At 36.5% G+C, this 121,896-nt stretch overlaps 1 protein-coding gene and 1 long non-coding RNA gene across 3 annotated transcripts; one reads left to right on the top strand and one right to left on the bottom strand.

Moving 5' to 3' along the window:
• Positions 1 to 17,828: 17,828 nt before the first annotated feature.
• Positions 17,829 to 110,972, top strand: MIB1 (MIB E3 ubiquitin protein ligase 1). The gene is made up of 21 exons (XM_081150092.1): positions 17,829 to 18,400; positions 33,713 to 33,884; positions 34,602 to 34,731; positions 40,149 to 40,253; positions 42,493 to 42,559; positions 44,140 to 44,344; positions 48,759 to 48,942; positions 52,556 to 52,700; positions 54,313 to 54,446; positions 59,911 to 60,018; positions 66,406 to 66,603; positions 68,937 to 69,088; positions 88,946 to 89,078; positions 91,844 to 91,930; positions 93,316 to 93,477; positions 96,012 to 96,193; positions 97,959 to 98,151; positions 102,962 to 103,040; positions 104,408 to 104,521; positions 105,925 to 106,025; positions 109,047 to 110,972. Exons 1-21 carry the CDS (start codon positions 18,172 to 18,174, stop codon positions 109,185 to 109,187), a joined length of 3,021 nt encoding a protein of 1,006 aa, XP_081006218.1. The 5' UTR covers positions 17,829 to 18,171; the 3' UTR covers positions 109,188 to 110,972.
• LOC308563239 lies at positions 76,344 to 79,864 on the bottom strand. 2 transcript variants are annotated; one of them, XR_013999759.1, is made up of 3 exons: positions 79,683 to 79,864; positions 79,018 to 79,263; positions 76,344 to 77,622 (listed from the first exon to the last, which is right to left on the bottom strand). It is a non-coding gene; the product is annotated as an uncharacterized lncRNA (long non-coding RNA). The 2 variants fall into 2 exon arrangements; XR_013999760.1 differs by having other exon boundaries at positions 79,018 to 79,190; positions 79,683 to 79,808.
• Positions 110,973 to 121,896: the final 10,924 nt, after the last annotated feature.

Raw genomic sequence — 121,896 nt, 5'->3', positions numbered from 1 at the left:
GTCCTGGATATGCATGACCTAGTCGGGTGAGCCCTTTAAAAGAGGGCACAGAGGTCAGACATGGAAGAAGTCAGAGAGACTCTCTCTTCTGCTGGCCTTTAAGAAAAAAGGCGCCATGAGTTATACAGCTTCAAGAAAATGAATTTTCTTTATTTAAATCATTTTTAATTTTTCAATTACAGTTGACATACTAGTTTCAGGTGTATACCCCAGTGATTAGACACTGTATAACTTAACAAGTGACCATCCCAATAAATCTTGTACTCATCTGATACCATACATAGTTATTAGAATATTTAGGCTATATTTCCTATGCTGTACTTTACATCCCCATGACTAATCTGTAACTATCAATTTGTACTTCTTAATCCTTTCATCTTTTAAGCCCATTCCCCAACTCCCCTCCCAACTGTCAAAATGTTCTCTGTATCTATGAGTCTGCTTCTGTTCTGAATGTTTATTTTGTTTAGAGCCAATTGCTGATAGACAGTTATTGCCATTTTATTTTTCATAATTTTGATCCTTTCCCTCCCTTCTTCTTAAAGAAGACCCTTTAACATTTCATGTAATACTGGTTTGGTAGTGATGAGCTCCTTTAGCTTTTTATTGTTTGGAAGCTCTTTATATGTCCTTCAATTCTAAATGACAGCTTTGCTGGAGAGTAATCTTGGCTGTAGATCCTTGCTTTTCATCACTTTGAATATTTCTTGCCACTCCCTTCTGGCCTGCAAAGTTTCTACTGGGAAATCAGCTGAGAGTCTTATGGGAGCTCCTTGTAGGTATCTAACTGCTTTTCTCTTGCTGCTTTTAAGATTCTCTCTTTAACCTTTTGCATTTTAATTATGATGTGTCTTTGTGTGGACCTTTTTGGGCTCATCTTGTTTGGGACTGTCTATACTTCTTGGAATTGTATGTCTATTTCCTTCACCAGGTTAGGGAAGTTTTCTGTCACTTTTTCAAATAGGTTTTCAATTTCTTGCTCTCTTTCTCTTCTCCTCTGGCACCCCGATGATGCAAATGTTGGCACCCATGAAGCTGTCCCAGAGGCTCCTTACACTATCTTCATTTTTTAAAAATTCTTTTTTTCATTTTGTTGTGCTGGGAATTGAGCCTGCAACTGAGGTACGTACCCTTGACTGGAATCAAACTCAAGAACCTTCAGTCTGTAGGCTGATGCTCTAACCACTGAGTCAAACTGGCCAGGGCATGCTGGTTTTTATAGCCAGAAGTTATGGGGCCTTCTCTTCCTGGCACTGGAACCCTGGGCTGGGGCCCTTGGTATGGGCTGAGACCCCTTGCTCCTCAGGGGGGACCTCTACAGCTAAGATATACCTCTCAATTTTTATCTGCCATATGTGGGTGTGGGACCAGACCGTTCTAAGCTCTGCCCCTCCTGCCAGTCTCAATGTTGCTTCTTTTTTATATCTTCAGTTGTAGGACTTACGTTGGGCTAAATTTCAGTTGTTTTTGGATGATGGCTGTTCTGTAGTTTAGTTATAATTTTGATGTGGTTGTAGGAATCTAACTGGACCCAGGTTCTACTGCCTGCTGCAATGAAAGCCAAACTCTTGAGACAGGTGCTGGTGGAAAAGGAAAAAGGTTTATTCAAGTGCTGGTCACCCAAGAAGATGGGGGACTCTTGTCCCAAAGCCCATATTAACATCTCATTGCAGGCAGAGGTTTTTATAAGGAGGGAGAACAAAAGCAGAATACAGAGATTATGGGGATAGGGTTGAAAAGTTCTCTTTGTACAGGCCAACACAGTCTATTCTGATAAAGACCTTGAAACTGGTCAAGTGATGGTCTGGTGTGTGCCATCCTGGTTACATGGTTGGTCAGCAAATCTGACAGAGCTGGAGTGCCTGAAGGTCAGAGTCTGTAGCTTTTTAAAATATTTATTTATATTATTGATTTTTAAAGAGTGATGAAGGGAGAGAGATAGTGAAACATCAGTGTGAGAGAGTAACATCAATCGGTTGCCTCCCATACATGCTTCAACTGGGGAGCAAACCCACAACCTAGGTATGTGCCCTGACTGGGAATCAAACTCACAAACTTTTGGTGTATGGGATGACACTACAACCAACTGAGCCACCTGGCCAGGGCTGTCTTATTTTTAAAAACCACTTTACTGAGGTATAATTCACATACCATATAATTCATTTGTTTTAAGTGTACAATTCAGTAGTTTTTAGTATATTACATCATGAATTTTTAAAAACTGGTAAAATACATATAAGAAAATTTGTCACTTCAACCATTTAAAAAAAAATATACCTTTATTGATTTCAGAGAGAGGAGGGAAGAGGGCTGGAGAGAGATAGAAACATCAACGATGAGTCATTGATCAGCTGCCTCCTGCATGCCCCCCAATGGGGATTGAGCCTGCCACCTGGGACTGTGCCCTGGCCAGGAATCAAACTGTGATCTTCTAGATCGTAGGTCAATGCTCAATCCCTGAGCCATGCCTGGCCAGACACTTTAACTATTTTTAAGTGTAAAATCCAGTGACATTAATTACATACATAATGTTGTGCAACCATCACACTTTTACTTCCCAAAGTTTTTCATTTCCCCAAAGAGAAATTCTCTAACTATTGAGCAATAATTTTCCATTGCCTTCCACCAATCCCTCTGGTAGTCTCTAATATAATTGCCATCTCTATGAAATTGACTATTATAGGTACCTCATAGAAGTGGAATCATACAATATTTATCTTTTTTTGTCTGGCATGTTTCACATATAATATCTTTAAGGTTCATCCAAGTTATAGCATCAGAACATCACTTCTTTTTATTACTAAATAATATTCAAATGTATATACCACATTTTGTTTATCCATTCACCTGCTGATAAGCACTTGGGTTGTTTCCTCCTTTTGGCTATTGTGAATAATGCTGCAATGAACATGGTCATACAAACATCTGTTTAACTGCCTGCTTTCAATTTTTTTGGGTATATACCTAGCAGTGAAATTGCTGGATCATATTGTAATTCTTGTGTGTTTTTTTTATTGTGGCAAAACATACATAAAATTTATTATTTTTAACCATTTTTAAGTCTATAGTTTAGTGGCATTAGCTACATTCAGAATCATATGCAACCACGACCACCATTCATCTCTAGAACTTTTTCATCTTCCTGAAAGAATATTCCAGTGAAATGTTATAGCTGTGGTAGATCTTGGAGGTAGAGAAATAACAGAGAAAAGAAAGTTTGTGGGAATCCAAGATGGCAGCAGAGTAGGTAGAAGTTATACTCATTTCCTCCTAGAACCAAACTGAAATTACAATTAAAATAAAGAACCACCAACCTGAATAACCAACTGAAGACCAACTGAACAGAAGACTTATAACCAAGGATTTACAGAAGAAGACAGGTCGAGACAGTAGGAAGGGTGGAGAACCAAAAAGAGATGGCCCTTCACCCAGAAAGGTATCTCAGCTACAAAGGTTTCCCCTGAGGAGCATGAGGTCTAAACTCCATGTTGGCATCCCCAGCCCAGAGCACTAGAGCCAGGAAGAGGAGCCCACCTAACATCTGGCTGTGAAAATCAGTAGGAATTCTGTCTGCCAGGGAAAGACAGGAGGAAACCTAGGCACCCTCTTAAAGGTCAGCACACAAAATCTCATTTGCAGCCACTTACCCTGGGCCCCAGCAGAGGGAGAGTGGCTCAGAGTAAACTAGAATTATGTGAAGAGAGACTGGTTTGTACGCCTCTGGGAAGAGAGCTGAAGGGTTAGCTGCTAGGGTCTCTGTGCTAAGTCCCTCTCCCACATTGCAGATGCCATAATTCTTGGGTTAAGTACTCCCCTCAATATGGCATCAGCCTGGGGGAATGCAAGAGCCCTACCCTCCAGACTCCCTGTCGCCCCACTTGTAGAGCTCATGCCCTGTGGAGGAGTCAGCTGCTTGGGCCTGGGGTATAGAGGGCCAGGCAGACTCAGGGGTGTCAGAGACAGAGTTGTGTGGCTCTGGGGTAGAAGCCATTCCCCTCATGTTCCCATATGCCTGACCAGAGCCGCCACCTCAGAGGAAATCTACTAGCCCCACCCTCCCAACTCCTGCTCACCCTACATTGCTAAGCTCAGGCTTTCCAGGAGGTCTGGGCAGAACCTGGGACAAACTAAGTTGTGTGGCTCTAGGACATGGGGCATTTTCCCTTGCACGCGCAACTACTGCAGAGGCCTCCCTTCACATGGTCAAATCTTGGCCTATTTGGGCCTCATATACTCTGCTGGCCTTCCCCAGGCAACTCCCTGAGACCTTGCCCCACCACAAAGGTCTGCAGACACTCAGTGGGTGGCAGCTAGTTTTGGTGTACCCTGGGATTTTGCTGAGTCGCCTCACACCCAGCACTGACACTGAGTTTCAACCTGTATCAATCTGGTGTACACCGCTTGCCCCTACCTGGTGACTCACTGAGAACCTACCTCAGGCAGCTCCCATATAGTACCAGAGGATCTTTCAGTGATGAACCTAACAGACAGTGGAAGTAGGTGGAAATGGATCTTGCAGTGCCTTGGGCCTTTTGCTGACCTGTCCCTGGGCTTGGTCTGGTGAAAGCTGGCCTTGCTGCACAGCTTGGCCCTTCCCACACACACGCAGGCCCAGGAGAGGCAGCCACAAACTGTGGATTGTTTTGTTTATAATAGCCAAGATTTGGAAAGAGCCCAAGTGCCCATCAGTAGCTGACTGGATAAAAAGCTGTGGTACATTTACACAATAAAATACCATTTGACTGTTAAAAAAAAGAGAGAAGGAAATCTTACCTTTTGGGACAGCATGGATGGAACTGGAGATGCTTATGCTAAATGAAATAAGCCAGTCAGGGAAAGATAAATACCACCTGATCTCACTTATATGTAGAATCTAATGAATAAAATAAACTGATGAACAAAATAGAAACAGATGCATGGAATAGACTGACAGCTGTCAGAGGGGAGGGGTGTTGAAGGACTGGATGAAAAAAGGTGAAGGGATTAAGCAAAACACACACACACACACAACACATTGTCAGAGATAACAATTTTGTGATAGCCAGAGGGAAAGGGGTGTTGGAGCATAGGTGGAGGTGGGAAAAGGGAAGAAATGGGGATGGAAAGAGACTTTACTTGGGGCAATGGGTGCATGATGCAGTGTGCAGATCATGTTTTATGAGTTGTACCCTTGAAACATGTGCCCCAATAAATTAAGTTAAAAAAAAAAAGAACACCTATTCATCTCAAACTATTCCACAAAATTCAAGAGGAAGGAAAACTAAGCTCATTTTACAAGGCCAGCATTATCCTAATTCCAAAACCAGGTAAAGACACTACAAAAAAAGAAAATTATAGGACAATATCCATGATGAACACAGACACAAAAATCCTCAATAAAATATTAGCAAACCAGATTGAGCAATACATTAAAAAGATCATACACCACGATCAAGTTGGATTTATCCTGGGATCCACAAACCAATTAACACAATATGCCAAATAAACAAAAAAAGGATAAAAGTCATATGATTATAGCAATATATTCAGAAAAGCATTTGACAAAATCCAGCGCCGATTTATGATAAAAATTTTCAGTAAAGTGAGAATAGAGGGAACATATCTCAACATAGTAAAGGCCATATGTGACAAACCCACAGCTGACATCATACTCATTGGGGAAAAACTAAAAGCATTTTTCTTAAGATCAGGAACAAGATGAAGATGTCCACTTTCACCACTCTTATTCAACACAGTACTGGAAGTCTTAGCTGCAGCAATCAGACAAGAAGAAGAAATAAAAGGCATCCAAATTGCAAAGGAAGAAGTAAACTGTCGTTATTTGCGGATGACATGATACTGTATGTAGAGAACCCTAAAGATGCACCAAAAAAACTAGTAGAACTGATAAATGAATTCAGTAAGGTAGCAGGATACAAAATAAATATTCAGAAATATGTAGCATTTTTATACACCAATAACGAACTGTCAGAAAGTGAAACTAAGAAAACAATCCCATTTATAATTGCATAAAAACACACACCCTAGGAATAAATTTTTTAAAAAAATATATCTTTATTGATTTCAAAGAGAGGAAAGGAGAGAGAGAGAGAGAGAGAGAGAGAGAGAAACATCAATGATGAGAGAGTCATTGATCAAGCCCACAACCTGGGCATGTGCCCTGACCAGGAATCGAACCCCGATCGCCTGGATCGCAGGTCAATGCTCAACCGCTGAGCCACGCCCGGCCGGGCCTAGGAATAAATTTAACCAAGGAGGTAAAAGACTTATACTTGGAAAATTATAGAACACTGAAGAAAGAAACTGAAGATACATATAAACAGGAGCATATACCATGCTTATCAATAGGAAGAATTAACATTGTTAAATAGTCCATACTACCCAAAGCAATCTATAGATTCAACGCAATTCCTATAAAAAATACCAATGGCATATTTCACAGAACTAGAACAAATAATCTAAAATTTTATATAAACCCACAAAAAAGACCCTGAATAGCCACAGCAATCTTGAGAAATAATAACAAAGTTGGAGGAATCACACTGTCTGATATCAAACTATACTACAAGGCCATAGTAATCAAAACAGCATGGTACTAGCATAAAAACAGACATATAGACCAATGGAGCAGAATAGAGAACCCAGAAATAAACCTGTGCCTATACGGTAAATTAATATTTGACGAAGGAGGCAAGAACATACAATAGGGTAAAGGCAGTTTATTCAGTAAATGGTGTTGGGGAAATTGGACAGGTACATGCAAAAAAATGAAACTAGACTACTTTCTTACACCATATACAAGAATAAACTCAAAATGGATTAAAGACTTAAATATAAGACTTGAAACCATAAAACTCCTAGAAGAAGACATAGGCAGTACTATCCGGACATTTGTTTTAGCAATAGTTTTTCTTATATGTGTCCTTGGGCAAGGAAACAAAAGAAAAAACAAACAACTTGGACTACATCAAACTAAAAAGGTTTGCACAGCTAAGGAAACCATCAACAAAAGGAAAAGACAGCCCATTGAAAGGGAAAAAATATTTGCTAATGATACATCTGATAAGGAGTTAGTAGCCAAAATGTATAAAGAACTCATACAACTCAACACTAAAAGAAAAACCAACATAAACAATCCAATTTAAAAATGGGCAAAGGTCCTGAATAGACACTTCTCCAAAGAGGACATACAGGTGGCCAAATGACATATGAAAAAATGCTCAACATCCGTAATCATTAGAGAAATGCAAATTAAAACCACAGTGAGATATCACCTCACATCTGTCAGAATGGCCATCATCAACAAGTTCACAAATGACAAATGTTGGCAAGGATGTGGAGGAAAGGGAATCTTTGTGCACTGTTATGCAGAATGCAGGTTGGTGCAGCCACTATGGAAAACAGTATGGAGTTTCCTCAAAAAATTAAAAATAGAACTTTCTTATCACCCAACTATTCCACTTCTGGGTGTATTTCCAAAACACTAATTTAAATGAATATATGCACCCTTATGTTCACTGCAGCATTATTTACAATAGCCAAGCTATGGAAACAACCCAAGTGCCCATCAATAGATGACTGGACAATGGAATGTTACTTGCCCATTAAAAAAAGAGAAAATCTTGCCATTTGCAACAGCATGGATGGACCCTAGAGGGTATTATGCTAAGTGTAATAAATCAGTCAGAGAAAGACAAATACCATATGATTTCACTTATATGAGGAATCTAAAGAACCATATAAATGAACACACAAAACAGAAGCTGACTCATAGTTACAGAGAAAAGACTGATGGTTGCCACAGGGGATGGGTTTTGTGGGACTGGGTGAAATGGATCAAGGGATTGAGAAATACAGATCGGTAGCTATAAAATAGTCATGGGGATATAAAGTACAGCATAGGAAATATAGTAAATAATATAATAACTATATGTGGTACCAGGTGGATACTGGAAATATCAGGGGGAACACTTTGTAAGGTATATGATTGTTTAACCATTATGCTGTACATCTGAAACTAATACAAAATAATATTGAATGTAAACTGTAATTGAAAAAATTAAAAATAGATAAAAACAATACACAGAAAGAAAGTTTGTACAGTTGACACTAATAACTATAATTGGACTCACTGCCAATTGGCATCCTTTTGTGCAATGGAATGCCTGAGAACACTCGAAAGAGTTCATGGTAACATGAGGAGTTGCTGGAAATTTATGTGTTGAGTGTCTGATCACATGCCAACAGGAACAATTCCTCTGTAAAGTCTTCCTGGGGAACAAAACAAAACAAATCTAAAATTTCACAAGAGTCTTGTTGCATCACTTAAGCTCTCATTATTGCTGAATCTAACTTGGGAAGACAAAGAAGTGCTGCTTGTTGGTTGGGATCCGTGGTGTCAGTACAAACTTGTGGGGATGATGCAAGTGTGGCTCAGCTCACAAAGACAGGTTCTGATAGGCACGAGTGTGTGGGGCTACGGCCCCTACTTATGAGCAGAGTGCCTTTAAGAGCCAACCTGGCACACAGGACAAAAATTATGGCTCCAATATGCTTTCACTTCTGGCAAATCTGGCCACAGAATTGTTTGTTGTGACTCATCTGACACCAACCGTTGGCACTTATCAAACCTAAGCATATGATAATATATTAAAAAAATAACCAAGAACAATTATATGTACAAATATGATTAACACCTTTGTCTTACACATGAGGCAACCGGGACCAGAGAACTTAAGTGATTTGCTGAGGCTCACAGAGCTAGTATGTCTCAGTGTTAAGCTAGAACCAATGTCTCCTGACTTCAGTGCTCATCACTTTCCACCATATTGTTTCTACTTAAAAGGCTGACACTGTCTTAAGTGTCAAATGATTTCCTCTAAATCTGTTTCAGAATTAAAAACAATTTCAGTTTAAGCATGGCAAGATATGTTCCAACATTATCATTAGTACTTATTTTCCAAAACAATTTTTTCTTGAGCATTTATTCCACTTTCATTGGCACTGGTTTCGTTGCTTCCACTCTTGGACCGAGAGCTTCGAGTAGAGCTGACACCACATCCAACTGAAGAGTGACAGGAAACCCAGGCCTATTGTGATCTCAGAGTTTGATTCAAGGATAGTGGGAGGCAGGTAGGGTTGGGGGGTAGGGGCCCTTTTTCTGCAGGAACGCCTAGCGGTAAGGGTGAATGAAGCCAGGAGCTTGAGACCACTTGGTGATTACAAAGGAAGCCAAGAAAGGGAAAGGCAGAAATGAGAACTGGAGAAAACCAGAATCCTAAACATGCTGTTTGAGCTCCTAAGTCAGTACACATTAACCTAGAACCTGTGTGTGTGTGTTGTGTGTGTGTTTTCCAGTTATATGATCTAACAGCTTTTTCCTTTTGGTTAAGACAATTTGAGTTTTCTGTTCTTTGAAATAAGGTTTCCAACTAATATAACATTGTTTTGATTGTTTAGAAAAAATAATTTCAGGAAGGAAGAGGACGGGTCACTAGAGTAAATCTGTTAACTAATGTACTAATTATGTCAAGAATTTGAGTTAGTTAGGGTTGCATTCAGTTTCAAGTTACAAAAACAACTGAATAAGAAGGAAATAAAAACAACTTAAACATGAAGGATATTTATAATCTCATATAAAAGAAGTCTAGAAGCAGAGAAGCAAGGAAATGGGTAGGTTAACTCATCAGTGCAATGACATCGCTGAGGGCCCAGAATCCCTTCTATGTAAATGTTGGGGCATAGAAGGGGAAAAAGTGGGACACCGAGACTTAAAATGAAGACATTTGGGTAGTTTAAGACAAATCTGAGAAACTTGAACCCCATGTTCCCCTTACATTCTTCTTTCTCTTTTTTACTAACTTCTTTTTAAAAAACAGTTTAAGACTATAAAAAGTTGCAAAAAATGCATAGAATTCCCATGTACCTTTTGCACAGTTTTCTCCAATAAGATTTTACATAACCATAGTACCTTATAAAAACTAGGAAACTAACATTGGTACAATATTTTCAACTCAGGTACAGCCTATATTCAGATTTTGCCAGTTTTTATATCCATTCCTTTTTTGGGGGTGTATAGTTTTATGAAATTTTATCATATGTGTGGATTCTATTGTAACAGTCGGGATTCAAAATTGTTCCTTTACCACAAACTCTTGTGTTTCCCCTTAATAGTCACACCCTTCCCCCAACTCTAACCCCTGGCAACCACTGATCTGTTACCTATCACTATAATTTTGTCACTTCAAAATGTTATATACATAGACTTATATAGTATGTAATCCTCTGAGATAATGTCCTTGAGATCCATCCAAGTTGTTATATGCATTGTTTATTCGTTTTTATTGAAGAGTAGTATTTCATTCCTATGATCTTTCTTTGCCAACCAAAACATATTTTCCCCATGTCTGAGCAGACCAGACTTCCCTTGATTGAAGACTCTGTAGCAAATTCATCTGAAGCAGTTCCTTGTCTGACCTGGGAGAAGCTGGATTATATCCCTGCCCCCCAATTGCAAGATTATGCAAATTTGTATCATCAGAGACATGAGAATATGTGTAGGAATGGATTCTATAAGTGCCTGAAAAAGAACACAAAGAACAGAACTTAACATTGGACTGGACTGAATTTATCAACATGGGAGCACTTATCAGTGTTCAGATATAATTCGTAGCTCATGCAGCAGGTCCACTGACTGAAAACAGAACTTAATGGTGGCTTACTTTTAGTAGGTTGAGACACCAAAATTTCTTCGGTATAATTTCAAGGAAGGAAACCAAAAGCTTTGGGAGCAGGAAAAGTTGTCCCAGAGAACACTCTTTTCACTAAGACATTAACGTATGCATTGATGAGAGGGTTCACCAGAATCTTTAAAAACCTCATTGAGGCTGCCATCTGCAGGTCAGGGATGATGGCGGGAGATTTCTCCATTAAAATAGGTTCCTTGATCTCAAGCCAGAGTAACATAGGGCAGGTGTCAGTGCTTAACCACCACAGACTAGGTGAATGCAGCTACTAGGACCAGAATGGCAGTCAGAATGTTTTAACTCCCACAGTTCTCTGGTGGTGGCTATTAATAACAGTGAATTAAAGAGATGGGCCAAAAAAAAAGAGAGATGGGCACCTTAAGTAATTTTTTATCTATACAATCAGAAAAACTCTAGCTCTGGTAGTCAGATGCTTTCTCTTCTTGGGGAGAGAAGGTGAAGGTACCTTCATTTTAAGTGGAATATTTGCATCATGTTAGGCAGATGCATGATGCTATTTCTTTGTTATGTGGAAGTTTAAGTTTGGTAGAATGGTGAGAATGGTGCTGAGTACCCAACAGGGTAAACTATTCCTGTTATTTGTGGCATACTAACGGGAGGCCAACTGACAAGAGGAGAAGACAATTTTTGTTTCTTGCAAAAATTGCCGGAAATTCCGGCAACTTCTGTGTTCCTACTCAGGCAGGGCAGGTACAGTGTTGCAGTGCAAGAGTGTGTGCGCCCTGTATTCATGGAGCTCTGACTTTGGCAGTGGCAGTGACAATGGTTGGGGACTTTGGGCTCCTGGTCCCCTGCAGCTTTAGTGTGAGCCTGGGCTCCCAGCTTACTACAAAACAGCAGTGGTTCCAATATCAGTAGCCTCAATGGCACAGTGGTCATGGGTCCTAAATAACATCATTTTCTCTTCTTCCTCTGGTCCTGGGGGATAGTGTTTTCCAGTAGTTATTAATCTCTTTTTGCTTCTGCAGCCCTTCCAGCACTTTGGCAGACAATTTGCTGGATTAAATTCCTTCCGTTTGAATATTTAGAATGATCTATGTTTTTCTAAGTGGACACTAGATGACATATTTTTCTTCTTGGGCAGCCAGCTAAGCTACATTTTTCTTCCATTTCAGTGAGATGTGGCTGAATTCTAGACTATGTAATGTGACTGAGTGGTATGTGCTAGATATAACTCTAACATAAAGTTGCTCTCCAAATATTATACATTTCTGTAGACTGTAAAGCAGCCACAAATTCATTCATAGTAGTAGAATAATAGGTGAACAGCAAAACTACTTCATTTCTGAGGCAAGGACTTATTGATTTCATCTTATGGTTTGAAATAAAAATCTCACTAGTTTTGAATGACCCTAAATATTTCTGAACAGGTGCGCAGATAAGCAAACATATGTGTAGAATAGTTTCTAAACATGACAGACACATGTATGACACAGTGGTCAAATTGGGGTGTGTCTACTTTGGGGAGTACCAATTTAAACATCTAGAAATGCAGAAGAGTAAGGGAAGAAAGTATGAAAAATTTTCTACATATTTTATATCTTATCTTCTTATAATTTCTATTTTGAGTATGTTTTACAATATGTGACATGGTAGTACATAAGTAATTTATACAAAAATAAGTATATATATTGGAAGTACATGTTCAAAAATTTTGCACTGAAAGGATGTATGATCAAAAACATTTAGAGACCACTGGCAAGCTATATTAATTTAAGGACCCTGAAATAGTCTTAGCAACATATAGTGTTATAAATTTACAATGTACTTAATAAGGGGTAGATGGATAAGAGAGTGTTTAACACATAGAAGTATATCCAGTATTAGATGGATTCTGCCTCTTAACTTCCTCCATAATCCGGGACAATGATGATGGTTGCTTTTAGTCTTGGCCTCATTTTTCTCATCAAATATGGGGACTGGGCCAATTTGGGGTCTTCATGTTTGTGCTCAGTGTACTCCAGAGGTTTTAATGAGTTTCTGCAGAGCCCCTGCAAAAGTAGGAGGAAGGGAAGACTACAGCCTTGTTATGCTGTTTTATCTAGATTACCTGACTTCCTTACAGGGTAAGAACAAAAGGGTTTGGGGAAGAGGAAAGAAAACCACTGGGGCAGATCTGGGGTAGATCACCTCTTAAGATCCTTTTTCATTTTAAGAGAAAATAAAATTTAAAGTTATTATACCTAATCTCTGGTATTAAGGAAAAAAGCCTAGGACTTCTGGCCAAGATGGTGGCGTAGGTAAACATGGTACTCACCTCCTCCCACAACCACATCAAAATTATAACTAAACTATAGAGCAACCATCATTCAGAACTACCTGAAATGGAGCTGAATGGAAGTCCTACAACTATGGAATTAAGGAAGCCACATAGTGACTGGTAGGAGGAGTGGTGACGCAGAATGGGCTGGTCCCACACCCATATGTGGCGGATAAAAATTGGGAGGGGTATCTTGGCTGTGGAGGTCCCACCAGAGGAGTGAGGAGTCCCAGCCCTACACAAGTACCCCAGCCTAGGGTTCCAGTGCCAGGAAGAGAAGTCCCCATAACTTCTGGCTGTAAAAACCAGCAGGGATTGAGGTGCAGGGAGACTGAGGCTGCTGGAGCCCAAAGCAGTTTCTCTTAAAGGGCCAGCACAAGGACTTACTTGGATTCATACCTTCTGAGCTCCAGCCCAGGGGAGGCAGGTTGAAAGTCACCAGAGACAGACCAAAAAAAAAAAAAGTCACCACAGACATATAGAGAGGAACCAAATTGTTTGGCATCAGGATAAGAGCTGGAGGGACAGCTTTCTCCCAGATGGAAGTGCTGGCAGAAGCCACTGTTTCTTTTCTAAGCCCTTCCCCCACAGAGCCAGCTGACAGGAGCCATATCTGAGTCTCCATAAACCTGGCTGGCACTGTTTGCCCTACCCTGGTGATTCCCTGAAGCCCCGTCCCATCCAACTTTTGGTCCCACCAAAAGTGTTTCCAGTGGTTTTGCCATATGAATGGCCTATCTTGACTCAAGCTTCAGATTTTCCTAAAATCTCTCAAACAAGCAGCACCTGGCCTCAGCAAGCCCTGTACCTCCTTCTAAGTGGCTTTAGGCGCAGCACTGGAAGTGGCTGGCCTTGGTTCACAGCTTGGCCTCCCTGGGCTTGGAGGTGCACAACAAGCAGCCATCTGCAGATTGTTTTGTAGCTTATGCAGGGTGGCCCTGGGCAGAACACAGGCGGTGGCAGACCTTGGCCTGCACTTTCCAGGAGTCCCCAGAGCCAGCACACCCAGTGGACAGTTTCAGACCATGTTGAAACACCACCACCCAACCACCTCAGCATGCAACACACTCTAGGAGTGGATTCAGCGGGCACTAGAGCCCTGCTAAAGTCAGTCCTACACTTTGTGGTAGGCCCCTACACAGATGATCCTCCATGGTGGTTGGAGGTTGGTAGTCAGTGGTCATAGCCAGTCCTTGCAGGTAATCGGCCTGGGTAAATCCCTCCCATTGATGTGCCAACAGCAATCAAGGCTCAACTACAACAGGAGAGTGTACAGGTCACATGGTGGTGGGGGTGGTGGTGCACCTCTAGTACACAGCTTGAGTGACCAAGGAGGCTGTGCCACTGAACTCTACAGGACATCTACCACTTTAGGCCGTGCCACCAAGCCTGGTAGACATAACAGCTCTACCTAATACATAGCAAAATAAAAAAATAATCCAAAAATATGAGGATAGTGTAAGGAGCTTCTGGGACACCTTCAACTGTACCAACATTCGCATCATGGGGGTACCAGAGGAAAAGAGAGAGGGAGCAAAAAATTGAAAACCTATTTGAAAAAATAACAACAGAAAAGTTCCCTAACTTGGTGAAGGGAATAGACATACAAGACCAGGAAGCACAGATAGTTCCAAACAAGATGAACCCAAAGAGACTCACACCAAGAATCATCATAATTAAAATGCCAAAAATTAAAGACAAAGAGAGAATCTTAAAAGCAGCAAGAGAAAAGCAGTTAGATACCTACAAGGAGCTCCTATAAGACTGTCAGCTGATTTCCCAATAGAAACTTTGCAGGCCAGAAGGGAGTGGCAAGAAATATTCAAAGTGATGAAAAGCAAGGACCTACAACCAAGATTACTCTCCAGCAAAGCTGTCATTTAGAATTGAAGGACAGATAAAGAGCTTCTCAGACAAGAAAAAAAACTAAAGTTCATCATTATCAAACCAGTATTATATGAAATGTTAAAGGGTCTTCTTTAAGAAGGAGGGGAAAAGGTAAAAAATATGAATAAAATGGCAATAAATACATTATGTATCAACAATTGAATCTAAATACAAAATAAGTGAACAAGCAGAACAGAAACAGACTCATTTTGATGGTTGCCAGATAGGAGGGGGGTTGGGGAATGGGCTTAAAAGGTGAAGGGATTAACAAGTACAAATTGCTTGTTACAGAATAGTCATGGGGATGTAAAGCACAGCATAGGGAATATAGTCAATAATATTCTATTAACTATGTATGGTGTCAGATGGGTGCCACATTTATTGGGATGATCACTTACTAAGTTATACAATGTCTAATCACTGAAGTATACACCTGAAACTAATATAATATGTTAACTGTAGTTGAAAATAGAAAATGATAAAATGTTAAAAATAAGTAAATAAATCAATAAAGGTTAAAAAAAAAGAATAAAAGCCTATCTAAATATTAGACTATATCTTAGTAAGTATAAAATTCTTGGGTGAGATGAAACACAATTAAACATGTGAAAGCAATTGTTAATATACTGTGTTTGATGTAAAATGCAAGATTGTATTATTAAGAGTCTAACATCCTGGTTGGCCTTTAGTTGAGTCAACTTACTTTACAAAGTCAATTACTAGCATAACTTGTGCAGCGGCTATAATTTTTCTAAAATCTTTTCATCAACTTGTTAATTCATGTGATCAATTTAACTGGTTAACAAGGAAAGAAGGAAACTAGAAAAGATCCCAGAGAGAGAAGAGAGTTGGCAGAGCAGGAATACTTAGGTTGCAGTTGAGCAACACTGGCACTAGCACATTAAAAATTTCCAGGATGAAAGGGTTGGGGGGAAGAGATTAATTAAAGAACTTATATGCATATATGCATAACACAGGGACGCAGACAATAGTGTGGTGAAGGTCTGGGGAGAAGGCAGGAGCTGGGTGAAGGGGGTCAATGGGAGGGAAAGGGGGTACATCTGTAATACTTTTAACAATGAAGATAAAAACACCATGGAATCTAAAGAACTTAATAAACTGATGAACAGAATAGATTCAATGACATGGAAGCATAGATCAAACTGACAAATGTCAGAGGGATGGAGGAGGGCAGGTGGGTGGAGGGAGACTAACCAAAGAATTTATATGCATATATGTACAACCCAAGGACAGGGACTATGGTGGGGAGAGGGCCTGGGGAGGGGGATGGGATGGGGTGGAATGGATCATTGGGGAGAAAAAGGGATATCTGTAATATTTTAAACAAAAATAAAATTAAAACAAAACAAAACAAAACAAACACACCAAAAAAAACAAAGAACATGTAAAAGAAAAGAAAAATTCCAGGATGAAAATGTTTCAAATTACCAAAAATTTGGTTGGCTTAGAGCAAATATTTTACCTGTTTAGTTTCTAAAATTAACTCTACTTGGCCTTTAGCACTCCATATTGGTATTTTCCTGTTTTGTTTACATGAGAAAATTGAGAACATTTTATTTATTTCACTACATAATTCATTGGTTACATTTTACCTCTCCTTTCTTTCCACTTGAATATTCAATTCTGCTGGAATATTCCCCGCTCCCTTGACTTTTAGGGAAAGCAACAGTATGCTTACAATGCATCCGTGATGGGCTGTGAAATGATTTTAAATCCTACACATCATACTGTCATTTAAGTAACAGCAGCCAGACACCACTCTTACAGTCCTCTCATTTTCGTGTCAAAGTTGTATTTTGTTATTGGGGTTGAAGTATGTGGTGGTGGTGGGGGGGGGGGGGGGAGTTATGAGTGGGCAAGGTGCTTGTAAACTTTCCTGGAAGCTTCCGCTGTCTGCAGCCTAGTTAACACCCTGACTCCGCACGAGGGCAACACACACATCATTCAGTACCCTTCTGCTCAAATCACCCACTCTAGTTTGAAATGTTTTCAATTTACACGTACATACAGATTGTCTTTAATCTAGGCCATAATCTGTCCTATTCTCCGCCCCGTTAAAAAAGACTAAAACAACACGGAACCCCAAATTCACACTTAGTACACCCAGGAACCCTAGAACTTAATGAAAGACTGACCTCATCATAACTACCCAGTTTCAGCAGCCCGGGTCGCGCCGGCACCCTCATTTCCTCCGGCCCCACCTCCAGGCCCGCCAGCCAGAGTTCCTCGCCCCGCCCCTCTCCTCACAACTAATTGGGCGCGCCCCACCACTGGAAGGAAACAAACTGCAAGGAGCCGCCTCTCCATCAGCCGAGGCTATAGCCGGGCGTCTACACCGCCTCCGCCCCCCGCCCGCCCCCTCCGCCGCGCGCATGCGCACTCTCACTAGGCCCTGGACCGCCGCTTAGGGGTCGATTTCCCTCTCCTTTCTTTTCCCCGGTCGCGCGACTCTCCAGAACCCTTTCCATCCTACTGTTTTTGAGGATCCCTCTCCTAGTCAGTCAGAGAAGGTGCTGCTCCGGCTTTGGGTGCGTCAGTACCCGGATGTGGAGCCGCTCTCGCCAGCCGGGGACTCTGTGGCTGGGCGGAGCGCGGCGGCGTGCGTGGGGGCTGAGAGAAGGGGGCCGCTGGACAGGGGCGCTCGCCGGACGCCGGGAGGTACCACCGCTGCCCACGGGGGACGAGGCGGCCCCGGCCCTCGGGCGACCACCCCAGAGCGAGGGGCCGGGGGAGAAAAAAGGCCGGCAGTTAAGCCTGCCCCCCGCCGCCCTCGACGTCCCCCCGGGGCAAGCCTCCGTCGGCCCCCTGCGCTCCCCGTGCTCCCCTTGCTCCCGGCCGGGGGAGAGCGTGGTTCCCCGGCGGCCGTCGCTGTAGCCCGGCCGGGGAGCCGGGAGGAAGCGGAGGAGTCCCCGCCCACGGCCCCCTCCCCTCTGTCCGCCAGCCGCCGCCGCCTCGGAGCCGCTGCGGTCCGGCCTCCAGTGTGTGCGGGGGGCGCGGCGGCGGCGGCGACGGCTGGGGAGTGGCTGTGGGCTCGGCGGGGATCGCGCCGTCGCCCCCGTGAGTTATTCCCACGTCCCCCGGGCCTCGCTGCCGCCCCCGCCGGCGCCTAGAAGCCAGCCTGGGCCCAACTCCCTCACGGGCCCCCCGGCGGCGGCGGCGGCGGCGGCGGCAGCAGCAGGAGCAGCAGCAGCAGCAGCAGCAGCGGCAGCAGCGGCGGAGCCCACCGCTCGGGCCCCGATGAGTAACTCTCGGAATAACCGGGTGATGGTGGAAGGGGTCGGGGCCCGGGTAGTCCGCGGCCCGGACTGGAAGTGGGGGAAGCAGGACGGCGGCGAGGGCCATGTGGGCACGGTCCGGAGCTTCGAGAGCCCCGAGGAGGTGGTGGTGGTGTGGGACAACGGCACCGCCGCCAACTACCGCTGCTCTGGGGCCTACGACCTGCGCATCCTGGACAGCGCGCCCACGGGTAAGCCATGGCCACCTGGCGCCGGGCCTGCGCGCGTGGGGGAAGGGGCGAGCTGGGGTGGGCGTCCGGCGGCGGGTCTGCGAGAAGGGCTTAGTGGAACGCCACTCCTGCAGCGCTTGTCTGGAGTGAGCGGAAAGGGAAAGAGTCAAAGGGAATTTTAGGTTCAATGTCTGATAAACAAAAACTTGCAGAGAAGACCCCCTCCTCCTCTCCCCCATCACTAAGGGAAATGATGGGAACACCATCACCAGGATGCTTTCTAGCCTGGAAGGCACAAAGCACAGGGAAGACGACAGACAGTTCCCCTCCTCCCCCTTCTCTAGGGAAGGGTCTGGAGAGGCTTGTCTCATAAGCCATTGAAATTAATCAGATACCAAATGATAACTGTCAGAAGGGAGGCTTCCCTTGCCATATGGTGTTTAGTTGACCGGTTGCAATTGCGGAAGGGCCCTTGGTACCTCAGATTTGTTGAAATATCTGCCCCCCACCCCTGGCCCCAAAGACTTGCTACTTGGAACCCTGTGGAATGATTTTTTTTATCTAAATTGTTTCATTTTATATCGTTATACCAATAGAGGGGAAACAGTCTAAGCTGTTGAATCATTTGTTTTTGCTGAATACTTTTTCCAAGTGGAAGATAAACATAGGAAACACCTGATATATTTGTGTGTGTGTGTATATATATGTTTTTTTATATATAAAAACTTCTCATTTCATATGTAAGGTTTTGTCAGAGACTTATCCATTAACACAGCAATGAGTCAGTGCCCTTGAGTCACAAAATTTCAGGGATCTGTGTGTTACTGACTCTAGAATTTTTTACATAATATAAAATAAATGTCTATTTTAATCAAGTTTATTTTCATATAGGTTTATCCTTAATAGTGTATTCAGTAGAAAATAGTTCAAATTTAAAATCTGATACTTTTTAGAATGCACAAAGAAGCTACTTCTGACAAAGCCTATCATCCTGAAGTGGGTACATAGTTACCGTTAGCAGCAATAAAAAGGGATATGAATACAAGTCAACCAAGTTTTTGAGTAGATAATTCATAAAATTGTGTTTCCTAGCTGGTTTTTTAAACATTGAAAAAGATGTATATGCAGTACCAGAAGAAAAGATCCAACAGTTTAAAAAGGGGCAATCATTGTTAGCGTTTCTTGTGTATTTTTACACAATACTCTATTCATTGCAAGCATATATATTAATATTGCCCTTTAAGCAAAAATGGTAATAAACTATATTCTCTTCTACACTTTTGTTTCTTAATTGGCACATATTCTTTCATAGCTGCATTGTATTCCAGTGGCTGGAGGCAGTATTTTATTTATCTAGTGCTTTTTTGATGGGCATTTATGTTGTTTCAGGTCTTCTTATTTACAAAGATACAATGAATAAATCCTTGTATGTGTATCCTTGTGCATTTGTGCTGAGTACACTTGAAGTGGAATTGCATCAAAGGATACACATATTTAATATTTTGATAGATACCGACTAATTGCCCTCCGAAGACATTTTACTAATTTACATTCCTAGCTACTCTGTATGAGGCCTATACTTGTTTTTGTGCAGTCTTAAAATTTTATCATGTTAGCTCAAGCTAAAGCTTGACCACAACTCAGTAATTTGGAGGCATCATGGGAAAAGTAATTGTAGGTTTATAGGGAAGTTTAAATACCTTCCCAGGGTAAAGATAAAGTGTAACAAATCCTATACTACCGCGATTTGTTAAATGGATGTTAATGTTGTGTAGTATGGAGTATATCTGTCCTATAAATAGTTTCATTATTTTATATAAAGCAGGTGTTTTTCAGAAGTAATTGTTTGAAAATCTTAATTTACAAGATTATTCCACACATTATTTAATTTGTTGTGTGTAGCAATCGTTCAACTTATTCTTTTAGCAAACACCTTAAAAGCGTTCCTAGATGCAGCACAGCTAGCCTTCTTATGAAATGCTGGAGCAAATCACAAACTCTTGGCTCTGGTTTTGCCCCAGGACTATAATACCACTTTCCTTGTTTTCCTTTTTTTCCCCCCCTCTTCAAAATATATATAATAATAGATGTCCCTTAGCATTATATTACATTTTGAAGATTTAATAAATGCTATATTTATTACATACAGTACATGGTATTTATTTACATAATTAAAAAAATTAAATGTGTTTAATTCTAAAATAATTTCAGGCTTACAAAAAATTACAAAACTAGTAAAGAGAGTTCCCTTTTGCCTTTCAGTCATATTCCTAAAATATTGTCTTATAAAGTACAACTATTGAAACCAGAAAGATACAACACTATTAACTAATCTACAGACCTTATTGAGGTTTCACTAGTTGCCCCACTAATGTACTTTTTCTGGTCTAGGATCCAATCCAGGACTACACATTGCATTTAGTGTCATTCAGCCTCTTCCATTCTGGCCAGTTACTCAGTCTTTCTTCATATTTCAGGACATTGACACTAACCAGTCATTTTATAGAATATCCCTTAAGTTGGGTTTGTCTAATGTTTTCTCATGATTAAATTCACATGTGTTTTAGGTATGAATAGCATTAGATGTGGTGTTTTGCACTAGAATGCATTATTTCAGGAGGTACAGGCTATCCATATGTCTCATTAATGAGTGTACTTGGCTAAATCACTATCATTTTTACTTACCATTGCAATGCCAACATGAAAAAGACACATATAATCTTGGTATAGTTATGAAAATACTTTTGACCTCATGAAGCCCCTAAAAAGAGCCTTGGGGACTACCCTAGGGGTTCAAGAACCACACTTTGAAAATTACTGCCCTAGACAGAATCTCTCATTGAGCACCAAAAGCCTTGTATAAGAATGTTCACAGAAGTATTGTATGTAAAAGCAAAAAATTGGAAAAAACTTAAAGGTGCATCAACAGAAGAATGGATAAACAAACTATGAATTTATACAGTGAAGTTCTGTACAGAAGAGAACATTAATGTTGAGTAAATAAAGCAAGAAAATAAAAGTTTTTTGGAAAGAAAACCTATGATATGTTAAAGTGCAAAACAATACTGTTTATTGTTTGGAGCAGGGTTGCTTAGCTTTGGTACTATGGCTGTTTTGGACTGATTAGATAATTCTTTGTTGTAGGGGACTTTTCTGTGCATTGTAGGCCAGCTTTCCTAGCCTCTACCCACTAGTTGCAGTCATGACAACCCCAAATATTTCCAGATATTACCAAATATCCCATGAGGAACAAAATTGTCGCTGATCCTCATTGGTTTAGGAATATGATTGAGACTTATTGATTTAGGAAGATGTACCACGTACGTGTGTGGTAAAAGTATACAAAGAAGTAGTAAATGCTAAATTCCTGGGAGTGGATATCTTTACGTTGAAGGAAGTGGAGTGCAGTTAATGATAGTACCCCAGGGGTTGTAACTATTTTGGTAATGTTTTATGTCTTAAACTGGGTGGTGGACACATAGGTATTTGTTACATTTTTATGCCTTTTTGTGTGCTTGACATATTTCATAACTAATTTTATTAAGTTTTACAATGTTTATTGTAAGGACAACTGAGATTGTCTTTGATTACTCATTCTTGTTCTTTATTTATACCCACATTATATGAACAGAAAATTTATTACAGTATGTTTGGGAATTAAGAAATGGATAACCTGCCCTAGCTAGTTTGGCTCAGTTGTTAGAGCATCGGCCCATGGACTGAAGGGTCCCAGGTTCAGTTCCAGCCAAGGGCACATACCCTTGGTTAAAGGCTCTGTCCCTGGTCCTGGTCAGGGTACTTGCAGAAGGCAACCAATTGATGTGTCTCTCTCAAATCGATGTTTCTCTCTCGGTCTCTCTTGCCCTCCCACTCTCTCTGAAAAGCAATGGAAAAAATATCCTTGGGTGAGGATCAAAAAAAGAAATGGGTAACCTTAAAATAAAATTCTGTGAAAGTTTTCTGAGTGTTAAGGATTCTGGAGTGATTGGATCATTGTGAATCTTATATTCCCTTATTGCATGTCGTAGATACTGTGTCAGGGTTGTATGTGGGGTCAGTAATATTTTGGCATATAAGTTTTATTTTTTTCTCTTAAGTGACACATGGTATGTTTGAATTTATGGCCTAGGATAGTCAGCCTTGAAAAGAGGAATTTAGTATACATTTGAATTATGTAACTTCTGTCTTGTATCCAAATATATTTGGCTAATTTGTAGTGAGCAAGAAGATGGTGCAAATATATGTATATGAATTAGTTTGGAGTTAATTGTGGGAAGTCTGTAATGAAGTATGTATAGTTGACCTTTTGTCATTTAGGTACTGATTTTATAGGATTTAGGGAGAAATTTTACTTAATGCTTGTTTAGTGGTCACTTGACTACAGTATTGTTATCAGAGAAAGAGTGGAGAAAATGAATCTGAGTTTCCTATTAAGGTTCTTTCTACCCTCCTGGGAATGGATAACAAGAAGTTAGTATAGATGATCAGGTTTATTCAAAAATAGCTTCTAGTATTGTTGGTCCAGGCTGTTTTGGGGGCAGTTCTTTGTACTTCCACTCCTAGCAAAGAGTGTTTCTTGGGTGCTCTGACAAACTCCTCAGATGTTAGTACTCAACTGAAGATCTAGAAGTGCTCACCCTGGATAATAAATGAAATGGATTAATAACCCCAGCCTTTCCTTTCTGAGGCCCATTTCTGATGCTTCTAGAACTACAGGAGGAGAAAGTAGTAGTATTAGGGAACAGAGCCTTAGGAAAATACAGAACTTGTGGGAACAATATTTGGGGAGGAGGATGCCAGACCTGTTAAGGTTAAAATATTGTGAGCTGTTTCTTACTAATAGCATGGGTAAAGAAAACTTGATTTTCCTATAGATCCTGTCTTATTTTACAGATTCATATAAAGTGTCTTTCCCTGTTTATCTCCATCTGCTAAAACAGTGTTTTGAATGATGAAAGTCCACCTAGTTTTAATACTCCCTGCAGATTGCAGCTTGTTTGAACTGAGGGTCTCAAGAAATCAACTAGCAACCCCTCTATTAGTCCTTCTCAAACTTAAGCAAGCCCACAGATTGATTGGGGTCCTTTAAAAATGCAGATTCTAATTCAGTAGGTATGGGATTCAGTCGGAGTAGTTCTAACAAGCTCCCAGGTGGTATACGGATGTTGCTGGCTCATGGATACACTTTGAATAGCAGGATGCTAAGTGATTACTATACTTGTCTACTTGAGATGTCCAGGCTCTCTGTTGTCTGCTTTTCCCCTTAGCTGATTCCAAGCCTTGATTGTTAGTCGTAATAGATGTCTTCAGTTTTAGGGTTTGATGTTATTGGGGGGGGAGAAGAGAAGTGTGTGTAAAACTGAAATAAAAACATGAAACAGCTTTTGAATATACTTACATATTATCACAATATACGTTATAGTGCAAGTGTAATGGCATGGTTTTTTAATCCTCATGCGAGGGTATGTTTTGTTGATTTTAGAGAGAGAAGAAGAGATAAAGAGGGCCCGGCCGGGCATGGCTCAGTAGTTGAGCATCAACCTGGGATCTAGGCGCGGGGTTCGATTCCCAGTCAGGGCACATGCCCGGGTTGCGGGCTCCATCCCCAGTTGGGGCGTGCAGGAGGCAGCCAATCAATGACTCATAATTGATGTTTCTATCTCTCTGTCCCTCTCCTTTCCTCTCTCTGAAATCAATAAAGACATATAAAAAATTTAAAAAAAAAGAGGGGAGAGAAAGAGCAACGTTGATTGGTTGCCTCCCGTACACCCTCCAACTGGGGATTGAACCTGCAACCCAGGTATGTGCCCTGACAGGGAATCCTACTTGCAGCCTTTTGGTGTCTGGGACAATGCTCCAGCCAAGTAAGCAACCTGGCCAGGGTGTAAATATAATACTATCTTAATATATATTCCTGGTTCTATACTTACTGCCTTATCCCTGTGATTAGATTAGATATTTCTTTTTGGATGTGTTTCCAGGTAGCCACCTACTCAAGTCTCTCCTCCACCTTCTTTAATTGCTAGGCAGTGTGCTCCAATGCACTCTGTGCTTCCATCTATTGCCAAAGGTATGCTGTGTTGTAATTTTGCACTAAATTATTAGTTTGAGGGTAAGGAAAGTGTGTGTGTGTGTGTGTGTTTGTGTGTTCATGCGTTCCTTGTATCTCTATTTCCTAGCAAAGCCATGGCTCTGAATGAATTTTTCTGAATAAAATGCTCTTTTCAAAGAGGTTTTCACTCATTTGATCTGAGGTTAGATTGATACTATCTTAAAACAAACAAAAAGAGATTAAGAGTAACTTGTCACAAAGCTGGTAACTGGCAGATGTCAAGATGAACAGTCAGTTCATAGCTTTTTCCTCTCTATCTCTCTCTTCCATTTAGACTATAGTAGTTCAGAAGTGATTGCCATTTGTACTACTTTTCCCGAGGGAAAATTGATTAGGAAATTAAAATACTTTATGTAATCTAGTATGGTTATTTGATTAATGTAACACTATTATTGGACATCAATAGTTTTTCTGTGTGTGTGTGCATATATACAATATGTAACATGTAGTTTATTATACATAACTACATTTAGCCTCCTGTTAAAAACACATATCAATCCTGTGAAAGAGAGGTTTTGCTGTCAAAGCCAGTAATTGAGCTGCATATGAGGCTGTTAGATTCTCTAGCTGGTCAACCTTTACTAGTATGGTACTGTATTTTTACTTTATTGAGGCCCTTAATCTTTTACATTTTTATTGTTCCAAACAGCAGTTCAAAGTCCCAGTCATCCTACACTCTTGAAACCAAGCTGTGCCCTTGGCAGAAGATATGACATTGTTACATCTACTAAACTATCAGATCTTACCCAGTATTCAAATTACTGAAATCTCACCGTGTTTATAAAGCTTCTTTTGTTTTTTGAGAAAAATCAGCTCATTAATATTTATGTTTGTGTGTGTGGTGAGGGGCAACATAGATAATTATATTATCTGGTATAGCAGAAAATTTCCTTTATGTGGCTTTTTCCTTTATCTATGAAATAAATGGAGTAGATAAATTTTATTTATTTATTAAATTTATTGGGAAGCATGTAGATTTCAGGTGTGGGTTTCTATGTTACAAGATCTATAAATTGCTCTTTGTGCCACCACCCAAAGTCATATCTTCTCCCATCACCATATATTAAGACCCCCTTCATTCCCCATCCTTCAGACCCCCTTCTCTCCGGCCACCACCACACTGCTGTTTATGCCCACGAGTTTCAGTTTTATATCCCACATATTAGTGAAATCATATGGTCCTTTGCTTTTTCTGACTTATTTCACTTAGCATAGTATTCTCAAGGTCTTTCCATGCTATTGCAAATGGCAGTATTTCATCCTTTCTTATGGCTGAGTAGTATTCCATTGTGTACCTGTACCATATCTTCTTTATCCAGTCCTCTATCACAGGGCACTTTGGTGGTTTCCATATCTTGGCCACCGTGAATAATGCTGCAATGAACATAGGGGTGCATTTAGTTTTGCAAATACATGTTTTCGAGTTTTTTGGGTATATACCCAGGAGAGGGATTGCTGGGTCATATGGTAGCTCTATTCTTAATTTTTTGAGGAATTTCCAGACTGCTTTCCATAGTGGTTGTACCAGTCTACATTCCCATCGGCAGTGAATGAGGGTTCCCCTTTCTCCACAATCTCTCCAACACTTGTTACTGCTTGTCTTGTTGATTATAGCCACTCTAACAGGTGTGAAGTGGTATCTCATTGTAGTTTTGACTTGCATTTCCCTAATTGCTAGTGAGGGTGAACATCTTTTCTTTTTTTAAATATCTATTTTTTATTGATTTCAGAGAGAGAGGAAGGGAGAGGGAGAGATAAAAACATCAATGATGAGAGAGTCATTGATTGGCTGCCTCCTGCACACCCCTTGCCTGGGTATCGAGCCCGCAACCCAAGCATGTGACCTGATGAGGAATTGAACCTCGATCTCCAGAATCATAGGTTGATGCTCAACCTCTGAGCCACGCCAGATGGGCTGAACATCTTTTTCATATATCTATTGGCTGTTCATATGTTTTCTTGGGACAGGTGTCTGTTCACAACCTCTGATCACTTTTTGATTGGGTTGTTTGGTGTTGAGTTTTATGAGCTCTTTATATATTTTGGAAATTAAACCTTTATCAAAGCTATTGTTTGCAAATATCATCTCCCATCTGGGTGGCTGCCTCTTGGTTTTGTTATCAGTTTCTTTTGCTGTGCAGAAGCTTTTTAGTTTGATATAGTCCCATTCATTTATTTTTACCTTTACTTCCCTTGCCTTTGGGTTCAAGTTCATAAAATATAATCTACAACCAAGGTCCCTAAGTTTGGTACCTATGTTTTCTTCTATGTAACTTATTGTTTTGGGTCCCATATTTAGGTCTTTAATCTATTTTGGGTTAATTTTTGTACATGGGGACAAACTAATCCAGTTTCATTCTTTTGCATGTGACTTTCCAGTTTTCCCAGCACCATTTATTGAAGAGACTATCTTTGATCCATTGTGTGTTTCTGGCTTCTTTGTCGAAAATTATTTGCCCATATACATGTGGTTTTTATATCTGGGCTCTCTTTTCTGTTGCAGTGATCTAGGTGTCTGTTTCTGTGCCGATACCGTGCTGTTTTGATCCATCGTAGCTTGTAATATAATTTGAAGTCAGGTAGCATGATACCTCCAGCTTCATTCTGTTTTCTTAGGATTGCTTTGGCTATTTGGGGTCTTTTGTGGTTCCATACAACTCTGATAATTTCTCGTTCTATTTCTTTAAAAAATGGCATTGGGATTTTGATGGGGGATTGCATTAAATCTGTTTATTGCTTTGGGTAATATGGCCATTTTAACTATGCTGATTCTTCCAATCCATGAACATGGGATATTTTTCCATTTTGCTGTGTCTTTTTCAATGTCTTTTAATAATGCTTTGTAATTTTCAGTCTATAGGTCTTTTACGTTCTTTGTTAAGTTTATTCCTAGGTATTTATTCTTTTGGTTTCAATTGCAAAAGGAATTTTTTTTTTTCCATTTCTTTTTCTGAAGTTTTGCTGTTAGTATACAGGAAGGCAATGGATTTTTGTACATTGATTTTGTTTACTGTATTTGTTTATTGTTTCTAATAGCTTTTTTGGTGGAGTCTTTAGGGTTTTCTAAATACAAAATCATGTCCACAAAAAGTGACAGTTTTACTTCTTCCTTTCCTCATTCCTATGTTGAATAAGAGAGAGTGGGCATCCTTCTCTTGTTCCTGATCTTAGAGGAAAAGCTTTCAGTTTTTCACCAGTGAGTATGATATTAGCTGAAGGTTTATCATATATGGCCTTTATTATGGTAAGATACTTTCCTTCTATTCCTATTTTATTGAGTGTTTTAATCATAAATGGATGTTATGATTTGTATCTTATCAAATGCTTTTTCTGCATCTCTTGGTAAGATCATGATTTTTATCCTTCCTTTTGTTAATGTGCTGTATTACATTGATTGATTTAAGTATGTCGAACCATCCTTGTGGCCCTGGAATGAACCCATCTTGATCATGATGTATTATTTTTTTGATGTACTGCTGTATTCGATTTGCTAGTATTTTGTTTAGGATTTTTGCGTCTGTATTCATCAGAGAGATTGGTCTGTAATTTTCTTTTTTTGTTTTATCTTTGCCAGGTCTTGGTATCAGGGTTATATTGGCCTCATAAAATGTGTTAGGAAGTATTGCCTCTTCAGTTTTTTTGGAAGAGTTTGAGAAGGATATGTTTTAAATCTTCTTTCAACGTTTGGTAGAATTCATTGGTTAAGCCATCTGGTCCTGGACTTCTATTTTTTGGTAGGTTTTTGATGGTGGTTTAATTTCCTCCCTGCTTATCGGTCTCTTTAGATTTTCCAGTTCTCCATGATTTAGTCTAGGAAGGTTATATATTTCTAGGAACTTATCCATTTCTTCTAGGTTATTGAATTTGGTGGCATATAGTCTTCATAATCTAGTATGATCCTTTGTATATCTGTAATGTCTGTTCTGTGGTGACTTCTCTCTCATTTCTGATTTTGTTTATATGAGTCTTTTCCCTGTTTTCCTTTGTGAGTCTGGCCAGGGGTTTGTCAAATTTATTAATCTTTTCAAAGAACTAGCTCTTTGTTTTATTAATTTTTTGTATAGTCTTTTTATTCTCTATTTCATTTAATTCTGCTCTAATTTTTATGATTTGCTTTTTTCTGCTGACTTTGGGTTGCTGTTCTTTTTCTAGTTCTTTAAGATGTTATATTAGGTTGTTTACTTGGGATTTCTCTTGTTTTTTGAGATAGGCTTATGATACGAACTTCCCTCTTATTGCTGCTTTTGCTGCATCCCAGAAGTTTTGATATGTTGTATTGTCATTCTTGTTTGCGTCTATGTATCTTTTGATTTCATCTTTTATTTCTTCTTTGATCAGTCATTTTTTAGTAGTATGTTGTTTAATCTCCATGTATTTGTGGGTTTCTTCCTTTTTGCAGTTGATGTCTAATTTCAAGGCATCCTGGTCAGAGAATATGTTTGGTATAATTTCAGTCTTCTTAAATTTGTTAATGCTAGTTCTGTGACCCAACCTATAGTCTGTCCTTGAGAATGCTCCATGTGCCCTGGAGAAGAATGTATAATCTGATGTTCTGGGATGAAAGGTTTTGTAAATGTCAATTATGTATATTTGGCCTAGCATTTCATTTAAGGCTGATATTTCTTTATTGATTTTGTTTGGTTGATCTGTCTAGAGCTGTCAGTGGAATATTAAGGGCCTCAACTATGGTTGTGTTTTAATCCGTTTATTTCTGCGAGTAGTTGCTTTATACATTTCAGTGCTCCCTGGTTGGGTGCATATATATTAAGAAGTGTTATATCTTCTTGATGTAGTGTCCCCTTTATCATTATAAAGTGTCCATCTTTGTCTCTTGTTATCTCTGTTGTCTTGAAATCTATTTTGTCCGATATAAGTATGGCTATACCTGCTTTTCAAGGTGGATGTAATTTGCTTGGAGAATCATTTTCCATCCTTTTACTTTGAATCTACCGTTGTCTTTGATGCTTAGATGTGTGTCTTGTAGGCTGCATGTGGTTGGGTTTTGTTTTTTGATCCACTCTGCTACTCTTTGCTTCTTTATAGTGAATTCAGACCATTTACATTTAGGGTAATTATTGATGTATGAGGGTTTCCTATAGCCATTTTATCTTTTGTTTTCTGGTAGCTCTGTGCCTCCATTGGTTCTTTTTCTTTGTACTTCTGTCTGTTGCTTTTGTTTGGTGGTGTTTCATACTTCTTCTTTGTTCTCTTTTTTTAAGCTATGTGGCCTGGTTTGGGGATTTTTTGTGTGTGGTTACCATTAGGTTTATAAAAATAAAGTTGCATATATACAATAGTTTTTTTTTCTTTTGAGTGCATCTGATATTCATCCTCCTTTACCTTTTCAGACCTTTACCCCCTCCTCTTTTATGTTTTTGTTTTCACAAATTATATCTGTTTATGCTGTAAGTTTTTCGGTGATCTTACTTGTAGTGTTGTGATCTTATATTCTTTGTTTCAGGTAGAATAGCTCTCCTGAGTATTTCCTGCAGTGAGGTTTTCTTGTGATAAAATCTCTCAGCTTATGTATGTCTTTGTTTCTCCTTCATATTTAAAGGGTAATTTTGCTGTTTATATTACTCATGGCTGGTAATGTCTCTCCTTCAGATGTTTGAATATCTGGTTCCATTCTCTCCTGGCTTGTAGAGTTTCTGCTTACAAAATTCAGCATTACAGTTGAAGGATTCATCCATGTTGAATTGTGTGACTGTTGAACATTTATTTTAGGTATTCCATTGTATATTTACATTTCCACTCTCTTGTTAATGAACAGTTATATTGCTTACTTTTGCTATTATACAAAGTGATAATTTAGATATTCTCGTTTCATGTTTAAGTGCTTCATGTAGGGAGCTGCTTGTAGTGAGAACTCTAGTTCTCTCTGTCAGTCATCTTTTCTTTCTAGAAATTCAACATTTTACTTGCAGTGCCTTGTGAATTTGAGCTGTTTTCATTGACTTTTAACTTGTGATTATTGATCTTGACTAGCATGTTTTACTGTTCTCATAAAATTTTCTAACGAAGAGACTTAAGCTATGTAAATTCTCTAAGTTATTGCATTTAGGCTAGATGCCATTAAAACAGCAGATGGTCATTTGAGTATTAGTAGAATGAGTCAAAAGCTATCATCAGGTGGTTCATTTAACAGTGGCAGATGTCTTCATAAAGCTTAGCAAAGGGAAAGAGCATTAACTCTTGAGGGTAAGATGGTATTCTATAGGAAGGAGAAAAGCACGGTTTAGTTAGGGAATAAGTTTTATGAAATGCAAATTTTAAGAAAGAATTCTTGCCAGGGCAAAGGAGGTTTAGACTGGGAAAAAATGGTTTTAGATGAGAATAAATTAGGTAGATGTAGTAAGGGGAAGCAAAAAAGCTACCAGTGTGAGAGAGGAGTCAAATTTAGGCCTGTTTATTTAATACCCCTTCATCTGTTTTATGTTTCTTTAAATATCAACTTTTGTTTTAAATTCTGTTGATTGCATTCTCCTTAAAAATTCTTTAGTGCTCATTTTGGTAGTGGAAGAGGGGATGATGCTTTGTTTACTTTTTCCAGTTCTCAGCATTAGTCTGTTTCACAGCTGTTCACTAGCTTTGTTGATGTTTGAACTGTGGGAACCCAGAAAGGATTTGGATGTGCTTTTGTGTGCATTAATGGTTTTCCTGGAGTATTCTTTAAAGCTATGAATTGTAGAAGGGCCTTTTTTTTTTTTTTTTACACCAGTTATCATTGTGTGTTTAAATGGTTTCTTTTAAAGAAAGCCTGTACTCAGTTTGTGAGCTCACGAATGTTATCATTGTACTTTGTGGAAAATTAACATAGAGATGAAAATATGTAAATAGCTGAAAACTGGACTTTTTCTCTTTTTGGTCGGTGGGAGGTTGAGATACATTTTTCCTTATGCTTTTTATCAACTAACTCATTTGAAGTGCTACACAGTTTAGAATAAAGCTCTACATGCATAGGGATACTGATTGTTTAGTGCATTTTATGTTTTGTATTGGCACAGAAGACCTGTTTTACACCTTGTTTAGAAACTTAACCATTGTGGAGACATTTACTATTATGCTATTTGATATTATGTTTTTGATCATAGTGCTTTCCTGTAGTAAGCTCAGTGCAGAAAACTTGGAAAACTGCAAAGGATAATTCAGTCAGCACATTTTGGATATTATCTTTCTAGTTTTTCTGTGCAGGTGAATTGTATATATTATGTAATTTATTTACCAAAATGGTATACTGTAATTCTTTGCAAATTGCTTTATAAAATAATAATATAGTTTACTATGTCAGTAATATCTCTTCTACAACATGCTTTAATAACTGAATTTCCCTTGTGAATTACCATAGTTTACCCATAAATAACCCCATATTTTTGATGTCAGTTATGTTAAATTTTTGTTTCTATCTACTACAGTTTTACTATTTTTGAATATACCTTTTAAAAAATGTGAACCCAGAGTCACGGTCTTTTAAGGCACTTGAAACATTTTGCAAGTACCTTCTATAGAGGTGGTATCAATTTTGGTTTACCTCTCGGAAGTATCAGACTGCCTCTTTGGACACCATCTTCACATGCACTGACATGTTATTTTTAATCTGTGCCAGTTTGAGAGGATAAAATTGGTATCTATTGCTTTGTGTTTTCTTTTTTTAAGATTTTTAAATTGATTTTTAGAGAGAGAGAAACATCGATGTGAGAGGGATACATCCATTGGGCTGCCTCCTGCTTCCCCCCTACTGGGGATCAAGCCTGAAACCAGGTCATGTTCCCTGACCAGGAATTGAACTAACAACCTTTTGTTGCATGGGAGGATGCCCAACCCACTGAGCCACACTGGCCAGGGCTGTTTTTTCTTTTTAAATTATGATATTAGCAATATGCTTATAATAAAAATAAGCAGTTCAAAGGTATATAGAACAAAAGGTGAAAGTGCCTCCATCTCTGCACCCCCAATCATTGTCAGCAGTTTTGTAGTAGGCTTTCAGATTTTTCTCTGTTTATACACTTATGTATATGTGTGCTCACATGGGCATGCATGTGAGTTCTAGGTTTTGTGACATGCTTAGATAAACTTTATTCAAAATTGTAAAGTACGCTGTTCAACTTTTTTTCTAGCACTGTGGTTTCCTTTTTTCATATTTAATAGTTTTAAAAAATATATGTTTTTATTGATTTTAGAGAGAGAGGAAGGGAGAGGGAGAGAGAGAGATAGAAACATCAATGATGAGAGAGTCATTGACTGGCTCCCTCCTGCACATCCCCTACTGGGGGTCAAGCCCACAACCAGGGCATGTGCCCTGACCGGGAATCTAACCAAGATCTCCTGGGTCCTAGGTCGATGTTCAACTGCTGAGCCACGCTGGCTGGGCTGGTCAAACATTTAATTAACTCACCCCTAATGTGACGGCTAGAACTACTTCTGTTTAGTGAGGCCTTGGCAGGTCCAGACCAAATGATTTTGAGGGCTATACATGGCCCGTAGGCTGGACGTTCCCCACCCTTTTGCAAAAATGTGTTATTTTCATTACTTTTTAGCTGTACCTTTTATAGTTCTAATGTCTGTCTCATCCATGCATGTGAACATTTTTAGTGAAGGTTATATAACCAAGTACTTATTTTCTTTTTCTAGATGTATTACTTCTAATCCCTTAGAAAAAAACCACAACAAACTCAACTATAGTATATTGCTACCCTTTAAACTGGGAAGCTTGCTTGCTAATCATTTTCTGAAGTTTATTGTTTGTGGGGACAAAGTTAATACCTAGAGAAAAATTCTTAAGTTAATTAGTAGTTTGTTTTTATGATACCTTGAGGATAAAATTGTCTTTTCTTTTGTAGTAATTATTTACCTGGAGGATAAGTTTAAATTCCTCAAAAGATTCCTGAGTGTTGAAGTCTGAAACATCTTCTTGGAGATAAAGGGTTCTTTTTATTTTCTCTGGACTGAATCTAAATTTCAGTTTGTGGATGAGAACACGGGAAGTGCTACTGAGAAATGTTTTACTAATAAAAAAAGAAGGGATAGAAACTAGTATGTAATTTGTGCTGATTAAAATATTCGTAATATGTTATCTTGAAACTGATACATTGAAATATTATTTCCTCCTTTTTGAAATACTTTGTAAAATGCCATGTTCTTATTTTTCCCCTTAAGAAATAATATTCAAGTAAATAATACCTGTAATTAATGTAAGTGTGTATCCTTGTTTTAATTAACAGGCATCAAGCATGATGGAACCATGTGTGATACCTGCCGCCAGCAGCCAATCATTGGCATTCGGTGGAAGTGTGCAGAGTGTACAAATTATGATTTGTGCACAGTTTGTTATCATGGAGATAAGCATCACTTAAGGCATCGCTTCTATAGAATTACTACACCAGGAAGTGAGCGGTATGGGAAAGTTTTTTCTTTAGTTGTAATTCCTTGTTTGTATTAAATTTTTATACTATTCAGCCTTAAAAATAGGATTAGGAAAGCTTCTGATAGCTAGGTTAGTCAAGAGGTAGCACTGGGCCTACATTTGTTCGTGGTAGGAGTCTGCTGAAGCACAGGAGCACCTGTACCCCGTAGATAAATAATGTGCTTGAGTTCACCAAAGTCCCTACTCCTCCCTCTTGTCTTCCTAAATAAGCCTGAGGTCAAGTGCTACTTGCCATTTGTCATTTCTTTGGTGCTATCTTTCTTAGGCCCTCATTTATATTATTTACCTAACAGTTGTACAGGTACTTGATTTGAGTTTGCTGTCTCTAAAGTAGTAGAGGCTATAGTGATACTCTGAAGTGGGTAGACTGGATTCAAATGTGGATTCCATTACTATTTAATGGAATACCCTCCTCTTGAGTACAACAAACTTTATACCTCTGTGAGTGTTTTTATGTATAGTAAAAGCTCAGTAAGTATTAGCTGCTTTTACTATTCCAACTACCACTGTCATCATCATCACCTGTAAATGTTACAGAAAGTATTTCTGTAACATGCTGTTATGGTATTAACCAGAACAAAGAAAAATCTTTCATATTTTCAAAATAACCTTTTATATAATCTTGTTTTAAAAAATAATGTTGCCTGTTTTAATGTAAATTTGAAAGAAAATAATTTTATTTTTAGGGTTCTGTTAGAGTCTCGTAGAAAATCTAAGAAGATTACAGCCAGAGGGATCTTTGCAGGTGCCAGAGTGGTACGAGGAGTAGACTGGCAATGGGAAGATCAGGATGGAGGAAATGGACGTAGGGGAAAGGTAAAATGTTTTTCTTAGTTCATCATGTTATTCTAGAATATAACATGTCAGGAGATTTTTATTATTACTATAATTGAATTTTGTGGCCCATTTTTTTAATGCCAAGAATAATTTTAAAAATCTTCATTTCCTTTTTTCCTGAAAGAAAAAAGATTGTTCCTGCTGTGTTGTAAATATTGGCATTTCTTGAGAAAGTTGCTGGGAAGATTTTACCTTTCTACCTTTAGGCTTCATATTTCCATTTTGTTGCCCAGAATGCCTTTCTAAACATTGTTTGGGCCACCCTCCCTGAGCTTTAGCTAATGTGCTTAACTTTCTTGCTATTAAAATTTCATTTGAATTTACTTGTTTTATATTCTATTCTCTCAAAGACCTGTGTCTTAGGGGGTAATAAGCAGCTACTTTATTATCTAGTCCAACTTAACTCTGAAACTCTTCTCAGGTAGTGTGTAGAGCTGTCTAGGGTCAATTATAGCAGTCATTCTGAAGGGAATTTTGTAGAGCCTGTATCACTGGGGTGGGATAGCCAAAGATAGTAGGCTAAGTGGGTTGTTGGATTTATTTATTTTGGATTTTATGATGCTTTTGCTAATCATTTATTGATTCATTCAACAAATGTGTATTTAATTGTGTGTATTTTGTGTTATGCTAAATGCTACATGTACTGAGGTGACATTTCACATTAGACTTTTTAGCATTGAGGAATGATGATTTTTTTTTTACTTTAATGTTTTTATTTTTCAGTTACAGTTGACATACATGATCTTAGTTTCAAGTGTACACCCTAGTGATTAGACATTATATAAATTACTACGTGATCACCCCAGTAAATCTAGTACCCATGTAACACCATACATAGTTATTACAATATTATTGACTGTATTCCGTATATTGTACTTTACATCCCCATGACTGTTCTGTAACCACCAATTTGTACTTTTTTTTTAATCCTCACCCAAGGATATTTTTTCCATTGCTTTTCAGAGAAAGAGAGAGAGAGGGGAAAAGAAAGAGGAACATCGATGTGAGAGAGACACACATCGATTGGTTGCCTCCCACACACACCCAGACTGGGGTGAGGGATGGAACCTGTAACCAAGGTATGTGCCCTTGGCTGGGATCAAACCTGGGACCCTTCAGTCTGTTGGCTGATGCTCTAACCACTGAGCAAAACCAGCTATGGCCCAATTTGTACTTCTTAATCCCTTCATCTTTTTTGCTCATTTCCCCAATGCCCTTCCATCTGGCAATGTCAGAATGTTCTCTCTATATATTAGTCTGTTTCTGTTCTGCTTGTTTATTTTTCTCTTTAGATTCCACATATAAGAGAAATCATAGTGGCATTTGTCTTCCTCTGTCTGATTTATTTCACGCAGCACAACACCCTATCAATCCATCCATATTGTTGCAGATGGCAAGATTTCATTCTTTTTTATGGCTGAGTCATATTCCATTGTATATATGCACCACTTCTTTATCCATTCTTCTATTGATGGACACCTAGATTGCTTCCATATCTTGGCTATTGTAAATAATGCTGGCGTGAGCTACAAAGCAATCTGCAGATGGCTGATACTTGTGCTGGGCTTGGAGGTGCCCAGGAGAGGCCAAGCTGTGAACCAAGGCCAGGTGCCACTGGTTCTAGGCCTGGAGCCACTTAGTGAGAAGTACAGAGCATGCTGGGGCCAGATGCTGCTTGTTTGAGAGATTTTAGAAAATCTGAAGTATGAGCCAAGAGAGGCCATTTATAAGGAAAAGCCACTGGAAATGCTTGGGTGGACCTGCAATTTGGTGGGGCAGGGTCTCAGGGAATCACCTGGCAGGGCGAACAGTGTTAGCTAGGTTGATGAAGACTCAGATATGGCACCACCTGCCAGCTCTTTGGGAGGAAGGCTTATAAAAGGAACAATTGCCTCTGCCAGCACTTCTGTCTGGGAGAAAGCTGTCCCCTAGCTCTCCCCCTGATGCAGACAGTTCAGCTCCTTCCCTTATATCCTTGCACCATTTGAGCTGCTCTCCCAGCACTAGAGCTCAAAGCAAGTTGAGTTCAAGTAAGTCTGTATTCCTTTCAGAGGAATGCTTGGGACTTAAGTCACCATCTGTCTCACTCAGCCACAACTTAGGTTTGTACCCTGATCAGGAATCGAACCCACAACCCTTTGGTGCATGGTTTGAAGACACACCAACCAACTGAGCCACCTGGCCAGAGCAAATGTAGTTTTTATTGTCTGACTTTTTTTTTTACTTTTGTTTTTACTGTGTGAATGAATGAATAAAGTTTTTAAGTTCCCCCTTTCCCTTCAATGCTGACTTCTCTGTCCCAGTCCCTTGGCATAACCAATGTGAATAAATGTGAATAGTGTATTCTCTCTCTCTTTTTTCTCTTTTTGAGGTTCAGGATTCCCATCTTACCCTCTTTCCTACATGTGCTCAGTGTTCAACTATATGGCTAATATGAGCTATATTAAGGGGTATAAACTGCCCTGGCCAGTTTGGTTCAGTGGTTAGAGCATCAGCCTGTGGACCAAAGGGTCTCATGTTCAATTCCCAGTCAAGGGCACATATCTGGGTTGCAGGTTTGACCCCAGGCTGCATGTGGGGGGCAGCCAATCTGTGTGTCTCACATAGGTGTTTCTCTCTCTCCCTCTCGGTCTCTCCCCCTTCCTCCCTTCCACTCTCTCTAAAAATCAATGGAAAGTATCCTCGGGTGAGGAGTAACAACAAAGGAGAGTGTAAACCAGCCCGGGCTGATGCTGTGCTACTCACACAGACTGGCCCACCACTCACTCTTACCGTGATTTGCATGGTCATAACAGTGCTCACACACAAAAATGAACATTTTAAGTGTGAGCTTTGACAAACATGATGTAAAGACATCATGGAAGTGTGTAGTGTATTCTTAAAGGGTTTCTTAAGTACCACTACCTGTGTTAGTATTTTAAGACATTTTTCATTTTACAAATGCTTTGAATGTGTCAATTAAGTGCTTCATGTAGGTACAGTAGATATATTTTCTTTTCTTCTTTTCTTTTCTTTTCTTTCCTTTTCTTTTCTTTTCTTTTCTTTTCTTTTCTTTTCTTTTCTTTTTTTTCTTTTCTTTCTTTTCTTTTTAAATACTTTATCATGGAAAATTTCAAACATAAACCAGAGCAGAAAAAATAGTAAATTTCCATGCACCCATCACCTAACTTCAAAAATTATCAACATTAAAAAAAAAAAAAAAGCCATTATTTGTTAAAGAAACCAGGTTCTTTGGATTTGGCTGATTGATTATGGTACTTTAAAACTTGTTCCTCTAACCCTAGTTAGATGTAGAGGCTTGATTAGGTTCAGGTTAACTTTATTTTGGCTGGAGTACCTCATAAGTTGTGCTGTGTGCTTTCTTTTGCATCATATTAGGAATCACAGAGTCTGAGTATCCTACTATTAGTGGTGTTAAGATTTAAGATGATAAATGTATGCAGGTATTGGCAATTTGATCTTTTATAGAGTTTCTCAACAACCTATTACATAATGGTTTTAGCAGACACTCTGTACATAATTTCTTTTTTAAAAAAATATGTTTTTATTGATTTTAGAGAGAGGAAAAGGGGGGAGAGAGAGAGAAACATCAGTGATGAGAGAGTCATTGACTGCCTCGTGCAGTAGGGGGCACCCTACTGGGGATTGAGTCTGCAACTTGGGCATTTGCCTTGACTGGAATCAAACCGTGACTTCCTGGTTCATAGGTTGATGCTCAACTACTGAGCGACACTGGCTGAGCAATCTGCACATATTTCATAATCAGAATTCACAGTATAAAATTGATGGTAGTTATTTTCTTATGCCGCCCACTTTGTTTCCTCCTCGATAATTAAATCATATTAGCAAATGAAGAAATTGCATTTAGCGATTCAGAGTTTAACTAATGAACTTGCTTTTATCCCAAGTAATTTGAAAGTTAGGATGAATTTGATTTAAATAAAATTTGTAGTCTTTGTTTTTTAGTCAGATGCTTTCCCCCTTTATAAAAACAGACTTATTCAATCTGGCATTGCATTTTTTAAACCAAATGAAGTAGAATCTGACCATATTAGAATCAGAAAGAATTTTTTGCTAAAGATTATTAGATTATTTAGAGTATTAGAAACTTTTGCTTTATAAGCATATAATATACAGTGGTTAGTCTTGAAAATCATAAAGCAAAGTGAGACAGTGTGATGGACTCTAAATTCAGGGTGGTAGTTACCTCTTTGGGGAGGCAAGAAGATGGGATTGATGAGAGACATACAGGAGACTTGAAAAGTACCGGTAATATTCTTTTCTTAGGCTGGTGTTTATTTAATTTTTTATTATTATTTAAAATTCACATATGTTATATTTTTATAATGTATAATTTACTTCACAATTAAAAAGAATAAATGGATTCATTTACTAACAATTTGAAATATTTTTCAAATGTTTGATTAAATCTTAAATATAAACATTTTGTCTCTACAACAGCACCATAAAATACATAGCTCAGAAATCGATTTCTTTAGTATAGGGTAAAAATGAAAGGGTCACTGTGTATTGTATTTGAAATAATAGTCTGTTTTTAAGGTCATTTCTTAAAAAATTATATTTAACATCATCCTGGCATTCTAAGTAACTATGAAGGATGGCTGATTGTGTCAAGATGGAGAAAAGTAATCAGTGAACATTTGCAACTAACTCCCCATTCTTAGCAGTAGACTGGCTTACTTGATAATACCCAAGTTTAGTGCTCCTTGTGTATCATTTTTGTGTAGTTGATTCTTGACCCTTAAGCAGTAGTGACCCAGTAATTTTTTTGATAACGAGTTTATGAATCAGTTGGGTGCCATGTGGGGCCTAGAGATTGTGTCTGGATTTCCATGGTAGATAGACATGGTGTTTTAGCTTAGATGGCCTGCTTTTGGGGGCAACTGAGGGAACTCTGGGGGAACAAAATCACTCAAGTATCCTTGAACAGTGCCATCAAGCCTCATGCTTATCATATTTTAGCTGACCAGAGAGCAGGTTAATCTTGAATCATTCTGGGTATTTGGTCAGAGATTTTGAATTTTATATTAAATAGCGGGTTTAAAAGAAAAGACTCATGAAAAGAAACCTTTAAGAGTAAAGATTTAAGATTTTGTATTGAATTATGTATTTTCTGAAAATCTGTTATAATCACTAAGCCTTTCAATTTAAAATTTCCATAATAGTTTTAGAATTACCTTATAATTCTGGAAAAATACCTCTGATTAAAAGTCAATTATATATTAGAAGTGACATATATTTGACAAATAAGTATTTTTCATATCTAGTTACACAGAATGATAGCTTAATGATTTTTAAGATTTAAATATAATTAAAAGAACTAACCTCTTCCCTCCCCCTTTAAAAAATTATTTTCTCAAAAAATTCCTTTATAGGTAACAGAAATCCAAGACTGGAGTGCATCGAGCCCACACAGTGCAGCATATGTTCTCTGGGATAATGGTGCTAAGAACCTTTACAGAGTTGGCTTTGAGGGTATGGTAAGTAGTAAGAACCACAAAAGAAAATATTGGATGGATGAAAGAAGGGAAATAATTTTATTTAAAAATTTTTTTTCTTTTGTTATCTCTTTTTGTCAGAATGTAGCCATCTGAATCATTATTATTGTGCAGTAGGAGGGGAAATCTATAAAGTGAAAATTTAATAAGCTTTACATTTTTACTACATTTGTTTGAACTATTTAATAGTCAATCTAAGAATTTAAGATTTAGAATCAGCTGTAAGGCTGCTCCTTGGCATGGACATGGAGAATAGTATTATAATGAGGTTTTTATGGTATGGTGGGTGATAAAACTATAAATTACAGTAGATGTTAAAATTTTTGTTTGTTTGTTTGTTTTTGAAGTTTATCCTGAAGTTTATTTTAATAATAAGGTATAATAGTAATAGTTGTGCAATTAATATATACATTCAAGCACCCTATTTCATGTTTCTAAAATATAGAACAACTGCCCCTTCTGCTTTCTTTTTTTTTTTTTTAATCACAATATTATTGCCCATATTTCCAATGATGTACTTTGCAATCCCTGTGACTATTTTGTAACTGCTAATCTGTACTTTTCAATCCCTTCACCTTTTTCGCCCAGTCCCCCAATTAAAATTATTTTTAAGGAGGTTTTTTTCACTGTACTTTGAAAGTGTAGTGTTGATAATTGAAAATGATTGACCTAGAAACACTTTGAATGACCTCAGTGCTTAGAATAATGGTGAGTTACTTAATGGATGCCCTATATTTTTGCACTTCATGGATCATTGTTCAAGTATTGACCTCAGCTATTTAATTTAGAGTATAATTAAATATTAATGCCAATATATGCCTTTTATATACTTTCTGTCTTGAATATATTCCTCATTCAAATAATTCTTTAAGTTTCATTTTTCCCCCCAACTGTCTTATGCCCCTCATTAGGAGGGGAAATATCCTACTGTTCGTTTGCCTTGATTTATTCTATATGTATAAAAGCCAGCCATGTAAATTTAAGCACATACTTTACTTGCCACTATTTATAATTATATATAGCATTGATTATCAGTGTTTCATTATCTTCATGCCTCTCCACTTTTAAATTGTGGATTTTTATAGGATTCCGACTGATAATATTAACTTGCTTCAAATGAAGCTTTATGTGCTGTATGTGCTCAGGTACTTAAGTATTTTATATATATATATTGATCCTGTTCTTTTTTGATGGCTGAGTAGTAATACTCTTTTGCATGGTTATGCCATTATTTATTTAATGAGATTTCTGTTGCTAGGTACCTGTTTTGTTCCCCCCCCCCCCCCATTGCTGCAAGCAGTATTTCAGAAAGTATTCTGGTACATATATCTACACATTTATGAGTGTATTTCCTTAGGATACATTTCTAGAAGTGAATTTGCTGAGTTCTAGTATCACACTAAAACAATTTGACCCTTGTATCTCTTTAGCTAGGATTTAGTTAAATATGATGCTCTAATGGCAAAGGAACTGGAAAAGAGTTGGGTTATATCTCTCTCTCTCTCTCTCTCTCTCTTCTCTCTCTCTCTCTCTCTCTCTCTCTCGTGTGTGTGTGTGTGTGTGTGTGTGTGTGTGTGTGTGTAAAGGAGCTCCTTTCCTTAATAGAGTAAGTATATACTGATCACCTATTTATGTCAGATACTATTAGGCACTTTTTAGTAAATCTACTTATAAATTTTCACAGTATCCCCCAAGGTTGCTCTACTAAATTCACATAAAATGTATTTTTTCATTATATGACCACTGCCTTCCCATTCAGATACTTAAATAATAATTTGTTTCCTTATACAAGCTAAGTGGGAAGGAACTTTGAGTTAACTAAGTTATGGCGAAGTAAGGACTAAAGTTGTAAATAGGAAAATTAATTGGACAAGGAATCAAAAGACTATTTGGTTCTGTATCTCATAAAATTGATTAGAAAGATCATGAGTTGAGTTCTTTTTTGGTTAAAGTATCTTTAAAATGGAATGTGTTATGTATATTTTAAATACTAGATATGTTATAGTTCCCTTTTTTAGCATGTGTTTCTGAAAATATTATAAAGATCAGGTTTATAGTTTTTGATGGTTGCTTTTGAAAGCCATGTTAAGTGTGACTGTTAACCCAGAGCTACTCTTGACTTCTGCTGAGGGTATGCTCTGAATGAACATTTTTGTCTACTTTAGGTATTGAGCTAGCTATACTTGACGTTTTCAAGGGTGATTTTTTTTTTCCTTCTTAGTCTGATCTGAAGTGTGTCCAGGATGCCAAAGGAGGTTCTTTCTACAGAGATCACTGCCCTGTGCTAGGTGAGTTAGCAGACTAGAGAAAATTACTAAATAATGGGTCAGAGTTCATGGAATCAGAAAAATGTTTAATGGACTTTTAAAAAAGCAGTTACCATTAAAGCTATTTGAAGAGATACTTTTTTAGTTTTATTTTAGTTTTAAAGAATTTGTTATTTTTAAATGATTTATATAGACACTGAATTGTCATATCTTGAGAATTGACATGTCATTTATGTCTTTTACCCATAAACTTATATTGTTGAAAAATTTTGTATTAGGTATTAATATCTCTTACACTATTGAAAATAGGATCTGACAACTTAAAGCTTATGAAATCTTTAGAATTTCCGTAAAATTGCCTTCCTAATACAAGAACAGCTCCAAGATTAAGGTAATATAATAAATATAATTTCACAAAGCATTAATATAAAAAAAAGAACAAGAAAACCAAAACTACCTTCATTTATAGATTCTTTATTGTTACTATGACAAACATTTACCATATTCTTCTGATTAAGCCTTTAGTCTCTGAATGCTTTTCTTTCTTTTTTTTTTTTTTAATCCTCACTAGAGGATATTTTTTCCATTGCTTTTCAGAGAGTAGAAGGCGGGGGGGGGGGGGGAGAGAGAGAGAGATTGATGTGGGAGAGACACATCGATTGGTTGCCTCCCGCACTTGCCCTAGTCAGGGCGGAGGATGAAGTCTGCAACTGAGGTATGTACGGTTGGCTGGAATTGAACCCGGGACCCTTTAGTCCATGGGACAACACGCTTAACCACTGAGCCAGATGAGCCAGGGCTGAATGCTTTTTTTTCTCATGCAAACTCTGTGTTTCTCTTTCTAAATCATTGGATTTGCCTTTTTGCTAAAAAGTTCTCTTTTCTTTATTTTTATTTTTTTAAGGAGAATGTAGTAGAAATACTTTCGTTTTTGCTGAGAGCATCCATTTCTCTTGTCAGAAACTTTCTTGCGGTCCCAGGTTTTGGCACCAAAAAAAAAAACCACCTTTCTTGTTTTGTGTCTTGCCTTCACAAGGAAAGCGTAGAATCAGCATACACATTTTGGATCCCTCATTGTAGTGTTTCATGATCATGAATCCTTTATTCCAGAACTAGCTTTGAAAATAATGTAGGGAATGGGCTTTGAAATATTTAAAAATGCTGTTAAGGCAAAAATCACAAAAACCATTGGTAAAAAATAATACTAAACACTTCAGAGAAAAAATAATTATAGGGTTTTTTTTTTTTTCATAATCTCTAGTTAGTTACCATGGCTTTGATGCAGTGATAGTCAACAAATTGTCCAGGTAGAAAAGTGAATATTTGCAACATCTAGAACATGGTGTTCTGATATATGGTTGCATAATCTTCTATAGATTCTGCTCCTGTTCCTTATCGTCACAAATCATCACATTATTTCAGTCTTTCATGCTTTTCTTTTTCTAAGATCTCTAGTTCTAGAATTGGATACATTATTTCAGATTAGTTGGAAACTAAAAATCTAGAGCTTATTCTTGTTTAAAAATAATGAAGTTACATGTTGTTGCTTTCCTTTACATGTAACTTTCCTTTTCCTTTGTCAACTCCCTCTGCAATTACAGGTGAGCAGAATGGCAACAGGAATCCTGGTGGGTTGCAGATTGGTGACCTGGTAAATATAGATCTTGACCTAGAAATTGTACAGTCTTTGCAGCATGGTCATGGAGGATGGACTGATGGCATGTTTGAGACTTTAACTACAACTGGAACTGTTTGTGGCATTGATGAAGATCATGACATTGTAGTACAGTATCCAAGTGGCAATAGGTTGGTGATATTTCTTAATTTTCAGTAATGGCAAATAAAGCTAGAGAAAAGAGCCTTAAAGAAAGCAAATAATGTGATATAACCAAAGACTCTTTAAAGGTAGCTCTCAGTAGGTATAAATCCAGAACATGTTGGTAGGTGGAGGGGAACAAATGTCAAGAAGTATGTGTGTTTGTGAATTTATATGAATACCTTTAAGCTGCAGTGTTCTGTGACTTTTTTTTTTTTTAATATATCTTTATTGATTTCCAAGAGAGGAAAGGAGAGGGAGAGAGAGAGATAGAAACATCAGGATGGAGCCTGCAACTCGGGCATGTGCCCTGACCAGGAATCGAACCCCAATCGCTTGGATCCTCGGTCGACTCTCAACCGCTGAGCCACGCCCGGCCGGGCTGTTCTCTGACTTTTTTACTGCAGGGAGCAGAATATATGTGTCATCGTTAGGTCCGAGGATAGCAGAAGGTTCTATGTTCCTAATGGACTGTACCGGTCTCTCCTGAATGAGGAGGATGAAATTAAAGTGCTGCCGGCCCATAGTCGCAGGGCTGTCTCTTGGTAACAGTTCTCCCTACCACAGACACACACGCACACTAATCCTTAGCAGCGGTGTAGAATCGCGTGATAGCTTCGCTTCTGTACCTTTGCACATACCATTCCCTTCATGCAGAATACCCTTTCTTCCTTTTTTCCCTTTCTCTGGATTAACTCGTCTGCATTCTATAAATATTGAGCTTATATACTTTGGGAACCTACTCTCTCCTTCTGCCCTCTCTAGTGTATGCATACATTATTCATCTGTATAGGTCTCCTGTTATCTAGTAAAATGATTATTTATTTGATCTCTAGGTTGCGAGTTTCTTGGAGACTGGGCCTGTGCCTTTTATATATTTGCTCTTAAGGGTAAAAATATGTCTAATTTACTTGTATGTTTATGGTATTTTAAAGAAAAAGCAGTAATTAAATTGAATAATTTTCCAACTTTTTTTCTTGGGTACAAATTTTATTTTCATATGCATCGAAATCAATCTCTAGTCAAGTTCAGACAGTTCTAGGGAGATCATGTGAGACTGAGAGCCATGTAAATAATCCTTTAGCCCACTATTTTATTTTTGCCAAGCCACTACTTGTAGCTTAACCATTCATGAGGAAAGAACCCCGAGGAGACATAGAAGGAAGTTAATTGAGCTCATGGAAATTCTAACATTGTTTACATAGAAAATAATCAAAAGTTGTTTTCACATGATCCTCTTATAAGGACATCAGTCATTGGATTAGAGATTGCCCCCATTTAGTATGACCTCATTTTAACTTGATTACATCTCTAAAATCTTATTTCTAAATATGGTCACATTCAGGAAGTATCAGGGACTAGGATGTCAACATATCTTTTGCGGGGGACATAATTCAGCCTATAACAGATGGCAGTATTCCCCAAACTAATCAACAGATTCAGTTCAATCCCTGTCAAATCCTAGTGCCCTTTTTACAGAAATTGAGTTGCTGTGTCAACCAGGTATCAACATGCAAAAGAATGACATTGGACCCCTGCTACACACAATATAGAAATATGAGTTACAGATCTAAATGTAAGAGCTAAAACTATAAAACTCTTGGAACAAAACTTAAACGTAAATCTTCATGATGTTGGATTAAGCAGTGGTTTCTTAAATATGACCTCCAAAGCAGAAACAGCCAAAGGAAAAGTGAATAAATTGTACTTTATCAAAATTAAAAACGTTTGTATTTTAAAAAAAGCTATCAAGAAAGTGAGAAGACAACCCATAGAATGGGAGAAAATATTTTCAAATCATATGTCTGATTAGGGACTTTTGTCTTATAATTCAAAATAACCTGATTGAAAAATGGACAGAGGATTTGAATTGGCATTTTTCCAAAGAAGATACAGAGATGACCAGTAAGCTCACTGTATTGTTTGCTGAGACTACCATAACAAAACACCACAGAGTGGGTGGCTTAAACAACAACAGAAATAGATTTTCTTATGGTTCTGGAGGCTAGAAGTCTAAGATCAAGGTGTTGACAGGGTCGGTTTCTGGTAAGACCACTTCTTGACTTGTAGATGGCTGCCTTCTTACTATGTCCTCACATGACCTTTTCTCTGTGCATGCTCAGAGAAAGAGAGATATCACCAGTATCACTTTTTATGAGGTCATCACTCCTATTATTTCTTCCTCTTATGAGGTCACCAGTCAGTCCTGTTGGATTAGAGTCCCACTTTTATGACCTCATTTAACCTCATTAATTACCTCCTTAAAGGTCGTGTCTCCAAATACAGTAATGTTAGAAGTTAGAGCTCAGCATATGAATTTTGGAGGGATAATTCATTTTATACATTCTATACCCATGAAAAGATAATCAACATATATATATATATATGTTTTAATTTTACTAGTCCAGGTGAATATTTATTTATTTATTATTTATTTTTAAATAATGATTTCAGAGAGAGGAAAGGAGGAAGGAAGAGGGAGATAGAGAAAGAAACATCAATGATGTGAGAGAGAGTCATTGATTGACTGTCTCCTGCACTCCCTTTTTGGGGGATTGAGCCTGCAACCCAGGCATATGCCCTGACCAGGAATTGAACTGCGATCTCCTGGATCATAGGTCAGTGCTCAACCACTTAGCTACTCCTGCCAGGCTGATTTTTATTCTTAACTGGTCAGAGGCACTTCTTTCTCTTTATGGTTGTTTTACAAAACAAAGTGTGCATGGTTATAGGAATTTAGTAAGTTTCTGTATGTTGTGACTACTCAGAATCTTTTATATGCTAATGACCATATTATAAAAGCTTATTTGACTAGGGAAACTTCTATCCTTGGAGTGCCATGTGGACTAGGAGAAAATATGTTATATACATTGTGGTACAACTATTTGATAGAATATTAAGTAGTCAATAAAATGGTGGTTATGAAAATGGTAGCAGCATAGCAAAATGCTTATATATAGAAAAGAAGAACTCAGAATCCACATTTGTTTTGCTACAGTGATTACGATAATGTAAAATACCCTTGCATGAGAAATTAAAACTAAATATTTTTATCCATGAGATCGCAATTGTACGGGGAAATGGTGTACTCTGTAGAGCTGTTTGGCTCTATCAGAATTGTAACAAATTGTATACTTTGATTAGGTAATTCTTCCAAGAATCTCTGATGAAATACTGACCCCCATATGCACAAAGGTGTACGTAAAAGGAGGTTCTTCATAGTATTGTTCGTAATACCACAGTGAACATTTGGAAATACTTTAAATGAGAGTCAATAGATTGGTTAAGTACATTAGTGTATATCCGTGCTATAGAATACTCTGTAGCCATTAAACTGGAATATGTAGATCTGTTCCTGTGATGTTGCAAAATAAATCTTCCCAGATGCATCCTCTGAGAAAAAAAGCCACAGAATTACATAATGATTCCATTTATGGAAAGGAAAACAACTCTCTTTCTACATTATAACTGTCACTCAGCATATTGATAGAAGACCTGCAAGGATACACAATGGAGTATTAACAGTGGTGTCTAGTGGGGTGAGGAATGGTGATCCATGTGTGTTTGTGTGAAATGGAACTGTCATTTATCAACAAAAATTACCAGTCTGAGTTGTGGAAAGAGGAGAAACTTTATTCAGGTGAACAGTTTATAAACCTAGGAAATGCAGTATCTGGTGGAAACTACAAGTGCCGTCTTTTAAAGAGAAAGTTCCCACCCTGGTTTCTGTGAATTTTTATGCAAATGAGGAATCCAAATTACACAGTTCTGATCGATCCAAATGGCATGGTCCTTATTGATCAAAATTGTTTATTCTGATTGGTCAGTATATATGCAAATAATATAGATGCACTGTTCTTATTGGATGTGGCAGGTCTCAGTCCATTGGTCAAAAGATGATGCCAGGAACTCCCTTATAAGGATTGACTCAGAATTCAGAAACACTGTGCAGGAGGCTGGCAGCTCATTCTGTAGCTTTTTCCTCAAATGCAGAGTGCCTGAGAGGCCTCTGTCAGCAATGACTGCTAGACTGGGCCCAGTTAACCCTCAGGAGTCCTTGGCAGATATGTTCCTTCTCAAAGTTAACATATTTTACATGTTTCTGAAATGTTTTAATTTTTAACAATGAGTGTATTATTTTTATAACAAATTTTTAACATGCAAAGAAAGGATAATAAATTGACATAGAAGTATATCATATTAGGGTGGTAAGATTACAGTGGTTCTTTTCCCAAATTAGTATTTTAAAATTGTAAAAAGAAACACAAATAATTCAGGATGTAATAGTAAAGGATTGCTTTACTTTTTGGATGTGTTGTAAGACTTTTCTCCCTTCAATGCTTAACAAAAAATGTTACATTAAAATTAAACTTACCTATTTTGAGTTTTTGCTCTTATCCTTAGGTGGACCTTCAATCCTGCCGTTCTCACTAAAGCAAACATTGTCCGAAGTGGGGATGCTGCTCAAGGTGCAGAAGGAGGCACCTCACAGTTTCAAGTGGGTGATCTTGTACAAGTTTGTTATGATCTGGAAAGAATTAAACTTCTGCAAAGAGGACATGGAGAATGGGCTGAAGCTATGCTCCCAGTAAGTATAAATAGAATAGTTTTGGACTAGGAATTACACCATGCTTATGTAGTTTTTAAAAGCACTTTAATTTTAGAAACTAAATTAGCATAATCCTCTGAGAATTGTGCTCTTCATTGGCATTTAGGCATACTTATGCCTTTTATTTTCTGATTTATTCCAGCTAAATTAGCCAGGGAAAGTCCAAAAAGGGCTATAGTTAATATTTTTGCATAGAGCAGTTAGTGGAAAATGTAATGTAGGGGTAAGGTATTAATTGGGACTAAATACTATTATTTAAAATAAAAATATTAGTGAAGAAATAAAGTTAAAAGTGTTCATATATAGGAAGGGAATATGATATAGGGGACAAGTAGAAGAGAGACATCTTTGAATATGTCTTGTTTTATAGATTTGATTTGAAACCATATATTTTGTACAGTTATAGAACAAAATTAAGTTAAAAAATGAAACTCCTAAAAGTAGAAAATAAGTGAAATGAACCTAAATGTGTTTTCTGTTGGCATAGCTATACAGAAAGGAAATTTCACATGATTTTTAAACACAGTAATTTGTCTCTATAGGCTTATAGGAGGCATATACTCTACAGAACTACACGGAAAAAGAAATACTTAACAGTTTTCAGAAATTTAATTGTAATAGTGTTGATATGATTTTGAGATTATTGTTTGTGTAATATGACAAAAAAATGAGTAGTTGTAGATAATTCTATTATCCCCAGTGACCTTAAGAACCAGAATGATCAGAATTGGGAAAGGAGATACAGATATAATATAGAAGAGGTTATATAAAAACCCTATAGTCTTGCATTTATTTTATCTTTTAAAACAAAATAAAACAATCCCTCTCCCCCTTTTCTTAGCTCTGTCCATGACAAGGCCTAGAAACACTCACCATTCCAGTAACAATAACCAATAACCAACGTTAGTGCCCAGATTATGGTCTTGAAATAGCCTTTCCTGTGTAAAGAACTAGGGATCTTGGAGAAATGGCTAATTCTAGCTCTTTGATAGGAAATGAACAAGATGAGCCTCATACCAGAAAGTAAGGAAGTTTTCAAAAATTTCTAGGTCATGTTAAAAGGATCTAGCAGCCAACTTGAAGGATGTCTTAACAAGTAAAGATTCAGGTGAAGCTGTTAAACTATACCAGTTAGCAAAATTCAGATTGTAAGAAACTTTATAGGACAAATAATCATTTCTTCAACAAATAATTTGCAAAGAAAAAATTACGTATAGACTTTATTTTGAGCTTGACTTGAACATTTATGAGGCAATTAGGAATTTGAACACTGACTGGTATTTTATATTATTATTGATAATTTTGGGTGAGTTGATAATATTGTAGTTATGTTTTAAAAAAGAGCGTATATAATGAAATAATACAGAAGGGAGAATGAGTAGGGGAAAACAAGGTTGGCCATGAGCTAATAACTGTTAAATTTGGTTGATAGGTACATGAGGATTCAGTATAGTATTGTCTGCTTTTGTGTGTTTGAGATTTTCCAGCATCATAGAGTTTGAGATGTTGGTGGAAAATTCCAAGTGAAAATGTCTAATGAGAAGTTAAAATTGGTATGTTGGGGGGCACGGAGAGGGATAAACAGGGCTAGAGAAGTATATGTTCAAGACTTGAAATAAGTTGATAGTTGTCAGTGTGGATTAAATTTTCAAGAAGGAAGAGTGAAAAATGAATAAATTTTTGGAGAATGAACCGATTTAGGGATCTGAAGAAGGAAAAGGAACCAGTGAGTGAAGAAAGGGGAAAACAAACAGAAAGACTGTCACCCAGAAATAGTTGAGAAACTGTTCAGGAATAGTTTCTCAAATTTGGATCAGGTGCTGCAGAGAGGTCAAAGGACAAAAGTCAAGGGCAGTTTCTCTTTGTTAGGAAGTAGTCAGATATTATCACTATTCTTCACCAATTTTCTGGTATTGTTATTTGCTATTGTGTTGTGTTTAAGAGAATAGATTTTGGAACTGAGTTTGAAATGGGGCTAATGCTAGCACTTAACTCTCAGGGTTATAGTATTAGATGGATCAATACATATAAAGCTCTTAGAACAGTTATTTTCAACTGGTGTGCTGCAATAGGCACATTGTGCTGTAATAATTTTTTATGTTATGTTATTTATTTTAAAATATATCTTTATTGATTTCACAGAGAGGAAGGGAGAGGGAGAGAGAGAGATAGAAACATCAATGATGAGAGAGTCATTGATCAGCTACCTCCTACAGGCCCCCGACTGGGGATTGAGCCTGCAACCTGGGCATGTGCCCTGACCAGGAATCAAACTGCGATCTTGTGGATCCTAGGTTGATGCTCAACCGCTGAACCATTTCCGGCTGGGCTGCAATAACTTTTTAAAACAATGCAATACCTGACGTTAGTCAGGAGCACTCACCTTGTTTCCTTTAGATCGGGTGGGGAACCTTTTTTCTGCCAAAGGCCATTTGGGTATTTATAACAACATTCGCGGGCCATACAAAATTATCAGTTTAAAAATTAGCTATGAGAAAGCTCCTAGATTTATTGAATTTTTAGTCCCACCTGCAGTTGCCTTGGCATGGCCAGACCAAATGATTTGTGGGCTGTATACGGCTCACGGGCGGGATGTTCCCCACCCCTGCCTTAGATTGTCAAATAAAAAAATGACAACAGCCAACACAACAATAGCTGTCTCAAGTGAATGCCCTGTTCTGAACCATAAATATATGTCATATAACAGAGTTGCCTCTTATTGGTCACGTTGCTTAATAAGATTGCATCTGATTGGTTAATGCTTGGTACCGGAAATCCTTATATACAACTATAGGCACCAGATTTTTTAAAAAGTTACTTTGGAAGAAAAACTATAGCTTATTATTATTACTGTAAATCAGTAAAAGTTATACCTGTTTTTTGTCATATCGGCAAAAAATATAGTTTTGGATGTGCTGCAGAATTTTAGTGATTAGTTTATGTGTGTCATGACATGAAAAAGGTTGAAAATCACTGTCTTAGAACATTAGAACATCATTTGCCACATGGTAAGAACTGCTGTTGCTGATTGTGCTCTGTACCTAATTTCCCTCTTTATTTCGTATTTAATAGGTATGTTATTTCTACACACTTAAGTTTTTGAATCAGGCATGATTCTAAAAAGGATTTAAACATAGATATAACTTTGAGCCATTTTAAATTTGAGTGTGTGTGTGTGTGTGTGTGTGTGTAGTGTGCGTGTATATATACTTTAGAAATCAGACTATATTTTTAGACTAGATTGAGGATGGATTTTGTACTACTTGAGCTCTAAGTTCTCAAGCTATATCTTACGGGTTAAAAAAGAAGGGTTGATATCAAAAAGCAAAATTTTGTGAACTTTTATGAAATCAGATAGATTCTTGATTTATTTTCTTATATTTTTGTGGAAGTATAATAGTTCTATTAAAATATTTTTAAAAGCTAATCTTTAAAGTTTGTAATTAATGAATAACCCATTTGAGTATGGTCATTTTAAAAAGGTTTTTCTTTAGGAACAAAAAAATGAATTATTTAAACATCTAAAAACTGTTGATTGATTTTTATGGTATATACTTTGGACTTGGAAACATGAATCTGATTTTTTTAAAAGACTTTAGGTAAAGTTGGCCGAGTACAACAGATTTATTCAGACAGCGATTTAAAGGTGGAAGTTTGTGGCACATCTTGGACATACAATCCAGCAGCAGTTTCCAAGGTGGCATCTGCAGGATCAGCCATTAGCAATGCATCTGGTGGTATGTTTTGTTTCATGTGTCTTTAAAATTAGTATGATTTACATTAGAACCTTTGCTAGTTCCCCAGATCTCATATACAGGTGTAACGTTGTATGTGTTCTTGCCTTTCTCTTAGATCACATAACTTCGCTTGAATGTTAACTACCTTTTAAACTTTTACAAAACTTTTTTTTCCCATACAGTGAACAATCCTTGTTCTGGCTGAGGTTTGCACTGGAAAAGTTCCATAAATATGTGCTTTATCTTAGATATATTGAGTGCTTCTCCACATCAAATCTAAGATACCTAAAATTCAACATTCTCCTCTTTAGTCAGAACTTTTGTTTTCTGCCAAAGAGCCATCACTTTCTTAGACCGGTTTTCTTTTTTTTTCTGTTTCAACGTTATTGCTAGCAGATGGCTTTCTTTCTGGATATTTTTACATCTCAGTCATATTTTTTCCCTTAACATTCAATAAGAGTTACTGTATATACCACAGTGAGTGGAAAACCATGTTGAGATGTGAATATACTGAATGCTTGGGTAGATTCAAGCTCAGTCTTTCCTTCCTATGTTCCAGCTTTATGTACACAGACTCAGTCCATTCTACAACTTACAAGTTACTGATGTATATTGTTGTCATCCAGAAAAGACGATAGACCCATAACAGTAAATAGTAAGAAAGTAAAGGAGAACATTGAGTGACCTCCAATTTTATTTTGTACTGCTTTCTATTTCCTCTGTCTCTTTCCTACTGTAATTTGCTAGTGTGCTTAAAGTTTAAATTAGGTGGTGGTTATTTTTACCTTGAGGTTTGATGGCATCACAACAGGCTGACTACATACAAATTAAAACAGTGAAGAATGGTTAATATCCTCTCAGGCAGTGTGGACTTGGTGTTGGTCCTTTGCCTCATTTTGTGATTTCTTTGCTTTCCAATAAGAAGATCCAAGAATTAAGGAGTAGAACTGTGTAGGTTTTCTATTGATGAATGCCGTTCAGAAAAAATACCTTAGGGAAGGCTTTGTAAATCCCTAGTTCGTTCTTGTTTTAGTTTAAAGTAATCAGTGGGTACCTTTGAAGTATGTTGTTAGCACTTTGATGTCCATTTGCAACTGAAAGTTGGTTTGTCCCTAAAATATTTCCCTTCATGTTATAGAGATTATATTTCTTTTGAATTATAATCATTGAGCTGTTGATTTATTCTAAGGCCTGTAGCATTGAGCTCACAGAGTCACTTTGGTGGTATGCTTAAGACCTGAAAGGAAATTTGTATCATTATGGTAATCTTATTGTGATGTGTTCATTTCTAATATCTTTGGTATGACTTCTACATTTTGAATTATTATTGTAATTCTTTACTTTTTCTGAAATTTTAACTTGAAATACGTGAATTGGAGAAAACTGGGAATACTTATGGGCTCAAATTTAATGCAGCTTTATATATATATTATATGTATATGTAATTGTAAGTTCCATGGGTAATATCTGTAGCATAATGGAAAAATAACATTAATGACAGAAATAATAAAAATGGAAAAGTATATATTATAGGCATATGGTTAATACTTGTCTGTTAGTAGATAAAGTTTGAGATCCTCCTGTATTAGCAGCTTTATTTGATGCTTTACAGAAAGACTCTCCCAACTATTGAAGAAATTATTTGAAACTCAAGAATCTGGTGACCTCAATGAAGAATTAGTTAAGGCTGCTGCCAACGGAGATGTTGCTAAAGTGGAAGATTTGCTAAAAAGACCAGATGTGGATGTGAGCATTTTAAAAATTATTTTGATGCATACACTGAAATAGAATAGTATAATAAACCTTATACTTCAAAAGTTATTTAGATTTTGTCACATTACTTCAGTAATTATTAAGACTTTTCCACATGTGCTTTACTCCTTTCTTGTTTTTCTGAGATATCTTAAAGAAGACACTAGCCATCATTTTTAAGTGTGCATTTCTAAAAGGTATTGACATTTTCTTATTTTAACACTGACCTTTTTTATTTTATGATTGACAAAATTTCTATTTAGGTTTTTAAGTGGTTAGATTAGTGTCCTTTTGGGAAATTCAGTGAATTTTTCTCATGTAAATGTCATCATGTATGTGTTTTAAATATATATTAGTAAATATTACAAGCAATTTTCTATCCTCCTTTTCAAAACATTTAATCTAGACTTTTACCCTCCCCTCCCTGTGAAACTTGACTCTTCCATAGTTTGTTTGTAAGGCAGGTGAATTAGAGGTCATGCACTTTGTAAATCTTAATAGTTTATGTTGTAATCTTACTGTTCACATAAGCCATATTTTAAATGGGTTATTTTGCTTCTCACTTAGTCATCCTTTGGCTTTGCGATTGCTGCCAGGCTGGCACCAATATGGTGTTTAGTGCTGGCCAAGATTGTAAGTGGAGTCACTGTGTTATGAAGGCTTTTGTTGCCACACCTTTGTATGTAAATGTGCTAGACAGTTTGAAGAAGATCAGATCTACAATTGTAAGGTATAAACATCTTATTCCTGTGAACGCATATAGCATTATAGGTTTATTTGAGAGAGAGCAATTGCAGAAGCACAGCAAAGTGGTTCTTTGCTTAGTTGTAAGATATATCACAAATAATTTGTTTTTTATGAGAAAGTACCAATGTTTTTGTGTTTGAAAGATAGAATCAGACTTCTTTTATATTTAGTTAGGCAGATTTAGGCAGATTTACATTTTATTATACTTAATTTAAAAAATTTAATTACTGATTTATCTTTTAACAGTGTCATACATTCTAAAAATTTTCAGGGAAAATCGTTCTAAAAGATTTGTTATGAAAAACGGCATCTCCTCAACTTTATTTTTTCATTCTCCAGCGGCAACTACTTTCACCTCTTTAACTTCTTCCAGACAAACTTTTCATGTCAGAGGCCATTTCTCAGATGTCTGGTGATCCTTGGTTGTCTATAACAGTGGTCACTAAAGGGTTTGTTTGGAAGTTTGTGTGGGGGAGGGGCTTCACTATAGTGTGATCTGATTGGACATTTCCTTGGATTATTCCTGGGTGTTGGTCATTAGGTCTTTACTCTTGGGCTCGTCTGACTCCCCAAAAAGATCTCTCAGTTCTTCTCATGGGTATAAACCTGGCTGCCAATCTTATGAATATTGTTTAAGGGAAGAGGGCCTGGGTTCTTAGGATTCGGCATGCAAATATTTACATAAAAGTTTTGTTTTTAGTACTTTGGCCCACCCTTAACATTAGCTAGGGATTCTTTACCCTTTCTGGAGAATAAACTTTCAGGTTTCAATTAGTGTGAGGGTGGAGCAGTAGCTCAGCTGTGCAGGGTTGGGGGGGAAGCCAAGGATCTAAATGTTTTTTATTTTTATTTTATTTATTATTTATTTTTAAATATGTCTGTTGATTTCAAAGAGAGGAAGGGAGAGGGGGAGAGAGATAGAAACATCAATAATGAGAGTCATTGACTGGCTGCCTTCTGCATGCTCCCTGACTGGGAATCAAACCTGCAACCTGGGCATGTGCCCTGACCAGGAATCGAACCTCGATCTCCTGGATCATAGGTCAGTACTCAACCGATGAGCCACACCTGCTGGGCCTAAATGCTTTTTAAACAGACTGTCAACTGACGCTTTTGTGTTTAGCACGCACCTCCACATTGTCCCCATATTCAGAGGTCATCAATTTTGAGCCTTTTGGGTTTTCTTGGCAAAAGTGTTGCTTCCTAGGTGTTTCTCACAACAGATTTAGGTCTTCTTTTTAGCTTCCTGTATATGTGTGAGCATGTGTGTGTGTGTGTGTGTGTGTGTGTGTGTGGTTTCTGTTTTGCTAGTTCTAATTATCTTTGTAGATTGAAGCTTAAAAGAAACTAAAACTTTACCCTTGTTTTAATATAATGCCATAAATAATTAAAATAAATACAACCCATCATTTAATTAAAACAGTCTTCCTACTACCTGCTAGTGGAAATGCAGACTGGTGCAGCCACTATGGAAACCAGTATGGAGTTTCCTCAAAAAATTAAAAATGGAACTGCTGTTTTACCCAGTGATCCCACTTCTAGGAATATATGCTAAGAATCCTGAAACACTAATCAGAAAGAATATACGCACCCCTATGTTCATAGCATTATTTACAATAGCTAAAATCTGGAAACAGCCCAAGTGCCTGTCAGTAGAGGAATAGATTTTCCATTACATAACCCATCTGTTTCGTTTAGTACTTTTTTCAGGGGTTTTGCCTTATTTTTTTGTTTGGAACATAATCTTTTGTCTCCTTATTTTACCTGTTTGTTTTTATGTATTAGGTAGGTGAACTGTCTCCTGGTCTTGAAAAAGTGGCCATATTTAGAAGGTGTCCTGGGGGTCCCAGGGATGGAATTCCCTTTATGAGAGCCAGGTGCTCCAGAGGTGTTCCCTATGTGGACTAGTTTGGCCTCCTGTTGTGTTACGGACACACTAATAGGTGAGACTGGTCCCTGGCCTGGTGGCTGTGAGACCTGGTTGCAACTGTTGTATGTGTGCTGATATGTGACTGGCTGTGAGGCTCAGACTCTACTTGCAGACACGCTACTATTTGTTGGTGCCAACTGAGGCTTCCCACTGGGTGTGGCTGGACAGAAGCACCTTTGGAGGGGTGCCCACCTGAGTGGGTCCTCAGGGGATCATCAGGGTGGGATGAGCAGTGTTAGCAAGTCTTCTTTTTTTTAATGAGTTTATTGATTTCAGATAGAGGAAGGGAGGGAGAGGGGGAGGGAGAGGGAGAGGGAGATGGAAACATCAGTGATGAGGGAGTCATTGATCGGCTGCCTTCTGCACGCCCCCAACTGGGGATCCAGCCTGCAACCTGGGCATGTGCCCTGACTGGAAATCGAACTGTAACCTCCTGGTTCATGGGTTGATGCTCAACCACTGAGCCAATCCGGCCAGGCATGTGTTAGCAAGTCTTAATGCAGTGTGTCAGGAATGGCACCTGCTGGTGTCACACCAGCTAGGTGGAAGGAGAATAAAGAAAGGGGAGGAAAATGACACCCACCACCACTTCTGACCCTGGAGATAGTTCTAGCAGTTCTATGTCCCTCCAGCACATGCCCTAAAATTAGTCAATATATCACCTTCATGAATGACCCAAGTGCTTTTCAAACTGCTGCCTCTGTGCTAGGACTCGGAAAGAGCACAGTTTTGATTTCTTACAGCCCTTTGGCTCTCCCAGATGTAAGTCCTGCTGGTTTTCAAAGCCACATGTTATGGGGGCTCCTCTCCCTGGTGCAGGTTCCCTAGGCTGGGGCTTATTAGACTCTTCTTCACTCTTAAGGGTGGGACCTCTGTGGCTGTGGTATCTCTCCCACTTGTGGGTCACTGCACAGGGAGTGGGGGTTAGCATGGGTCCTAATTTGACCGCGTCTCCCTTTTACTCATCTCAGTGTGGCTTTTGTGTTGTTGTTAATCCTCACCTGAGGATATTATATTTTTCAATCGATTTTAGATAGAGTGCAATGCAAGGGAGGGAGGGAATGAGGGGGAGAGAGAGAGAGAGAAATGTCTGTGTGAGAGAGACACATTGATTGGTTGCCTCCAGCAGGCACCCTGACCGGGGTGGGGATTGAGTCTGCAACCCAGGTATGTGCCCTTGACCCTTTGGTGCACAGGCTGACACTCTAACCACTGAGCAACACTGGCCAGGGCTTAGCTTTTTCTTTATAGTTATAGTTTCAGAAAAATCTTCACGTCATTCTCAGAGGTAGTTGTTCTATATGTAGTTGTAGTTTGGTGTCAGTGAGAGGAGGTGAGCTCAGGATCTACCTACTCTGCCATCTTGAACCCAAAGCCAGGAGCCTTTCTCTTGAATGCCAGGTTAGCTTGTTTATGAAATGTCATTCCTTGTGGTTGGTGCACTCTCCTCGCAACAAATGTGTCTCCAGATCACCGAGTCGCTCTTCCAATCACTTCTTTTCTTTTTTTTAAAAATTATTTTATCCCCCCCCTTTTTTTATAATTGAGTGCTTCAAATCCCTGAGCCTTAGTTGTTAATTCTTATCTGACATTGAAAACCTGATTGGTAGGTAGCTCTCTTCACATGGATAGGACTTGGTGACTGACTTTGCATTATAGGGATTGTGTGTATGTGTATGTGTAATTCTTTGGATCTCCACATGCCATCCTGTAGGAGTCTGTTTTCTATGGCTATTCAGTTGTTTGAGGGAAGAAACCTCTTTTTTTCCTGTTTAGGGCCTACAGTCATGGCAGCTAATTCTCTCTCCTTGAGTTCAAGGAGGGGGCCTGGAGTGTGGCCATTGCACATCAGATGTATACTTGGGGTTCCTCTTGTTAGCTCTCTAATGTGCTTGCATTTGCAGGTTTTGAGTTTGTCTGGTGTTCTCAAGCTTTGTTTTCCTCTTCTTTAGAAAGTCAATTAAAACTTCTCTGTCTGCTTCTCTTTTTCAAAAATGTGTTGCTTTTTCTCGTTTTTTGTTGTTTACTCTCCCTTTCCCTTTGTCTTTATGGCTTTTTATGTTTTAAATTCTTTTATTGTCTTTTTAGGTGCATGATACAAACATATGTGGTCAGGATATCATCTTTAACTGTTTTTTATGGTTTTATGTTTGGGAGTAAATAAGGTGGGATTAAGGCATTGAACTTAGTTTTGGGTATGTTCATGGGTAAGTTATGCATTTATACAACATCTACAGTGAAGACAAGGTTGGAAATTACTGCTGTATAGTAGAATAATTGTGTATAGCTACTTTGGTAACTCATTTATGTATATTCTTCATGGTAGTTTGCTTATAGTGGGTACTTGGTATATTTGTTGAATTGAAGATATTTACACTGTAGTGGACTTTTTTTTTTTTTAAAGTTTTTCATTCACCTTACTGCTTTTTAAAATTAAAATAGGCTCTGAGATTTATTAATCCAAATATAAGTAAATATACAAAACTAATGTAACTAACTTCCTTTTATCCCTTCCTTTTTTTCAACTTTGTAAATTGCTAAACAGTTCTTTCATAGCTTTTTGAACAATGGGACTTTCATTAAAAAAAAAAAGAAAAAAAGGCCTGCATTCCTCTTCTAAATTAGAGAAAATTATGTCTGGTGATTGGTTCTAGGATATATGGAATACCAGTCTAAATTATTTTCATAGCATTATGCAATGTAGCAAATTTAAACCTACACTATATGTATATATTGGCTCTTTCTGATTTGTGACATTCCATCTTTTTTTTTTAAATTTAGGTAAATGGACAATGTGCTGGCCACACAGCTATGCAAGCTGCTAGTCAGAATGGACATGTTGACATTTTGAAGTTACTTTTGAAACAAAATGTGGATGTAGAAGCGGAGGTAATTAAACTAAGCTTGAAAAATATTTTCAGTAAAAATGTCCTAGAAATGGTACTTTTGTATCATGAGATGGATTGTTTTTATTCTTGAAATTTAGTATTTACCTAAGACTTTCCTGATTGAAAATAAAAATTTGAGAAAAGACAGCTTGAAGCATTTCTTGTTTTTCTGTGATCCCTCAGTATTCTTGGCAATAGCCCCAATTGCTGTTGGAAGCCAGTTGGATTCACCCAAGAATTATACTGGAGAAGTTGAAGGAGGGGGAATATAAATCCTGTGGGTCAAGATTTTTTCTGATTTGTGACACTCAGAGGCCTTTATTATGTTTTTTTTCTCATAAAGGAGCCAGTATATTAGAATTTGTTTAGTCTTATTGTTTCTCTCTCTTTTTTTAATGTTTTTATTGATTTCAGAGAGAGGAGGGGAGAGGAAGAGAGAGAGAGAAACATCAGTGATGCTAGAGATTCGTTGATCGGCTGCCTCCTGCATGCCCCCTACTGGGGATGGAGCCTGCAACCCGGGCATGTGCCTACACCAGAAATTGAACCGTGTCTTCTGGATCATAGGTCGATGCTCAGTGAGGTGATAAATAAGTATTGAAATCTTATGACAGCTTATGCACATATGGAGTCAAATAAATTGATAAGTTAGAATTTTATAGGTGAGGGAAACAAGGCATCAGGTGAGTCTGGAGCAGTCCACAGAAATAGGCTTTAAGAGAGGTTCGTTTTAGAATGGAGAGCCCAGAAATAAGCCCATGCCTACATGGTCAATTAATATTTGACAAAAAATATACAATTAGGTAAAGAAAGTCTGTTCAATAAATGATGTTGGGAAAGTTGGACAGATACATGCAAAGAAATGAAACTAGATCACCATAGACCATATACGAGAGTAAACTCAAAATGGAGTACAGTATACCTTCGATTTTGCTGATCTCTATTTAACGGATTTCAAGTTTAACAGACAAAATTTTTGGTCTGTAGGTCATGTGAAAATTAACACCCTATTAATTTTTTAAAAAAATAGGTTTTTAAAAAATATTTTTTTTAGAGTGAGAGGAAGGAGAAGGATAGAGAGATAGAAACATCAATGAGAGAGAAACATTGATCGGCTGCCTCCTGCACGCCCTCTCCTGGGGATGGAGCCTGTAACCCTGGCATGTGCCCTGACTGGGAATCAAACCAGTGACCTCTTTGTTCATGGGTTGATGCTTAACTACTGAGCCACATCAGCCAAGCTACACCCTGTTAAAGTGCTTTTAACCAAGTTTTGCTTACAATTAAATTAACATTTTTTTGTTATTAATTTACTGTAATTTTAAACAAATTTTAGCATATAGGCCATATGTTGGAAAAAACGCTGTAGTAATTTCACTGACATAAATAAATATTGCATATCTACAACTATAGTCTACATATTTAAATCCAAGAGTCACCACTCTTAATGTTTGGGGAGCGATTAGCATGTGATCACACTGCATCGTGCAGTAATTGGTTCTGTTGTCGCATGGCATGACTTTCTGCAGCAGTTTTAATGTGTGCTGGCCTAAGTTCCAACATGCACTAAGCCATGCCCCAGCCATGTGCATTTGTTTACTCGCAGTGACTGGTGAATGCATGCATTTACTGGACTTAGTATAAATTCATAATTACTGTAATACATATAGAAAACTTTTCTGTGAAATTAAACTTTTTACATAGACTTAATTTTAATCACACAAACATGTCTAAATAAGGTAAAACAGGTAAACTAATTTGTCAATTTTTTAACATATGCATTCAGAAAACCTACTTTATTATATAATGGACTTCTGGCTTTAACGGACATCCCTTTGTCCGAATTAGTCTGTTATATAGAGGTTTTACTGTAAAGACTTAAAACATAAGACGCAAGCCATAAAACTCCTAGAAGAAAACATAGACAGTAAAATCTCTTGGATTTCTCTTAACAGTATTTTTTCTGATATATCTCCTGGGCAAGGGAAACAAAGGAAAAAATAAACAAATGGATTACATCAAACTAAAAAGTTTTTGCACAGCAAAGGAAATGATCAACAAAATGAAAAGACAACCCACTGAATAGGAGAACATATTCACCAATGATACATTTAATAATAGGTATTAGAATTTATAAAGAACACATACAATCAACACCAAAAAAACAAACAAACACCAATTAAAAAATGGGCAGAGGACCTGAATAGACACTTCTTCAAAGAGAACATACAAATGGCCAACAGACATGAAAAAATGCTCAACTTCACTAATCATCAGAGAAATGCAAATTAATACCACAATGAGACAGCACCTCACACCTGTCAGAATGACTGTTATCAACAAATCAACAAATAACAAGTGTTAGTGAGGATGTGGAGGGAAGGGAACCCTTCAGTACTGTTGGTGGGAGCACTGTTGGTGGGAACGTAGATTGGTGCAGCCACTATGGAGAACAGTATGCAAGGCCCTCAAGAAATTAAATATGGAGCTGCCTTATGACGCAGCAATTTCACCTCTGGGTATATATCTGAAGAAACCCAAAACACTAATTTGAAAAGATAGATACACCCCTATGTTTATTGCAGTGTTATTTATAGTAGCCAAGCTATGGAAGAACCCAAGTGCCATCAACAGATGAGTGGGTAAAAAAGTGGCGGCACCTATATACAATGGAATATTACTCAGCCCTAAGAAAGAATGAAATTATTTTATTTGTGACAGTAGGGATAAACCTATATGGTATTAGGCTAAGTGAAATAAGCTAGTCAGAGAAAGATAAGTACTATATGTGGAATATAAAGAACAAAATAAACAAAAATAGAAACAGACTCAGATACAGAGAACAGATTGATGGTTGCCAGAGGGGTGGGTGGGTTGGGGGACTATGTGAAAAAGGTGAAGGGATTGAGAAGTACAGATTGAGTAGTTACAGACATGTAAAGTATAGCATAAGGAATATAGTCAATAATATTTTAATAACTATGTATGGTGCCAGGTGGGTACTAGAATTATAAGGGGGAACACTTTGTAAAGTATATGATTGTCTAGCCAATATGCTGTACATCTGAAACTAATAAAAAATAATATTGAATGTAAACTGTAATTGAAAATAAAATTTAAAAAAAGAGGTTTGTTCTTTATATAGTAGAGTTACATTAAAGAGTTTTAAACATAAATTTTGTGTTTTATGGAGAGAGAATTCTATCTGCTGAGTGAAGAGTAGATCGGGGTAAGAATGAAGTGGAGGCAGGGTGAGCTATGGCAATAGGTCAGGTGAGTGAGAGTGAAGGCCTGAATGAATTAGTGGCAGAATTGGAGAAAATAAATAGAGCATAACTTGAGTAAAAACCATAGAATTTGGTACTTACCTATAGGGACTCAGGGGTAGGTGAGCATGACCTACAGATACTGATTTTGTTAACATTATGGTCTATGGTTCTATCAGCTAAGATAGGAAGACTGGAACAAGAGCAGGTTTTGGAGGGTTGAGAGGAAAGAGAAGGGGGCAAGAGGGTAGAAAGAACCAAGATCAGTTTTGTTTTGTTTTTAAGATCAGTTTTTTTGGTTTTTTGTTTTTTTTAAGGAAACTTTTTTTTTAAAAAAAAGTATCTTTATTGATTTCAGAGAGAGGAAGGGAAAGGGAGAGAGAGAGAGATAGAAATATCAATGATGAGAGAGTCATTGATCGGCTGCAGCCCACAGCCCAGGTATGTGCACTCACTGGGAATTGAACCCTGATTGCCTGGATCCTAGGTTGATGCTCAACCGCTGGGCCACTCCTGGCTATTCTGTTTTGTTTTTTTAATGCTCACTTGAGGATAGATTTTTATTGATTCTAGAGAGAGGAAGAGAGAGAGAGAAACACTGATCAGTTGCCTCCCGTACGTACCCTGACCAGGGTTCGAACCCACAACCTAGGCATGTGCCCTGACTGGGAATCAAACCCACCACGTTTTGGTGCACAGGATGACACCCCAACCAACTGAACCACCTAGCCAGGGGAAAATCAGTTTTAGATTTAATTTGAAGCCCCTTCACAGATCCTTTTAGGTTACCTTTGGAGGTCAGCAATAACGTCCCTCAAAATCTCATTTGGTACCAGCATTAGAGACAGAATAATGATATTCTGAATAACATACAGCTGTACGTTTTAGGTATATTCAAAGTCTGTAAGTTAAGGTCTTTGTACAACTGAGATTTTCTAAATAGAAGGAAAGCCTGGAAATAAATTTAATTGTTGTTTTCTAGTATGTGTATGTGTTTTCCAAGTTCTTTAAATTTTTATTTGTATTTCCTTTAGATATATATATGTTAGAGTTTTAAATTTTTAAGTTTTTTTTACATAAGTTGTTGATGTGACCTGCATAAAAGTGTTTTTATAGCAGTTTTCTAACAACCATAAATATAATGGTACACTTCATAAATAGTTCCTGTTTTTAGTCAGTGAGTGTTAGTGGATTGATTTTCTCCTTTTTAAGAAAGGAGTACCACCAGGTAGACTTAAAAAATGTAACAGAAAGTGAATCCAGATTGGAAGTTAGTAAGATCTTAAATCTAAGATTCTGAAATATTGAAATATGTTACTAGAAAAGTTAGTGATACACATACATAAAAACAATTTTTCAGTTTCTTTTTTTTGGAGAAAGCATTTTTCTTTTATTCTGGGCTGTTTAAATATAATGTTGCTCAGAGGCACAAGTATTGAATCTTAAATCTTTCATGTGGTGTTTGCCAGTTTCTTTATGCTCAAAGTAGACAGGTAACAAAAACTCCTAACCTGGTTTAGCTGGAATATTAGTAAGGTAGAAGTATTCCTGCATCATGGTTTGCTACCTTTTTAAGAATGGTTGTTAAATCTTTGTGGACTTCTACATGAGTGATTTTACTTTTAATATCTGCTTGAGAAAATATGCAAAGACCAAAAACTATTTTGAATTCAATTGTGTTGAACTGTTCATTTGTTTTTAATGTATTTACTTGCAACAGTACTTACATGTGTTAACTCTGGAAAGTAGTTCAGATAATGCCAAGTAATGGATTTTCAAACCACTTACAAAAATTATAGTCCACCAGGGGGCTAGAATCATGGGTTTGGAAACACTGGAGAAAGTCTTAGAGCTTGCTTAGTTCTGGGTGTTAAAATTTGAGATGGAGTATGGAATAAAGATAGTACCCTTATAATATCTTTCTTAATCTGCATCTAGCAGTATAAGACTTCTTTTTTGGTATGGAATGAATATATTCATGGTGCAGGACAAGCATTTTTTTTCCTTTTAAAAAGTTGTTCTTATATTTGAAAAAAATGTAAGCAATTGGGTCTTCCTCTACTTCTCATCTCCTCCGAAATATGCCTATTACAGAAGGTGAAGCATACTTATTGGATTCCTCTGAAAAAGTTTTGGAATTTTGGATGTGTGAAATTATGCTGGTTTGTGTTTCATTTTTATCTTTTTAAGTGGTACTTAATTTTTTTCTCTTGAATACACAGAAAAGTGTATGCTCACCAGCTAAAGATAACCAATGTTAATATGTTGATATATTTCTCCCCTTAAAGCTCATTGAAATCACACTGTTTGGCATCCTTTCTCCTTTTTATATATTTTTTATTTTTATTTTTTAATCCTCACCTGAGGATATTTTTTTCCATTGCTTTTCAGAGAGAGTGGAAGGGGGAGAGAGAGAGAAACATCAATGTGAGAAAGACATCTATCAGTTGCCTCCCGCACACACCCCCACTGGGACTGGGGATTGAGCCTGCAACCAAGGTACATGCCTTTGGCTAGAATCGAACCTGGGACCCTTCTGTATGTAGGCTGACACTCTAACCATTGAGAAAAACCTGCTAGGGCCTTTCTTCTTTTTAAAATCAAACTAAAGTTAGTGTAATTTTTATGTCCTTGAAAAGTCTGTGTAAATTTTTTAAATGGAAAAAAAGTTTATGTAGTTGTATTATATGTCAGCATTTTTCTAATATTTTCTAATATTGGCTTACCATTATGGCTGATAAATCAGGAGTAATGAAGAATCGACCTACTTCTGATACAACTATTGGTCCAATATATGTCTGATATAATATACATGGATGGGCAGAAGTAGGTTTACAGTTGTAGCGCAAATAATACAATAAGAAATATTAGTACAGGAATAAACTTTATGTGTTGTGCACTCACAACTGTAAACCTACTTTTGCCCACCCCTGTATATTAACCCAGGATTCATCATTTATATTCGGAGTTAATCACTTTTCAAGTGAATTTCTGCTTATTTTGTTGACTCCATTCAATGTTTTTTCTCCTCACATCAATTTGGTTCTTAATGAATTATTGTAGCTTTAAGTTTTATTTTTTTCTAAAATATTCACTAATTCAGATTTAATTCTGCTGGTTAGGACAAAGATGGAGATAGAGCCGTTCACCATGCAGCTTTTGGAGATGAAGGTGCTGTTATAGAAGTTCTACATCGAGGCAGTGCTGATTTGAATGCTCGCAACAAACGCCGACAGACACCACTTCATATTGCTGTCAATAAAGGTCATCTTCAAGTTGTGAAGACTTTATTGGACTTTGGTTGTCATCCCAGTCTTCAGGTAAAACCTTTAAAGAACTATATTCTGTAGGTATTGCTAGGATTCTATTACAGGGAAGTACTAGCTTCAATGGTAAACGTTCCTTTGTTAGAATTCTTTTTTATATGATGTCATAGTGATACCAAAGGTACAGAATGTAATAAAATTGGCAGTTGTTCCTTCTTAGAAAAGCCTTTTTAAGGAAGTGTCAAGTAGATCTGTTTTATATTGAGGGTTGGGAATAGAAATTTCCTTGCAAAAATATCAGTTTTTGAATTGAATTGATTTAACTTTATTCATCATAACATTGGGCTTCGGCAGCTTAAAGAAGTGTAATAGGCTGCATTTCATAATAATTACTTCATAGCTATCTAAATTATTGTAGTTGTAGCCTTATGTATTTTAAGAGTCTTGGTGTAGTCATTAGTCCAGTCTTAGAAGATTTTCTGTTAGGGGAATATATAGGGTTTTAGGATTTATTATAATAGGACCTAATTTTTGAAGCAAGGGTCACCTAAAAAATGATTATTCCCGTCCAAAATTTCAGCAACCAGTTGAATTAAATTGGATTGATCTCTGAAGCAGTGTAGAAGAACAGGAGCAATGGGACTGAGGGTTTGAGAAGAATTGAATCAGAGATTCTTTTTAGCTAGATGCTTATTACAGATTAATATTTCCAAGATACAGCCATTTTAGAACTGACGGCTTCTAAGTGGATGACAGGATTAGAAGATGGGGGAGGCATTGGAAGGTGTTAAACTGTTGAAGTATGGAATTTATGCCTGCTGACTTTTTTTTTGTCTGAAATGGGAGGCAAAGTTACTGGTTGAGAGTGAGTGGAGAGTAGTCGTTAGAGAAAGAGTAATTGAGAAGAGTGGTGAAGGTTTGGAATAGCTATTGTGGGGAGCAAAAGGCAGTATAGATTAGGGCCTGTAGTAGCTTACTCCAACCAGGTTAAGAGCCCATCTCAAGTTGGAGACCATGAATTTTTAGTGCCATAGGAGGATGGAAGGTGGATTGTTGGACTTAATTTGTGTTAGGAATTTCTTACATAGGTGGATGAATATATGCCTGGGATTGGTGAACTTTTTCTGTGAAAGTCCAGTTAAGCCTGGCCAATGTGGCTCAGTTGGTTGGGCATCGTCACATGCACCAAGAGATTGCTGGTATGATTCCCAGTCAGGGCAATGCCCCAGTTTTGGGCTTGATCCCCCCGGGAGAGGGTGTGCAGGAGGCAGCTGATCAGTGTTATGCTCTCACATCGATGTTTCTCTGTCTTTCTCCCTCTCCCTTCTTCTCTTTCTAAAAACCAATAAAAAATAGTTTTTAAAAAGGCCAGGTAATATTTTTGGCTTTCATATGATTTATATTACTGCCATTATTATCCAGTTCTGCCATTGTAGCATGACAGTAGCCATAGATAATACATAAATGCATGTGTGTAACTATGTAAATAAAACTATTTACAAAAATGGGGGCAGGCTGGATTTGGAAACTGTGGTATATGCCCTAGGTTAGGCTATATATGGCTTTACTGAAAGTATTTATAAAACTATAAAATGAATTCTAAATTACCCATTTACACAGATGACTGATAATGAATAACAACTTACTGCTACATTGGTTGATTAATGAAGAAATTAATCAGCTTGAAAAAAAGATAGAGACTGCCGAAGTTTCTTTTACATTTGTTTTCACTTTGAGTTAACTACTCTCCTTCCTGCTCCTTGATAATATATAGAGTAATGATTCTCAACAGTGACTGCACAATATATTCAGCTGGAGAACTCTGCAAAACTACTGATGCCTGGGTCCCACGCCTAGAGATTCTGGGTTAGTTGATTTGAAAAATAGCCTGAGTATCAGGATTTTAAGAGCTTCCAGTGGATTCTAAAGTACAGCCAGGGTTGAGAACCACTGACTTTTAATTCATTGCTATGGGCCTTGAGACTGGTATAGGTTTGGTATGGAGTTTCAGGGTACAACAGTTAATGGTAGGAATGTGGTATAGCAAGCCATTTTACACTAATGAACTTTTTGTCCGCTTTTCTACCTCATTTATTTTTGATATTTGCTTAATTATTTTGAGGGTATTTTATTTCTTTGATTTTGTTTTTCCTTTGGAAAGCTACAGCGTATTTATTGTGTTTACCATCCAGATTGAGTATGTTTATTTATTATAATGCTGTTTGTTGCCTGCATTTATTAAATTTAACACACAGTATGTTTTATTGATGGTTGTTGGATATGGCTTCTGTTTTTCTTTCTCTGTTTAGTAGTTCATTTTAAGTATTAATAATTACATGTGATGATTGATTGAAAAAGAACTAATGAAAATCTTTTTAAACTTAAAGGATTCTGAAGGTGATACCCCTCTTCATGATGCAATAAGTAAGAAACGTGATGATATCCTGGCAGTCCTTCTGGAAGCTGGAGCAGATGTTACCATTACAAACAATAATGGATTTAATGCCCTTCACCATGCTGCACTAAGAGGAAATCCCAGGTAAAGATGTCACCTTTTACCATTTTATATGTAGTTTAAAAATATTTTTCTGTTGCTGGTTCTCTTTTTCTGATACTGATAAAAGAATTTTGGCTTATTTTAGTACTTTAAATCATTTTAAGGTCTGTGGAAATTATGTCTTCATTAAGTAGATAAATTTTATAATAATTCTTTGGGTTATTAAACAAATAAAGTATGAAATGGCTATTTAAATATATATTCAATATGGATTTAAAGTATCAGGAATACTCACTTGTAAAGTTTTTATTAGAATGCAATGCATTTTGAGATTTATGTTTCTTCAAAACCATTCTCAGCATATCCTCTAAATTTGTGTTAATCCATTTGCATGGTAATTACTGTTTTAAACTTGTGGTTAAATAACTATCAAGTTACCTAATTGTTTATTAATAATATAATTAGTTATATAATTTCTAATATGGTGTTCTGCAACGATAGTTACAATTTTAGGTGGTCTACTGAAAAAAAAAGTGTTTACTGGTTAAAGTTTGAGAAAGACTTTTGGAAAATCACAGAATTCATGAAATATTGACAGAGTCCCACAGAAAAAGAAAATGCTTTAACTTTGCTTTAACCTCGAAACATTGATTAGCTGCCTCCTGCATGCCCCCTACTGGGGATCGAGCCTGGAACCCAGGCATGTGCCCTGACCTGGAAGCAAACCAGTGACCTTTTGGTGCATGGAATGATGCTAAACCAACTGAGCCACACTAGCTAGGACAACCTAGAACTTTTCATGAATGAATTTTTGGGAACAACTTTACCTGAGAAGCATTTTATTTATTTTAATCCTCACCTGAGGATATATTTTACTGATTTTAGAGGGTAAGGGGAGGGGAGAGAGAGAGAGAAAGAAAGAGAAAGAGAAACATCGATATATGAAAGAAACATCAATTGGTTGCCTCCCATATGCACCTCCACTGGGGATTGAACCTGCAACCTAGGTATGTGCCCTGACCAGGAATCAAACTGTCAACCTTTTGGTGCCCAGGATGATGTTTTAACCAACTGAGCTACACTGACCAGGGCCCTGAGAAGCATTTTAGAAAATTCTGCATCAGATGTCTTCTGTTTATAGTTGAATAAAGCCTACATCTCTTTTTAAAAATTTTTTATTAAAAACTTTTAAATTAAAGTTTACATTCAATATTATTTTTTATTAGTTTCAGATGTGTAGCATAGTGGTTAGACAATTATACACTTTATAGGTGTTTCCCTCAATATATACCAGCACCCAACTGGCACCATACATAGTTATTACAATATTATTGATTATATTATTTATGCTATACTTTACATCCCCATGATAATTTTGTAACTACCAATTTGTACTTCTCAATCCCTTTACCTTTCTTACCCAGTCCCCCAACCCCCCTCCCCTCTGGCAACCATCAATCTGTTCTCTGTGTCTATGAGTCTGTTTCTGTTTTATTTGTTTATATTGTTTTTTAGATTCCACATATAAGAGAAATCATATGGTATTTGTTTTTCTCTGACTGACTTATTTTACTTAGCATAATATTCTCTAGGCCCATCCATGCTGTACCAAATAAACCTACATGTTTTGACTGAGAGAAATACTCACTTTTAAGTTTGTTTTGATAATTTAATGTATTCTGAATTCTTTTTTTAAAATTGAGATATAATTGACATAACATTATGTTTCTTTCGGGTGTACAACATAATGATCAAATATATGTATATATTATGAAATGATCACTATAAGTCTAGTTAACATCCATCACCACACATAGTTACAAATTTTTTTCTTTTGATGAGAACTTTTAAGATCTCTTAGCACCTTTCAAATATACATAACAGTATTATAACTATAGTCACCATGAATTCTTATTGTTTGGTTCCATACTGCATTTTTATATCATGTTTTCTTCTAATTTTTTGCTATTTTTTATTCTTTTAGCTTTTTATGGTCACCATTAGAGGGAGAGCAAAGAGAATAAAAGGATTTTGTTAGTATTGCTTGTTGGTACCCATAATAATGGATATAATGTAGGATAAGATAAATGACTATTTTAGGTTATGTCTTGATTTATTTTTCAGATTACAAATATTGGAACACTGCATCCTTTGGCATTTTGAAGGAGATAAAAATAGTATTATATGTAGGTGCCATTCAAATAGAAGATGATGATGATGATATCACTTACTAAATACCAGGCCTTTACTAACTGGTTTATATGCATTATCTCATTTAATTCTTTGAGCAGCCTTTTTGAGGCAGGTTTTAATATCTTCATTTTATAGAAGAAGAATACGAGACTTATAAAGAGGTGAATTTGCTTATTCAAGACCATGCACTGACTAGTGGAGTAGCTAGAATTTGAGCAAGGTCTGTCTGACTTTGGATTCATAGCTGTTAACCACTTTATATTACTTTTTCTGTATATGGGCTGTATGTGAGGCAAGACTGAAACATATTGACAGTGAATCATATAACTAAGAATGTATTAATATGTCAACCTCCTTGCTGCCTCTTTGATTAGGGTTAACTTTGACTACTCTGTCACTAATTCTGAACTTCCAATTAGTTCTAAAGCTTCCTTTATTCTGCAGCTATTTCCAAACCATTCCATTCCTTCTGTTTCCATTGTTGCTGACCTAATTGTTGACCACTTTTACCTAGACTGTTATAGTATCTTTCTAAATTTTCTCCCTGATTTTAGTTTTATCTGACAACTTTCATACAACTACCAAATTATAATTCTAAAAATATAGATCGAATGGCTCCCCTTTCTTCTTCCCAGATCTTCAGTTGCTTTCTATTGTACGTAGAATAAAATATGTATACCTTGACCTGGCATTCAAACCCATTTCCAGTGTGTCCTGAGTCTTTCTAACTTTCTCTCTCACTAAATGAAAGCCCTCCGCCCACCTTGCTCTTCAGCTGCGTTGTACTGCAGTACTCTCCTTTCCTAAGATAGTCTCTCTGCTTTATTCCTTCATTTACATAAGCATTTTTCCCCATCAGGATGCCCTTATCCCCTTCTTTATCTTAACCACCTTTCTTCCAGAACTCCTAGATCTCATCATTGAAACTATTTTCTGTTTGCCCTATACTTCCTTGTTCCCTGTTCTTATTTTACTGCACTTATAATAAATATGCTTTGTGCTGTCCCTTAGGATGTGCATTTTTATGTTCCTTTCTGTTAAAGTTGTGGGCACTCATATTCATCTGTATGTTCCCCACAATGCCTTGGCTATAGTAGGGACTCAGTAAATGTTAACCTTAATTTGACAGTCAGGACAGTGTTAGATATCACTAGAGTATATATGACCAATTACAAAATAAATTCTGTAGAGAAACTATTAGGAGTTTAAACAGAGCAATTACTTCAAATTAGAATGGGCAAAAATGTACTGAGTGCTATATATAAAAAGTAGCTGAGAGACTATCAAATGGTACTATACTTACAGTATGCCCATTTTCTCTCATATGTGTCCATGCATCTACCCTGAAACACTATGTGCTTTGTAATACATAAATAATTTAATGTGACTGCCAGGTGTAATTAGTACAAGCCAGAAGGCCTGTTAACTTGAAGGGATAAGATTCATTTACATTTGCCTTCCTTTGTCCACATTCTTTTACGGGATGGTCTTCGCTTTGAAATAGGTGAGTGGTCAGGAGTTGAGGATTATGTAAACACCTTGGTTTTTAAACTACTGCTCGCCCTCCGTAACCCTTCATTAATTGCTAGAATGTTTGTCTTTATTAAAGAACATTGTTACCTATAGTTTTATTGCAGTCAATAAGAAAATTAGAGAATGTTGGATCACTTGTCATTTTCCTCCTCTTTCATTTTCATTCCATTGAGAGAGAGGCTTGATATGTATATTTGTTTTTTGATGGACAAAGAAGAAAGAAGGGGTGAGGAGAGTCATAGAACGTTATTATTACAAGAGTTCTTTATTTTACAACTGAGGAAACAAGTATGGAGAGTAAAAGATAGCAATGCTTAGCATTTTCTTTAGTTTTTGAGGATTAAGATAGTTCAGGGTTGGAAAAATTAGATACTTAACTGTTTGTCTCTTCACAAGATATTCTTCAGTATCATCATCTTTTTTACGTTACCTATCAATATTCAAGTAAATAGCAGTAAAATTAAATGCTAATTCTATGGAAGATACTGATCCAACATTTCTAGAGTGTTATTTTATGTAATGTTATGTTTTTCTTTAATTTAAAATATGTCCATGTGAACCACAGTGTGGAATATCAGGTAACCTTCCTAGGTATTTTCTTCCTCTGAAGGAAGTTCTTTTTTAATTATTATTCAGCTTAGTCTACATTTCCTTACCATTTCTTTTCCAGAGGGTAAGAAATCCAATACCAAGAGACCATAAATAAGTAAAATTATTTTATTTGTAATCCTTAAGTCATCCACACATTTTTCATAAAGCTTTTTATAAACACTGTTAACCACTATGGCTCTTACCAGAATAATTAACAGTAACAAATTATTATTTTTTTAATTTAAAGCACAATCTGAATAATTTTAAAAAGTTGAAATTAGTTGACATGTCTGGTACTCATAAATGAAAACGTTGGCTGTCTTGTAGTAATCAATGCATAGCTACAGCTGGTTGAAGGGGACCAAATCCATTGAAGAGGCGATTTGGTTCCATTTTACCAGCTCTAGCAAAGCATTGCAATACTGCTAGTTTGGGCTCCAAAACAGTTAAAATGCTTTTTTGTTTGTAAAATTATGGTTATGAACCTTCCACAAAAGGTAGATTCTCATATTAGTACTTTAGTCATTGAATGTAAAATTTTCTATTTTGAAGGCACTTTCCTACTATTTCCTGCTCTAAAAGTACAGAAGTCTTTACCCTTCAACATGTTAACACATTAAGGAACTATCATTGTACATCTTTGTTTTTAACACATTTACTTAATTTTTAAATATAGACAATAATGTGTTTCAAAACCAACAACATTTAAAGGAACAAATAGATCCTGATGCATTTCAGAGTAATGTTTCATAATATCTCTAGGCAGTAAACCAAGTAAGTAACCTAACAGGTTAGAAAAGAGTACTGCTAGTCACACCTTTCTACTGCCCCTGTTTTTTGTTTTAATTCTCACCTGAGGAAGGAAGGATGGAAAGGAGGAGGGAGGGAGAAAGGAAGGAAGTTAGGAAGGAAACAAACATTGATGTGAGAGAAACATCAATCGGTTGCCTCCCGTAGGGGCCCTGACTGGGGGTCGAACCTGAAACCTTCTGGTGTACGGGATGACACTCCAACCAACTGAGCCACACCAGCCAGGGCACCCTGCTTTTTTTAGTATTGTATTTGAGAACTAATAGCAAGTTGCTGACCAGGAGTGGAGGAATATGAGTGGCCTTAAGAAAGTACCTCTGCCCTTTGGTTTATAAATAGATTGCACATGTATTCAAGTGTATTGCTTGGATTTGTGTTGAAAGGAACTACCATGCATGCCAGCTTATTTTTCTTTGTTTTTTACTTGTGGTATTACTAATCATTGGTTAGTAATTTAACCTTTTTAAGGTTCTGTTTCCTTGACCGAATTCTCTGTACAGATTGCCTAGTTACTCCTCAGTATCAGTTTGATAATACATTGAATTGTGGTGGTTAGCTACAATCCATGAATTTGAGTATTAAAATCTACCATTAAAACTCAGTATAGTAAATTTTTGTTATATTGTGATTTCATACACATGATTAAAATAAAAGTTTGAGAAATTATAGTTTGCCTGTAAAAGTGCTCTCAGTAAAATATAAAGAGTGAAGAAATAATTACTGTTCTGAACTAAACTGGGGAAAGTTCAACACTAATTCAGGCAATATTCAAATAATTCTCATATTAAGTATATTCTGCATCTGTTGGTTAGTACGTATCATGCTGCTGGTGAAATTAATGTAATACGATTTTTCCATCTTTTGCTCGAATAGAAGTGAAACAGGTGTTAAATTGCCTGGACTTAAGTGCTGAAGATAGCAGTAAAACTGGCTTCTATTTTTACTGGTTATATGGGAGCTGTTTAGCAGATCCAGTTGCTCAAGTGTGCTTTTGGATGGCAGTTCAGTTTCATATACTGGCCATATCGGGGCAAGGAGAGGCCATGGAAAAAAAATAGTACAGCATTTGATAATGTCAGCATCTGTTATCCCTGTCAGAGAGACAGTTGAAATGTTTGAGTTACACCAGTGTCAGCAGATGCCCAGAGTTTAATATGTACTCAGTTAAAAATGAACAGCTGACCTAAGTGATGAATGTGACATTTTAGAGTGATTGAAAATACTCTTAGATATGTTAAGTTAAACTTGTAAGCACTAAAATCAGTATGTAATTTTACTTTTTAAAATGAATAACAGATGTCATTTTATTTTTTAAGGATTATAAATAGTCTTATTATAATCATAAGACTCTTAGTTGCTGGGATGTTTTAAATTAATTAAATTTTATACCTATGGAATAACAGATATAATTGTTTATTATAAAATGGGTATAGTAATAACCTTTGAATAGTGTTTTAGAGGAGCCTCTACTTTTGAGGTATATATTTTCAGTTTTTGGTATTTAGGGCATGTACAGTTAAACTTAAATGGAATATGAAACGTTACCATTCTGTTTGTGGAAGATCAGAAGGAAGGGCTGTGCTTAAGTGTTAAGCTTTGAACTATTTTAAAATTATGAGCTTTTTATAATTTCCAGTAAACATGTAATAACTTATATGCTATCATTGCTAATAGTCGTTCTCTCATTTTTTATAATCTGATAAAATGAAACTCACCTTTGACAATTAACTACTAGTTGTCTTATTGAACAGAGAAAATTATAGTCAGCCATAAGCTATTTCTATTAACTTGTGACACACAGAAATTTTAAAATATTATTATGCTCTTTGTACATGTCTAACTATTCCAGTTGAATTAATACTTCCAGTAAGAAATGATTAGAATATTAGTATTTTTTATGTAAGACTATCATAGTAGTTAAAATAGATGCTGCTTATAAATTTTTAAGAGCTTAATTATTTATAATTTTTATTAATATATAAATATAATACAAAATAAATTTTGTATAAAATACAGAAATATTTTGACGTTTCTAACATAACAGTAAATATTGGGTCCATCATGTTTATAAAAATTGACTTGTAATTGCATAGTACCATTAGAGGAAGGTGGTTTTATCTGTATAAATTGGTTTCTTGACTATAATGTTTTCATTTTGTGTTCCCTTTTTGGATAAAATAAATTCAAGGAAAATATAGATAATAAATTAATTTCTTTTAAATATTTGGTAGTCTGTTACCAATGTGCCCTGTTGACTTACAGCTGTGGCCAGAATTTTATCATTTTTTGGAATAAATCTTACATGTTAATTTATTCTAGGTACTAATTTATCATAAAGACCTGATAAACTGGAGAAAGACAAGGACCACTCCACTTTTTTTTTCCTTTGAGAGCAGAATTTTATTTAAAATAATAGTCTTTTAAAATTATGACTATGTCAATAGCTTTCAAAAAAGAATACCTAAAACAATAAAACTTGCTTCAGGAATTCCTCTAATATTATTAAATTATAAATTTATAAAAATCTGAAGGGTATCTGTTAAAATGTAAATGGAATCAGCTCTTGTTGTATCTTGTTTTTCTTAACAAATCAGTGAACCCTATTGTGATATACTTAAATTAAGATCAAACTGTGGAAACAGAAAATAGGGCATGTGTATCTTTCATTCTTTTGTGCTAGAAATACTGGCATTTAAAAAAATTTTTTTTTGGTATTCAAGTATTAATCATGTGAATACTAGATTTAAAAATGTAATTTTAAATGTAAAAGATTTAAAAGGAGTTTCATGATAATTTTAAAGCTACTTCAGTAGAGCTTTTCTCCCCACAAAATATAAATCTTAAAGTGATATTTAATTTTCACCTATAAGTAGTAAGTACATTTTATGATGTTATTATTTCTAAAGGTCATCTCTTTGATTCTAGGTTAATATACCATATGAAGGTCATTTACATAGAAAGAAGCAAGGGCATCTTTTAGCTGCAGTTTATTTCCCTCTTGGCGGTTTATTGCCTACCAAAAATACATACTTCTTTACATTCCATAGCATTGTATGTTCATATGGGTACATAAAGAAGTATGTACTCTGAGTAGGTATTACAAAGTTGTTAGCTGTAAAAACATGAAATGTTGTATTTTCCCATTTGTCAGTAAAACATTCAACTTACTGAGCATAGCAATGGTAGATCATTTAGAGAGACTATCAAAGACTAAACTTTATAAAAAATTTACCTGAAGCATTGCATTAATGCCATTTATGGTTCCTTGTTGGTGGACATACACTTCTAAACACTTCTAAACATTTGTCCTGGTCTGGTCCTTTCTGCAATAGCTTTATAGAATGAGTGGAGTTTTTACAGAGTGTATTTCATAAATTGGTAAGATCAGCCTAGTGTTTCTTCAGTCTTCCGAGTGAAATTCTTCTTATTTTGTAGTTTGCTTCTAGATCCTACAAGCAGATAGTAATTAATTTGATACAGTTTCTTTTTTATAGACTAGATATCTTATTAAAAACTTAACCAATCAACCAATTAATACTTCTGATATTACCCTAAAGTTGAAATGACAGTGAGAAAAACCAGATCTTTTTAGAGTATGAGTAAGCGGAATTTTTCTATTTTTATTTACTTTATAAAAATTTTTTAATTGATTTTTTTAGAGGGAGGGGAAAGAGGGAGTGAGGAGGGGAGGAAGAGAGAGAGAGAGAGGGAGAGAGAAACATCGATCGGTTTCCTTCTCATAGGTGCCCCAACCAGGGATCGAACCTGCAACCTGGATATGTGCCCTGACCAGGAATCAAACCCGTCACCTTTTTGGTATATGGGATGATGCTCCAACCAGCTGAGCCACACTGGCCAGGGCTAAACTGAATTTTTAAAGATGATGAATTTTTTGTTAGTTTTTTTAAGGTTACAGATAACTCATGATCACTTAAAAACCTCTTTGTCGTTCCTTTGTCTTCATTAGTTACTAATCTGAATTTTACATTTTGGTTCTTCTCTTTGTGTTAAATACAAATTCAAACAAATGTATATAAATATTTAGTTTTGGTGAGTTTAGCTCATTTGATTCTTTTTTCTTTTGATATACAGTATAACTATCAGAACAGGTAACTTTTCCAAAGTCTTACTTAAAAGAACTGAAAGGTATTACCACTGGGTTTTAGCTTGATCATTTATCATTGAAAGAAATAATAGTTGGTGAGTTGCCTTTAATTATTGTGGTCGTAAACAGTTTTAAAGAAAACTGTAAGAAATTTTCAGATTTGGGAAAGGAGGGGGAAAAAGCAGGGAAAGAATTTCTGCAGGCTGTGATAAAAAGCTAGTGCAGCTCATAGAGAGCAAATGAGAATGTAGCAGGAGATAGGCCAGTACTACAGCAGTTTCAGCATTGCAGCATTAGAATTTCACCGTGCACATTCTGATTTATTTTTGTGGACAACTCAGAGTAAATATTAAAAAGTGTTTTGTGTTCTGCCAAGTTTCTTGATTGACTAAACCTTGAAATGGTTAATAGTTTTTAAAAGATAACATATTTTGGAAGCAGTGTATAATTCACTGGGGATGCAAAATCGTTAATCTGAAACAATAAAAGACTAAATCTTTAATAATATAAATGACAGTAATGGATTTGTACATTTTTGAGTTCAAGAGTTATATGCCTTGATATTTGAACAATATTCCCTTTTACACTACATAAGCTCTCTACTTGAGCTGTGAAATTAGGCTGTGCCCAGATAGAATCTAACTTAACAATATAAACATATAGAGTCAATAATAGGTAAGCATGCAGAGAGTTGTAAATAAGCATCCTTAAAAGTACAGGCGTTGTGGTGCTCTGTTACCTGTAAGCTTAGTGTTATGCAGCATTTGCAGCAGGAAGAGAGAATGATCTAGAGAGTCACATCAGCAGCAGCCATCTCATCTTGATGGTTCCTTCACTCTGTTCGCTGATTCAGCACTTCTTTTCATGAGCCCCGGTGAAGAGGGAAGTATCAGTGAACACAGAATCTCACCTCTTAAGATAAATTTGAAAAACGTTGAACAAACAAAAATAAATCAGCCATCTTTTTCCTCTCCCTTCCTTTACCCTTAAAAAAAAAAACACACACAATAAAATTGAATCAACATTGGCCGTTTGATTTGGAATGTTATATTACCAATATTCCACAGATATAAGTACCTTGTATCTGCTATACAGAAAGTTAAGCAAGCAAGAAAGATTGCTACAATATCCAACATACTGAACTCTCTTATTTCTCAGATGCAATGCTTCGGAAGAGGGGGAAAAGTTGCAGAGCAAGTTAATTTTGTAATCTAAAAAAAGCCAAAAATCAAAACACACCTCACTCTCCCAACTAACTATAAACATTCACACTATTTTCCTTTGCCCACCAGAATACACTGGGTTCTTCTGACTTCTTAGGAAATAATTCTGCATCTTTCTTGCTGTGAGATTTTTTTGGTTTTCAGTTTCCAGGATTAAATGGTAAATCTGTATTGAAGCTACCTTGTCATCTCCAGAGGTCAAGTCTGCAAGCAAGGTCAGGACTTCCACATGGTCACTACAGAGGTTAACTTAAATTCTTCCCTCAGTGGCCACAGGCTAAACTGTTACAGCTTTATAGGCAGCTAAGCATTTGAAACATGCACTCCCAGGCAAACAGGCTCTCTTGTGCCTCTCTCTTCCCTGACCATATTTAGTCAACCATAGCAAAAAATAGTCTCTCAGCTGTCGATTGTCGATCCAAAAGCTGAGGAAGCCTCTATCTTGCTTTCTGCCTATTGATTGTTCATCCTGCGGTCCAAACACTGCTTTGCCATTTGTCCTGCTTTTTTTTTTTTTTAAGCACTGCCAAATAAAGCGGTCTCTCATGTTTCCACTTACATTTCCCAGATTTTCACTGAGCTTGCGCTGAGACTAGGAAAGCCTGATGCGGCTGTCACTATACTTAGAAGCACTGCAGAGAAAACAGAAAAGAGGAAAAATATTACCCTAGCTAGTAGCAAGACAGTCTTCAGACAGATATGGAATAAGTAGAATATCTCTGCTCTCAAATTATATTTCATAATCTGAATTTTTGTTAAAAATATTATAGATAATGATATTTTACATAGCTAGAGGTTTGAAGGGATTTTGTAGTGTTATCTTTAGAGCTAGTTGTTGCTATACATGCTTTTTAAATTTAATGAATAATATTTGAATGGAAAATATGTAGAAATGGTAAGTAGATCCTGTATATTGAAAGTGGAGAAAAGATCATTAAGAAAGAAGGGAGCAGAGTGTAAATGAAATCTTGGAAATGCTACTTAAAACTTTTAATTCAGTGCCAATTTTAGTTAATTTTTTTGTAGTGCTTTGTGAAAAACAGTCAGTAATGCTTTTGAGTAATTGTGTACTTCTTTATTGAAACCATATGTACATATATAAGTATTACCATGCATTTTATTAATTAAATTCTATTTCATTTTCAAATGTGAAGTGTTTTTCTCCTTTCTACATCACCATTTCTCTTTAATTTTTTGCAATAGCATTTAGGCATGATCATTTCACATTTTATCATAGATTAAAATAGTCATTAACCTGTGTATAACTTTGGGACATAGTGTATGTCGTAAAGGAAAAATGCTTTTGCTCTAAATTTTAATAGCATATTCACAATAAATTTTAACATTGAAATTTATTTTTTTAACCAAGGAGAAAAAAATACTAAAACATCAAATCTTAACAAACCTGTGGAGATAAAATTTAAGATTTTACAGACCTAAAAAGTAAGAGAAACCAACTATACCTTGTTCTTAATTTAAATATATTCTCTTAAGTATTGATTCAGTTAAGAATCAAGAAAAACCATTATCAGTTTTCTAAGCTCATTCTCTTACAAGGGAAGTTTGTCCTTGACACTGTTTTTGCCTTTAGCGTTTAAAACCATAGCAGTTAAGCTTATGTAGATATTTGGTAATTTTAAAGAGCCAGCTTTCCTAGATATTGAAATAATTTTACACATATTGGGAGAAGGTGACACATGTCTGAGAGTGTAAAATGGGTTAATTTTCAGGTTTCTAAGTCACCCCATATTTGTTAACCATTTTGTAGCAGTGACAGTTTTTCCCCTTTTTTCCCTCAGCAAACACGTATAATGTATTAAGTGCTAGGAACTCTTGTAAGCCCTTTTTAATTTTCATAACAACCCTATGAGTCAGGATTTGTGATTCTTCTCACATTTTATAGATGAGGAAGTTGAGGCATAGAAGTTAAGTAACTTGCTCTAGTCTCCTGCCATTCAGTTTGCTAGGGCCAGAATTTGAACCTAGATAGTTTGGCTATGGACTCCCAAGTTCTTCACTACTATGCTTTGCTGCTGCTCTGTTTTGTAATAATGAAAACAGTTAGTGAATTACACTCTTTGGGACTAGAGCATATACCAAAAATGTAATGTTGCTAATATCCTTCCCTCAGTATATTCAGAAAGATGATTGGTTTGACTGTTTCATTCAACAAAACTTTGAGCTCCTTATCCCAAGTATACAAAAGGGATATAAAGATAAGTAAAATGGGGTTCCTTTCTTGTAGCAAAGAAGGAGAAATAAGAACTCACTGGTCATTTAAGAGATCATTTTAGTAGTTGTTAGTTTAAGAATGATCAAGTACTTACCTATACAACTCTTCTGCAGCCTGTATTGTCATTGTATATCTCTCTCATTTTAAACTAAATTCTACTACACTACCAAATTCCTAGTTAATGAAATTTAAGCTAAAATAATGAACCTTTTAATTATAGTATCTATCAAAAAGAGTTTGTAGGAAAAACTGAACAAAAACAGAATTTAAAACATTTAAGTGATGCCTGTTCCTTGTAGTTCTTTCATCTATCTAACAAAAACCATCAATATTCACTTACTGAAGTGATTACTATGGGTAGCATTTTGGTATATACCCTCCTAGACTTGTCTGTATCCTTTCAGATAGGGGTACGTGTTGAACAAAAATGTGTTTAGATTATTACATGGTAACGTGCTTTTAGCATGCCCAAAAGAACTTCTGCTTGGGATTGATCAACTGTCTTAATAAGTTCCTTTATGGGTTCTGGACTAACATGCTTTAACTATTATTTGAGGGATTGTTTGTTATCAATAACTTAGCAAGCATTTCTTGAACACCTAATATGTGCTATAGAGCTATTCTAATGTCTTTTTATATTAAGTAGTACTAATAAGTAAGGCCTTCACAGTTCAACTATGGTTTGTTTGGAAAAATGTTGCCCATCTCTGAAGATAGATTGCAAAGCATGGCAGGCCCTAAAAATGGACCCAGAGCCATTTGACTATCACATACCACTGCAGACAGCTGCTTGTCTCCTCTGCTTCTTAGAACTCATTTGTTCATCATTCAGCAAACGTTCGAGTATTACCATGTGCCAAGGATTATGCTAGGCTCCACTATTAGTTGTTCCGGAACTTAATGCTTCTTTGGCACTATTCACAAATGCCTGCTTAACTGGTAGTAAGATCTTATCTTTAAACCATCCATGTCCTTAACCTCTTGGAAAACAACCAGATTGAGAAATACAAAAGAGTGCTTGAGCATTAGGGAAAATATCTCAGTATCTCATATACTGTATTCCTCAAGTGAGAGTCTATTGGTTTAATAATAAAATTAATTGATTTATTGAACCTGTACCACTCTCATCCCAGCAACTCTATGATCCTCAGTGCTTGCAGCATAACACCAGTCTCCTCTTAATTAACGGAGGAACTGCAGGGAACAGCCTGCTACTGGATCTTCATGGTTATATTGTGAGTTCCTATGATTTTCTACCCCATGGAGAGAAAGGAGACAAGCTATTCATAGTTGTTCTTAATGTGAGGGTGTGGGGACCAGGAACTTTTCTGTTTAACTTTCCCTTAGCTCACCTTGCAGGCTGGGCCCAAAGATTGGCTCTTTTCTTGTGAAGCCTTATATTATTCGTTTTTGTTTGTTTGGTTTTTACAGGGGTGGGTGGGAGGAAGGTCAGGAATTAATATTAATGAACAGCTTTGTAATTAAGATGAAAGGGTTATAGGTTTCTATTAAAATTAATATACTCCAAGTCTCCTGTGTAGAAGAATTCCAACTAATTTATGTTGATACTCTATCTTCAAGGATATGGAGCATACCTTTCCATTCCTTAAGTGTAGGCTGTGCATAGTGACTGCTTTCCAATGAGTGTATAGTATAGTATAGTATAGTATAGTATAGTATAGTATAGTATAGTATAGTATAGTATAGTATAGTATAGTATTCTGTAGTATAGAAAGAAGGAAAAAGAGCCCGGCCGGGCGTGGCTCAGCGGTTGAGCGTCGACCTAGGATCCAGGTGATCCGAGCTCGATTCCCAGTCAGGGCACATTCCCAGGTTGTGGGCTCGATCCCCAGTTGGGGGCTTGCAGGAGGCAGCTGATAGATGACTCTCTCATCATTGATGTTTCTATCTCCCTCCCTCTCCTTTCCTCTCTCTGAAATCAATAAAGATATATTTTATTAAAAAAAAAAAAAGAAAGAAAGAAGGAAAAAGAGTAACTATACAGTGGAGAAACCTGACAAGCACTGCCTCAGCCAGGCAATCAAGGTGAGCATCAACACCAATAAGTCATGTTGATAATATGCACCCTTGATGTGATGTGATGAAATGGCTCTTTACCCTTGTGACCTTCCTCCCCAAAACGTATAACCCCAGTGTAATAATGGGAAAAACATCAGACACATTCCATCTGAGGGACTTTCTACAAAATATCTGATTAATACTCCTTAACACTGTCAAAGTCATCAAGAACAAGGAAAGTCTAAGAAACTTTCACAGCCAAAGGGTGCCTAAGGAGACATGACAACTAAATGTAATGTGGTAATTCTGGAGCAGAAAAAGAACATTAAATAAAAATGAAGGTAATCAGAATAAAGTACGGACTTTATTAATAACAATCACGGTTGGTTTATTAATTGTAATATATGTACCATACTAATGTAAAATGTTAACAGTTGGGGTGAGGAACTCTCCACAATTTTCTGTAAATCTAAAATGATTTTAAAATAAAAGTTTATTTAAAAACAGCAACAACAAAAATTAATCTGCCCAGTCCTGGGTGGTTGACAGTTGACTTTTGCATTAATTTTGATTTGGGGCTATCTGCAGTGTTTCTCTGCAACTTATGCCAGAAAATCAGGAGTTGATTTTGCTATAATTGAGTCATCAATAAAGTATTAAGTTTAGTCGCATGTTCTTTTAAAAGTATATTAAGAAACTATATTTTAGATCATTGTTATCAAGACCAGCCTTAAGAAGATTTAATTATTTTAAAGGAAGCTTTTTTTTTTTTTAATCCTCTCCTGGGGATATTTTTTCCATTGCTTTTCAGAGGGAGTGGTGGGAGGCAGGGGGAAGAGAGACAGACAGACTGACAGACATCGATTGGTTGCCTCCCGCACGCGCACTGACTGGGGATTGAGCCTGCAACTGAGGTATGTGCACTTGGCCGGAATTGAACCCGTGACCCTTTAGTCTGGGGGCCGACGCTCTAACCACTGAGCCAAACCAGCCAGGGCAGTTGGATAATCTTAATGGACAGTGTCACCAACCTGTGATGACTTCTATATGATAATGCACTGAAAACTGATAGCATTTTAGTGGTTGGTCTGGAGGGCGAATTAGAATACTGGGGTTGCTTGTCTAGGAGCTTTCTCTGTGCATAATGCTGGCAATACACTGACAAATTCTTTTTCTCATATTTTCTCCAGGCTTCATAGAAACCATTTCTTCAGTTTTTAATCAATCATTATTTTTTGGAAAAAGACATAATTTTAATCTTTTTCGTTGTAATTCCATCTTGGTGATTCTTTTTTTAAAAAAAATTTTATTTTTATCTCAATTGTACTTCTGAATCTTCCCTTCTACAAATCTCTTTTTCTCTAGTTGTTTGTTATCTGTATGTTTTATTTACTTAATTTAACTGTTGTATGATTCGATATAGTCACTCATTTTCTAGTATAACACTGTTTCTATGGGAAATCTGAAATTACCATTTCTCTTTAAAATACCTTGCTAGTAGTATAATAATTTATTTAATCAGTTTTAAAATGAGGAATTAGATTAATGCCAAATTTCTTTAATTTTTATGATATATTTTTTAATCTCAGGATTGTGAAAGAAACCAAGATATTTTCATATGGTTGTGCTATAGTGTAATTTACAACATTATTTAAATGGATTAATTAACAGAATAGACTTATCCTGCAATACACTCTTGCTCCCTAAAAATGTGAATTTTGCATTTTAAATATTATGATTTAATTCACTTCTTAGAATGTGATCTAAAAGGGACTAGGATTATTTTTTGTCACTTCCAACATTAGCCTGGAATTGCTGCCTTTCCCTGTTCTGACAGTTGTTATACATATTGTACTAAGAGAGGAAAAAGTAAAAAGACATGAAGTAAATGAGAGAGCAGGAGGCAATAGGCTTTCAAGAGTACAAATATATTTTTGTTTAAATGCTTTAACTTTCTGAGCCATTGGCTCTTCTTCTGAGGGACCTCATCTTTCCCTAGCTTGTTTTCACTTATGAGATATAAGACTGGAAGAACAAGTAAGTGATGACTCCCTCTCAGCAGACACCTATGTTCAGAGGAAGAGCCACTCCTCTCCTTTCTTCCTTTGAGCTGTTGGCAGTGTAATATGGGAATGTGCTCCTGAAACTGAAATGGGAGGTGGTGGGAAACATGGGTCCATAAGAACCAACTTCTCAAGCATATAGAGAATGTTTAGTAATGTGACAATAAAAAACTTGGTGGAATTAACATGAACCACATTTTATTATAATTTTAAACTTGTAACATTTATATATCTTGCCTACAAGCGTAAAGTTGCAAATTAAGAAGATTTTATGATAGTAAGCCTAAATATTATCTGTGTTTTAACTTTTGTTGTTGTTGTTAATCCTCACCTGAGGATATTTTTTTCCATTGCTTTTCAGAGAGACTGGAAAGGAAGGGAGGGGGAGAGAAAGAGAAGGAGAAAGAGAAAAACATTGATGTGAGAGAGACCCATGGACTGGTAGCCTCCCACACTTGCTCCAACCTGGGGTGGGGAGCCAACCTGCAACCGACGTACGTGCCCTTGACCAGGAATCGAACCCGAGACCCTTCGGTGCTTGAGCCGATGTTCTAACTACTGAGTCATACCGGCTAGGGCTTAGTGTTTTAACTTAAAAAATTTTTTTGATCAAATGAATATTCATACCTATTTGAGTCAAATACTACCACAAAGGTTATAGTGAAGGCGAACAGTCTTCTGCTTTATTCCTCTTCATCTCTTTGCCCTCCCCCCACCAAATAACTTACAACTTTGCCTGCAAGTTCTTAATTTATATCACAATTTTTCTTTAAATTAATGTTTATATTATTTTTAATAAAAACTTTTTTTCTCATGATTTAATACTTTCATCTTTAAAACTATCCAAGATTCATAAAACTATAAATTGTTTCTCACATAGGCAAATGGGTAGAATAACAGATAATGTATGGCATTAGCATTATGATTATTCAAATCCAAACATTCATTAGTATAATGTTGTACCGGTACTTTTCCCCATTAAGAACCTGAGTCAAAGTCTACAGAATATCTAGTATTTTGTTTTAATCCACTGACTGAGGAGGATTAGAATCCTTATAAGTACTGAAAGCAAACTAAAACAGGAAACCTTAGCTTTTATGAGGTCCATGAATGTGATTTAGGGGTTTGTAGACTCAGAATTGTAGGTTAAGATTTTTATGGGTATTTCTCTGGAGGGAGAGTCCATAGCTTTCTATGGATTTCCAAAGAAGTCTGTCACACCTAAACAATGATTGTAACTTCAGTAACAACTACTGAGGAGTGTCTTTAAGCTATAATTCTCAGTATACTTTGGATCATAAACCTGTTTAAAAATCTGATAAAAGCTATAAACTTTCAAATTTGGGTACAATTTTTGAGGTTCTTGTGTTCTCCAAAGCCTATTCTGAGATTACTTGGACTTGCTATGTGGGATTCATAGACCACTGCCATGAAGGAAACATGTTCTGGGTCACATTAGGCCTTAGTCTTATTATTTTAGAGACTTTGAGTTTCATTTACATATATTCTTATTCTGCACATTCTGACTTTCTCTATTCGTTCATAACATTTCTGTATTTCAGATTTTTATCTCACATATGTCACGTTAGGTAGTAAGTATCTTACTATTATTTCTTTACCTTTTATACTCTATTGGAACAATTTTAAAAACTTTTATTTCCTGTGTTTACTGCCTTTTTTTGGTGTGGGGCAGTTTTCTTAGGTTATAGTCTTAAAAAAGAACAACTAGTGGAAAAATATGTTAAGGGAGATTTTTTTTCAAATAGCCAAGATCTGGAAACAGCCCAAGTGCTCATCAGTAGATGAGTAGGTAAAAAAGCTGTGGTACATTAACACAATGGAATACTACTCAACCATGAAAAAAAGAAAAGGAAATCTTTTGTGACAGCATGGATGGACCAGGAAGGAGATGATTATGCCAAGAGAAATAAGCCAGTCAGAAAAAGACAAATACCATATAATCTCACTTATATGTGGAATCTCCTGGACAAAATAAACTAACAAAGTGGAGACAGACTCATGGATACAGAGAACAGACTAACAGCTGTCAGAGGGGTGGGAGGAGAGGGGACTGGATGAAAGAAGATGAAGGGATTAGCCAAAAAACATATGTGCATAACACATAGATACAGACAGTAGTGTGGTGATGACCAGAGGAAAAGGGGAGTAGGCAAAGGAGGGGAAAAAAGGAACCCATTGCTTGGGGTGATGGATGCATGATGCATTGTGCAGACAATGTTTTATTGAGTTGTACAATTAAAATTCATATGGTTTTGTGAGCCAGTCTCACCCCAATAAATTCAATTAAAAAAAAAAAAGAATGTAAAATTGCAAAAAAAGAACAATTAGTGGATAAATACGTTGCGGGAGATTTTTTTTCCAAATTATATTATGAATTTTTCACATAAAACATTTCTGTTAAGAAGAGTTACTGATGTATGGCAAGAAAAGTTGCTTCTAATTTTACTTTTGTGGGGAATGGGTTAGCTTTTTCTCTAAGAAGCATCATTTCTTGATAATTAATTTTCCTGCTCTTTTATGGTTTAATTTTGGTGGTCTTTAAGATAACTTTGCCTTTTTTATTTTGGAAATACTTTGTTTCTGATTCTTAAATTTTAAATATCAGATTATAAAGACCCATTTATGTGTTTTGACATCTCTGCAGAGTTGATGTTAATCTGCCAACTATATAAAATTTATCTCAATTATTACTATTTTTTCTACATTGGTATTTTTGTTATTTGGTTGTTCTTTATTAACTTTCATTAATATGTACTGTTCAAATTGAACCTAAAAGATGCCACAAATCAAAATTGTATCCTTATTAGGTAGGGTATATTTCTTAATCCTTTGGTATTTTTTGTCTCTCACGTTTCCTCTTTGTAGTACTCTTATTCTATTTTGACTCTATTCTCCAGTTAGTTACTGTTTACTTCTTAAAATATTAAAAAGCTGTACATTTGAGATTTAGAAAAATTGAAATTTTTTTAGTCTCTGTGCATAATTTTCTTTAAAGAGGAATATTTTTATTTGACTTCCAAAGGTTTTAAAAAAAAATTTACCAAAAACAAATATTTAATTAAATATCAAATTATGTAAATATCAAAATAACATAAATTTGACTTTCAGTGCAATGCGTGTTTTACTGTCTAAATTACCAAGACCATGGATTGTGGATGAGAAGAAAGATGATGGTTATACTGCCTTGCATCTAGCTGCCCTTAATAATCATGTGGAAGTGGCTGAATTGTTGGTACATCAGGTAGGAAAAGCAGTTCAATAATTTTTAATAAGTTTAGACCATTGCCATTCGTTTACTTATTAGTTCATCAACTACGTATTAGTATGTTACAGTAAAATCCCATGATGATGCAAATTTAGAAATAGTGCACATTCAGTCTACTATCTAACACTGGTTGGTAAGTGGAGGGAAGGAAGGGTGTGTGTGCACGCCTCAGTCCCCAGTGTTCCCTCTGCACAGCTTTCCTGGATTGGTCCAATGAAATGAGCATCAACTAAAAGGGATTTCCCAGAATCACTGCCACTGTTGTGGAAGTGTCAGTCAGCCACAGGACCAAGAACCATCATATTGAAGTCTAAGGTGGTGTGGCCAGTTGCCTTTAGCTAACACCAGGCTGCAGCCAGGAACTGGGGATTCATTCAGTTCATGGTTACTTCTGGACCCCTGGAATCTGTGGCTGGATAGCATCACACACACTCACCTTAGTCATTTCATTCATCTCAGAAATAAGATGATTTAACTTTTATGACTGAATATTTTCAGGACCTATTTATTGCAGTTTATGATGTTTTAGTATACTCAGCAAATTTTAAAAGTGCTTCAGTCAAGTGTATGCCATATAGAAGCACTGAAGTTATCAAAGAATTATCTGTGATCCCTGACTTCAAGGAACTTACAGTCGAGTTAAGAAGATGAAATAGCAGAAAAATTTAGGAGATATTCCATTATGTGTAATTAAATCCCAGATCATAAGATAGACCCTCCATAAACTACACAAGTTTAGATAAAGAAATAGTTTAAAAGTTAAACCACCTTTCCTTTGCTATTTTAAGCCTTTATTATTAAACTTTATTCATTTAGAAGTATTGTTAATTTTGATATATTCTTTTTTTATCCTAATCCAGTGGCAGACCTTAAGCCACACTGTCTTGGTTATTGTTGCTTATAGTAAGACTTCAAATTAGTTAGAGTAATCCTCCAACTTTGTTCTTCTTTCTCACAATTGCCTTAATATTATTCTAGATCTTTTGAATGTCCATATATATTTTAGAGTCAGATTATTAAGTTTCTATTTAAAAGTCTTTTGGGAGTTTGGCTCTTGCATATATTAGATTTATCTTTAAGTTTTGATGCTGTTGTAAATTGTATAGTTTTAAAATTTTAATTTCTAATTGTATTATGTTAGTGCACAGAAATACAATTATTTTTTGTATATTGACCATATATCCTGTGACGTTGCTTAAATTACCATTGGTCATTCGGGAAATAGAAATTACAATCACATTGAGATGTTACTAATTATCAACTACAACGACTACAATTAAAAAGGCCAGAAAAGCCAAGTGTTGATTAGGATGTGGCACAATTAGAATACACAAACATTGCTGGTGTTTTTTCAAAGCAGCCATTTTAAAAACCAATTCAGCAGTTTCTTATAAAGTTAAACATATTTCACTTATATAGCCTAGCAATTCCACTTTTGGGTATGTACCCAAGAGAACTGAGGACACATTTCCACACAGATACTCATACTAAATATTTGTAGCAGCTTTATTTATAATAGTCCCAAACTGGAAGCAAGCCAGATGTATGTCAGCTGGTGCCTGCATAAACAAATTATGGTACATCCATATAGTGCATACTACTATGGAAAAATCTAAATGATGGAAAAGTTCAGGAAACTTGAAAAGGAAGTTCTTTACTTTTTGCATTTATATGAGAACAAACATGATAAAAAAGCTGAGATTAGGTACCTCATGATTTCGCTCAAAAAACAAATAATAAAAACAAACCAGAAATTCCATCTTCCAGAAAATGTCATAGCCTTACTGGAGTTTCAGCTCTACCTGATGCTCCAAGCAAGGGCACAGTTGGGTATCGGAGTTGAAATCAGAGAGCATGAATGGTTCTAAGACATAAACAGAATGATAAAGTTTTATCTTTTGAACCTATAGCCCTTTTCTTAATTTCCTATTTTTTATTATGCCAGACATTGTGCTAGGCTGTTTTGCATGTTACGTTTTTAATCTTCACATTAACCCTGTGAAATAGGTTTGTATTGTTACCATTTTGGAACTGAGAAAATAGGCATGAGATGGTATAATGCTTGTTTAAGTTCATTTCACAAACTTGTGACAGCAGTTGAACCTAGGTCCCCTGATGCCAAGTTCATTCCTTTTGCTTCTCAGTCCTTTTCCTTTATCCTTGGCTTCAGCTGTTCTCATATAGCCCTTTAGCCATCCCAGGACTCTGGTGGGACATTCTGCTCTTCCTTTATAAGTATTTTTATGTACTAATTAAGTGTTGTCTTCTCACCCTCAAGCAGAGTTCTTTTTCACTGAAGGAGGAAGAGTTCAATTATGCAGCCAGAGGAAGTGATCTTATTTGGTCATTAGAGTATATCTAAATCCAACATGAAGACTCATTAATAAGACTTTTCAGGAAATATTTACAGTTAAAACTCCCTGATTTTCTCCATTGCTCTGCAATCAGAAAGGAGCTGTGTTTGACTGTGGTGTATTTGGTCCTTTAACTGTTCTTATATGAAGTTACCATAATAAAATTAATTTCAAACTTGCTATTCTACTTCAGAAAGTTTGCTGCCCTCTTAATTCTTCCTGTAGTACTCACACTGTTAACCATATGAGAACAATGTCCCAGCAGTTGGAGGAGTGGAAAGTGGTCACCAGAATCCAGTGTTACTTACTCCTCACAAAGAGTTACAGTTTTAGTGTTTTTCACTGTTGTCAAATTTTAACTATGCAAACCTTGTTGTTTTTTTTCAGGGTAATGCAAACCTGGATATCCAAAATGTGAACCAACAAACGGCCCTCCATCTTGCTGTTGAACGACAGCACACCCAGATTGTTAGGGTAAAGTGTTTACTAACATGAACCTTAGTTTACAGCTATAGTTTAACCAGACAGATTTCTAGAAAGTTTTGAAAATTTAAGTAACACATTGTTAGATTTCTCAGAAGGCATAGTTATATGTAAAAATTATGATTTTAGACTGTTTTATATCTGTTTAATTTATAGTAGGGAATATCTTAAAACTCTGATATTCAAAGTGTTTATAATTTTGTTGCCAGATTTGTGACTTCCCAGAATATTAAATCAGAGAATTTCGAAGTAGCATATATATTAGTTTTTAAAAAGTACATTCCCTCTTAATTTATATAATTGAGATTGAGCTGTAATTAAAAACTTTGGCTGGGCATTTGCTGCACAGATTCAAAAAAAGCTGAAATATATATTTTTATTTTATTAATCTGGTAATTCCAGACAAAATATTTGAAAGATTTTTGTTAAAAATTTTTTGGTAGAGCAATGATTCTTAAGGTTTGGAGCCAACAGCATCAGCATCACCTGTGATCTTAGTAGAAAAGTAAATTCTTGGGCCCTACCTCAGACCAGCCAAATCAGAACTTCCTGGTGTGGCAACTGGCAGCAATATGATTTAACAAACCTTCCAGGTAACCTGAGTTACCTTCCAGGTAATTCAGATACATGTTCAAATTTGAGAAACACTGTCCTGGAATGACATTCTATATGACCTTTTGGAAACAAAGTACAAACAAATGAAAACAATTTGCCAAGACAATATACATGAGATTGGTTTCTATGTATGTGTTTTTCTAAAACTGATAGTGTTTGTAGAAAGGATTAAGAAAATTGTTAAAGCACCACAAGTGAAGTCTTAAAGTTGTAGTTACTACTTAAAATATCTATTGAAAGCAAACACTTTACATTTATTGTTATTTAAAATTCCTCTTGCTAAAAATTCTTAATTCTTAATTTATCTGTGGTAGTTGGGCTTTCCTTATGACCATACATTTGGAGAAAACTGACCAAAGAGAATGGAATAAAAAATAACTTCTCCTTATTTATTTAAATAATAGAAGAATTTTTAACATTTGATTTGATCCTAGTGGAAGTACTTAAAATATCCCACCTCACATACCTGAAATTAAAAGGAAAAAAAAGTCCTAAATTTCCCCGTTATCTTGATCCTAGAGTAGATGAATTAAACAATATATTGGTTCTCATTTCTTTCTGTTTTCTTTAATTCAATACCCAGAAGGCATTACTCTTTGTAAGAAGCCACAGGGGTATAGAGTAGTAGCAAGCAAATACGTAAGAATTATTAGCTTTAGTGGCAGCCCCTTCAGGTAGGCGCTCTCACTATTATTTTAGATATGTTGTAATTTCTTGTAGGTGGGGATACTTTAGCAAAATGAGATGTCTTTCTCTCTTAGCTTTTGGTCCGTGCAGGTGCCAAATTAGATATTCAGGACAAGGATGGGGATACTCCTTTGCATGAAGCTCTGAGGCATCACACCTTGTCTCAGCTACGTCAGCTCCAAGATATGCAAGATGTGGGGAAGGTCGATGCTGCCTGGGAGCCATCCAAAAACACAGTGAGTAAAGTTAATCTTTAATTCAGTACCACTGAAAGTCATTTCCCTAATGACTACTGATACTGAATATCATTTAATGCAAGATCTTATGTTTATGGCTGATTTAATCTGTATCTGATAAAATACTCTATCAGAGTTACATATGTAGAAATTTAATTTATGAACTAAAGACTAGTCAGTGCTAACTATATTGCTTCACATTCTTATCAAAAGTTGCTTGGTTGTGTTTTTTTAACTTTAGCCATTCAAACAGGTGTATTGTAGTTATTTATTGTGGTTTTAATTTGCATTTCCCCAGTGACTGCTGATATTGAACATCTTTTCATTGGCTTTTTTGCCACTAATATCTGTTTGATGAGTGTTTGTTCATACCATGTGTTCATTATTTTGTTAAGCTGTTTTCTTACTATTGAGTTTTGAGAATTATTATATAATCTGAATACAAGTTCTTTATCAGATATATGATATGCACATATTTTCTCCCAGCCTGTGGCTTGTCTTTTCATTCTTTAAAGTGTGTTTGGAAGACCAGAAGTTTTTAAGTCTATTTTATCATTTTTAAGTTGTTTCTACTGTTCGTGTTCTATCAGAGAAATTTTTGCCAAACTCAAGGTCACTAAAGTTTTCTCTTGTTTTATACTAGAAGTTTATAAAGTTTTAGCTGTTACATTTAGGTCTGTGATTCATTTTGAGTTAATTTTGTATATATTTTATATATACATTAATAATATATAAATATATATAATGAGGTATGGATTAAAGTTTATTTTTTTTGGTTTGTCATATCCAGTTACTCCAGCATTGTTTGTTGAGACTCTTTTCGTACTGAATCACCTGTTGTATCTTTATCCAGAATCAATTTTAACCTTGTATGTGAAGTCTTTCTGGATCCGATACTCTGTTCTGTTGATTGATGTCTTCAGCTATTGATCTATATCTTTAGCTATGTGATGCCAACTCACTGTCTTGGTTATTGTAGCTTTATAATAAATGTTGAAGTAAGGTAGTGTAAGTCCTCTTTTTACTTCTTTTCCAAAGTTGTTCGACTATTCTAAGTCCTTCACTTTTCCATATGAATTTGAGAATCATTCTTAAGAATGTAAAGAGCTTCTGAGACCAAAGTGTTGGAGAATTGCTGCCTTTCTATATGATCATGGATAAAGTCTCTTAATTCCCATGTGCATCATTTTTCTCATTTTAAAATGAGGGGAAGGCAATAACTGTCTCTTAAGGTTGTGAGGATTAAATTAGTTAATTCATGGAAAGTGCTTAAAATAGTTCTTGGTTCATTATAGACACTTCATAAATATGAACAATTATTTTTACTATTTTCAGGTAAGATGTTTGAGTCAATAGTTCAGATGATAACAGAACGTTATTTGTTTCATTCTCCATTTCTTGGCTCAATTCCTAGGTATTAGTTCTTTTCTCACTTGTCTCCTCTTATTGTTTCAAGTTGGTTCCTAGCAGCTTCAGAACCAAATTGAGTAGAAAAGAAAGTACTGTTTTTTTAACATCTCACTCAGAAGTCCTGCTCTTGAGTTTTATTGGCCTTAATTGACCTGATTTGGGTTATGTGTCATCCCTGAATTAATCACACAGAGAGGCTGATATCTGTCTGGTTTGAGCCATCACTGGACCACCTCTAAAAGTGGAGAGCATGCCAGTCCTCAAACTATATGCCTGAGAAAAGTGGGGCTATAGGGGAAGGGTGAATGGATATTAGGACTGCAACTTATAAATGTCCACCTTATTTTTGTTGTCCTCACCCACAGATATTTTTTCCATTTATTTTTAGAGGCAGTGGAAGGAAGGGAGTGGGGAGGGAGGGAGAGAGAGGGGGAGAGAAACATCGATTTGAGAGAGAGACATGGATTGGTTGCCTCCCATACCTGTCCAGACCAGGTATGGGCCCTTGACTGGGAATTAAACCTGAGACCCTTCAGGTTCACGGGCCAATGCTTTAACTGAGCCACACCTGCGAGGGCATAGTCTGTAAATTCTTAGACATGTAATTTTTATGTGTAACACATATATATTCATATATGTACATATATACATACATACACATATGCATTATATATGTGTATATATGGGGTGGGGCAAAAGTGGATTTACAGTTATTTGTATGGGAAATAATACAATAATTAATTAATAATAGTACAAGAATAAACTTTGACCTTAGCCCATTTAGCTCAGTGGTTAGAGTGTCGGCCTGCAGACTGAAGGGTCCCCAGTTTGATGCTGGCCAAGGGCAGGTGCCTTGGTTGCAGGCTCAATCCTCCGCCCTGGACAGCGCACGAGCGGGAGGCAACCAATTGATGTGTTTCTCTCACATGGTTGTTTCTCTCTCTCTCCCCCACCCCTGAAAAGCAATGGGAAAAATATCCTCGGGTGAGGATTAAAAAAAGAATAAACTGTGTTTCATGTACTTGCAACTGGAATCCTCCTTTTGCCCCACCCTGTATTTGGTGGTAAGAATTCATAACAGATTCCTTAAGGGGAAATCTTGACTCTTTTTTATTTGATTTCAGTTAATAATGGGACTTGGTACCCAGGGGGCAGAGAAGAAGAGTGCAGCATCTATTGCCTGTTTCTTGGCTGCTAATGGTGCCGACCTTAGCATTCGAAATAAGAAGGGTCAATCACCACTTGATCTCTGTCCTGATCCAAGTCTCTGCAAAGCACTGGCAAAGTGTCATAAAGAAAAAGTCAGGTTTGTATTATTTATTATCATAAAACTTAATATTCTATACATAAAGTGTCATGGTTTCAGAATGAACTACTTGAATACATGAAAATGCCTTTGTCTTTGTTCTTCGTATATTTTTCCTTTTTCTTTTATTTTTTATTAAATTTATTGGGGTGACATTGGTTAATAAAATTATATAGGTTTCAAGTGTACAATTCTATGATACATCATGCTATTCCTCTATCTTTGTGTTGACCCTTTCTTAAAAATTTTCCTATAGAGAGCATGTGTCTCTTTATTGCATGTTGTATTCTCTACGTTATTAAATATAATGATTTATGTATAATAAGTTCTAAAACTTTTCTAAGCTAGTCTGATCTTCCAGTACTCCTATATGTTAGAGGAACTTATCTATAAGAAAAGGCCTTACTAGTGAAATTGCTGTGATTAATGTTACACTTATTTAAAATTTTACTAGACTCTTCCAAAGAAAGGCAGTTTACTCACTCTCTAACAGGATATATCTCATACAAACTCTAATAATATAGCACCCTGCACAGTGCCTGATAGGCACTCAGTAAGTACCAATGAAGAATTGAAAAAGTGAACAAATGAATGAACTGATTCCTGATAGGGAGTTTTCTAAAACTAATCACTTAATCCACTTGCCTTCTTTTCTAAAAGTAAAATGTGTCAGTGACTTTAATTACTTATGGTGTAACTAAATGTCTTAATATGAGATTATACACATACAAAAGGTACTTCTCAATTTTTTATCCAAATGGTGCTATACAACTATAATTGCCCTGGTTCTTCTCATTGAACACTTTAGTAGTTGTCCTTGACTTTTGCGCTCTCTTACCTCTCTTATAATTTGTGTAGTGATGAAAAGATATCTCTTTGGAATCCATGCATAGAGTGGTGTTATAGGGAAATTAATATAATGAATTATATACATTTCTTTAAGTGTATCCTTAAGGGGCATAACTTCTATTACAAAATTACAGAATGCCTCTAAAATACATATAGACACAAGGCACTAGAATTCCTGCAATAACTGTAAGACTGGGGTCTAAGATGAAACTGTGTGTGTAAGAGTGTGTGTGCGTGTGCGTGCGTGGGCACTTTCTTGAATTTCTAAAGACCATAGTAGAAACAGGGTATCCCTTTTCTATAGCTGTAGCTGGTCATATATATGTATTTCTGTGTCTTGTATCTTTTTATTTATAGACGCATTGTCTTCCTGTAGTAGAATTTTTGCTCCCTAAGGATACACTTAAAGACATGTCTGAACAGCAGCTGCGGTGACATATTTTCCAACATGTCCTGTCAGTTGTGGACTCTGATGGTGCTTCATTTCATCCTTTCTGTAGTTAGGGTAACTAACATGGACTCTAGTTAGGGGTTTTTTTATTCCTAGACCTTTCTCAGCTGGTTCTATATAGCTAAAAAGTTCTGAGTGAAACTGTGTTTATGCGAAATTTTAAACTAGTGTTTTTGATTTTTTTGTTAAAAGATTCGGATCTACCATTTTCCAATGGGTGAGCACTTGTTCAGTTTGTAATTTGAATAGTACTGCAAGTATGTGAAGATGCAGAGATGTGTATAAATAGAAAAATATAGTATACCGTGATACATATAGAGATGTTAAAGCTTAATTTTTTAACATATCTAAAGCTGTTTTTATATACACTACTGATGCTGTAGATGTTTTAAAAAACATTTTAATTATTAAATTTGTAATATAAATATTCTGATAGGCTTGATTAGAAATATTTTCTTTTATTAGTGGTCAAGTGGGCTCTCGAAGTCCTTCTATGATTAGTAATGATTCTGAAACCTTAGAAGAGTGTATGGTGTGCTCAGATATGAAGAGAGATACTCTTTTTGGCCCATGTGGACATATTGCTACCTGTTCTCTATGTTCTCCACGAGTCAAGAAATGCCTCATTTGTAAAGAGCAAGTTCAATCTAGGACAAAGGTAATATATTTTTAATATAGTATTTTACCATTTTATGAATATCTCTGAGACTACAGTTAATGATAAATAAGATGATATGGTGCTGTGTGTCTGTTTAATTTTGTTCTTCCTGTTCTAAATGTAGGAATGTATAATTTAGATATTTATTGAGACCATTTATGATGTTCCTTCTTTATATGTAAACTGTAGTCATTAAAAATAATTTACTATTTTGCTTTAGAGCACCTTATAACCTAAAGATGTATTTGATTCCATTTTGTATTGCAGTTACTTGTAAATTGCCCCTTTCCTGAGTACATGAACTATTTTGTATTTATCTTTGTAAAGACCATAAATTGTTTTCTGTAGGATGTCACACATTCTGGATTTATTTGCTTGTTTGGTCATGGCATTAATTTTTTTCTCTATCATCTGTGTTTCCTGTAAACTGGAAGGTAGGTCTAATGGCTTGATTAGGGCCTGCTTAAACATTTTTGTCAAGGAAACATGACAGGTGATGCTACTCATTTTGTATCATTTCCCTCCAGGAGGCAAATAAAGTTTGATCATCCTGCAATTAGTGATGGCCAAACTCTGTATCCACTCTGAACTTCTCATCTTGTCTGACTTCTTTTGCTTTTTGAGAAGCATTCTTTTCTGGGTTACTGGTTTTATTATTTTCCCATGTAACTCAGTGCTTTATCATAACTATACTGACTTATTTTTGGCTTACTGAAATCATTGATTTTCTGTTTTAGTTTTTCCTAATATATGTGTGTGTGTGTGTGTGCACGTGTGCGTGTAAAGTGAGATTTAAGTTTCTTACAAATGATTACTCTCAAGGTGAGTAGCTTAAACCAAAAGATATGTTGGTTTTCTTTGGTTTCATTTATGAAGTTTATACTCTTTTTTCCATTCTAGTTTTTTTATTTTTTCATTTTTCTCTTGATGCTTTTTAAGCTATTCATTGACCTTTATTAATTAGAAAGGAGCTGGCACTAATTCTCCTAATGATTTAGGAGGCAGTAACTTAAAAGGTGTTATCTCGCCAGTGCTTCCCACATTTCCATATGGAACATTCTAAGACTGGATTTTTTTATGATCCAGATGACTATATCTTTGGTAAAATTTTGACGTAAAAAAAAAGCACAAGGAAGTTATTTTTTTGGAAAGAAAATACTGGAGTATTTGTGCAGCTGCTCAATCTCTCGGTAAAGGTGAGGATGAACCAATGGCACTGATTGTACGCTGGGCACCCACGTGCATTTTATGTGCATTGTCCATGAACCTTGCTTAATAAATACATGTGGATTATTCTACTTGGTATTTGTAATATAGTTAGCTGCTTACACAGTAACAGTTTGGGAAAGAATCTGAAAGAAGAAAAACCCAAGCCATTCTCTTATTTTTAGATTGGTCTGTGAATTCTGCTCTTGTGCTTGGGACTTTTTGTTATATTAAAGCCCTATTTCAACAAACCTTTATTGAGCACTTGCTTTGTAGTCAAGACATACATGTGGATGATAATTTCCTGCTAAAAATTTGTAATCTCTTGGCAAACTATGACTTAGGTCAAGAGCTACTCTGCCATATAGGATGTTGTAGGTGCTTTAAGACATGTAAAGTGAGTTCAGAGCCCCAGCTTGTCCAAGACAGAGGTCCCTGTTCTTTGCACTGTGTTATGATACACTGACAAAATGAAAAACAGTGTCTGCAAGGGAGGATTGCTGGAACAGAGAGGTAGAGAGGAAGAAATATGCTGCCATTTTTTTTTAGACCAGTTCTGAATTCCAAGAATTAGTAAGCTTCCAATTTGTTTTTAAACTATGGAATTTTCAAACCTGTAGAAAAGTACAAAGACTAATATACTCACCAAATAGATTTGCCAGATTGGTTGCAGAGCCTTTGCAGATAAAGAAATAGTGACCCCAAGTGGTTAAAGGATAATGTACATCTTCACTGAAGATGAATTATAAAACTAGTATTTGGAGGACAGGAGAATAAACAAGCTCAGTTTCTTTACTAATTAAAGAAATACAAATTTAAAGATTATGAATTATTATTAACCATTCTTACCAAATTAGTGAAAATAAATTTAAAAAAACTCCTCTCTAGAGAAGTGGGAAATGAGTACCCTCTTAACACTGGTGGAGGCTAAATAAAAGGCTTCACATTTCTGAGAGACCATCCTGACACTATATATACACAAACCTTCATAATAAACATGCTTTAATATAGCAGTTCCATTCCTGGGAATATAACCCAAGGAAAATTTCCAGAAGAGGGAAAAAGTTATGGTTATAAAGTGTTTTTCTTTTTTTAATAACAGGATTGGGTAAGTAAATGATTATTATATCATTTTGCTAGATTATTTTAAACTCTTTATAAACAATCCAGATACATACACAGTTCCATTAGGAACCATTAAAAAAACCCCAGCACATCATTATATAGAGAGGAGAAGAGAATTCTCATGTACTCGGCACAGATTTTATATTAGACATTGAATTAAACATGTTACATATAACACTTAATTTACTCATCTTTTCCTTGTCACATTTTAATCTTTCCTTAGTACTTAGCACAACAGTTCTTAAAATATTTGTAGGAAAATGATTCTTACATACAAATGGTTAGATCAGTCAATTTTACCTCCCCGCCGTCACTGCTCTTGAAACTTTTGTCCATGTCTCCAGTTGCTAACATTTGGGATTTTCATTTCTTCTTTCACCCAAGTTGTGCCTGCTTTCTGTTTGGTTTACTAGCCAACCAGATAGATGGCTGACTGACATACCTTTGAAACTTAGCCATGGTCCAGCCCTAGTCTCATACATCTCCTTTATGAGAATGGAAAACCTTGGTTGGGAGTTACGAATAATTAGTGTACTTACCTCAGGCTATGGGTCCCTTAACCACCCATATCCAGGGCTTTCCTATTTTTTGCTCCCTACCCACAATTCTGGTGGTGTACTACTTGGGTCTAGATTGCTATACTGAAGGTAACCATTCCTTTCATTGTAATCTGACCTTGAATAGTACTAAAGCCTGAATGTAATCCTAGAGTTGGAAAAAACACCCTGGTCTTAGTCCTATGAGCTGTAGGAGACTGAAATTTGTTTCTTTCAGCTGTTTGGAACCAGTTAGTCAAGTCAGAAACTTAGCAAATATGCTAAACTTATTCACCATTCATTCCCCACATAGTATTAGTTACCAAGTCTTCTTAAATGTTCCCAAAACTCCTTCCACTCTTCCATATTGCTGTATTGTAGATCAGCTATGTCCTCACTGTCTCACATTTAGAATCGTTCAAGGGCACACTTGAATAAGGGACACCTAACTCCTCTCCCTATCTTATTCTCATTTACTCTTTACTACTCTGTAAAGGATTGTTCTTTAGCATTCAGATTAAAAAAACAAAAACAAAAACAAAACAGCGGCTCAACAATATTAGGCAATTTGTTAGCACTAGAGCTGGAATTTGAGTCCAGGAATATAAATAGTGCTTTCCACTATTACTACAACTATATAAATTCTCTGCACATAACAGGATATATAAGTTAGGAAAGTCCAGAGAGAAAGCATGCATGCAGTGTTTGGTTGTTTAGGTGAAGTTATAGGTGAGTGGTGGTCATCATTTTTGGACTCTAATATTAAATGACAGAGATGTGGGTAAATGTGAATGTGTGTCAGGAGGGAGAAGAACAGGTGAAAGATGGATGTGAAGCCAAGGACAGTGGGGTGGGTGTGGGTAAAAGAAACCAGAGCCAAAGTTAAGAAGTAATTACACACTCAGAACTCAGATTAACCAATGAAGAGGAGGTAAAATTGAGGGAAATTACGAATAGGTCTTGGGAGACTTTAGAGACCAGGGAGAAAGAATAGGACAAAACTTTGGGCTCCAGCCGGTGTTGGGGAATTGACCAAGTCCTGGGAAAGGATGTTTTAGGTAGTGTTCCTTAGATGTGTGTAAGCAGAAAAAATTCCCTTGAATTTTAGCAGTCTGGCTAAATTTTTATTAATATTAGAAATCTATCTCTTTTTTTAAAAATATATCTTTACTGATTTCAGAGAGAGGAAAGGAGAGAGAGAGAGAGAGAGAGAGAGAAAGAGAGAAACATCAACGATGGGAAAGTCATTGATTGAGCCCACAACCCGGGCATGTGCCCTGACTGGGAATCGAATCCCGATCGCCTGGGTCCTAGGTCAAGGCTCAACTGCTGAGCCACGCCTGGCTGGGCTAGAAATCTATTTTAATATCAGTCATTTGTTTTTTAAATTTTTCTCCCCAAAGTAGTTTTTGAAAAAAAGAAAATTGAAGTCTACTCTGGTCTTCCTGACTTCAGAGGAAATTGGAGTTTTATTGTTTTTTATTTTTAATTTTTTAAAATATATCTTTATTGATTTCAGATAGAGGAAGGGAGGGAGAGGGAGAGGGAAATGGAAACATCAGTGATGAGAGATTCATTGATCCGCTGCCTCCTGCACGCCCCTAACTGGGGATCCAGCCTGCAACCCGGGCATGTGCCCTGACTGGGAGTCGAACCGTGATCTCCTGGATCCTAGGTTGATGCTCAACCGCTGAGCCATGCCCGGTAGGGCAGAAATGGAGTTTTTTAATATCATTCTTTAGAACAGGTAGGGGGACTAAAGTGGACATGGAACCTGTTCAGCAGGAAAAATGAGTAACCAAAAGAGTGGAGGACAGAAGTATGTATAAAATTTGGCATGCCTAGAGTGTTTCCTTATAGAAGAAATACATTTGGATACAAAAGAAACTTAGAGCTTTATCTGTAGATGTTCATGCTTGCACTGTGTAACTTCTTTTTTGTAGATCGAAGAATGTGTGGTATGCTCAGACAAGAAAGCAGCTGTTCTTTTTCAACCGTGTGGACACATGTGTGCTTGTGAGAGTAAGTAGCCTATGAAAAACTTCCTCAGTATTATTATAAAAGTAGAAAATGAAACAAATTTTTGATAACTCACAAACAACAGAGTTGGTGGACCTCTAGTACCTTCCATTTCATTCTCTCTACTAGAATGTCACCTATTTTCCTCCTTGCTCCTGAGCCTTAAAGAAGACTGAATATGCTGTGTTCCACTAGGTCAAATTTTCATTTCATTTGTTTTAGCACAAAATGATCTCTTCTCACACACAGTAGAAATTTATTCCTAAAAAATGGATGTTGAAACATTTTGTCTAGCCCTTTCTCATATATAAAATTATCACATCTTCAATTGTCTTCACCTTAATATTGCTTTTCTTGCATAATTTTCCCACTACTGAACCACCCAGAGCAATAATTGGGGTTATAATTTCTGGCCTTCTTAACTATTTTTTTTTTTAAATATATCTTTATTGATTTCAGAGAGAGGAAAGGAGAGAGAGAGAGAGAGAGAGATAGAAACATCAATGATGAGAGAGTCATTCATGAGCTGCAGCCCGCAACCTGGGCACGTGCCCTGACCGGGAATTGAACCCCAGTGGCCCAGATCCTAGGTTGATGCTCAACTACTGAGCCACGCCCGGCCGGGCTTAACTATTCTTAATTGAACCTCTGTCAAGAGAACTGACAGAAATCTTTTCTTCATGAGGATAGTATTAAAATCTAAGAGATTTAAAAAAAAAGTTTTACTGACTTTAGGGAGAGGGTGAGAGAGGTAGAAACATCCATGAGAGAGAAACATCCATATCCATAGACTGCCTCCTGCACACCCCTTGCTGGGGATCGACCCCATAACCCGAGCATGTGCCCTGACTGGGAATCAAACCAGTGACCTCCTGGTGCATGGATCGACACTCAACCACTGGACCACACCAGCTGCGCATATAATGCCAAAACATCCATAGGCTATATAAATAAATGAGTTGGAGTATTTTCCATTAGAACTTTATTTACAGCCTGGCCGGGCATGGCTCAGCGGTTGAGCATCAACCTAGGATCCACAAGGTTCGATTCTGGGTCAGGGCACACGCCTGGGTTGCAGGCTCCATCCTTAGTCAGGCGCGTGCAGGAGGCATCCAATCAATAACGACTGACTCTCTCATCATTGATGTTTCTCTCTCTCCCTCTCCCTTCTTCTCTCTGAAATCAATAAAGATATATTTCAAAACAAAACAAAACAAACTTTATTTACAAAAATAGGCTAATGGTTGGGTTTGGCCTGCAGGGTGTAGTATATCTCAGTATTAAATTTAAGTTATAAGAATGAGCAGAGAAAAGGCAACCCTTTTCTTATTCATGTTCTCTTTTGTAAGAAGTGTCCTATTGTTTTCCAGACTGTGCTAGCTTGATGAAAAAGTGTGTGCAGTGTCGGGCAGTGGTTGAACGAAGAGTGCCTTTCATTATGTGTTGTGGAGGGAAAAGTTCAGAAGACACCACTGATGATATCTGTAAGTGGATTTCTTAAGCATTATCCTTCTTGTTGGGACTTTCCCAAACATCTCCTCTCATGCATAGTACACTATGATCTTGTAAAGCATGAGGTATACAATTTGAATTTACAGAGGAACAGGTAGGGTTTTGCTCCTTTTACATTACTAGAAACCTGAAAATTTTCTAGCTGGTGATATGATTATAGAACTTTAAACATTAGTCTTTTAAGATACCACCATCTGTGATATAAAGAATATTACTGTATTCTTGCTTAAAGAAAATTTGCTATTTTTAAGATGCAGTTTAGTGTATCTTGAGGGAACATCATATTACAAATTATTTTTTTAGTTTACGAAAGTATTAACATCATTCCTATGTTTAGCAGGTTTATCTGGAGCATTTGAGTATTTTATGGAATAATAGTTTGGACAGAGTGTAGATAAACTGAAGTATAACCTAGTGAACAAATGGAAAGGTGAAAAGTAAATTATTTACCTTTAACCTCTTCAATAGTATAGCTATGTAAAAATATTTTTCATCTTTGCACTAAATATAAGCTGAATGGTATCTTTGATTTCTTTGGGCTCTGTGCAGATGTGGAAAACATTAGTGTAACTACTTCTGCACAGGGCTTTTGTCTTTATCACCATTGGAGCAGAATATAAATCCCGGGGATAGATTAACTAAAGTAAAAGACCAAGAATCTAGAGAGTAGGAAAAGTGAAATAAAAAATTTCCCTCCATTTAGTAGAGCACTGATCATGGCCTTTCTTTCATGGAGTTCCTCATCTCGGATCACTAACAACAAGGAGAGTTGGGAATAAAGGAAGGAGGCTTGCTGCCAAAATTAGCTGAAATGCTGTGCTGCTTGTCGTCTTGGGTTCATACAGTGCAGGAACGGGAAGGAAGCATAAAATGTATTTTTGACCTTGTTGAAGGAAGCAAGTAGAGCCTTGGAAAACCCTCCTCAAGTCTGGGTTAGCTGTGTTAAATATAATTAGAAAGTAATGTGTAAACCTATTTATTTTTGAAGATAATAAATGCAGGAGTATAACATGAATGTCACTACCGTATCTGTTGTCCACATGTAAAAATAATATTTAAAGAGGGTTCTAATAATAGTCTTGTGTCTTTGTTTTTAAGATTTTTTTATTGATTTTTAGAGAGAGAGGGAGAAAGAGAGAGAAAAAGACCATGCGAGAGCTAGACATTGAGCCTCTTCTCGCCCCCTAGTGGGGATTGACTGCAACCCAGGCATGTGCCTTGACCAAGAATTGAACCGTGATCTCCTAGGTTGATGCTCAACCACTGAGCCATGCCGGCTGGACAATTTTTAATAAAACAATAATAATTTTAGAAATAATAAATAGTTATTGTGTCCAAACAGTCATAACATTAGAATTTTTTATCTATATTATAGCAAGTGGAAGTATCCCAGTGTTACAAAAGGACAAGGACAATACCAATGTCAATGCAGATGTGCAGAAGTTGCAGCAGCAGTTGCAAGACATTAAGGAGCAGGTAATAATGCTTTCTCCATGGCAAAAACGATTTTAACAGTAGCATGTCACATTTTTCTATGAAACTAATAGTGTTTTCTATATTACACATGATTCATATTAATATATTGCTTGTGGTATTTTCATATTTGCAGCAGATAAAATCTGATTAAAAGATTTACTCAGGCCCTTTCCAAAAATAGGAAACACAAATGATCATAAACATGAAAAAATGCTCAATACACTAGTAATAAAGAAATGAAAAATAAACCACTGTGAGGTACCTTTTGCCACCTACCAGATTGCAGGAAAACTCATTGTTAAAAACTCATTGTCAGGTGTTTAGGCAGAATATGTAGCAGACATAACTCACGATGCTAGTAGGAATGTAAGTTAATGAAAACAGAAAATTTGCTATCATTTTAATAAAACTAAACAGAATGGGGATGCAAACGGGGGAATAATCGTACAGAAGATGGTGTTTAAAATCAAGAGTAGTGGTTTTCTTGGCTGGGATGTCTGGGAGGAGGCATAAGAAAAGTTTCTAGAGTACAATACTGATACTTCATTTCTTGATTTAACTATCAATTTACATGCATTTTATCAGTTGGTGAATTTATATTAAACTGTACACTTAGGATTTGTGCACATTTCTGTATAGATGTGATGCTTCAAAAATGTAGACACACACACATAAAGAAAAGCAAGGGAAAGATAAATGCAAAATTCAGAATAGAAGTTATCAGTGATGGAAAGGATTGGAGAGGATGTGTTGAAGGGCTTCAAAAGAAAAGGCAATGTTTCATGCTTTAAACTGGGTGGTGGTCATATTGTTCTTTATATTTTATACATATCAACAGAAATGCTCTTATCTACTCAATATTCAATAAAAGCAACAATAAAATAAGGAAAAATTAGCTAAAACTTGTAGGCATGTAGTAAGAAAGTCTTTTTTCCTCCCATACCTGGCTATTTGACCCAGCAATTAAATCTGATTTAATTCAAAGGTTTAAGCTGCAAAAGATGTTATTTCTTTAGTTAGAATTACTAAATTACACAATTTAGTAATAACACAATTACATCAGTGTTGCCATGAAGTTATTAGAGTCAGCAGTTGTCGTTTCTATCTGAATTTTAAGAATGTGACATAATCAGTAGTGACCTAGGATAACTAATGACCCTTGTGATAACTAATTTAGAATTAAGTATATATGTTTGTTAGGAATTAAAACACCATCTGAAAAGATGAAAACTCTATGATTGGGCCAGGTTTTTTTTTCTGAAATCCACCACCTACTAATACTTGTTATATAGTGAATAAGTAAAGATAAATATGGATTTACAAATTCTTAATGTAGGAATATTAAAGTAGAAACATATTTAGCTCATTCTAGTATAAAATAAAATGTTTTAAAATTTTTGAAGCTCCTTAGAGTCTCAGTTCCTTTTCCAAAGACACTTATAGAAAGGTAAAACTGATTTTTGAACACACCTTCTTTGAAAAGCATTTCATTTCCAAATTGAATTAAAATTGTTTTTATAATAAGTAAAGACAACCTATATGGATCCTAAAAGAATAACTCAGCTCTACCTTTATCCAAAGTTTACCATTCAAAGTTTTTTCTTCCTTAAATTATCTTTACTACCATATTTCACCATTAAAGTATTTAAACACTTAAAACAAAATTCATTTTCTGAGGAGTGATGGGATTTCTTGCAGGCCCCCTTCAAGGTTACCAAGAGAAAGCATCTGAATAGCTCTCCTCTTTTATTTTAAATCTCCAATCTATCTATTACCCCAATTGTCTTTAACAGACAATAATTAATTTCATATTCTCTTATGGATGCATTAACTCAAAGTAACTTAACTAAGAGTGCATAGGTGTGTTTACTTTCGGAAATATGAGTTATTAATTACTTAGGTAGAACTCTTGAAAATTTAATGGAAAAGAAACTTTTAATGACACTAAAAAGCTGGTTTGGCTTTTTAAATGAAAAATAGGACTTTCTCCAGCTTTGCTTGACAAAACTTTAAGATAGATAAATATGAAAATATGCTTTGGAAGGGTGGGGTTAGCAAGTTAGTCTACAATTCCATTTTTTTATGTCTTTTTTTTCCACAGTGATTTCTGGTATTGTCAAAGTTGATAACTACATCTTCATGTAGGCTTTAGGTCTGGTTTATTAATCTATACATTGTTGTTTAACTATTTCACTTCTATGTTATTTGTGAAAAATGTAATTCAGAATGAAATAATACTGTATGTTAAGGTAAAAAATGTTTTTATAAATATAAAATGTAAAATGTGTTTTGTGAATGAATATGTGATTTCCTAGAGTGTTTCACAGAAGTCTGTCTGTCATACTTCTAAATTCTTCTGAGTTCATGAAATTACATTATTAATATGTAGCTAAGACTAATTGTTGTTAACTAAGAGGATATGCATTGACGGCATGCAGTGCCGCATAATGTTCAAGAGCAAGAGCTCTGGGGCCACTTGACTTGAGTTCACATTGTGGCTTGCTTTGGGGAAGCTTTTAACCACACTAAACCTCAGTTTTCTTGATTTTAAAGTGGGAGTGATAATAGGACTGAGGTTGTATCATATCTAGTGTAGTGCTTGGCATATGTTCATAGCGACTTCTCTATGCTTCCCCCTTTCCCAGGAGGTCTGATACATTGCATTATTGTCATACAAGAACAGCATAGTACCTAGAGTTGGGGAATCTGAATCGGACTGAATGGGGCTGTTTACGTTCATTCCCTATTAGATTTTGGCCTGTGCATGTTTTGTTTTATATAGTATTTTTTATTCAGTATTTGTTTTATGTAGTGCCTTTTATACTGTCCTGACAGTACAACCAACATTTCTATTTCATAGGGGTGATGTTTTAACTATTTAAAAATTTAAAAAAAATTGTAAGCAACAAAAGATTATTTGACTAAAAGAACAAAAGAAGATGTTACAGAGTTGTCACGTTACACTTTCAAAATATAAAATGTCTCAGCATTTATTACTTTATTTGTTATCTTCCATTCCAGACAATGTGCCCTGTGTGTTTGGATCGTCTAAAGAATATGATTTTCCTCTGTGGCCATGGAACATGCCAGCTCTGCGGAGACCGAATGAGTGAATGTCCAATTTGTCGAAAGGCTATTGAACGAAGGATTCTTTTGTATTAACAAGAAACTCAGTGTGTTTTGTTAGCTAAGGTATTTGGTCATGAGATTTTAGTAAGCTTTTAAGCTAGTTGAAGGTTCTAAGGAATTAATTTTTAATATTATAGTTTCTTTACGAGAGTATAATTAGATTGTAAATGTTCCAGAACAAAAAAACTACAAAACAGTGTTTTAAGTCCTGTGTTTTTTTGTTTTAATTTGTTTTTTTGTGTGTGTGTTTTTTGTTGTTGTTTGTTTTGTTTTAATTTGAAACATCACATCCATGTATTTCATGGTTAATTTACTATTGGCTAAGGGGAAAATCTACTAAGGAGGAAAATCCTTTAAAGATCTGTTATAAATTTGTTAGACGGCAGAAAATACACTTCCTTATAATCTCCTGTCCTTCAGTTTATCATGATTTATACAGTGAGTTGACACAGGTACTCAGAAGAGTTATGCATCAAGTGAAAGGGGCAAGTCAAACCATTCTGTCACACATATTAAGGGAATATTGAAGAGAGAATTCTTTTTAAGATAACAAAGTTACCCAAATGATTGTTTCTGAATTCTTTGAGTACATGGAAGCATAGAAGAATAACTTTGCATTTAGCTTATTTTCTAGATTTAAAGGGAAAAGAAAACTTGGATCCAGTTGCCAGTTTCAAAATGACTGGTAGACATGAAAAGGAAAAATTGTAGTGGGAACTGAAGGGAGGAAAACTATTCCGTCAAAGAGTATCTATTAACTGCTATTAATGGTTGCCTTTCTTATATTAATTTAAACACTGTTGTTTTGTTCAGCCAGCCTTTAAAAAAATGCCTGTGAAAAGTGTGCCTCAGCTTTCCCTCTGGTTACTTATCCAGGCTTGATCTGTCCAGTGAAATGGTAATCCCCTCATTGGCCTCTGGGGTTCTCTTCAGCCTTTCCAGTATACTGAATAGTAGTGCCCGTGATCTGAGCAGGATAGTGCACTGTCCAAAGGCATCAACCCTTTCTTCTCCGGTCTGTTAATTCTGACTGATATGGAGTCTAGGCTTGCTTCCATTCCCTCTCAGATAGTAAGGCTTACTATAAAGAGCACAGTCTCTCTTTATACCTAGAGATGAGGATATTATCTAAACTGCCAACAATATCCAAGACATAATAAATATCCTAAAAATAAATACAAAGAGTGACTAGGACATTTACAGAAATATGTCCGATTACCTGTAAGTTTTTTTAAACTCAAACTTTGATTTTAGAGCTTCTAATCACTTTCTCTTCTTTGGGTGAGTAATCTTATCTAGGATGGATATACACACAAATAAGCGTCTGAGGGTTCATTGCTGCTAGATTTTTAAGGTATCAGCTGTTTACAGTAATGTCTACATATTATATACTGTGTATTAACTTACTCCTAAGGGTAGTTATCTTTTTTTGTAGTTTTCCTCCCCCTCTGAATCTGATTCTTAAGTCCATTTTTCTGGTACAACGACTAACTTGGAAAGTACAGTCTCAAGCCCTCATAGCACCATATTTCTGACTATTTAATGGCTACTGCCATTGCACGTCCTGGTGAAGACAGTGGTGAGCTTTGCTGGCTGATTTTATAGTATCAGTAATTCCATATCTGTGTTTAGCTGACTAACATCATTTAGAGCGATAAAATTTTTATAAATTTACATTTGAAAATTTACTGACTCAGTTATCTAATAAAGGGCCACTGAGGCTATTTTTAAGCCATATTTTGAAGTTATAAAAAGATAGAACATCTGGCTGATGATGTTCGCCTAAGGAGACAAATAAACTATGCTCTTTCAGATTTGAAAACAGTGTAAGTCTGGATTGTCCTTTTCTTCCATGCCCTGGGCCACCCATCTCTTTTCTAATAGATCCGATCCGCTGGTAAGGAGGGAGCACCTGGCTGACTCATGCATAGTTTGGCCAACCAGAGGATTTTATGATCTAGAACTCTACTTAAATCCTTTTTATTTGTCTTCTGAGCTACAGTGCTAAAGCTTATATTCCTAAAAGGCAATTTTATCTTACAGACTTGTTTATTTCCACCATATTCAAAATATAATAACTTACAAACTGTTATAAAAGTTATGACGTCAGTATATTATAGTGCTATGCACTTGTGGATTTTCTATATTTGTACCACTTTGAAATTTACTTAAATAGAAAATGTTTTCCTATTCACATTTTCAAGCACTTGAAAAATTATTTTAAATTTATTTTGGCATTGTGAGAGAGAATAAGATAAGAAGTTAATGAAGTGACTTTCCTCTTACTCTGTGAAACTGCTACCTCTTATTGTATATGTCTCTCAGCAGTACTTTCCCAGTGAGGCATGTTTCCTTCTCATTATCACCTCTATCTCACGCCTTAAAGAGCTTGTACTTTTCCTGGAATCATTTAAAAAAACAAAACTGACATGCATACATTAAAAAACATATGGGGCTTCATTGAAAAAAATGGTCAGCACCTAGCACACACAGAATTTATCAGGCAGTTGTATATTTAAAGTAATCTGTAGACAAAAAGGGATCTAAATGCTAGCATTTTTTCTTAATGTTTTATAAGAGTTATCAGTAAGTAGTATTTGGATTCCCTCTTTCTACCCCCTCACTCTTACCACATTTTCTCCTTTATTCTTCTAAGATTGCCAGCTTTGTTACCCAAAACATAAAACTTACCAGATGGTGGTGCTATTCTAATTGTTTTTCTTCACATAATTTAACATTCTTACTGCTTATACTATATACATATTTAATTTTGTTGGGAGCAAGAAGTTTTTCAAATAAAGGTCATTTTGTATTAGTATAGGAATATTATATTAGACAAGTGTTTAGTTTAACTGGCTGAATTATGCTTGGTTATTTGTAATTTTAAACATTGCAACTTGACTAGCTAACTACTGAGGCATAAAATTGAGAATAACTTTCTTAAATCTATATCTTTGATGGCTTTAGCCTGTAAGGACATTCTAGTATATTGAAATGCATGCTGCTTAAGGTTTGTCCAATTAAAATTTCAAAGCTTGCTTCGTTTTTACATGGCCGAAACATACTGTCTAGTCTGTGTTGCCAATTGCCATTTTTTGGTTTATTATGAATTTTGGACCCTATTGGACTAGGAATTAGTTAAATTTATGAACTAAGAGAATTAGTGATGGGGACGTAGGATAAGGAGAACAGTAGGGGGTTGCAGCAAGTAAGAAAGAAATGTCAGTGTTTGAATTAGAGGAGGAAAGGGGGGATCAGGTAGGTTTCATCAAAGTAAGTGGAGAGAGAGTATTTAATTGAATAACAGAAAGGGTCTTTCAGCCAGTTCTCAGTGTAGTTTGACAGTTGCTTTGGAAATTATAGGCGTTAATACAGCTTGCTTTTTTAAGAAATCGAAAAGGAAAAGCACTTCTCAGAGTGTCTAAAATACTTTATAGTAATAATTTGTGTAAAAATTGAATTTTGGAATATAAGTTTTTGCATTTCTTTATTGTGATAAAAACACATAACATGAAATTTACCATCTTAACCATTTTCTGGTGTACAGTTTAGTAATATTAAGTAAATTCAGATTGTTGTGATACAATCACATCTTGAAAAAATTTAAAATCTATGCCCATTAAACAATGAACTCCTTTCTCTCCTGCCCCTAGTGGAATTGAATTTTGATTAAATATAAAAAGAAACACCTGAAATATTTTAAATGCTAGTGTTTGCAAGATCAAAAATGATAAACATCAAGTTCCTAAAATTTGGGGGATGACAGAATTTTCTTTCCCCACCCCTACCATTATCATCAGTCATAATTGAGTAGGTTTTAAATGTCTGTTAATTGAAAGGGTCTGTGAGTTCATTTTGAACCAGAGGGAAGAAACATTTTAAACATTAGAATTAGTTTAGCTTTGAACTTATACTAAATTAGGAAGGTAAAGGATTTTCATAAATTATGTGTGCCTTGTTGAAAATGTCAGTTGTCTTTAATTCTACATGTAACTATTGAAAAAACTTTTTCTCTCAAAAAGCAACCTAGTTTTATTTGCTTGACTATTATGATAGAATGCTTACTGATATTACTTGATAATCATATATAGCCTTGGAACTTTAACATATACATAAAACTATAATAGTATTAAAAATTACAGTTGTACTTCTTTAAAACATTAAATTTGAGGAAAAACTATTCAGTGCTGTCTCATGTGTACATTGCTTTGCTATAGTGAGGGGGAGTCCTTTAGATTGAGCCTCAATTTACTGATAAATGCTTAGCAGTGGGTGAAACTAGAGTATTAAAGTATGAGCTAGATAGTGGAGCTGATGAATTAGAATTGTAAGTTGCTACATTAGCATTTTCTACCTCCATTTCTATTGGAGTGTTATTTTCCCCCAGCATTTATTCATACTTGTAACTAAGGAGGAGGTGGAAACCCAAGGTTAAATTGAAATTTTAATTTTGTTGAGGATTTAAGCAGTAGGTGCAGGAAAGATGACTTACCACATCAATTTGGTGCCTAAAGCCATAACTACAAGTTTTAATTGACATGGATAAAATATGTAAGAAAGATAATATTGCCGAATATGTTACTTTTCCTGTGTAGTCTATTTGATTTTGTTTCATAAACATGACTTCTTTCCTTCAAAAAGCAAAATGGTCTTATAATTTTCTATAAAATAAACAAATGTGCCATTTTGACTGAAATCTATAATTTCAGGAAGCTATTGAAAGTTCTGACTCAGGGCTTTTTAACAGTTTAAGCAATTGGTAATTGTATTTTGGAAAATCCATCTACATAATTCTTCAGTGCCTTGAAAGAATTATTAACTTGGCAACACTACTAAAACTTTATAGAAGGCATAGTGTGTGTGTATTAACCTACACACGTTTATAAGTTGTATTGCTTAAGCTTGTGTGATAGCGATACTGTATGTGTGCTGGGTTTGGGTAATTCTTTAAAGGAACTTTTCTAGATTTGCACTTGATATTTGTTCTTTTAATAAAACTGATTATTTATGGCCATGACACTGTTACCAGAAAAGTAATTCTATATTAAGTCATTATGCAAAATCATGTATCAGTAGCATCTGGGAAGAGGAGCTAGGGTTCAGTTTGCCATTTTAATATGAAATGAGGATCTGTTTGGTAAACACAGATGGTCTTCCTCTGAAATGAGAGACCTTTTGTTCAAGTGATTCCGTTTAAAAGAAATTTTGGGGGGGTGGGAGTGGAAATCACGAATTGCATGTCATTCTTATATTAGTCTTACTGCCAGTCTGTCTTAGATTGAATCCACAATATTGTTTTTGTTAAGTTCAGTATGCTTGTGTCATTATAAATACAGTATATCCAGTGATAGGAAGCAATTTAATGGACTCAGCAGTGTTTTGCTTTGTATTTTTTCCAGTGGCTTTTAGCTTTTGCTTTATTAAATTTAAAGTCTTGTTTGTGAATATAGTTTTTGTATGACAAATGATTCTTGCTTATTAGCTTTTTTTTTAAAAGGGTGCTTAGCAAGAGCTAAGCTTTTAAAAATAAATACAAACATTTACCATTAATAAAACCTATGATATAATATCATTATGTAATTATGTCCTCTGATCTTTTGAACCTATTCTTTATAGATATAAACATGAATTTTGATTGTTAAGGCATTTGAAAACAAGTCTCAGTATATCAGATCTCTTATTAGGGAAGAAATTTTCATGCCTTTGAGAAACAAAACATCTCCATCTCAATAAGATACAGGTATCTACACCTAGAAGGCTCTCATGACAATTGTTTACATTTAAGGTACCTCTGTCTAAAGGGCCAAAGAAGCTTTTCATATTTTAACACCTCGCATTCTTTCAAGAGTAAGATATATTGTGAAAGTAGTCTGAATAGGATAATTTGATAGACAATAAGTCAATTAGGAAGATTCAACTTTTTCTAGAAAAAGTGTGTTCCTCTTTACAATTCTGATGTAGATTTTATTTTCAAGAGTACATTTTAAAGCAATGATTTATTTGGCTTTGTTAGCCAAATTCTGTGACTAAATTAGTAATTGAATGGTTTGATAGTTATTTCTCAAGTTAATAAAAGCACTTATTTGTGAAGTTATTGAGAGGTTGTCTAGTTTGAGTTTAAAAGATTGAGTTTGTGTATCTCAGATGTTTAAGAGGAAACTGTCTGAAACAATCTTTTTAAATTGCTTATTTGAAAAAATATATATTTCAACTTCAAAATTGTGAATTTATTTTTGGATAACCTCTAACTGTATTTTTGTTTTTCTGTTGCTGTATAATTAGATATTTTGTCGCAATATTTTATTAAATTGAAACTCTGTAGGTTTTAAAAATAAAGCCATTGTAGAAAATCTGATTTATATATTTTTTATCATTGACAGTTCTTCATTCTTCACAGAAGTTAAACTTGTTTGTTAGTCTTATAGTATGGAATTTCCCAAACTTACAGACAATGAAAACATTTAAATGGTGTATTGCAGAGCAGTGTAGGCATTTATGAGATAGAAAAAGTGCATGGGTGGGTTAAAGTAGAACACTAAAAATGATCTCATACAAATTCATTGCTGAAGAATGATCATTTGACTAATAGTTTTTCTCTTTATCTTATTTTTTTAATTGAATTTATTGGGTTGACATTGGTTAATAAAATGATACAGATTTCAGGTGTACAGTTCTATTATACTAGTTTTTTCCTTTATATAATAAAACTAGTTGATAAACTCATTTTTACTTTGGTAAGGACAAAAAAATGATAAACCTGTAAGTCTGAGACAAGAGAAAAGAGACCATCAATTGCTAAGACAATGATATATCAATGAGACTGTTAAGCCATGCTGCCTGCGCACTAATGCTCTAATCCAGCAATTTTCAACCGGTGTGCCGCAAGCAATACCTGACTGTTTAGTCAGGGGCACCCACCTCTTTTCCCTGGATTGTCAAAGAAAAAATGACAACAGCCAACACAACAATAACCGTCCAGTGTGAATGAATCAAAATTATACCTTTTTTTTTTTTCCAGATTGACAAAAAATATATTTTTTGGTGTGCTGCAGGATTTTAGTAATTTGTGCTATGAGATGAAAAAGGTTGAAAATCGCTGCTCTAATCAAATGTCATGCTTTAGGTGCCCCTACAATGTTCTCAACAGTAGATAAAGAGAACTGATGTGATTTCATTGAGAGGTTAACTCCCCAAGATTAGCAAAAGTGGGATGTAGGCAGTTCCTAGTTGAATGTGGGATGAATCTCAAAGGAAATAATTTGCTTAAAATGTTGAATGTTCTAGAGGAAAGTATTAACGATACCCTGGTTTATAAATGTGCTGGTATGTTACATGCTGTTTCTTATTGTGATTCTATATTGATGATCTCACCATTACTGTGACTCAGTTATCATCTATATGTTTGGAAGATTCCTGATTCTACATCCTAAGATTCTTATTTCCAACTTCGTTTGGGCATATTTGAATAGATAGGCAGGCATCTCAAACCTGATATGTCTCAATGTTAAATAGATTATTCCCAGTGTACAGGGGTGTCCCCCAAAAATGTATGTTTCTTTTCAGATTTAACCCATTGAAATGAATAATTATTCAAAGTGTGTATACATTTTGGGGGGACACCCGGCACTTTTATTAACTCTATTACCCAGTTTCTTAAATTAGAAACTTGTCATATTTGACTACTTTTTATCACATTTAATTATTTGCTGGATCCTGTTATTGCTTCTTTGGAAACATCTCTTGAATCTAATCTTCATCTCTGTTCCCATCAGCTCCTCCTGGGTAATTTCAGGAGCATTCTACCCAGTCTCACTATGGCAGCCCCTTCCTGCTTCCATCTTTCCTCTGTATTAACTCAGTGGTTATTGTCCTTTAAAAACAAGTGTCTGTCTGCTATGTAAGGAGATTGGAACTTGACAGCCCTCTTCTCACCATAAGAAAAAAGCTGAGCAAACTGAAAATCAACTCTTATTTGATTAGAGAATTGAGGCCACAGGACCAGCCACTGCTCCAGAAATTGTGGACACAGGCAGTTACAGAGAATCACAGTTTACTGGAGCAGAAGCCCAGGAGCTGACACCCATGCTGGAACCAGTACTAGGGTAGGAAACCCTAAACTAATTGATCAGTTGCTGGAGGCTCAGTGTGGACAAACTTGGGAGTTAAAAATCCCCCCCCCCCCCCCACTGAATTTTACTGCTAGGAGACGTGTCAGGTCCTCACAGTGAAGACCAGAGGAAGATTCCCCTGTGCTCTGGTCTGAGGAGTGGAAAAGCAGCCATTCTGACACGCAGAGCATTCTGTTCCCCTGAACAAGGCCTGCCCTTAAGGGAAACTATTCTGCCAGAGCCCAACTGGCAGAATACCCAAGTCCAACCCACTTTAGGCTTTATTTGGGGAAGGCCAATACCTCATCCAGCCCCCTGTAGCCTTCCTGTTTCAGGGACAGAGATTCACTAAAAGACTGAGACCTAGTCACAGGACAACAGAATGCTGTCTAATGTCCCTCCTCTCCATCTTATTGCCTCCCTGCTTGGGAGAGCCCATCCTGGGAATGCTGATGGCTTCTCACTCCAAAACATGGACGCTCAAAGTGCAGGTTTGGAAAATAGGAATTGTCTTCTTCCAGTCATAACCAAGAGCATTTACTTCTCAGTGGGACCTCGGGCATTTCTTATGGGAAGATAAATGACACACCAGGGCCCAGGACCATCCTGCTGCTCCACTGGGAGAGGAGGTGGTGTTCTCTGTGCCCCCCTTTGCCCCGCTCTCCCATGGAATTTTCCTTGCACAAGGGAAACCAAGCTTCTTTAACAAGAAGTGTTTTCTACCTGTGTGCATTGTCAGAGACTGTCAAACCTGCATTCCATCCTCACATTTGGTCTCAAATGAGGAAATTGTTCATTGAAAAGAACCCCCTCCCCCCCTCTCCGAAAGATGTTCTATGCAGGAGTGTGAAGTAACTGTCTAATGAACATGAGGATAGTGAGTAAATATGACATCATTATGTTTAATAGCAACATAAACCCTTATTTAGCCCCTACTATGTGCCACGCACAGGCAATTTATAGACATCATCCAAGTTTCATTTTTCCTATGAGGATGGGGAGGCTCGGGAGGCTCAGAGAGCCTAAACAAATTGCTCATAGTCTTTAAGTTAGTAGCTGTGCTAGGATCCAAAATTAGTTTTCTTATTTTCATCTTCCCTGCCTCCCTCTTTCCCTTCATTTTTTGTGACAAGCAAAGGCCATAATCCCAACATCACACACCTGCCTTTGATGAGAGCTTTAATGTGTGTCAGGAAGGAGGTTGATGTGAGAAGTAACCATATATGAGAATTTCAAGTTGAATGAAAAAAACCTGGGCAGGTGGTAGTAACTTACTTCACCTTTCTGCTCTTTGCATTTTTCCCTGGAAATTTCCCTGTATGAAAGTAAGTTCCCCAAACTGTGATCTTCATTGAGTGCACCAGCCTCTCTCTTCCACAAGGGGACAGTAAAATCCTCTTAGTGAATTAGAGACCTGTTACTGCCATAACCACCCCTGCCTTAGCACTGGGGCAAGGCAGGATCATTCTGTTATTGAACAGACCTCTGACCTTCGCATGTTCTTTCTCTTCATGCTGGTTTATTCAAGCTGAATTCATCTGCATTCCATCCTCACATTACCATGTGGAGTGGAACAAATGGAACAAGCACACAGCCTCCATTCTTTTAAAGCGATGTTTTAGTTAAAAATTGTACCTAAAATATGGCTACAAATTAATTCTTAGCTGTCTGTATCCTGCAATTATTGTATCTGAATAAGTATTTAGAATGAGGGATGGCATATCTAAAGCAACAGTAAAGTATTTAACATGTATAAAGTGCCTGCTATGGCCCTGCAGTTCATGCATTGAACCCTTCAGGCTGGCCCCACAGTCTTCCCTGCTCCTAAATGTCGCAACATCCTGCCTCTCTACCAGAAAAACAGAAATCAGTGTCTGGCAAGAGTGGTTTTTCAGGTAAATAAGGTACTGTGGGCATTGAAGAGATGGATCAAGATTTTGTGGGGCCTGGAACTTACATAATTTAGGCAAACAATAGAAAGTTACACATACAAATGTAGAAAAAGTAAATTTTCATTTAGAATGAGAAAATAAATCATAACAAATCACAATTAGAGAAAAGAGGGCAAACATCTCCAAGTCCAGAAAAGAAAGCACATTTTTATTAAACTCTACACATCTAATGTCCCCCTTCACCTTGACAGGAGGGAATGTCCATTTTGATTAAGCATTAATGAGAACCTAATCTTTGGCTTACATTTACATGTCTGATGATTGGGAGAATTTTTCACCAGCCAGCTTCTGCCTTCACTGACTTCAAATCTTTTTTTTTCCCTTCACAGCCCATGTTCTTCAGGTGCCAGGCTCCCTTGGACACAAGCATATTGCAGTTCCTCCTTTGGCCCTGCCCCTCCATCACAGCACCTGGCAGAGAGAGATGACAGTGTTCCGAGAGCCCATTTCTATGCCAGGATGGCTTAGCAATACCTTAAGCATACACAGAGGAACTGTGAACTGTGTGCCACATCAATGTATCCAACTAAACCCCAAATAAATGAGTCCTTAATGTATCCTCACCTGCCTCATCACACAAATACAGGGCTCCCCCATTGCCACCTGACACAGAGAAGCAAAAGAAGGGTGGGAGTGGAAACAGGAAGTGGTCTTAACTGACTGTAAAATGTATTGTTTTTGCCTATTTTACAAAGAATGACTGAGCACAGTCCTGGGCCCTTCCCAGGCCTTGGAAGGGGCCTGTCTAATGAAAGTGGGGGGAGGGGCTCAGCTTAAGCTTCTTTAGCTTTAGGGTAAATTCCCCTGTATAGATCCCTAGACAACTAACTTACAGCTCAAAGCACACAGCAAAGGAACGGATGTAGCCGGCTGCCAAACAGACCTAGTCTCTATCTAGTGACAGTACCTACCAAGGTACGCAGGCAAATCACAGGGTTTCTTTCCTTTTTTTTTTTTAATATATATATTTTTATTGATTTCAGGGAGAGGAAGGGGTGGGGAGAGAGAGACATCAATGATGAGAGAGTCATTGATCAGCTGCCTCCTGCACACCCCCAACTGGGGATCACACTCTCAACCTGGGCACGTGCCCTGACCGGGAATTGAACCGTGATCTCCTGGATCCCAGGTTGACGCTCAACCGCTGAGCCATGCCAGCCGGGTACAGGGTTTCTTGATATTCCCTACTGCGGTCTGCTTTGGGCAAACTGCTTTTATTTTTTATTTTTGGCCATGCATCAGTAAGAAAGAGCAGGGGACATCCATAGCACAGCACACCGAGTGTTCAACCGAGACTTCAGAATATACAGCCACCTTGGGTCGATTATTTTTCATAGGACTCAGTGGTGATAAAAGCTTTGCTCACACTTCTCCCTTGGCCTAAAACCTCCATCCAGCACACATCTCACATTCTGATCCTGGACCACGGAGCCTTCCCAATAATGCCAAGGCCCTGGACCTCTCCTCTATCTCAACTACAAGTTTTAACAATTCCTGCAACAAATATTTAAGTACCCATTCTGGGTTAGCCTTTGGAGAAATCTTAATGGATTGCTTACAAAGCATTTTATGTGAGTCCATCTCTGTTTAGCCAGATTATAAACAAATCGGTGACAGGGACCTGGATTTCTTGCCGGCCTATCACAGTCCTGGGCATGTCAGCACTGAATAAATACTTATTTGATTGATGTAGTTCTGTCTCCTCTCTGAGGACCAAACCTCTTGGCAGCTTCCTCCTACGTAGACTGGGAAACTCTAACTGGGTGAAGGTAGAGTTATGCCTTAAAGAAATCCTAGTAGAGTTCCCCCAGCCTTGCTAATGGGCTCTTCGATACTTTGCAACTTATATTAGAGGCAACTTTGAAACAAAACTAGTCAGAAGCTTTGATTTTTAACAAGATGGTAGTCCAAATTGAGTTACTGATGTCCCTATACCTCAAAGTTCTTACTTTGTAAGGTAGTGAGGTTTGAGAGCACTTGACGCCAGAGCAAACTCAGTGTCCCCTAACACATGCATTCATGCCATGTGCTGGGCCATCCGACCTTCACTTGTCTTGCTTCTGTCCTGAGAGGCAGCATAAAAAGTGGACAGAGCAGACTTCAGCCTTCCCCGATCCCCCACCACCAGGCTTCAGTGCTGGCTCTTCTTCTCCCTGCCAACCAGGACCAAGACACCCTCTCTTGCCTGGATTAGGACAATGGCCTCTTTAGTTGTCTGGCCTCTGCCCGTGTCCTATTTCAGTCTGTTCTTCACATTATTACTAGAATGATCTATTGAACATGTAAATCTGTTGAACGTGTAAATGAGGTTGTCTCCTGTGCTTAGGACCCTTTAGGCTTTGCATTTCACGCAAAGAAAAAAACCAGAATCCTTCCTGCTCCAGCCCCATGATGTTTTCCCTCCCCAGTCTCTCACAAGTCTCCCTCCCCCAAATCCGGCTGTAGCACACAGGCCTCCTTTCTCTTTTTTTTAATTCTTACCCTAGGAGTGAGAATATTTTTGCCATTGATTTTAGAGAATAGAAGGGGGGGGGAGGAGGAAAGAGAGAGAAAAATGGATTCGACAGAGACACACTGATTGGTTGCCCCACCTGGCAGAGGCGCGGTGGGATCAGACCTGCAACCTAGGTATGTGCACTTGACTGGGAATCAAACCTGCGATCCTCTGGTGCGCAGGCCGAC

This window comes from Miniopterus schreibersii (assembly GCF_964146895.1).
Source record: "Miniopterus schreibersii genome assembly, chromosome: 10".
In the NCBI taxonomy this organism is placed as follows: domain Eukaryota; kingdom Metazoa; phylum Chordata; class Mammalia; order Chiroptera; family Miniopteridae; genus Miniopterus; species Miniopterus schreibersii.
Note: the sequence above shows the minus strand (reverse complement) of the source record. Positions and strands in the feature narration are given on the sequence as shown.

What these genes read in the sequence shown, in the direction of transcription:
- MIB1 (XM_081150092.1), top strand. Translation starts at nt 18,172, where the DNA reads ATGAGTAACTCTCGGAATAACCGGGTGATGGTGGAAGGGGTCGGGGCC. An exon ending in GAGTTGGCTTTGAGGGTATG is followed by an intron (nt 40,254 to 42,492) that starts GTAAGTAGTAAG and finishes TTTCCTTCTTAG; the next exon opens with TCTGATCTGAAGTGTGTCCA. An exon ending in ATGTGGATGTAGAAGCGGAG is followed by an intron (nt 60,019 to 66,405) that starts GTAATTAAACTA and finishes TCTGCTGGTTAG; the next exon opens with GACAAAGATGGAGATAGAGC.